The sequence below is a fragment of the Heloderma suspectum genome, chromosome 4, assembly GCF_057233095.1.
Source record: "Heloderma suspectum isolate Gila_16-S chromosome 4, 16-S_ref, whole genome shotgun sequence".
Classification (NCBI taxonomy): Eukaryota; Metazoa; Chordata; class Lepidosauria; order Squamata; family Helodermatidae; genus Heloderma; species Heloderma suspectum.
The window spans coordinates 196,921,867-197,066,045 of record NC_139461.1 but is presented as its reverse complement, the minus strand read 5'-3'; the positions used below and the strand labels follow the sequence as shown (position 1 = coordinate 197,066,045).

Sequence of the window (144,179 nt, the reverse complement as noted above, 5' to 3'; positions counted from 1 at the left end):
CAAACCTGCTTGCACTTTGAGACCATCCTTGGAGGCCCAGGTTGTGTGCCCTCCAGTGAGAGCTATTAGGCTCTCATGAGGGACAGGACCTTTTTGGCTGAGGCCCCACATTTGTGGAATTCTATCCTAACTGAAATACAGATGGCCTTATCAACTCAGGCCTTCAAATGAGCTCTAAAGACCATCGGTTTTGAGTCCCTTTCTCTTTGATAGAAGGTCCTTTTTAAAACTGGTTTTACATGGGTTAAAAATTGTTAAACTTTTTAAAAAGTTAAGTTATGGGAAAGGGCCGTAGCTCAGCGGTAGAGCACATGCTTTGCATGCAGAAGTTCCCAGGTTCGATCCCTGGCATCTCCAAGCAGGGCAGGAATAACTCCTGCCTGAAACCCCTGAGAGCGGCTGCCAGTCAGTGTCAGCAATACTGGGCAGCTTCCTAAGTTCGTATGATGAGTTGCTATTACTATTGATAATTTTATTGGCACTTCCACTATTTCTATGATGTTTTATCATGTTTTGATTTTTTTTTTTTTTACTTCGGTGGTGTATTTATATATCGGAAGCCACCGCATGAGTGCAAAGCCCTAAAAGGTAGCCTAGAAATCTCTTAATAAATAACTAAAAACGTGCAGTAGATTTGTTTACCCATATAATTTTTCCAATGAAAGCCTCGTGATATCTGGAATAGCCTCAGGAAATGTACACAGATAACAAATTCCAATGTATTTTCCCATATGCATCTACTGGTAAACCTCTAAAAGTCACCTTATGAACACCAGCCATTACATCAGAAGGGACCTTTACCTAATACAGGCATATTGCTTTGCAGATCTCAAATGCTAAATGCTAGAGGGGGGAAATAATGCAAATGTACTGTCATAAACGTCCATTCTAATGTAAATGAGCTTTTCAGCTCTCAGAGGTATAAAAATACAAAAAGCTGCCTTTTTGTTGTTAAATGGCATGTTTTAGCCTATCAAAAAACAACCGAGTGCTGCTGTTCTCCTGCAAAGCCCCCCCCCCCCCAACTGACAATGGAAGTGGGGAACTGCTTCCGGCAATACATGAGTTTTGGAACAGTTTGGTAATTGTCTAGCAAAAAGGGCTTGGTTAATTGCTAAGTCTGTGCAAAACCTGAAAGGTGTACAATTCCCTGTTTCCAGTGGGTTTCTACTTTCTGCCTGAAGGGAAAGTTGTCATCTTGCCTGCCAAAGAACTCATGAGGCATGGAGGATCCTTGGGGCATGTTCTCAGTCCATACATGGCACTAAAGTGGCCACTTACACATTGCCAAAAAAGAGAAAATACGTCACCCAAAAAGAGGATACCAATTTGCATAACTTTTGCATAGGCAAATTTATACTTATAGCTGGAAATTTAGATATAGTAATTACATTTTAAATAGAAATACAATACATCTCACCATAGCGGGAAAGACTTTGATCAGGTGACCTGTATACTTGCTCAGTCTGCTGTCCTGGACTGGTGCTTAACTGCTGATGGGAAACTTCAAGGCCCCAACGAGACTCCCTCCTTCTGGTTCTTTGACTTTAAATTGAATCTCTACCAGCATGAACCTACCCACACACTATGGTCATCATCTAAGGCCCTCCTGAAGGTGCATCCTCCAAGGGAGGTTCAGAAGGTGGCAACAACGGTGAGGGCCTTCTCAGTGGTGGCTCCTCAATTATGGAACAATCTCCCCAACAAGGCCTGCCTGGCACCAACATTGTTATCTTTTTGGCACCAGGTTAAGACCTTCCTCTATTCTCAGGCATTTGGCAGCATATGATAAGGTTTTAATCAGGTCCTGGATTGTTCTTATTCTTGATTGTTTAAAATTGCTTAGATATACAGAGTTGCCCAAAAGTAGGTATACAGTATAGTTTATTTGCATTTTATTACATGGTTTATCACATTTACATTTGTTTAACACTGTTTTATCTCGTAAGTACTCGAAATGTATTAATGTATTCCATCAACGCTGCAACATTCCTACATGTCCTACAACACCTTCGCTGAACAGTGCACCCCACACTGTGACGCCTGGCTGGTTCAGTTGAGATGTGTCAGTCAAATGAGGATTTTCATCTGCCCAATACACACAGTTATGCCTGTTCACGTGGCCTGACAACTTGAAAGAAGCCTCATCTGACCAGATGATCTTATCGAGAAGGTCTGGTTCGTTAGAGATTTGGTTACGCATCATCTCACAGAATTGCGACCGACAGTCTGGGTCGTCCTCCAGAAGACCACGTAACAGTCTTGGACGGTACAGCTTCAATTCCAATTTATGCATTAAGTGTAGCAAGGATGTTCTAGGTATGGATAGCTGCTTAGACACAGGTCATGTGGACTTTTTTGGACTGTTCACAAATGTCAGAGCGACTTTCATCTCATTTTCCTCTGTCATAGACGTCCTATGATGTCCAGATTTCAGTGCATTAGCCACTGCACCTGTTGCTTCAAATTTATCTCTAAGACAATAAATTGTCAGACGTGTTGGTGGAGGAGTGTCAGATGCTTCTTGCCATGCTGTGCGCACCCGCTTGGCATTTTCAGTCTTCCAGTACTGCTTTAGAATCCACTTTCCTTGTTCTTGACTCAAGTTCACTGCCATCATTCACAATATCAGTAAAAAAAATAACTAAAAAACTAAACAACTGTATACCTACTTCAGGGCCTCACTCCTCTCACTCTCTACACTTAACTGATTTAACTGTCACTCCCTGTCACTCACTCTTCCCAACTGTCATTCTGACTCCACCCACACATCTTCTACTCACACATTCTCTCCCCCTCCCATCAACATTCTAAACAACTGTATACCTACTTTGGGGCCACCTGGTATATGTGTGTGTGCGTGTGTGTTCTGTTTAAATATTTGTAGTAAATGGTTTTTATATTGTGTAAAATGTTGTATTTTTAAGGTTTGGAAGGTGCAATCTTATGGGGATAGTCAGCCGCCTCCAAACTTGGAGGTGACTGACTATCTAATGCAGGGCGGGTGAAATGTGGAGGGGATCTTCTCATCCGTGCTCCGGCTGCCCTGCATTTGTGGCTAGATGGCCAAATTCGGCTGTCTAGCCAGGATACCTTGGAGGCGGGGGGAGAGGGGCCAGATAGCGCACAGGAAGCATCATTATGGCGCTTCCACCGTCCCCTCCCCTCCCCAAGGAATGTCCTTTTCCCCCTACTCCACGCTGCTCTTAAGAGAACAGAGCCGGGAACGAACTGTACCGCCTACGAGGTGGCAGGGGAGGAGGCGGGGAGACGGTGTTCTGGGAACCGACCTCAGAGCACTGGCTCCGGGCTTGGTTCCTAGAAAATGAAAAATTCTATGGCTGTCTAGCTTCTGTCTAGCAGCCATAGGATTGCACCCTTAATTCTGTAAACTGCCCAGAGAGCTTCAGCTATTGTGACAGCTCTTCAAATAGAGGAGACCTTGAAATAGGGTACTGTTGTCTAACAGCTCTTCAAATAGAGGGCTGTCCTCTGCAAAGAAGGACACCCGGCCACCCTAGTGTCACTGAAAACACATGCATTTTTGCCTCATATACACAGTTTTTGCAAGCAGTCTTCCTAACGTAATGTATTTTTGAACATTAGTCTGTATGAATTTTTTGATTTGAGAACTCCACTGCAAAATTTGGAACAGTGAACATTTTGAAGGATAACTAAGTTTTGGTTTGTGTAGTGGTTTGAAAGTGCGAAATTAGGTAAGTTCGTATTAAAATGAACAAATTTCTTCCACATCCCTAAAGGCAACAAACCATGATTAGCACTAACCATGGTTAAGCATAGTGTCTGCACCATTTCAAGAAATGTAATATTCTGAACAAAATTGTTGCGCTGCTAGAGCTTGGAGTCAGAATATTGAAACCAAACCACGAGTCATCTGCCTTATAAATGTAAGTATTTTATTAACATCAACATATTGTCAGCTCAAGGCACTATGCTTTAAAAGCTTGTCTTCAGCTACTGAATCTCTCATCTCTCTCCAGTGACTTAAGGAACGTTAAATCACACTTTGAGTCATGGGGAAAAAGTGGCAAGTCAGAAGTTAGCGGAATTTGTAAAACGGGGAACTACATAGCTCTCTTTCTAGAAAATTACATGCTATTTGAGATTTCTTTATAAGTCTTTGGGGATTCTATTAGAATCTCACTTATAAAAGGGAAGATTTTTAGTATATTTGCACTGCTGAACTTGAGCTATCCACATTTCATCCTGACAAGAGGTACAGAAAAGATGTAGGTGGATGGTGGGGGAAAGAAGTCCAATCACCATCAAAAGCTTCCTTAAGCCAGCTTCTATGCAATAATGCCTCAGCCACTCTCCAGCCCCCACAGTTAATTAAAAAAAAACCCAAACAGACGTGTATTATGCAGCAAAATGGGGGAAGAAAAGGCGGTGGGGTGGGAAACACAGCAAGGTTTTAGCCTGGGAGATTAAGGAGAAGGCAGCCTGCAGGCTGGTATTTTCAATTAACACCCTATATGTTTTCACAACCCATAGCCTGTCTAAAATTAATGGATCTTTTTCCTCCACACTGCACCAATTTATACGAGTCAATCCTAAATTGGAGGAAAGGGAGAATGTACATTTTTCTAAGTGTGCAGCAGTAAACAGAAAATATTTCTTCCCTTTTAAAATCAAAACTCACAAGACATTAATGAGAATTAAACATTTCTGCTCCGCAGGCAACACCAGATTATCGAGCCTTTATGAACGTGTTGCTTATCTTTGCGTGTGCATGTGTGTAAAATACACACGCTGACGGATCATTTTGATAATTACCATCTCTACATCTGTGACTCCATAACCACTAAGGTTTATTATTCTCTCAGATAGTTTCCTTCCCTAAAGTCCTAAGACTTTCCCTACCCTAAGGAGCACAGCCTGAATTGACCAGAATTTCTGCTCGATTTCGATTATAATTGCAAAGAAACCTGCACTGAGATTAAACTCTCTTCTTCCGACATCTTGTTGTGCAGCAATCAGAGCAGGTTATTAAAATAAGCTCTAGTAATCTCTATAGGTGCTTTAATCTTACCTTCGGTGTTTTTATACCCCAAACCTGCCTCCTTGTAGTCTTCTCAGACAAAGGGGGTGGAGGAAAACAATAACTGAATAAAGCAGGAGGTTGAGATTTAGTGAACCCTGTTGGGCCTGAACTGCAGTATGCTTTCAGTACATAATGCCCTTGTTTAGAATTGTAACCAAGTAGCTATAGGTTTGGCTTTTCCCTTTCTCCAAAGGCTCGCCTGAAGCAGAAATTGCTCTCACTGCAAAAGTTTCTATTATCAACGGCCTGATAAAACAACTGGGAGAGGACAAGTCATTGAAAATCTTCAAGGCTAAGATAAGCAGCAGCAGTAGTCCAACACATCTGGAAGGCACCAGGTTGGGGATGACTGAACTAGATGCAGTCACTTTCTGGGGGAACACTGACTCTCCCCTCTCCTTCCCACTATGCAGTTTTTTTCCCATGCCTGCAACTCCACTGGAGAGAATCCAATGCCACCCATCCACTAGTGGAGCAAGCTGCCAATTCTAGTCCGCAAGCAGCCCCCACTGCTTTTAGGGCTAGATGCATTCCCTAAAGTAGCACATTGTTTTAAATGTTTTATTGTTTTAGATATATTATAATTAATATATAATTAATATATTATTAGATATATTATATAAAGGATCAGGTTCGTAGTTTGGGGGTGCTCTTGGATCCAGAACTGTCACTTGAGGCACAGGTGAACTCAGTGGCACGGAGCACTTTTTATCAGCTTAGGCTGGTATACCAACTACGCCCTTATCTGGACAGAGATAGCCTAGCTACAGTTATCCATGCTCTGATAACTTCCTGTCTGGATTACTGCAATGCGTTATACGTGGGGCTGCCTTTGAAAACGGTCCGGAAACTTCAGCTGGTCCAAAATAGGGCAGCAAGATTGTTAATAGGGACTGGCCTGCGAGCTCGTATTACGCCAGTACTCTTCCAGCTGCACTGGCTGCCAGTCCATTTCCAGGCCCGATTCAAAGTGCTGGTGTTAACATTCAAAGCCCTTAACGGCTTGGGGCCAGGTTACCTGAAGGATCGCCTCCTCCCATATGTGCCTGCCCGGACCTTAAGATCATCATCAGCGGCCCTTCTCCGTGAGCCCCTGCCAAAGAAAGTGAGGCGGGTGGCTACTAGGAGGAGGGCTTTTTCTGCTGTGGCACCCCGGCTCTGGAATGAGCTCCCTAGTGAGGTTCGCCTGGCATCTACATTGTATTCCTTTCGGCGCCAGGTGAAGACCTTTTTCTTTTCCCAGGCATTTTAGCATTTTAGATTTCTACATTTTTATCTTTGCTGTTTTAAATCTGTATTTTAAACTCCTGCACTGCTGCTAGGTTTTATTGTGGTTGTATTGTTATATTGTGGTTTTAATGTTCTATAGATTTTAAATTGTTTTATTGTGTGTTGTTTGGTTTTAATTTTTGTGAACTGCCCAGAGAGCTTCGGCTATTGGGCGGTATAGAAATGAAATAAATAAATAAATAAATATTATTATTATTATTTACATTTCTATACCGCCCAATCGCTGGAGCTCTCTCGGCAATTTACAAAGATTAAAAACATTAAAAATACAATATACAGAGATTAGAAACCATTTACATAAAAAACACATGAACAGACAATATACACAAAAGAAACGTATATCTACAACTTCAAACAAACAATCTCAAAAACACCAACACTAACCATAAGACATTCCAGGATTGATTAAACACTTATCATATACTGCTGAATGCCTGGGAGAAGAGAAATGTCTTAACTTGACGCCGAAAAGACAACAATGTTGGTGCCAGGCGGGCCTCGTTGGGGAGATCATTTCATAATTTGGGGGCCACCACCAAAAAGGCCCTCTCCCTTGTCACTGTCTTCCGAGCTTCCGTCGGTGTAGGCAGCCGGAGGAAGGCCATAGATGTTGAGCGTAGTATACAGGTAGGTTCATGTAGGGAGAGGTGCTCTGTCAGGTATTGTGGTCCCAAGCTGTATAAGGCTTTATAGGTTAAAACCAGCACCTTGAGTCGGGCTTGGAAACATACAGGCAGCCAGTGCAAATGGGCCAGAGTTGGTCTTATATGTTCAACCTTCTGGTTCCCATTATCAATCTGGCCGCCACACTTTGCATTAGCTGCAGTTTCTTAACTGTCCTCAAAGGCAGCCCCACATAGAATGCATTGCAGTAATCTAACTTGGAGATTGCCAGAACACAGACAACTGAAGCCAAGTTATCCCTGTCCAGATAGGGGCATAGCTGGGCCACCAACCGAAGTTGGTAGAAGGCACTCCGTGCCACTGAGGCCATCTGAGCCTCAAATGACAAAGATGGCTCAAGGAGAACACCCAAGCTACAAACCTGCTCTTTCAGGGGAGTGCAACCCCATCCAGAACAGGTTGAGCACCCTCCATCTGGTCAGAAGAACCACCCACAAACAGAATCTCAGTCTTGTCTGGATTGAGTCTCAGTTTATTAGCCCTCATCCAGTCCATTGTCGCAGCCAGGCACCGATTTAGCACATCCACAGCCTCACCTGAAGATGAAAAGGAGAAATAGAGCTGCGTGTCATCAGCATACAGATGACAACGCGCCCCAAAACACTCAAATGGTTTCATGTAGATGTTAAATAGCATGAGGGACAGAACGGACCCCTGTGGCACTCCATACTGGAGAATCCATGGGGCTGAGCAATGTTCCCCAAGCACCACCTTCTGAAGCTGACCATCCAAGTAGGAGTGAAGCCATTGCAATGCAGTGCCTCCCACTCCCAGCTCAGACAATCGTCCCAGGATACTATGGTCGATGGTATCGAAAGCTGCTGAGAGATTTTAATTGGTAGTAACTTTTTTAATGGTGGAGAGAGCAATCCTATGGCCGCTAGACAGCAGCTAGACAGCCATAGGATATCTTGTTTTCTGGGAACTGACCTCAGAGCCTGTGCTCCGAGCTTGGTTCCCAGAGAACTGACCTCCCCCCACTTCCCCATCCTCTGCGCTCACAAGAGGAGCGCAGAGTGGGGTGTGTCTGGGGGCGTTCTGGGGTGGAAATGCCTGCATGACACATCCAGTGTGTCGTACAGCAGCCTCCTTCCCCGCTCTGTGCTCCTGTGGCTAGACAGCCGCAGTCGCCTGTCTAGCCAAAAATGCAGGGCAGGAGAAGAGCGGAGGGGACGATCCCCTCTGTGCTGCTCCTGCCCTGCATTGGATAGGCAGTTGCCTCCGAGTTCAGAGGCAGCTGCCTATGTGGATAGGATTGCATCCTAAATATGGTTGTAGCTGTTTACATTATTTATTGTTTTATACTGTTTAAATTGATTTTGTCTGTATGCTGCCCTGAGATCTTAATGATATAGGGTGGGATTAGGGGTGTACGGATTCCCCACTGTCTGTTCCAGTGGGGAATCTGTGGGGCGGGGAGGTGATCTGTTCCTCCCCACTGGAATCCTCCGGAGCAGCTCCGCTCTGTGAGGATTCCAGGGGGAGGGAACCGGCTTCGGGGCCGCTTACCTTCCCTCCTGCCAGCCAGAGCCATTCGCCTCCTCCCTGTCCCTGCTGATTGCCATGTCTTTTCTCTTAAAAAAAAAAAAGGCGATTGGCAGGATGTGCCCATAGACGTAGATGCAAAATAGAGCTGTGAATCTTGCATATAAGCCTATGGACACATAGACTTATGATGCAAGATTCATGACTCTATTTGCATCTAAGTCTATGGGTGCATCCTGCCGATCGCCTTTTTCTTTTCTTTTTTTTAAAGGAAAGACATGGCAATCCGCAGGGACAGGGAGGAGGTGAATGGCTCTGGCTGGCAAGAAACAGCTGAGTGATGTTTCGCCTCTAGTCCTCCTGGAGCGGTGGTAAGTGGTCCCAATCCGCTGCGGATTCCTGAGAGGCCGGAATCCAGATTTTAACTTACAATACTTAAAAAAAGCTGTCAACAGTCTATAATCATATCCGCAGCAGATTTATCTGACAACCCTAGGTGGGATACAAATGTTTAAACAAACATACAAACAATACTGCTTGCAGAATGACAATTTCTTTTATGTGAGCTCCACTGACCTGCCCCCTTCTAGAAAGGAGTGTTTCCACTCATTTTGGCTTGCCTCTGGAAGCGCTAAATCACTGTTCTGCAAGTGGTAGGGGTCGCTTGTGGACTGGAATTGGCAGGGCTGGCCACGCGCACAAGGGCACTGTTGGATTCTGCCCACTGTAAAGCTTTCATTGAGTAGCATACCCTTTGATTTCAAAATGATACCTATCCCATTTCAATACCTATTCCATTCCCTTTCAAAGGGAATACATTTGAAAATCTCCTTTCAAATGGCATTCTATGAACTTCCTACATGGAAATCATTTCCATGCAAAAAGTTGTATGTACCCAATGTGCATTATTACGTGCGATGAATACACATGTATACATTTTGTAGCATGTGTCTACTTCTCCACTGCCAATCAGGGCTTGCCATGCTGTGTACAATCAGTGAAATAAGGACATGTATGCTCATCAGATGCAATGGCATCCACAGAGGTTATGTGCAGCTTCCCACATGGACATGACTGAAATGAACAAAGGGCTCACTCTGATTCATGTCCAACGAGGTGCTACATTCAATTTGGAGTTACCATACACAAATTTGTAGGTGGAAACACACCACATTTTAATGCTCCTTGATTAGCTGTCTTTCCCAACAGCTGCAGTGTGTAAATTCTGTGGCTGGGCCATTTGGCAACCATTTAAAATGATTATGAGGTTGCTGGCATCAAGCAAAGTGCGCATATTCTGATCTTGTCAGCTTTAGGAAATTACTTTGTTGCTGAAGGAACTACAGTAGTACAGCCACTGCTGCCAAGCACATTAAACAGTCTGGTTTTTTTTTTTCTTTGAGAAAGAATTATACACAAACATTTATATAACACATACACGAAGATAGTGAACTCATTCTCAAACTGCCTATCATTATGGAGCCAAAATGACATTATCCATGCACAAGATGGAGGTATCAGCAGGCTTTGAGAAACCTCAAGTATATTAAAAACAGCAACCAACACCTTTAGACTTTTTTTCTTTTCTTTTTTTTAACTACATGGGATGGGGAGAACCCAAGAACAACCCAATGGGGACTGAGCATGATCAATGAGGTGACAGCTGACTGGCTGTTAGAGGGTGAAAGACAGAAAACTGATAGGGGCAGAGAGAGGAAGGAATGGAATGGAGAGGCTTGAAACCTGAACAAGACCACCAACGACACTGCAACATTTTGCTGCAGGACCCATGTGTGTGTGTGTGTGTGTGTGTGTGTGTGTAATACATAAGCATTACTTACCTACCCCCACCCCCAACACACAATACCTACAGTCAGGGCCAGAAATATTGGAACAAGGATAACTGTTTTAGCAGTTGGCCTCTGTACGCCACCGCATTGAAGCTGAAAGGAAACACACCCAGATCAGGACTTTCACTTGTAATTCAAGGGGTTTGACAAAAGTGGGGCGCTAACCATTCAGGAAGGACAGCCAGTGGCATACACCCCCCCCATCATTGGTGGCCCATAAGTAATGGAAGGAATAGCTGAGAAGCAGCTGCATGGCCAGGTGTGGCCTGTTTCCTGGGGACCCCATGACCAATCAAGCAGATAAAAGGCCTGGAGGTGATTCTGAGTGTTATATTTGCATTTGGTTGCTGTTCACTGGAACTCCCAACATGAGGTCCAAAGAGGTGTCCATGCGAGTGAAGGAGGCCATCATTAGGCTGAGGAAACAAAATAAACCCATCAGAGAGATAGCAGAAACAGTGGGAGTGGCCAACATAACAGTTTGGAACATCCTGAAAAAGAAGGCATTAACTGGCAAGCTCAGCAACAGCAAAAGGCCTGGAAGACCACGGAAGACAACTAAAGTGGATGACTGCAGAATTCTGCTCATGGTGAAGAGGAACCCTTTCACAACATCTATCCAGTTCAAGAACACTCTTGAGGAGGTAGGCATGTCATCGCCAACATCTATGGTCAAGAGACAGCTTTATGAATGTAAATACAGAGGCTTCACAACAAGGTGCAAACCACTGGGAACGCTCAAGAACAGACAGGCCAGATTGCCAGCAAACACCTAAAAAAGCCTGCCCAGTGCTGGAATAAGATTCTTTGGACTGATGAAACCAAGATTAACTTGTACCAGAAGGATGGGGAAAGTATGGAGAAGGAAAGGAACATCTCATGATCCAAAGCATGCCACATCATCTGTCAAACATGGTGGAGGCAGTGTTATGGCATGGGCATGTATGGCTGCCAATGGAACTGGGTCACTGGTGTTTATTGATGACCTGACTGCTGATCAAAGCAGCAGGATGAATTCTGAAGTGTATAGGGTTATACTTTCTGCTCAAATTCAGCCGAATGCTGCCAAACTGATAGGATGCCACTTCATATTGCAGATGGATAATGACCCAAAACATACAGCAAAAGCTACCCAAGAGTTTCTGAAGGCAAAGAAGTGGGATGTTCTTCAATGGCCAAGTCAGTCACCTGATCTCCACCCAATAGAGCATGCTTTTCACTTACTGAAGACAAGACTGAAGGCAGAAAGACCCACAAACAAGCAGCAGCTGAAGGCAGCTGCAGTAAAGGCCTGGCAAAGCATCTTGAGGGAGGAAACCCAGCATTTGGTCTTGTCCATGGGTTCCAGACTTCAGGCAGTCATTGACTGCAAAGGATTTTCATCTAGATATTAAAGGCGATCCTTAAGTTTCAGATGATGTTGGTTTGTTCCATTACTTATGAGCCACCAACGATGGGGTGTGTGTGTATGCCACTGGCTGTCCTTCCTGAATGGTTAGTGCATCACTTTTGTCAAACCCCTTGAATTACAGCTGAAAGTCCTGACTTCGCTCCCATCTGGGTGTGTTTCTTTCAACTTCAATGTGGTGGCGTACAGAGGCCAACTACCAAAACAGTTATCCTTGTTCCAAAATTTCTGGACCTGACTGTATATACCTAGATACCTATACATGGAAGCCAGTGGAGGCTGGTGGCTCTGATGTCAGTGGGGTGGTGTATCCGTTCCGGGTTTCAATCAGAAACAGCCAGAACTCTAAAGGAGCACATTGGTGCTGATGGAAGCCCCATAGATTACATTTTAAGATTTCATATTTTAAAAATTGGGTTCCAACAAAAAGTTGGATGGAAAAGTGGCTACAGCCATCACTGTGCAAAAACTCTGGAAACTGCACACGAGCCTTGCTTCAGAACCCTGCCTATTGAACTCTGCTGCAGTTTAACGCAGATGCAGATTTTAACTTACAATACTTAAAAAAAGCTGTCAACAGTCTATAAACATATAATTGCATACACTGCGTAAAAGATAGATAGGATGTTAAAATACTATGTAAAAAATCTAGTAATCTTTTTTAGGCTGCCAACCAAAATCATCTTGAAATCGATAAACCGTTTATTGATTTAAAAGGCTTATAAACCACCTTTTAGGCTAAACCATCCCAAGGCAGCGTACAACAAAACTTTAAAAACACAAAACGTAATAAAAACAATGATAAAAACAGAAGACCAACAATTAACTATTAAAACCAAATAGCACCATTATGAAGGTTTGAGGCCTATGGAGGCAACGAAAAGAAAAAGGTCAGGCCTAGAGGTCTGGAGGGGTTTTTTTTGTTGGGAGGGGGAGTAGTTTCATTTCCCCAGTTAAGTTTCATTTCTTCAGATTTGAAACAGTACTTTCAGTTTTTAGGGAGGAGGGAATATAAAGAGTGCGAGAGGGCCATTAAGAGAAGATTTGGGGAGACCAGAGCCTGAAGAGGGAGCAGGAAGCAGCAGCCTGGAGAAGTCTAAATACAGCTGGGGTAAAGGAACTTGCATTTTTCAACTTTTGTCGTCTCCTAAGGCTTTTTGTATTGCTCAGCTCTATTGTGTAAATACCTTTGGTTGTGATTTGCTTGCTTTAATTTACCAATAAACAATTGTGGTTAAAACCCAAGTGTCTGAAGTGCTTATCACCCCATATCTACAGCCGAAACCATATGTTATTGGGAAGGGGAAGGTAAAAGAAGGAAGATGGGACTCTTAAGGAGACACGAGATCCTTAAGGCGTTGTTCAGGAGGTCCAGGTCATAAGAGGAACCCTGACAACTATATACACAACATCCCCTAGAGTCCTGACTCAATTGATAGGCCAAGATAAATTGGTGATTCTTTAGAGCCCACTTGAAGGCCTGCAATGATGGGGCCTGGTGGATATCAGTTGGATTGGAGTTTGACAAGTGGGGGCCACTACTGAGATGACAGTATCTCAGATGCCTGCCAGCCTAAATGCTCTTAAAGGTGGGCACACAAATTGAGCCTCTGATGCTGATCTCAGTGCAGGCAGGCTGATCCTTCAGGTAACCTGAATCCAAACAATTTAGGGCAGCCTTGGTGCACTCCAGATGATTTGGACTAGAACTCCAGTATTCCTGACCACTGGCCATGCCGGCTGGGGTTGATGGAAGCTGAAGTCCACAACATTGGAAGAGTGCCAGGTTGGGGAAGGATCCAGGGCGTTGAAACCACTTGCATTGAACAAATTCACACGTTACTGTCACTTTAACATCAGTACATTTGGGGTCTACTAAACATAAAGAATGTAAGAATTGTCTCATTGGATCAAGCCAGGTTTCATGAAGCATGTCCTTCTGTTTCATCACAAGTATGAAACCAATGCCATCCTCCCCCCACCCCCAACAATCATCTCCACATAAGACATGCTGGATCAGACCATGTTGGATCAGATCTAGCCCAGCATTCTATTTACACAGTGGCCAACCAGCTGCCTATGGGAAACCCATAAGCAGTATATGAATGCAACAGCACTCCCCCCCCCCCCGCCCACGTTCCTCAGCAACTTGTGTACATAAGCATTCACCCTCTAATACTGGAGGTAGCATACAGCCATCAGGGCTAGTAGCCATTGTTACATTATCCTCCATGAGTTTGTCCAACCCCCTTTTAAAGCCAGCCAGTTGGTGGTCATCACTACATCCTGTGGTAGCGAATTCCATAGTTTAACTATGTGTTGTGTGAGGAAGTCCTTCCTTTGATCTGTCCTGAATCTCCCACCAATCAGCTTCATGGGATGACCCTGGGTTATAGTATTACGAGAGAGGGAGAAAAATGTCTCCCTATCCACATTCTCCACACCATGCATAATTTTGTACACCTCTATCACGTCTCCCCTTACTTGCCTTTTTTCCAGGCTAAACAATCCCAGATGGCGTATGGAGAAGTTCTATTTAGCCACCAAGGCTTCCATTGATAGGTTAATGAAGTTTGCGGAGGAGTAACTCACCACATAGCAAACACATGTGACTCATTTCTATGAGAAGGAAATGCTGTATTTAATAGTCTCTTCTTCATTCCCAATTATGCCGCAGTTTAAAAGGATCAGGGAGCAGGTGATGGGGAGCAGGTGATGGGGAACACCCTCATCTGAGACCCTGGAAAGCTGCTGTCAGTCTGAGCAGTCAGACTAGATGGACAAAAAGTCTGACATGGTATAAGGTGGCTGCAGTATTTGGTTTACACACAGACGAACCAAATTGGTCTCAAAAACCAAGCAAGCACCTGACATATGGCCTCACCCACTCAAATTGGCTTCCTGCATATTAGACCAAACACTGTAAGGGCTGGCTTCCCCATCCAGGTGTGCCTAGCTACAGCAAGGGTGCAGAACCTCCAGCCTGGGGCCGAATCCAGCCATCAAGGGTTGCCCAGATGGTCCCACCTGCTTTCCACTGACCCCCAATTGTTTCTTCCCCATTCTGAAAGGTAGACATACCTCTCCTAAGGCTTAGTGACCAGCAGGAAGAGGCTTAAGCTAAAATAGGCTGGTGTTTTGGCCCCTTTGGCCTTCAGCCCTGTGCCCATCGGCAGAATCCAGCCCACAAGAGCTGCTCTGAAGTGGAATTTGTCCCTTGAGCTGAAAGAGGTTCAAGACCCCTGGGTTATAGCTCCCATCAACCCCAAACAGTACAACCAATGAGCAGGCTGCCTGGGATGAGCGGACCTGTAGTCCAACACATCTGGAAGGCTCTAGGTTGTGGAATGTTGCTTCTGAGATTAAAGCTTGTATCCCTAAGGGTGCAATCCTATGGATGTTTAGACAGGAAAAAGTCCTACAATTCCCAGCATGCCACAGCCAGCCATGCTGGGAGCTGTAGGACTTTTTTCTGTCTAAACATCCATAGGGCTGTGCCCTCAATCAGCAATGCGGCCATCCACATGCCTTCTCAATCCTTGCCCTTCATGGCTAATAAGACGTAGCCAGGGTGGGTGGGTATGACTTGGTGGGTCGAGGGAGTGGTAAATGTATCTCTATGCCAAGGGGTGGTTCCTGCTGCCCTTAAAGACACAGTAGTGCAGCCAATCCTGAAGAAACCTACTCTGGACCCAACGGTATTTGACAACTACTGCCCAGTTGCCAATACCCTTTCCTAGGGGAGGTACTCAAGGGGTTTATGCTGGGGAAAATACAGGCACTCTTGAAGGGTGCCAATTATCTAGACCCCCCTCGGTCCTGGGTTTCGGCCTGGGGACCAAATCAGGCTTGGTCGCCATGATGAAATTAACAGAGGAATTAACAGGGGAAGCATGACCCTGTTAGTTCTGCTTGCTCTCTCATCGGTTTTTGATACCATTGAACGTATCTTTCTGGACTGGCTCTGCGAGTTGGGATTTGCAAGCACTGTTTTACAATGGTTCCAGTCCTACCTGAGTCAATTTAGAGAGTAACATTGGCCAAGTACTCCTTGGCAATTAAGCTACAGGGCTTCACAGGACACTATCTTGCTCCCAATGAAGCCAGGGGACATGGTCATTAGGGGATTAGAGCAAAGTGCCATCAGTATGTTGGGTGACACATAGCTCTATCTCCCTTTGACTTGTGAATCAGGTGGGGCTGTGAAAGTTCTGGATCAGTGCCTAGACTCAGTAATGGGCTGGATGAGGGCCAATAAATTGAGGCTGAATCCTGGAAAGATGGAGGCCCTATGGGTGACTGGTTCCCAAGTCCAGGAGATAGGCTTTATTGTCTGTTCTTGATGGGGGTACTCTTGGATCCATCTCTGTCACTGGAGGCCCAAGTGGCCCTGACAGCTTGTAGTGTCTTCAGCCAGCTTCAACTGAAACAGCAGCTACAACCTGGACAGAGATAGCTTGGCCACAGTGGTACAGGCACTAGTAACTTCAAGACTGGATTACTGCAACATGCTCTATGTGGGGCTGTCCTTAAGGCTGGTCTGGAAGCTGCAGCTAGTGCAGAATGCAGCACCTCAGCTGTTGGGAGCTGCCCCTTTTCAGCATGTAGCTCCTTTGCTGAGGGAACTGCACTGGCTACCTGTCTGCTACCAGACCATGTTTAATGCCTTGTTACTGGTGTATAAAGACATAAACAACTTGGGGGCAGGATACTTGAGAGGGCACCTTCTCCCTTACCTGGTCACTGAGGTCATCAGATAAGGCACTCCTGGTGGTTCCACATGGACCTGCAGTCCAACTGCAGTCCACTCAGAGTAGAGCCTTCAGCATACTGGCTCCCTCTCTGTGGAACTCTCTTCCTGTTGATGTCAGGCAGGCACCGATGTCTTGCTTTCAGTGCCTGAAGAGATTTTATTTAAAACAAGCCTTCCCTGACTGACCAGCTGCAGTTTTAGTGACTTCATCAGGTGCTAAATGTTTTAATTCTGTATTCTGATTCTTTTTTCTTTTATTGTTCACCATTTTGGGAATCTTGTTAGATACAGAACAGTATATAAATCTTGTAAATCAATAAATAAGGGGTCCCCAACCTGTTTGGATCAGTGGGCACATTTGGAATTTCAAGCATGTCATGGGTGCTCTCACAAATTGGCTGCCGTGGTGGGCATGGCTGGTCACAAAACACTCATTTCCCAGAAAGCAAGTTGGCGAGACTAAAAGAAAAGCAACTTGCCCAAGTCCTTAAGTACAAGGCAGTTGTGGGATCTGAGTTCCAAAACACAAAGCCACTTTTAAAAATCAAAATGAAGATGGCGCTGAAAGGTAGTGCTTTGCAGCATGCCAGCCTCCCCATTTCAAAAATAGTTTTAAACATGTAAGACATAAAATAAAAATCAGGAGGGGAAGGGAACCCAATGGCTGCCAAGAGTTGTATCTGCAGACACATTGGTGCTTACAGGCACCATGTGGGAGACATCAATCCTAAATGCGTTGCATGTATGTTAAAGAACAAGTGTTAGAGATACAAAGAATGGAACATCAGTTTGCCAATTAACCAGGGCAAATACTCCCTAGCATGACAAGGCAAGGAAGAAAAAAACCTTACAATGGACCTAAGGCTCACATAAGCTGAGTCACACTACTTTTATTACTGTGGTGCAGTTGTTTGGAGAGAAGCACAGGCACTAATGTATCCACACACTATTCTTACGCATGTGTATACAGACACCTGACCCTAAGTAATCAATGGTCTATTAACTCTCTGGCAAAAGTAATCAGGAATCTGTAATTGATTAATTCTTAGATCCATTAATCAGGCACTTGAAATAAGAACTCATTTTCAAAGTAACCATTAACAGTATCCCTGACCAAATGAGACTTTCACACTGATTTGATTTTTATTTGCAGAGGTCATTGTTTTATTAATGAAAGGAAAATGAATTGCAGAAGATGGATTAAATAGCCTGGAATAGTGTATGGCCAAAACTGCATATGATGACAGCAGCGGTGGAAATGAACAGAAGGAGAAAAGAACACTGCACCAGAGCCAAAGGTAGAAATGCAGATATGCTAAGCATGATACTACTCATGAGGGAACAAGACTTGCTTTCTTTTAAATTCACAGATATTTTCTTATTGCACTGCTCGAACTAAATAGGAAAACAACTTTTTATTAGCAAAATGAAATGAGCTCATTTTTGCAGTGGGTTTGACGCTGCTCTTAGGGTTGTACTTATGTGGAATGGTTACCTAAGTAATGGGATACCATGGGTGTGTACATGTGAGAGACTCTACCTAGCTTTGAGTTTACTGCAGGAGACAGTCCCAATAGTTTCTTCCACATTTTCAAGCTAAAGTCTTAAATAGGTATGAAACAGAGTACTTCATATACTGGATGTTCTCCTACAACTATTATAATTTTTATATATCATTGTGTGCTAAATCAGATAAACCCAATTCTTTCAAGAAATACAGTTACAAGCCATCCCCTTCATGGATCACTGCCTTGTTGTGGCGAAGGGGCTTGCGTAACTCAGTGAAGCCATAAGCTATGCCGTGCAGGGCCACCCAAGACAGACATGGCGGAGAATTCTGACAAAATGTGGTCCAATGGAGAAGGAAATGGCAACCCACTCCAGTATTCTTGCCAAGAAAACCCCATGGAAAGTATCACAAGGCTAAAAGATATGACACCGGAAGATGAGCCCCTCAGGTCGGAAGGTGTCCAATATACTCCTGGGGAAGAGCAGAGGGAATTCCCAAGTAGTGCCAGAAAGAGTGAAGCGGCTGGGCCAAAGCTGAAAGGACACTCAGCTGTGGATGTGTCCGGTGGTGAAAAGAAAGTCCGATGCTGTAAAGAACAATATTGTTTAGGAACCTGGAATGTCAGATCAATGAATCAAGGCAAGCAGTGAACTAAATCAGTGTTCACTGGGAATCAGTGAACTAAAATGGACAAGCATGGGAGAATTTAACTCAGGTGACCGTTATATCTACTACTATGGGCAAGAATCCCTTAGAAGAAATGGAGTAGCACTCATAGTCAACAAAAGGGTGGGAAAAGCAGTACTGGGGTACAATCTCAAAAACGATAGAATGATCTCAGTACGAATCCAAGCCAAACCATCCCACACCACAGTAATTCAAGTCTATGCCACAACCACTGAGGCCGAAGAAACTGAGGTTAATCGGTTCTATGAAGACCTACAACACCTTCTAGAACTAACACCAAAAAAAGATGTCCTCTTCATCATAGAGGATTGGAATGCTAAAGTAGGAAGTCAAGAAATCACTGGGATAACAGGCAAGCATGGCCTTGGTGTACAAAATGAAGCAGGACAAAGGCTAACAGAGTTTTGCCAAGAGAACACGCTGATCATAGCAAACACTCTTTTCCAACAGCACAAGAGGCGACTCTACACATGGACATCACCAGATGGTCAATATCAAAATCAGATTGATTATGTCCTTTGCAGCCAAAGATGGAGAAGCTCTATACAGTCAGTCAAAACAAGACCTGGAGCTGACTGTGGCTCCGATCATGAGCTGCTTCTTGCAAAATTTCGGCTTAAATTGAAGAACATAGGGAAAACCACTAAACCATTCAGGTATGACCTAAATCATATCCCTTATGAATATACAGTGGAGGTGAGGAATAGATTTCAGGGATTAGACCTGATAGACAGAGTGCCTGAGGAACTATGGACGGAGGTCCATAACACTGTTCAGGAGGCAGCAACTCAATCCATCCCAAAGAAAAAGAAATGCAAGAAAGCAAAGTGGCTGTCTGATGGGGCTTTACCCATAGCTGACGAAAGAAGGGAAGCGAAAAGCAAGGGAGAAAGGGGACGATATATCCAACTAAATGCAGAGTTCCAGAGAATAGCAAGGAGAGACAAGAAGGCCTTCTTAAATGAACAATGCAAAGTAATCAAGGAAACCAATAGAATGGGAAAGACTAGAGATCTTTTCAAGAAAATCGGAGATCTCAAGGGAATGTTTTGTGCAAAGATGGGTATGATAAAGGACAAAGAAGGCAGGGAACTAATAGAAGCAGATGAGATTAAGAAGAGGTGGAAAGAATACACAGAAGAACTATACAGGAAAGATCTGAATGTCCCTTATAGCCATGATAGTGCGGTCACTGAACTTGAGCCGGACATCCTAGAGAGTCAAGTGGGGCTTAGGAAGCATTACTAACAACAAAGCTAGCAGAGATGACAGTATTCCAGCTGAGCTATTTAAAATCCTAAAAGATGATGCTGTTAAAGTGCTGCACTCAATATGCCAACAAATTTGGAACACTCAACAGTGGCCACAAGACTGGAAAAGGTCGGTTTACATTCCAATTCCAAAGAAGGGCAATGCCAAAGAGTGTTCAACCTACCGTACAATTGCGCTCATTTCACATGCCAGCAAGGTTATGTTCAAAATCCTACAAGCTAGGCTTCAGCAGTATGTGAACCGAGAACTACCGGAAGTACAAGCTGGGTTTCGAAGAGGCAGAGGAACTAGAGATCAAATTGCGAACATTCGCTGGATCATGGAGAAAGCAAGAGAATTCCAGAAAAACGTCTATTTCTGCTTCATTGACTACGCTAAAGCCTTTGATTGTGTGGATCACAACAAACTGTGGCAAATTCTTCAAGAGATGGGAGTACCAGACCACCCTACCTGTCTTCCTGAGAAACCTGTAAGAGGGTCAAGAAGCAACAGTAAGAACTGGACATGGAACAACCGATTGGTTCAAAATTGGGAAAGGAGTACGACAAGGCTGTATATTGTCGCCCTGCTTATTTAACTTCTATGCAGAGTACATCATGAGAAATGCCGGGTTGGATGAATCACAGGTCGGAATTAAGATTGCCGGGAGAATTATCAACAACCTCAGATATGCAGACGATACCACCCTAATGGCAGAAAACGAAGAGGATCTAAAGAGCCTCTTGTTGAGGGTGAAAGTGGAGAGTGCAAAAGCTGGTTTGAAACTCAACATTAAAAAAACTAAGATCATGGCATCTGGCCCATCACTTCCAGGCATATAGAAGGGGAAGAAATGGAAGCAGTGACAGATTTTATTTTCTTGGGCTCCAAGATCACTGCAGGTGACTGTAGCCATGAAATTAAAAGACACTTGCTCCTTGGGAGGAAAGCTATGGCAAACCTAGACAGCATAGTCAGAAGCAGAGACATCACCTTGCCGACAAAGGTCCGTCTAATCAAAGCTATGGTTTTCCCAGTAGCAATGTATGGCTGTGAGAGCTGGACTATAAGGAAGGCTGAGCGCCGAAGAATCGATGCTTTCGAATTGTGGTGCTGGAGAAGACTCTTACGGGTTCCCTGGACTGCAAGGTGGTCAAATCAGTCCATCCTAAAGGAAATCAACCCTGACTGCTCATTGGAAGGACAGATACTGAAGCTGAAGCTCAAATATTTTGGCCACCTAATGCAAAGAGAAAACTCCCTGATGCTGGGAAAGATTGAAGGCAAAATGAGAAGGGGACGGCAGAGGATGAGATGGCTAGACAGCATCACCGATACAATAAATATGAACTTGAGCACGCTCCGGGAGAGAGCGGAGGACAGGAAGGCCTGGCGTGCTATGGTCCATGGGGTCACGAAGAGTCGGACACGACTGAACGACTGAACAACAGCAGCATATTTATAGGCATATAACACAACCCCCCCACTTATCTGTCTGAAATTTGACAGATATAATCCTCTCAATAAGACACTACTATGCCTCTGCATTTCATCCACCACTGACAAAGAGAAAAAAGTTACACCCATTTGTTGCTTTCTAATGGTAGTCAATGAGAAGCATTGAGATTTGAATTTCAAAATCAAGGTTAGAGTCCAAACTTAAGCGGTTGGCCTCTGAATTGGTCCAAGCTGAATTGGGCTGTTTTTCAAAGCACCAAATCAGGATCTGAACTGAATGTTGCAGTCAGTGCAACACCCTTAGCTCCAATGCTTGTTGTTTTTATTTATTGTTCCTATTCTCCTAACCACTAACCACCACTGCAATCCACCGTCTGTGGAATAAATCCTACAAAGCAATAGTTATTATTTGCTAATTTATGGCAAATTAAAAACTATTAATCAATCTGTGTAATGCTGCTACCAAAGATGAGGGGTCTGATTTAACTTTTCTTTTATGCCTAATATAATCTTTTCTTTCTTCTCTTTCACATGACTGATGAACTTGACATTTTCTGATGGCCATGGCAAGTACCTTCTGCATCTTAAGTGCTATCACTTACTGTGTAAAGCAGGCTGGGGGAAGGAATGTATTCCTACAGTGAGTCCTCCAAATAGCAAAGGTCAGATAGGTTGATTTAGGCCTTCTCTCCATTAGGGCCCAGCTTTCCTCAACCTGGTGCCCTCCAGACACCGTGGACTTCAACTCCCATCAGCCCCAGCCAAAATGACCAATCATCAGGATTGCTGGGAGTTGTAGTTCAAAACATCTGGATGACACCAGGTTGGGTAAGGCTGCATTAGGCAGTACCATTTCAGATGGTAGGTTGAGGGGGAAGAGAAATCACATGATTGAAACAGATCTGGAAACAGAAAAGCAGTTGTCAGGAAAAAGACTAAGCAAGAACCCTTCTCCCTTACGTCTAGTGTTTTGGAATTATTTGGTATGAAGGACCATTCAGTCACGAGATAATTAGGATGAAAGGTTCAATGCAAATGCCTTTCTGTTCCTGTGCATCGTCATCACACCCGAAGTGGAATTTTCATGGATCCTCTTTCTTGGATGCTATAACTGTTGGGATAGTTTGACTCGGAGAAATGGGACAGTTCTATTTTACATGAAATAGACATAAAGAACTACAGAAAGCACGAGCTCAATTTCCTTCTTGCTCGTAGTATGGTGGAGTGGGGTGGAGGGAGAGAGGGAGTGGTTTCAGTTTAGTTGCTAGAAAAGGAATAAGTGACCTTAAAAAATGATGACCCTGTTGTGATCCGGTTCACCAGTTGGAACCTGTTACCTGCATCAGGATCCTGAAAGACCTAATACCACAGTAATCTCTCAGTGCCAGGGCATAGACTTTAAATACACAAACATTGAAGGAAGTGGATGTTCACAGCTCATTGATAAAGCATAGTCTTTGCATGTAGACGACCTCATATTCAAAACCTCGGCATCTCCAGTTCAAAAACAAAAAACCTGAGGTGGTGGAGAGCTGAAGCCAGTCAGAACCAACACTATTTGGATAGACTGATTTTTGGACTGATTAATTTATATGTATGGAGATAGATTTTGAAATAATGACTATGCTTTAAATACAAAACATTTCACCATAATGGGGAAAAGTGTGACCAGGTGACCTGACTGCCTGTTCAATCTGCTATTCAGATGCTAAGTGTTGATGGGCACCTTCAAGGCGCCTGATCTCTCTTCTTATAGTTCTTTATCTTGAAATCGAACTTGGCCTGGACAGCCCTTCAAATAAGGACACCACCAAATAGAGGGCAGTCCTCTGAAAGCTCTTCAAATAAAGAACTTTCTGCTGTATAGTAAGAAACATGGCCACCTTACTGATTCAGTAAGCTTTGTAGCCAACAAATCAGAAAGTGCACCTGGTATGGCTATCTTTGAGACTTTGCCACTTCAGAATGCATGTAGGAGAAAACATGTTTGAGTTCTTTCTCTGCATATAGAAAACTAGCATGTCAAGAGAGAAAACCAGGCTAGAACCTGTTTTGACATTACAACTTCCCATGGGAAGGGAGTTTGGGGAGGACATGCTTTTTCTAAAGATGGGAATCAGACCTTGAAACACTATTTTCTGGTTACAGGGTAGGATTTCCAGGCAGAACTGAGCCCCACCTCTCATACTGAAAAATAAAAGTCACCCACCCCAATCATGGCTAAAATGGATGTATGGCTGGCTGCTTACTTGCTTCTAGCTTACTCATTTCACGTCTTCTCTTGAAGAAATTGTAGCACTACGCCAGTCTCCATTCAAATCCAGTTTCCTTTCTATATTTATGCCGACAGTCACCCAGGTGCGATCTTTTTACACTGCTTGAATTGTGTTTATAGCAATAGGGACACTAATTGCATTCTGTTCTGGCCACCATGCTCTTTCCACAGGTTAATAAGTTCACTGTGCATCCTTGTTCATTGCTTTTAAAATCTATGAGCTGTGTGGTTTCCTCTAGGAGTGATAATTAGCCACCTTTGAAGGCGCATTATTTCCTCCTCTCCAGGCATGTTTAGGTGCAGTAGCAGTTCATAATGTGTTAAAAAAAGTGCTTGGGTTGCAATTTGGGTCACCAGGCCACAACAACCTGCTTAGCACGTATCACCCTCAATAGCAATGAAAGACAGTGTGGGTCAGGCCTTGGCCGACCCTGACCCTCTGCCTGAGTCCCACTTGTGTCTAATGGCAAAAAGGGCTGCTTGTTCTAGCAGGCAGTTTGAGTAAATAGAGCAAGGAAGTGGCAGTATTGTTTTACTGCTATGCAACTATTAGAAGAACTGTCACACCTTCTTCCTGGGTTGCAAATTGGCAACCACAGGCACGGGGTACTCCTTGAGAGAGCTTATTATTTCTCTTTCTAAACACACATTTTATCTGGCCCATGGTGAACCAAGTTTTACTGGAGGTCTGGCACCCCGAACTTTGACCTCCAGCTGTAGGGTGAGAACATCAACAAACTGTGGAATAAAACTGTAGAACAAGCTCTGAAACCAAAGAACATACAAAGCTTCTCGCATGAAGACAGCAAAAATGGAACTGAGTGGGTGAGAGGCACTCTCTCTGTTCTTCAGCTGAGGCAACTGGCACCACAAGCATTAGCCAAGGGGAATGGAGTAACAGTATTCATAGTCCAAAAGCTCTAGAACAGGGGTAGGCAACCTTTTGCTATTGAGGGCCATCTTTCCTCCAGGGTAATCTGGCAAAGACTCCGTGTCAGCAGTGAGCAGGGCTAGAGCCAAAAGTGGGCAGGACACCCCTTTTCTCTTTCTGCCACTCTCCTCGTTCTCCCACCCTTCTCCCTCTCCCTTCCCATGCAGTAGCCTGCCAGGGAAGGTACAGATCACTCTTGTGAAGTCACCTTTGCTTATGGAGTCCTGCTTGTTGGGCACATGGGAAAGGGCTTTCTCCTGTGCTGCTCTCAAACTTTGAAATGCACTCCCTTTGAAGTTGTGGCCGGTCCCCCACTCTATGCACTCAGGAAGGGGGTCATGATGCATCTTTTTAACACGGCTGTTAACATTGTTATGGTTTTCAAGGTTGTTTTTAATGTTTCACTGCTTTTGATTATTGTTTTTATTTTCAGTTTGCTTTTTTGTAAACTGCCTTAGTTGGCTTCAGAGAGGTGGTATAGAAATACAGTAAGTAAATAATACTAAATTAAGCTGAGGGCTTTTGAAGTTAGGCAGAGGGCTGCATGTGGTCCTAGGGCTACAGGTTGCCCACTACTCTACCAGAATCTATGTGGCATGTGCACATCCGGATATCATGTGTAGGACAGCCTAGAAGCCACAAAAGAGAGTATATTAATAAAACCAGGGATGTTTTAAACACACATATATATATAGGTGTGTGTGATGTTACGCCTGAGCACATGAACTCCACCACTGGAAAGCTGTTAATGCTAGACGGCACCAGCTTTCTTATGGGTAGTGGTAGCGTGGAATCCTAAAGTATTTCTGGCATTGGTCCTCAAATGTTCAGGTCCAATTCTCATTGGATCCATTCTGGAAGCCCCATGACAGGATTTAATACAAGCCCTCCCTGTCATTCCCTTTTCTCCAACGTACCAAAGCAGTGGTGGGGTCAACACCACCCAAGTATGTGCAACAGAATTAAGGGTTATGCTTCAATAATCTTGGCCTAGTTTTAGCAAACTGAACAGTAAACCTTATGCAGATTGTAGTGCTTCAAGTCAGCAGATGGGGTCTTGCAAGATGGAATACTTCACACAAGGAAATGTTTCTACACATAGAAAGCTAACATGTCCATAAGAAGGCTTGGTTAGACTCTCCCTGCCCCCCAATATATATTTTTTTTAACATGCAGGGATAAACAAATGACCACTAGTAGTGCATCCAGTTTATAAAGTTATAGTTTCTAAAATTAAAAATTTTAGAGATTAAAACTCTTCCAAATATATATAAACAGATTTTAAAATGTGAAATGTTTCGGCATAAAACACCTGCTTCACTCACAAATAAGAGTGAGCAGTGATTTTTAACTTTTTCTTTGTTTATTGGTATAGAGAACACAGACACAGGCTTACCACATCATCAACTGTTTGTGAAAACATAGCTATGGCTGGTTCCCAGCATACCTGGTGGCTGCTGTGAACACGCATGACTGGCCTTGGCTGTTCCTGCAAGCTGGATGCTAATGAGAGGCCTATTAAATCACCCAATATGTTAGGGGAAAGGAGGTAGCAGGCCAGCTTGCGCTGGATGCTGCAGGAAGGGAACCATTCACTCCAGACTCAGTTAGGAAGCTGGGTGATTTTGAAAGGGGTATGTGCTTGTCCACTCGTCACTAATTATGGACCCTGATCAGTCTTGAATAGTTAATACAGCAAAAGACACCTTTGGCCCACTGTATGAGAGTATATAACTCGGCCATCTCTATTTTGAAAGCAACCAACCAACACAGGTGCTCGGTGCTGTTCCTGTGTGTGGCTTATTTGAAATAAAAAATAAACATTATTTGATCATTTTTGTGGCATAAGGAGTTTGCTAGCATGAATATCAGCTGGTTCTTGAATAGGCAAATTACAGTAACTTTACTAGCTTTTTTGTATTTTTCCCAACTGATCTTTGCACCTTTAAGAGCTGTATAGCAGACAGATATCCGCTTTTCCCATCATTAAATCTTCATGCAAAGAAAGACAAAACCCAGTTGGTGACACCTTTTATAGCCTTTTTTGCTCAATGTGCCTTCTCTTCTCAACATGGCTATAATACACTGGTCTGCTTTAAAGTCAGCCAAATCTGTAGCCCAAACAGGAATTATCAAGAGAGAAAGTATACACCCTGAAAAAGTAAGTTTTTTGTATTCTCCAGCCACTAGGGCTGTAATCCTGCACATACTTGAGCTCAGTAGGAGTTGCTTCAGAGCAGACATGCATTGGATTGTGCTGTAGCTTAGTTCCTGGCACAACCTGATCCTCTGATGGTTGATCAAACTTTATAATGAAGTTGGTATTATACAAATGTAAGAGTGTCATGGATATGGAAATCTGCTTCTTAAAAATAACAGTTATAAAAAGGAAGTGGGGGGAACAAAGCCCAAATCTTCGGGACATTATTGGAAAGCTTCTGCAAAACTCAGAAATGTTTCCAGAGGCTACAGATCCTGGTCCCTGTACAACTATGGCCTAGTTCTTCCTCTAATGATCGATCTGTATCTAAGCTGTATCACATCAGAACACAAGTGGGGGCTCATATGACTTAATGCACCTACACACACACACACACACACACACACACACGATACAAAGCCCCCCTACATAGAAAACTAGGTGTTGGGATAGGAAGGTTCTGTCCGAGCCTTCTTCCTAATACGCTAAGTTTTTTGTGCAGGAATTCTTTTTTAAAGGGAGGAATATTTAAGTAGGTAGGCCACAGCCACCACAGTGAAAATTAGATCCCTCTTGTAATGCTTAGAACCCAGTGGGGTCAATCCCATGAAGCTGAATGGTGAGAAGTTCAGGAGAGGTAAAAGGAAGAACTTCTTCACACATGTAGTCAAATGATGGAATTTGCTGCTGCAAGATAGTGATGGCCACACATTTGGATAGCTTTAAAAGAGGATCAGACAAATCCCTGGAAGGCTATCAATGGCTACTAATCATGATGGCAATATATTACCTCCTGTCTCAGAGGCATTATTCCTCTGAATACCAGTTGCTGGAGAACATGAGAGGGTGAAACTGCACTCCTTTTCTCCTTGTGGGATCCTCACAAGCATGTGGTTAGCCACTGCAGGAACAGAATGCTGGATTAGACAGGCTTTTAGTCTGATCCAACAGAGCTCTTCTTATACTTAGACCTTAATCTGCCTTCCTCAAAATTTCAGTCACTTTCTCCTGATTATGCATACATTTACAAATCTCCTCCAGTACTCTGAGTACACAGTACACAGAAAAGGAAAGCAGGAAAAACAGAAAAAGCCACCATAGCAAAATAGACTACCCCACCTCCACTCTACAAAACATGAATACCTTCAAAAAGAAGCATTGGGAAATAGTCATACATAATTTTTCTGTAATTGTCTTCAGTTCTAAGTGCAACATTTTACTTTAACACTCCAAAGCATGTAATTTCAATATGTTCTCAACATTGTTTTTTAAAGAGTTAATCAACCAATGTGCAATATAATGCGTGTTTAGAAAAAAATGCCGCACAATTTGCATGGTGTAACTTAGCATAATTCCACAGGCAAAAACCTGGGTTTCTTGGTAAAGAATACTACCACAAACAGGTCCAAGTTATCCAGATCAAAAGCAGATAGCTGGTAAGTCTTGTTTGCTTACTATAGGAAGTACCCGGTGAATTCTTTGTTCCCCATTTTATGTTTTAATATATATACTTTTAAATGAGTCATTTCCCTGGGGCTGAATATGTGCTATAAAAACTGATACTTTAACATCTATGTAATTTCCAGTGGATGGCATAAAGTTGCTTACCTTATTTATTTGCTCAGTATATGAATTCTGCAAGATTCCATTGAAGTAACAAGGTGACACCAGAGTATTTCACCCAAGGCAGAAGGAATAAAGCGAATCTTGGCAATATACTAAAACACTGTGCTCAGGGTGATTACTCCCTTTTGCCTATTCCTTCCAATAATTGCAAAGCTTTCATCTGGTAGTAAAATTCTGGAAAATCTAGATGATGATCTGATACTTCATTGAAAAAGCTATATGCGGGAAGTAAACACACTTGCTTACCTTTAATAATTCCCTTTCCAGAGTGAGATTCTTCAATAATCTTCCTCAACATCAAACCTTAGGAAGTTTAGAATCATATCCATTTAGTGTTTCATCCTTACCCTTTAATCTTAGCTTAAATGTGTGCCAGAGGGCAGAATGCACCGTGAAGAATCAGGGATGCCTCCAAAAATGGCAGACCAGCTTTGAGTTTCCCCCTTCACCTACTTCCGTCTCCACATGACCTGGTGTTATAATATGCATTTCTACACATTCATAAGCCAATGCTGCAGAGGAATGATAGGGAAACACCCATTGTAACGTCATCAGGGCACTAAGAGGAACTAGATTTTACCCAGGGTCAGAAACTCAACAACGACACATTTTTAACAGCAGCCAGTATTCTTCGTAATGATCAGGAGGCAAAGGTATGTATGCAATATTACTTTTGACCACCTTTAACGCTAAGTTTAGGCTTTTGACTTCGAAGATAAGCTACTAATTTGCAAGACTGAAATCTCTCAAAGAATTGTGTGGGGAAGTGAAGGGAACATTAAAAGCTACAACTTTAAATCAGAATTGGTCAAACTGATCCAACAGCTTCAGTGTACATATGGGGAATCCAATGTGAGCAGAGCTGGGCTTACCCCACTGACTTCTAAGTCAGGGCAATGAACTAAACTGAGCATTGCCCACTGTTAAAGTCAATGTGGGATGGACTGGTTGTGTGGACTTCTGTGCACGATTCTGAATCTAGGCTTGCAGTTCTAAACAGAAAAAAAAAATCCAACAACTGGAATTCTAGCAGACGCCAGAGATATGACTAATAATGTTCAAGTGCTTATTAGAAATTTGATAGATGTTCAGAAATATGTTGCTGTTGCATGGAAAAACACCCTCCGAATAATGTGCAACTCAAAAATGAAAAATTTGATGCAATTACTAATCAGGAAAAATGATTCTAATAAATCATTCAACATTACATTTGCTCTTCATCAACTGAACCCAAGGTATCTAAAGTTATTTACATTTTTAAAAGGCTCACCTGGCTTTGCAAATGATATTCACATCATTTGCATGTCACCTGACAAAGACAACGTACCAATTGCTTATTAATTTTGTGAACTTTAGCAGACCCATAATGAACAAAATGAAGGGATGAATCACTCAGTGTCAACAACTAAAAGAACTAAGATGTTAAAGAGAACATATTACTAGCTTGTAACTCCTATTCTAAAGCAGGGATAAGTTATACCAATAACAGTTTTATATGGCTTGTTAAAATTCTGAAAATCCTAGCTTTCCTAAAAAGTAGATACTACACTAGCCAACCTCATTCTTAAATCTCAAAGAAGCTATAAATTAATTAAAAAAAGAAATGATTGTGGAAACCAGTCATAATATAGGACTGCAAAGGTGCTACAGGCAGTTTAGAAGCCAAATTCCTCTATGCTTTTCAACCCACATGTCCAATTCTCCAGATTTTGCACTCTGCCTCAGTTTTCACACTTTTGAGGGTGACTTGTGTGACAGGAATATTGCAGAATAAACTCCATCATTTCATTACCAATCTATACACTCATACTGCAAAGTATGACCCTTTAGTTATATGCAAAGGTTTACCAGTGTCTAGTGAAACTTTTATCTTTTTGCTTATCAGCAGACAAACCAATCTACAGCATAATATTTTCAAAAACACCTTATCTAGAAGTATGCGGGAGCTGGTGTTTGGGGAAACATTCTTTAATAGTGAACATCTTTTATACTCAGTTCACTGAACAACATGCATGTTTTGTTTCTTTTATTATAATGGACCAGTTTGGACGTAATGACAACTGCCTCCCAACTACTTGCTGCTTCCACTTTATTTGCAGATTACAAAACAACCCAGGAATGCCTCATTCCTGGTTTATGCTCGGTAATGTGCAAACCCATAACTCTGTTTTGTTGAGGGAGAAACAAAGCAGAAGCAGCAAACTCTTTGGGAGACAGTGCGCTCACTTGCTCCCAACTAACCATGGGTTAAACAATCCATGGTGGGTTGTTACTTGCAAACTGAGTCAATGTCTGCTTTTGTATTGCAAGTTGCCTAGAGATTTTTGAAAGATTAGAAGGGATAAACATGTTTACAAGTTGGGTGTGCTTTCGTTTAATCTATCTAAAATCATTTCTAGGCCTCCTTTAAAGATGGAACCCTACTACATGTGGGTATTTAGATATATTGGATCTCTCTCTCTCTCTCTCTCTCTCTCTCACACACACACACACACACAGTTACTTTAGATGTTGAAAGGCTAGGAGATCTTTTTACCATTGGTTGAAATCTTTTCTTGCCCTCTGCCCCAGTTTGTGTCTTCAGAGGCATACAAAGACAGACCAAGTTATTAAATAGACTCAGATCCTCCTACATAGGTAAATGAATTTTGGCACACAATTAAGGAACAATCATATTTGAGTCAGTGATGTTGTCTTAAAAAAAATCATATATATACGGAGTTATATTAACTGAGTATATGGATTAACTGAGTATCCATTAACTGAGTATATGGATTTAAGTTATGTGGAGACCTTTAAACAAATCATCAATATATTTTATCACTATATGGAAAGGCTGCAATTCAGCCTAGTATTGTAAGTTATACCCCACTGAAATCAATAAGCCTCAATCATATATAATTGTGTGTAAATACTGAAACCCAATGAGGTTAAGCCTAATGAAGAAATACCAAGCTTTAAAGTAATTTGGCATCACTATACTGTTCAGCTGAAATTACAAAAGAACTCAGGAAATGTGTAGTGACAATTGTAGTTTGAACCTATGGGAAATATTTAAAATTTAGAAAAAAGTGTAATAAAATAATGTTCAACGTATCCAGAAACTGTAAGACTAATGTTTTCAGCACCTTTTAGTTGACGAGTTGACAATATCTGCCCCCACCCTGTTTTTTCCCCTTTCCACCTCCCCCTCCTCCATTGGATCTAGAACACTGCCACTACTCAATTTCTATTTTATTTTTAACCCAGGAAGGTATCTTATAATTAGTGGAAACTTTTTTTTTTTTTTTTTAGCAGACACAGAAAATGGAAGATGAAACTGCAGCAAAAGCATGGCAAACCTGAAAGGTCAATTAGTGCATAAATCTATTTTAAAAACAGAAAAGATAGAACTTACAAGCTACAATAAAAGTTATGTCTTTAAAGCTGTAGGTTATATAACAGGGTGGGAAATGTTTAATATTGATTTCTATCTGTGCTTTAACGAAGCAGTTACAATCTTCTTAATGTACAAAGTATGTACACTTTAAGAATTGCTATATTTTCCATAGCATTTGATTTTCATATTGTATAAATCCAGGCAATTGTAAAATCAGATTATTATGCTTTTCCCACCCTGGCAGAGAATAAACATGAATTCAGAAGCACAGTGGAAGTGGAAAACAAAGAAGAAAAGAGAGAAAAGGCAGCAGAGAAAGACAGAAGAGGTGAGTACAGAGCTACAGAAGTGTTTATTGAGCATGCTACAGAGGCAAGCAGCGTACACATAAGAAGAAATTAAACAACCATCAAACCTCCCAACTTTGTTAGAAAATTAATTTTTAATTGTGCCGCTTTCAAACTATACTGAAATATTACATTTCTAAAGATGTAAAAACTCAACTAATAGAAAATATACATGACCTTTTTCTACATAGATAACATAATCTATGACTCTTGGAACTAAGTACATCAATTTCAAAAAGTATTGGTCATTTGAACAGAATCAAGACAACAGTCCAGACTGACACAGGAACTGTTTTCAAATGAATATTTTTCCTGTAGATTCTGAGCCATGTTTATAGTAAAGTCAGATCCATTTCTAGATACAAAATATTTTGAAGAGATTTATTAAAACTGAATATTACAATGCAAGGTAAATTAAGACTAAAGGCACATAAACTTTGGTCCCACCTGGTTGTCAGTTTTGTTTTTGTGTTTTTATAAAGAAAACTGCCACAAAATTAATCTTTCTGCAAAAGTTTGCAATACACTTTCTTCATCCTTGAAATACATGCACCAGCTCCTGAACTAGCTAGACCAGTCTGCACATGCTCAGAAATCCACAACCATATTTCAAATTGTAATTACTAACTAAAAATGGCAATATATATTTAAATGCACATAAGTCATGTCAACTTCAAAAAACATCTACAAAAAATATTCAGCCACAAACAAGACATTACTTAGTGCCAACATTTATATGATACGCCCCCAGAGTGTGTGTACAAAAAGGTTAAGACTTTACAATGCTTTTCCCACAGAGGCTTAAAGCCATAGGAACAAAAACAAACAGAACACAAAAGAATCATCTTTCTGTCTTGTAAAGAAATTAATTCTCTGCATCTTGTTAAATCTGACTAGTGCCTATTTTCTTAAGTGAACTAAACTTGGAATACACAAGGCCATTTTATTGAGAGAGAGAGAGAGAGAGAGAGAGAGAGAGAGAGAGAGAGAAAGAAAGAAAGAAGCAAGCACAGTTAAAGTGTGCTATATTTCTCTTACAGTAATGCAACTTTAAAAAAAAAAAATGATTCATGAAAAGCCAATAAATCCAAGCAGGAGAAACAAAGCTTAACCCTTTTTACACACTCCTGCCTAATACATATTTGGCATAATCCTGCAAATGTTAGTTGTGCCTAAGCCCCTCTGAAACCCTCAATTAATTCTATGGATTTCAATGGGATATAGGCAAAGCCGACATTCACTGGACTGCACCCATTAATTCCCATGTAACAATGTGCCCCAGACAACCAAATTTTTAAACTAGTAAATGCAACTCTAGCAACTCTAGGTTTTCCTTTTTTAAGGCACGTATGTTAACTAAGTTGAAAAACTATGGGATTTCCTCAGAATCCCTTTTAAACAAAATGGTTTCATAAACATATGCAAAACCAGCAGATAATATCACTGCTTCTTCCTTGTAAATCCTTTTTTTGTTTTCATTTATACATAAACAATCAAGGAATGGTAACAGCATGAAAAACAGATGTCCATCTCTGGTCCCCGCTTTCCCGAACAGTCATAGATGACAACACTAAACAATGTGATACAACCTTATTATTTTGATTTCTCACTTCAAATGGTTGATTTGGAAAAAGAAACTCTCAGATGATGATTTTCTCCAAGATTGTAATTATGCAGATCAATCAAAGCCTGGATAGCTTCTTCTACTGTTGACATCTGAAGAAGAGCCATCTTGTGATCTCTTCTGGAACAAAGCAATAAAATTAGATACGAAAACAGTACTAGAAAGTTGTAACGTCCCATTCTTACCAAAGATGGCTGATCTCTCATTTTAAATGAAGTTTCAAAGAAAACATGCTTACTGAAAAAATTTAAATGCTTTCACAGTGCCCCCAGTATTAGCAAACAGCATGCGCAGGTCATCTTCCGATACTGATGGTCTACACGAAGAAGGGGGTAAAAGGGAAGAGAGAGAGACAAAAGTATTAGAAACTAACATTTGGAGCTTATATGAATCTTTCAAGTAATCTGGTAGCCAACACTTACGGAATATTAGACAAATGAAGAGTTGCAGATGGAGGGAAAATATTCTGAAAGTTTTTTGAGCCAGGCTTCTTGAAGCGATGAAGAGGAGAATTGCCAAAGTCTTTAGTTAGTCCTTGGTCATCAAGTCCTTCTCGAGGTAGTTGAACTGTCTGGTGTTTGGAAAGTGTAACACGAATAATCTTTCCATACATTTTCTGCCCATTAAGATGGCTCATGGCTGGAAAAAATCCCCAAAGTAATCCTTTCAGTATTTCGTCTATTAAATTCAATGTTAAAATTTCTAATATTTTCAGTGTTAAAAAAACCCAGTGTCTGATGGTAATTCCTTTTGTTAAATTAGCAAAAACAGCTAACAGTGTTACAGGTTACCACCTGTAACTGTAGTTCTTCGAGTGGTCATCTGTGCATTCACACATATGGGCTCTGTGCCTGTGCGGAGCTTTGATTCAGGAAACTTCTGTAGTTTTGGTGGGAATCCTTCCCCCACTGTCCCAGTGAACATGTCCCTAGCAGGTTCCTCCTTATTTCCTCAGTATCTTAAGACTGATATTGTGGCCTTGAAACTGAGAAGAAATACCTTTGGTACCCAACATTGAACTTGAGTATGATACTAAAGAGGGGACAGCGAGTGGGCTGTGTGAATGCACAGATGACTACTCGAAGAACTACAGTTACACATAGCAACCTGTCTTTCTTTTTCGTGGTCTCTGTGCATCACACATATGGGCAAGTAGCAAGTTAACTTACAACATGGTGGGTCAGGTGTCCTATCACAAAACAGAGGCAAGGACATCATGACCAAAAGTAGTCAGCTTTAGCTTGAACATCCAGTCAGCAATGTCTAACAAAAGTAGACGGTGTGGACCTGGTTGCAGCGTGGCACAGTCCAGGGATGGTAACCCCTCTGTTGAATGTGTCCGATGTTGTACCACACACGAGTAGAGTGAGGTTAGACAGTTTGAGCCCAGCCAGCTCAATGGTCTCGACGACCCAGGAGGTGAAGTGCTGAGTTGAGAGAGGCTGTCACTTTGCGTTTGCTGCCATAGCAGTTAAAGAGATGAGGCGAAAGATTGAACTGCTCGTTCTCAACTTGCAGAAGACCAAAGCACATCGCACATCGAGCATATGAAATGTTGACTCCAGAGGTGTAGACGGGGAGGCAAAGAAAGCAGACAGAATAATGTCCTGGTTCAAATAAAGGTCCAACACAACTTTAGGCAAGAAAGGTCAGGTCTGAGGATCACCTTGTCTCAGTGAAAAGTAAGATAGGGCTGGTCTGCCCTGAGCATAGAGTTCACTAGCCCACTGTGCGGATGTGATGGCCACCAAGAACGCCACCTTCCACGAGACGAGGTGCAGGTTTATAGTTGCTAGTGGTTCAAAAGGTTTGGATGAAAGTGCCTTAAGAACAGCAGAAACACTCCAGCTCAGTACCATAAAGCAAACTGGTGGTGCCAGATTCCTGATCCCTTTCAGAAATCTTTTTGCTGTTGGATGCAGGAAGAAACCCCCAACTTGAGGGTGAAAAGCAGAGACAGCAGTTAAATAAACTCAGAGAGATGACAGTTTGGGTCCTTTCTCGAAGAGGGAGAGGAGGAATTGAATTATGTGGTGTAGGGAGCACCAGAACGGGTGGAAGCCTTGCACACAAGCAAAATCGGAAAAAGCAGTCAATTTTCTCACATGCAAACATTGTGTAGAGGGCTTAGAAGTAGCATCAAGGATTTTTGGTATTGATGTCGGAACCAGTTCAGTCTCTGTCACCCAATCTTCCGTGGCATCAGGCAGAGGATCCCTAAGTCTGGGTGTCAGATCCAGCCATTCTGCTTGATGACAAGGGACGGATGTGATGGAAGATAATGGTACCAACCTTCTACCATCATGAGCAGTGGAGCGAACCACAGTTGGTGAGGTCACCAATGAGTTATGAGGATGCATTTGGTACTGTCCTTCCCAATTTTTGCCAGAACACTAGTGATCAGATGAAATGGGGGGGGGGGGGGGAAGAAGTAGAATAGCACTCCTGTCCATTCAAGAATGAAAGCATCCCCTCATGAACCCACACTGCAGCCTGCTTGGCTGCAGAAATTCGTTCACACAGCATTGTCCTGAATGGCAAATAAGTCCACATGTGGTGTGCCCCAATTCTGAAAGAGAGTCCTCAGGACTGACCTGTCCAACTCCCACTCATCAGAGGTAAGCCTGGTCTGGCTGACGTGGTCCACCAGGGCATTGTCCATGCTGATGTGAGTTGCGACCAGTCCAGTCTGATGAAGTAAGCACCAGTGAACATTTTTAATGTTAGAGCAAGGAGCAGGAGTGACCTTGTACCCCTTTCTTTGTTCAGGTATGCAATGACCGTGGTATTGTCTGAGGTGACCCGGACCAATCTGCCCACTAGGTCCAGCTCAAACACTTGAAGGGCCTTTTTCACCACCCTAAGCTTTAGGAGGTTGATATGTCACCTTGCCTCCATGGCCGACCATTGTCCATGGACTGTAAGGCCCAGCAATGAGCTCCCCAACCTGAGAGCAACACGTCTGTAGTTACTGCTTGGGATAGAGAGGGTTGAAGGAAGGGCATGCCCTCTGACAGGTTGGCCAGTACCATCCACCACCATAAAGAGGCCCTGACGTCCTGCAGAAGCTGCAACTTGGTCCAGTGGACATCCATCCCACTCAGTATTGAAACTGCATATAAGCCAGTTCTGGAGAGGTCTCATATTCAAATGAGCGAAGTGGATTGTGGATGTCATTGCAGTCATCAGGTTTAACAGATGCTGGATCCTAAGTGCTGAAATGGCCCTGCAACAGTTTAGCCCCACTGTCAGTGAGATCAGCACCTCCATTCGGTCCCGTGGGAGGAATGCTCTGCCCAAGCGAGAATCCAGGAGAACTGCACTCTGAGTAGGTTGTAGATGAGATTTTTTGAGGTGCAGCAAAGCCCCAGGCCCTGAATGAGATTGCAGGTCTCCTCTATCAACCAAAAAAGATGGTGTCGTGTTGATGTATGGGTACACCTTGACATCTTGTATTTGGAGATGGGAGCAGACTACCACTATGCTCTTGGTAAATACTCTTGGTGCGATGCAGAGGTTGAAGGGTAGAACCCAGAACTGGTAGGCATCGGGACTGATGGCAAATCGGAGGTAACGGTGGTACAACTCCTCTATGGCGATATAAAAACACACGCCCCTGAGGTCGATAAAGGCAAACCAATTGCCTTGGGAGAGAAGAGGGAGGATGGACACGATAGAGACCATGCGGAACTTTCTGGATGAAATGTACAGATGGAGGTCTTGAATCAGTCAGAGTCCTCCATCCTTCTTCAGTACCATGAAGTACTTCAAGTAGAACCCATCACAGAGATGCGAACATGGAACAGGTATGATGGCTCTCTTCCCAAGGAGAGTATTGACCTCCTGGTGGAGAATGGGAGATGGAACCATGACCTTTACAGTATCAAGCAGAGGGAGGGTATTAAACTTGATCCTATAGCACCTCTGTATGATGGAAAGAACCCAGGAGTCTGATGTGATGATGTGCCAGGTCTGATAAGAAGCCAAAAGAGTTCCGAAGATGAGAAGACAAGCAGAGGGATGAAAAAGAAGGGGTTCTGAGTCAAAGGTGCCACTTGTTTCTACTGTCAGTCTTGTGGCGATAGTTATACAACTTCAAAGTTGAGACTTACCTGATGCCACTGGTTGAGAGCAGTGCTCTTGTGTTGGCCCCAGTTGGTGGGCTTGATATCTGGCAGTGGAACCTTGGAACCAATGTCGTTGCCTGGATGGCTGCTGGGGCATAAAACCCATATGAAGCACCATGGTATGGGCCTTCTGGATCAACTCTAATGTGTTGTCAGTTTTTGCATTGAACAACCCTTGACCATAGAAGGGCAGGTCTTCGATGTGGGCTCTAGTCTCCCGTGGAAGGCCAGCTCACCTCAACCAGGAGTGGCGATGCAGGTGATAGAACCAAGTACTTTTGAGTCGCGGTCGATTTGATCGCATGACATATTTACTTGCTGCCTCCACTTCAAAGCCTTCGATTGGAAGAGGCAACCTAATTTCTTCTTGTCATCCAGAAAATGCTCAAGGAGACAGCTAACTTTATCCCATAAAAGTAGCTCGCATCCAGACATAGCTGCCTGATAATTCAAGATCTTTAGACCCATTGCTGTGGACGAATATAATCTCCTCCCAAGTAGGTCAAGATGTCTGCCCTCTTTATCAGTTGGAGAAGAATGTGCCCTGTAAGACTTCTGCTGTGCCACCTCAACAACCATAGTTTGGGACTGGGTGTTGGAATACGTAATCAGCATTAGCGTCTTGTAAATGATACATCCTTTCCAAGCACTTGGATGTTGGTGGCACAGTGGAGGGGTCTTTCCGGAATGTTTAATGGTCTCCTCTAGTGCAGGGAGGAGGGATAGCCACTGGTCAGGATAGTTCTGCATTTACGGTGTCGAATATAGACACTGTTAATGGATCTTCGATCCTACACTGTGGAAGCAACCTGCTGGGTCTCTAGGCCTGTGTCATTTTCAGAACCTGACCAGAAAATTGTCCCAAATCCTCTGAGGGGGAGAGAGTATCATTTGACCTGATAACCACATCAGGCAAGGAGATGGAAAGAGGCCAGGAGGACAAAGACGTGGTGTGGGGTTGATAGCCTTCCATAGTGGAAAGTGGAGATTCCTCTGTTGGAACCTGACATGGACATCACCAATATTAATCTGTGGGAGTGACTGTAGCATGGCTGGTAGCTGGTTCATATGCAGGACTTCTGCAGCTGGTGCAATCAGAGTAGGTATGCATCTTCTCGATCTGGAGGACTTGACACTGTAGCCAATGGGTGTCGTTGGTAACGACTTTCTCCCCAGTAAGGAGACCAGGATGGCAAGGATGGTAGTAGGGACCATCACAGTCTTCAATGAAGTCCTAGGGTCTCCTGTATCACAAGTGCCAGGCTGAACATCTATCTCACTCACAGAATGGTAGTCTAGACCTGTCCTGATAATGACTTTTGCTTGTAAAAACTAGGGGGGTGACCTCTGTTAGAAGTGACCAAGTGGAGTAAATCTGGCAATCACGGACACCGATCACGGCTTGTGTCAAACCCTTCTGGTCAGGAACGATAAGGTAGCAGAATTGGTTGATCCACTGGGGACGGATCTCGGATCTCACCCTCCCATGCTGATGTGATTGGAATAGGCTCCCCTGCAGGGGTTGGATTCACCATACAAATTGGTGAAAATAACACTGGTGGACCATGTGGTGTGGTCACTGGTACAGGGGACCGGGTTTGACCCTGAGGCATTGAAGGACCAGTGGGAGACGGGAAGAATGGAGGAGCCCAAGGGGCATGTTCAATCCTAAGTAAGGTCATCCAACCTTTTAGAAGTCTTTTCTGGCCGAAGAAGACCGACTAGCCTGTTTTGAAACTTTAGCCTTTTTGATTAGCTTCTCAGCCAGTGAAAAACGTCAAAGATTGGCCCAGAGTGGGAGGATCTTGTGTACTTGGAGGAGTACGATGTACAGGATGATAACCCAAACACTGGAGCAGGCTCCTGTGTGGTAGGCAAATTGTTTGATGGCGAGGTTGGCTGCGAAAAACAAATAAAATAAGAATGTGAACAGCAGAGATAGAAAAAAAATTGAAAGGAAGAAGACAGAAAGAATAAAACCTCAGCTGAAAAAGTGCTTTCAGACTGAACAGCATGCAAGAGAAGTTCTCTCAGAAGGCTACCACAATAGCAGTACCACTTCAGAGAACTGAAGGAATAAGTGGAAACACGCTAGGGACGTGCACACTGGGATGGTAGGGGAAGGGTTCCCACCAAAACTCCTCAGCTAGAGGTTTCCCAAACTGAGGCTCCATGCAGGCGCAGAGCCCATATGTGTGATGCACAGAGCCCATGAAGAAGAATTTTCCATTCCAAATGTTAATAACAGCTAATTTAAAAGTTCTGCTCATATTGCAATGTATCCAGCAAAGCAAAAAATAATAAATAGCTTAGAGAGCAATCCTATGGCCTCTAGACAGGGTTTGGGGCTCCACAGGAAGCTATGGATCACCTCCTCCACACCTGTAGACAGAGCTATGCGCTTAGACAAACAGATCTGGTTGTGGATCTTACCTACCCCACCCCCTACCCCCTTCTAGCCACCACGGATAGCTTGCCTTACAAAGTTGCAAGTGCAACCTCACAAAACAAGTTGGAGGGGGAGTGCTGGTGGATAGGGAGGGGCCATGATACGCAATATCGTATGGGCTCTTCAGTCCTCCTCCTTACTCACTGAAAGGTAAGTCAGCTATATGGGCTCAGAGGCCCATCTAGCTGCTTTTTAAGATTTTAAATAGCAGAACGAATGCGAAATCACCTCTGTCCTCCTCTTGTCCTGCCTGGCTCATGCTAGCAGGTCACAGGATAGGTGGAGGGCTCCAAATTCAGAGCTCTCTGTCTACTGGGAGCGCATCCCATAGGATTGCACCATTATTTAATATATAAAACTGAGTACTCAACATACATTGACAGAACTAAATCTGTTCTTTAGCAAGTCATTATTAACCTCACTTTAACATGCTGATAAAAAGAAATATTTCAACAGGGCTTTATTTTATTCAGACAAATCTTAAGTTTAAAAGGATATGGACCAGGATCCAAAAGGCCACACATGGTGTTCCACACACAATGGGATGGTATTCATAAATGGAATTCTGTGCACACAGCAATCTTCCCCTTATAAGAAGCTCCCTGTTGCTGCTTGACAAGTCACTCAAAATCAACAAAAGTGCAAGAAGCTGCGATTTGTAAAAAAACAAAACTCAAGAAAAATTCCAGAGCACACAACAATATACTTGTACACACCTAAGTGACAGTTTGGATCCTAACCATATTCTCTAACAGAACTGTTCCTGTATTGGCAAGGCAGTATCCGCTCTTCCCCCCCATATATCAATGGAGTTCATGGAACAACTTAATCCCCCTCAAATATAGCATCTCAGCTTTTAGAAAGATTAGAAGCAAACACTGAAATGTGAACACGGCTTGCGCAAGCGAATTTAAAACACACTGAAAACCACGATTTAAGTGGCACATGGAGGAAGAAAACATTAATCTCACCGAGCTGTGATTGGTTTCCATCAGCCATCTGTATGAGAGCACTGTCTTTCTTATTGTATAAAATCTTCACACGTTGTACATCCCCATAAACACCTTTTTAGAATCAGAAAAGCAATCCAAAAGAAACAGTAATTTTAAGGATAGCTAAACAGCACATTTTGACATATCAATGAAACATTCAGACATGTCTCTCACTTCTCCCAACATTCACACAAATGAATAAAGAAGAACAAGATTTGAATAGGTGAATTTTGAAAAAAGGAAGACATTTTGATAAACCCTCAAAGCTATGTGAATGATATTAAATTAAAGATCATGCAAAATAAAAATGCATGCATTAAAAGAAAATCTTGCATCTATGGAGAGTTTTAAAAACAGCAAAAGAAAAATAGCAAAAGATTTACTATTCAACTTTAAGCCAAAGTGCTAGCTACAAATAAGAATTAAGGTGAAACAAATAATTAAATCAATAATAAAAGTATAGTGCTAACAATAACATACCGAAGAGGGTAAACAGACTTTGGGGCGTAACCATCTTTAGAAGGAGAGAAGAGCAAGCAGCATAAGACAAGAAGAGAGAAGAGTCGAGGAAGAGCGGAGATGAACAGATCATCCATAACGAAGGGTGGTTCCCGCAGAATGGTGAGGTGGTCATGGATCATGGTTCAAGGCGGTTAATTGGGGCAAGTTGGTCCGAGGAACATTTTGTTCAAGCACAGAAGCATGAACATAGGGAATGGAGACAGGGGATGTAGACAAGGAATGCAAAGGATAGGACAGGGAAGGGTGTGGGAATTTGGGAAGAGAGAGGGAAAGGGTGGGTGAGCACAAAGGGAGAAGGATGAAATGGGGAAGGGAAACAGCAATGCAGAAGAAAAATAAGGAAGTGGGGAACAAAAAAAAAATAAAATATAGGTCAGTACATAGGAAATGCAGGAATTTGGTCAGAAAATGGTTGGTTTATGTATTGTACAAGAAAAACTGAGTAAAATGTAGTCACCCAAGACAAAATACGGGTAAAGTACGTCCATATCAAACAGTAAGTTACATTTCATTTGAATGTGGAAAAAAAACATGCAATAGAAACTTAAAAAAACAAAGACATCTAAACTTTAACTGCATAAGCATGGCTGGTTATGAAATGCAGGCAAGTCTTCCAAAATGGCACTCTGATCCAAGCATTTTAACATGCAAGACTATGAATGAAAAAATAACAGAAATATAATGGTTCATATTAAAAACAGAGGCCTGTAAAAATGGAACACATATTCAAAGTTGACAAACTGATACAAACTACCCCACATTTCATACCAGCTTTCACAGCAAGTCAAAGTAAAGTTACAAGACAATAAAATGCAAAACGAAACAAAACCTCTCAGATTTCAGAGTTAAGGAAGTATTAAAAGTGAAGATTTTTAAGGAGACAAAATGAATAGCAACTGCAAAGGAAAAGTAAAATTACTAAGAGAGACTGAAGAGTGCCGCATCAAGATCTTTGGGAGAACCTTCAAAGAAAAACGTGTTAGAGTTTTCACATAAATACTACAAAAATGCAGTGACATATAAGCATGAAATGAACAAGCAAATAATTAGCAAAGACAAAAACAGAACAGCAGTTTTCTTAAAATCTAATTTACAAAATGGAGCACATCGATACTTGTAAAATTAAACTAAAAGACATTCAGAACATGCAATATTTACCATATTTTTCTTAGGAAAAATAGGTAGCCGAATAACAAAGGATATTTTAAAAGATGCTGGCTACCTAGGAAAACAAAAGTATTTAACTATAATAGAAAACATTGACCAGAATCTAGCTGTAAAACAATCTGGAGTAGCATGGATTTTTTCTAACAAACAGAGCTTAATAAAGATGTGGATGCAAGCTCAAAATAAAGAGGCATTTAAGAAGTTCACAAAATTAAGTCTGGTAAAGGAAAAACAAGGCTGAAAAAGTAAATCCACTGACCTCTTCATTTAAATTGCTAACCAGGAGGACTGTATTGCCACCAGCTGAAACTCCAGGCATGCCCACACGGCCAGCGGCAGCTGCAGCGGCAGCAGCAGCAGCATTTGGAATACCCAATGGACTCAGCGCTCCTGGAACAGCTGCAACAGGAAGCCCTAATTTTAAAATAAAGCATATTTTACGAAACACACACAAGTCGTTCCAATCTAATCTAATTTAGAAGTGCTATTCTGATTTTGGTCTTCTATTCATGGTATCCGTTTGTTCATTTTCCCTGTATGAAGGCCGTTAACCTTCCAAATGGACAATTTTGCAACAATGTACTAATCCTGTTTCACTGGGCTGGAGACGGAGTCTTCTCGATACAGAAGTCTGCATGAGGCTTTTGATCCAGCGGAAGAATCCCAGACCAAATAAAGGAGGCCAAATTCTTTGCCGATTCCTCCCTCTTTGCTGTCCTCTATGCTCCCCTATGAAACAGTGGGGGAGGTGGTGCTGGGGACTGCAGAAAGACGGAGGAATCAGCAAAGACCGCCTCCTCCTGCCCCTTTCTGTTGGTGGGCGCATTCTGCGTGGCACTTATTGAGGGAATGCTTCCACTGGCAGAGAAGAACCTGAACCCAAGTCATTTTGACAAACTAAATAATGTTTAAGAGAATCTATGAGAAAAGAAAGCTTTGCTTTATTACCTAGCTCACGTTGCATTATTTCTTCTATATTAGTCTTTGGCTGAATGTTTCAATCAACACAAATACTATTCTATTAGAAATCTCTCACTTTAGTTTGCTCACTTAACATAAACTAGATTTCTTTCTATTAAAGATAACTGACTGCTGATGATCATTCAATGATAAATGAAAAAACAACAAATCATTCTAACAAATGGGACAGCATTAGCTAGTTAAGCCAACTCTATATGGAAATGTCTCTGAAGCATGTTTATCCATGCATTCTATAGGAAAAATAACACAAGGGAAATGCCTCATCCTGAAAGAGGCATATGTTTTTGCATTTCATCATTCTTGGGATTTAATAAGACCAGCAAGTATCTACAAATAGTGAGGGAAGGCCTGTAGTCATCAAGTACCAAATCTCTAGTTCCTCTGAAGATAGTCACCCCTCCCAGCACTGGAGGCATCATCACTTCTTGAATTGAATGCCTTTTGAAACAGAATGCTGTAGATAAGAGGTGACAAGTTATTCCACATAGGGGTATACGGATTCCCCACCGTCTGTTCCAGTGGGGAATCTGTGTGGGGGGGGGAGGTGATCTGTTCCTCCCCCCTGGAATCCTCTGGATCGCCTCCGCTCCACGAGGATTGCGGGGGGGGGGGGGACAGCTTGAGGGCCGCTTACCTTTCCCCCTGCCAATCAGAGCCGTTCACCTCCTCCCTGTCCCTGCCGATTGCCATGTCTTTTCTTTAAAAAAAAAGAAAAAAAAAGGCGATTGGCAGGATGTGCCCATAGACTTATATGCAAAATAGAGCCGTGAATCTTGCGTATAAGCCTATGGACACATAAACGTAGATGCAAGATTCATTATTCTATTTGCGTCTAAGTCTATGGGCACATCCTGCCGATTGCCTTTTTTTCTTTTTTAAGAAAAGACATGGAGATTGGCAGGGACAGGGAGGAGGCAAATGGCTCTGGCTGGCAAGAAGCAGCCGAATGCTGTTCCACCTCCAGTCCTCCTGGAGTGAAGGTAAGTGGTCCCGATTCACTATGGATTCCTCATTTGAATCTGCAGCGGATTTCTCTGACATCCCTAATTCCACAGCACTCCTTTCTCAGAATCCTTTATCCACAAATTATCTGTGCTACGTGTGGAAGTCACCTATACTGAGGTCTTATAAGAGCTGACTGCCCAATGCAGAGATAAAATAAGTGGTGATTCAACATGGCAGAGATTAATTAAAAAATGTGCACATACTGTCTGCTGAACACTTTGGTAACTAATAGAACTGCTCAGCTTGTACCAGCACTGTAGCCAGAGTAGCGCCAGTAGTTCTATCCCACCTAGAACACTGGTTCACCCCAAGTATTTTTTAAAACAAGCTTTCACAAAAAATGTGACTTACAAGCTCCATATTAAGAATATGAGCTTGTTTTTAGAATAGAAAAAGTTTGGATGAAAAGAATAATCCATTGTAGCTGCTGCTGTCCCTCAACCTCCACCCCATACCCTAAGAGTGGTAGTGCAACACACTTCATCCAGATGATCCATTCAGCTCTGTTCCCACCACGACGTTCCTTGGCTCAGGTGAATTTTGGAATATCACCTTTAAGTAATCCTGAAAAACAACCTAGCCACTGTGCTTTGTGAGGGTGTTGAAAGGGGGTAATTTGAAGGGTGGCTTTTTTTGAAGACCACTTCACTTTAAATTTCTCTTAATCCTCCTTTAAACACTCTGTCAATCTCAGAGTGAGCAAATGACTACAAAGTGGATTTTTTTTCAAACTCACTCAAAGGTGATAATGATCTCAACCTTTATCACTATCACACTTACCATGCTTAAAAAAAAAAAACCCTTTTAGCCACTATGATTGTATGACAGGGTGCTAAAACTGGTTAATGTGATCTTGAAAAAAATATCTACCCTTTAAGTTACCCCTTTTCAAAACTCTGCCATACTCATAATCATACAGGTTAAGACGGGGATATTTTCATTTTTACTAAGGCTAATGAAAGATGAATGCAAGAATACTACACGACGATCCTAGTTCTGGGAGGTTCCTGTCTTGTGGTGCAAGCTTTCTGCACACTTTGCTATGGCACCACTTGTGAGTATGCACTGGGGCTATGTTGTCCCCTTTTCTTCTATTTCGTTTGCTTGCATATATTCTCTCCCCACCCCCTGCCTACTGGCTACCCTTTCAGGGGTTTGGGTGACAAAGAAGGGAAGTCCAAAAAGGAGCAGAGAAAGAAGAGAAGCCTAAAGGCTGCTGGCTCTGTAACAGAGCAAGGGAAAAATCCTGCTTTCCTGTTGAAGACAGGACAAGAACAGCATCTTTCTTCTTCGAGGGCACAGGACATTTGCTTGATAAGCCCCATCTCCAAAAGAGAGGAGTTACCCTAATCAGGATGTCCTCCTTTAAGATTACCTCAGGACAGATAAGGGTAGTGATTCAGAGCACAAAAGTCAAAGCTGAACATGGGAAAAAATGAAACACTTAACAGAAGTAATGGAGGACTATGAAATGCTTTGATAACAACCTGAGTCAGTGTGTGTTGAATGCAAAGTGACACAGAACATGATCAAAGTGTCCTGTGAAGTGGATAATCAAATTTCATTTTTGTCACTTTTTCAAAAGTTGTTTTTAGCCATCGGTTTTTGTCTCTAATGGACCCAGCTCCATACTCCCATGCAAATAAAGCAAGTGCCAATTACTAAATGACTTTTATTATCTTTCCTAGAATCACAGAAGTCCGATTACCGTAACCTCCCTTCTCTGTTTTCTGAATCATGAGGAAAACCTTGTAATTCCGTTCCCTTTTGCTCAGAAGCATCGCCATTCACCAGAAAAATGGAGTGATTTACTTTGTGAACTGTCCAGAGAGCTTTGGCTGATGGTCGGTATAGAAATGTAATAAATAAATAGATGATAGATAGATAGATAGATAGATAGATAGATAGATAGGCTATGCTTGATGGTGAAATGTTATTTATCCCATAATTCAATAAAGTCGATAGAGAAGTCATTCTTATTCTGCATGTGCATTTTCAATAAACTCACTAAGGCAAAGTCAACATAAGTACTTTCTTACAACTAGAAATTACCTGTAATATAAGGACTCGCACAGCAGTTTGACAAGGAACAGCTTACTCATGTAAATACAGAAGGGATCTGTAGTGATCGAAGTATCCAACTGCACATTGGAATGACTTAGATGTACTTGTAGTTCTGAATTTGCAAACTTTTCCCCCTCAGGGCTAAGTTATGTCACCCTCATAATGTTATTACTCTTAAGTTACAGGAATAAAATTTGTAAACTTTCACAGGAAGAAATTTTCCTCATGCAATTTTCTTCCATAAAGTACAAAATGTATGTCATTAAAAGGAATCAAGCACTACTCCTGACAATAGATCTGAAAGAAAGCTTTCCTCTTTGTTGATGAGTTTTTCTTCTACAAAAGATAAGTACTCATTAAAAAGGATGGCCAATTTACAAACTCAACAACTGACTGCTGCAAATGAATGAGAGAATAGAGCATATGAATACATATGAGCATAGATTATGTTAAAATTTAATGTTCTAATCTTGGACACCCAAAGAGACCCAGAAATAGTACCAGGGTGTATGTACCTTAGATTGCATTAAAGACCTGAAAGGATCTGTACGGGTAGTGTTCCACTTGTTCTAAATTTTACTTTATATTAAGAGATGACAGGCATAGGCAGCACAGGCCAAAACATTTTTTAACTCAGGAATTATGCATGTCTAAAATTAACATGGTCAGGAAGATCACTGCACCGGGCTCATTGACCCCTATATATTCCTCAAAAGAGCATTCTTGCTTCTTTATCTGATGGGATCCAACAAACAAATGAAAAAAATATAATTAAATTTTTTTTTTAGTAAATTAAATTTCATAATCGTTATTTCATTTCATTTGCCTATAGCCATACTCACAGTTCACTGTATTTTCCGTTGAAGCAATATTCATCAGCACAAAGCAAAAAGTATATTTGTCTTTTGAAAATACAATTTGTTGCCCCAATGAAGATAATGGCAAAAATTTGTACGATTTCAGGCAACAAGATTTACCACCACCACTATTGACAGGTATGCAAAAAGAAAAAAAAGAAATAATTCTGATCTCTGCAGGAACATATAGGCGGAAATGAATAAGGAAAAAGTTTTCAAGGATTACATTTTCAAAGTTATTGAAATGCCTTGACATTTTACACTGTGTTTTGTCAACCCTTTACAGTACACCAAACCTGCCAGTACATATAGATGACAGGAGAAGGGCCATAACTCAATAGCAGAGCAAACCCTTTATATAAAGAAGGTCCAAGTTTCAATCTGTGAGTGAAGTCATGGGGGTCTGGAGTGAGGTACCATCAGTTCTGTGATGACACCCAGCCCCACTTCTCCTTTTCAACAGTCATGTGAAGTGATGAATTAGTATTTGGGATCAGGAATCTATTGGCTGAGGACCAAAAAGACTGAAAGTACTGTTTGGTTCATCTGACCAAGGAGGTGATGCTCAACCTGTTTTAGACAGAGATGTACTCCCTGTGAAGGACCAGGTTCACAGTCTGCAAATACTAGCACTGTTGATAAAGATCCAAGTGGTATCTGTGGAACACAGTGTCTTCCATCAACTGAGGCTGGTGTTCTAGCTGTGACTCCCTCCTACAAAGATCCTGGGCAGTTATTCATACTTGGCGACCACTAGACTGGACTTTTACAATGTTTTGCATGTTGGGCTTTGAAATCTTTTTGGAAACTTCAGTTAGTGCAAAGTGCAGCTGTTAGGTTACTAACTGGGAGTGGCTATAGAGCACATCCCACCAGTTATTAAACTGCTGCTCTGGTTGCTAGTTCATTTCTACGCACAATTCAAAGTACTGCCTGTTACCCACAATGCCCTAAACTGATTGGGCCCTGGTTACTTAAAGGACCCTTTGTACCATAAGATTCTGCTCAAACCTTACGAACTTCACCAAACATCTTCCTCTAGGTCCCTCCGCCATCTAAGGTGGTTGGTTAGCAGCCTACCTTTGCTACAGTTTAAATTATATTAAGCTTATAATTAATTGTATTGATTAAAAAACAAATTATGAGTGGAAAGGGCAGCTGGGGCTAAACTAAAGTATTTGATTCTTACACCAAATATCTGAAGCTGAACCATGGACCAAATAACCAAGTAAGCAGCACAGTTTGAACTTCTTTAACCTAGTCAGTGTTTGATTTGTATGTACTGTTTGCATTCAAGCCATAGACTTAAGCTGGTTAAGAAGCACCTTCATTTTAATAGACTCTGGAGGGGTATTCAGTGAATAGAAAATATATCTACTAAAGAAATGACATAAAAGTACCCCAAATAATAGCAGACCTATTAGCTTAACTTCAATGGCGGGTACTTAAATGGAAAAAGACTGGTAATGACAGAAGTAAAATGAGTACAAAATTGGTTAATAGGGTCAAAATTGGTTAAAAAGGAAAAAAGAGAAAAAGGTATGCTGAAAACAGTAATAAATATAATTATTCTTTAGGTCTTATTTAGTATTCTCATTAATTATTTCTGGATTATTTTTTTAAAAAGTACATTAATACAATTTGCAGATGACAACACTTTAGGAGGCACTGTAAATAGCAAGAACAATTGAGGAGGGACAGAGGGAGGGGGAGAACAAAACCATACCTAGAAGTGAGGTCTCCTTTGCAAATGCAGCAGCTATAGCTGGGTCCAGAGCTGGTTGGCCATCACCAGAAGGAAGGTCAGGGCGAGTGTAATCCCTACTTTTATCATTATTGTATTTTACATTCAAATTGACCAATTTAGAAAAATCAATCCGTAAGGTACAGCAGGCATTGTAAATATTCTGACCATCTAACGCCTAGAAGAACAGGAAAATACTGATTGAGCATATATAACAGAATTTACAGTTGAAGATTAGAAAAGCTCATATCCATATAAATTAGTCTGAAATGTTTAAAATACTTCCATAAACCAGACCTTGAAACCTTTGCCCCAACTTGGCAAGTGACACCAGCTCCCATGAAATGAAACTAAAACTTCTATCTAAATTACTGCAACCTTCCTAGCACATTTTGAGCAGACCCTAATCCCAGCTGTGTTAAACTACATGGAGTTGTTACGAGTTTGGCCTCAAAGGACTCTCACTGTCATTATTACTCCCAAGCAACTTTTTTCAAATGTCTGGGGTGGGGAGAGAAATAATCTTTATCAGAAACACTACTGTCTAATATACACATTCTTAACAGGATTTCTGGAGATTTTTTAGTGACACATGTTTATGTTTTCTAAAGTTGGACACTAAATGAGAATCACAAAATCCAGCTGGACAATTCACCACTGTACCATGTATGGAATTAGATACTTCAAATATTACATTAAATAGTAGTTGGACCTTATTCCCTATACAGTGTTGATATTATATTCATTTAATTCTTGACCAGTATATTGTAATCTACTCAACATCATTAGACAATGCAACTTTGGTGTATTATACCAAAGCAACATCTATTTTACATAGATATGACCTTTTTCTCCTGCAAAATGTCACTTGCATTTATAAAACATTTCATCTGATATTGTGATCTCCCCCACGGCGCTGCACACACTTCTGAGCATCTTCCAGGTGAGTCTTTTGGGACTGAAAGCTAGCATCAGGTGAGTATTTGGGCACTTTTGACAGCAGGCAAGGTGACCAGGGTACTGAACTCCCTTTCTCACCCTCCCCACTACACTAAGCTTGAAAGCCACCATCACAACTCTTAAATAATACAAAATTTAAAATTAAAAGATGAGTAATTCTATAATCCTCAGGAGAGCATCCCAGGGACATAGGATTTTTCAGATTCCTCCACCAGAAGCTGTAGACACTACTACTACTTCCGGAGGGGGACTGAGATTTGGGCTCAGAGACCCATCCAGAGGGAAAAATAAAAATGAGGAGGAGGAAGAGGATAAAATCAGCTCCATTGCTCCTCCTGTCCTGCCAGGGGACATGATACTCGGAAGCCAGACACACAGAAAAGCAGGATAATAAAATATTTTACAGACTAGAAATGCAGGATGCTGGCAGAGGAGACAAGGACAGCTCCCTGTCCCTTCTGCTAACCCACTTGGTGCTTATGCTGAGCATGCATAAAAGGGCTTCACCTTCTGCACATCCAGCATAGAAGCACAGTGGGCTGTTGGTGAAGGCACAGATTGCTCCACCCCTTCACCACCAGCCCCCTGTGCTTCTATGCTAGATGCACAGGAGGCAAAGCCCCATCCTGTTCATTTAGCATAGAAACCAAACAGGCTGACAGTGGAGGCACAGGTCACTCCATCCCTCTCCTGCTATGCCACTGAATTTCTGAGGCATACATGCAAACACAAAGTTCCTTCCTGTGCATCCTGCACAGAAATGCAGTGGGCTGGCAGAAGAGGCACAGAACACTATGATCCTTTGCCACCAGCTCGCCATGTTTCTATGCTAGATGTTGTAGGAAAGGAATATGCCTTCCCTCCACTGCCGACCCTCTTGGTTTCTATGATGGATGCATAAGAATGTTCATGTTCTGTGCATCCCAGTATGGAAATGCAGTGGGTTCCTGGAGGATGGATGAAATGCTCCATGCTTGTAGGCTGCACACTCAGCCTAGAAACACAGCAGGAGCTATATGCTCCATCTTAAAAAATCTTTTAACTCTTTTAACCTGCTGTTTTAGTCTTTTACCATGTTGTTCACCGCTCTGAAATCTTCTGATGTGGAGCAGTATATAAATATTGTAAATAAAATAAATAAATATCCCTTCTGGCTCCCATCTCACTTGCCTGAGTGAAGTTCCTAGTTGCCTATGGTGACCAGTTGATGGCTAAAAACAAGGTTAAGGGTAGGTGAGCATACAGAAACATGTGACAGTTTAGGGACCCCAAAGAGATGCATGTAATATATAGATTTTTATAGACTAGTGCTAGAAATGTCCAAGGCAAGATGGAGGAGCTGAATGCTTGGTGCTATATCAGAAACCTGGTACAAAAGGAAACAATCAATTAAATATGTTTATCTTTGGCTACAGAATCCACAGAAATGCCAGACGAGGACATGCTGGGGGTAATATTGCTCTGTTTAAGGGGAAAGAGAATCCAGCGTACAAGAAAAATGTTAGAGAAATAAACTCCTCTATGGAATCACTATGGGTGGAAATCCAATGCTCAGAAAGTAATTTAGTGCTCAGCAAATACTATTGCTGCCCTAACTAAACTCTAACCGTTATTTTGAGATGAAAAAAGAAAATCAGGGAGAAAGACTAAAGGAAGGAACATTGTAATAATGAATGACTTCAGCAATCTTTCCACTAAATGAGTAAATGCATGTGCAAGTTGCCATAATATTTCTAGATACAAAAAATGAACGTACCTTGAAAAGGTAAGTCATGGAACTGGACTTCTGACATGTCTAGGAACTGGTACAACATGTAAGCTTTTGTTGAACCAATTGGGAACAGTTATTTCAGTGCTAACAAATTCAATGAATATGTATGTCAAAACTGTCTAGAAAGTCCAATACAGTCAACATCTAATTCTAGAAGCAGTAGCTTCTCAAAAGTGATGAGATTAGAGAAGAAGCTGAGAGGGAAATCTGTTTACGAGGCTTGGAGATAATTTAAAACTATGACAGAAGTTCAGACAGACTGCATACAAAACACTGGACAAGCATAAAAGTAGTCAAAGAAGGTGGTTTCCTTTAAAAATGTGAGTTTTACCCAAATGAAGAAAAACAAGCAAGAGCATGAATTCTGGCAAAACAAAGCAAGCAGACAATAAAAGAAGCACAAAAATAAAATGAGGAACATATTGTTAAAAAGATTACAGAAAAACAGTAACAATTTCTTTTAATATATCAGAAGCAAGAAACCAGTTGGTCTATTTCTTTTTTTAAGAAATAAAAGGCTGGGAGGAAGATTGCAGAGCAGCTGAATTCTGTGTGCATCAGTCGTCAATGAAGATGTGTAGCAGATACCCACTCCTCAATCATTCCACTCACACTCCCCTAGGGAAGGCATCTAAAGAACTACCAACAGAAGTGACACAGGATGAAATTCTAGGGCTATTGGACATATTAAAGAGTCACCGGCTCTAGGCAGCATACACCTGAGAGTTGTTAATTAACTCAAACATGAAAAATTTGCTCTTGTAACAAAAATATGCAATATGTCACTAAAGGTAGCCCTCTTAATAAAGGATTAGAAAGTAACCAATGTAACTCTGATTTTATTTATTGTTATAAAGCAGAAACAAACTAAAGAAATACATTCGTACAGCTGTAGTTTAGAAGAAATATGATCCAAAATATATTAGTGACATAAACATTCATGTAAACTCTTCTTTTTTTTTAAAGAGGGATGGGGGAGACGCCAAAAAATCACAGGAAAATTAGCCTAAATTCTGACACAGATGCGTGTAAATCATTATTGAAGCTATAATTAAGCACACAGAAGAACAACCTTGCTGAGCATTAATCTCTGAAGAAAAATCCTGCCTCATCAACATTTTGGACTTATGTAAGAGTGCGAACAAGCATAGAGATGGGGATGATTTGGAAGGTACTGTATATTTGGACTTCTATTTAAGCTCTTGACAACGACCCTCATGAAAGGCTCCTTTTCGTGAGGGAAGGATTTTCCTGAGCAAAAATCCAGTAAGGAGAATGTTCCAGAAGTTGCTATTGCTGCAGTGGATCAAAAGGAACTGAGCAGGAAGGTAGAAGCTATGCCTAGGAGTGTGCACAGAAGGGAGTGGGGACAGGCTCCTGTCAAAACTCTGCTCAGCTCTAGAATGTTCTGGTCATTGCTCTGCACAGGTGCAGAACGCGTATGTGTGAGTCACAGAGACCATGAAGAAGACCTTTGGTTTCAATTTTTTTAAAACTTAGCAGTTATGGGATAAGAGACTGTGCTATCTTATGGACTGGTAACTAATAAAAGAACAGGAAAAGTAGCAATTCTAGTGGGCAGTTTTCACCATGGAGAGAAGCAAGCTCAAATATCTATACCGTGACTAGTATTATTTGATTTTTTCATCAATGACCTGGAGGCAGGGGTGAGCAGTGAAAGAGTTAAGTTTGTGGATGACACCAAATTCTTCAGGATAGTTAAAGGTTAAGTGGTCTGCAAACCATTCAAAATAATCTGTCAAACAAGAGGTTCAGTGCAAGTAAGTGTAAAGTGATGCACCCTGAGGCAAAAAATAAAATAAAATAAATCCTAACCACATACACGCTGACAGGGTCTGAACTGATGGTAACTAACAGGAATAGAGATGTTGGGGTTACGGAGGAAAGCTCAATGAAAATGTCAGTGTGTGGCAGGTTTGAAAAAAGTGAGTCAAAGCTAGGAATTGTTGGGAAAAAGACTAATAATAAAAAACCCACCAGGATCACAATGCCTTTATAGAAATCTATCAATTGGTTACATTTGGAAATTGTAGAGTTCCGGTCACCCCAGCTCAAAAATGGTATGGTTATGACAGAAAAGGTACAGAACGGGGCAACCAAAATGATCAAGGGGTTAGAGCCAATTCCATAGAAGAAGAGGTTAAAGTGTCTGGAGCTTTTTTTTAGAGAATTGTTGCTTGATTCCACCCTAACAGACAGCACTCATTATTTCTGTTTATTTGGAAGATGCCTCTAGTCAGAGATCTACTAGCAAAACTGTTATTTTCAAGTACATCAAGTGTGATGATACACTGATAATCATCCTATCAACAGCAGTTCCAATCTTGCTGTTGGTGAGATGATAATCTGGGAACGTTATATGTATGAACTTATGTCAAATTTATGAAGTTCAAAATATGAATTCCACCCTCAGATCTAAACTTTAGCAATAGCGGTTTCCACTTCGACAGAGATGAACATGGCTAACTACAAACAAACCTATTCCCTCCTCAAATGAAATGGAACGGGATATAAATGCAAGCATTCCAGGTCAGTGCACCAGCAAATATCACAGGTGGCACTGCTGGCTGATTGAAGTATCTTTTTTCCCCCGCCTCCTGAAGGGCTTCAATGGTAAAATGTATAAGTATAAAAAAGCAAACGCTGCGGAAATAAGCTCAAACAGATTGCATACAGGCAGGAAATCATATATACAGGTAATATGGTCAAATTGTCATTTGACCAATTAAATGTAGGAAATAAACATGGAAGTTACTTTCCAAGTATAAAAAGCGGGGGGGGGGGAGGAGAGAGAGAGAGAAAAAAGAAAAACTTGAGCTCATGAGTGCCTCTAAATGGACATTCACAAAAACATCTCACAGCATGCATGTACATAATTAGCATCTCTAAGATGATGTAAACATTTGCCATCTGTTTTGATACCACAAGGAAACCAATCCAACCAATTCAATGGAACACAGCCTCTGATGACACTATGAATAGATATGGTGATAATGCTTCTCCCCGTCACACACCCCTTCTCAAATTTCTCTCTCATCTCTCCCCCAACTTCAACATTATATTACTACCATAGTCAAGGAACACCAAATGACATCAGAGTATATAGACAGCAGGTGTATTAGAGAAGAATCCAGAGGCCCCAGGGCTATCTTAAAAGGGGCATTCTACCTTCTCACTTTTATACAGGAAGGGAAACTTTTCTAGGACAGTATAGTCTACAGCTTCAGCATAATGTTGCAGTGCCAGGTGATAGTGTTTTCCTTGTTTTGTTGTCATCATTGCAAAGACCAACTCCGGGGTTTTTCAGGGAGAGATCTGAGATACCACAATCCCAATTCAACTTTCCTTCCCAGCTGAAGTTTCCACCACTCCCTCTCAACAGCAGGTAGCTGTACCTTCTAAAGAAAGCATCTCAGGATCTTAGCTTCATGGGTGCGTTCCTTCCATTTTTTTTTTAGTAATAATGCTCACGTTCTAAAACAGAAGTTCCAAACCAACAAGGGATAGATACACATAGAGAAATAGTATTTCACATACATAGGTGACGCAGATATTCAACCCGATCAGCATCTCTATGCTCATCTAGATCCAATGTAGTAACTAGATATTTTGATGCTTCTGGTGATACCCACTGCCATCCTTGGCCAAGGCAAGAAATCTGGCAAAGCAAATTAACTTGCAATATCATATCAAATATCCTGCCACATTTCGCATTTTGTTGAAGGCCAGATGGAGACGTTTTTAAGTTCTGATGCTGCAGAATCATTTCTCACTGGCATTAAAATCAAAACAAGGGATTCGACTTCTTCAGTTTCTTGAGTTGGAATCCAGCCATCTATCTTTTTTTTTTTACTGCTCCTCTGAAGAGTCATTTGGGTTATAGTCGATAAGACGTCTGGGCAGCATGCCAGATCAAATGCACTGTATATTACTGCTTCCCCTCCCCTCTCTTTTTTTTTTTCTTTTCTTCTTTTCCTCTTGTATACATATAACATATACATCAGCGGTCCCCAACCTTTTTGGGACCAGGGACCGGTCTCGTGGAAAACAATTTTTCCACGGAGCAGGGGGGGATGGGACCGGGCCACAGTACAGGTGTGGGAACCTTGGGTCCTTACCTTGGGTCTGAAGGGGGGGAGGCAATCCGTCTCTCCCCACCCCCCGGAATCCTCGCTGGCCCTGGCTGGGTCCGCTCTGAGTCCGCGGAGCTGCCGGCCGCCTCCGGCCGCTGGTGGACTTCCGGCCTCTGGGACGCAAATGGCGTCTGCGTGGACACCATTTGCGTCCCTGTTCTTCAAGTAATCGGCTACGTATGCTTGTGCATGTATATGTATACGCATAAGTGTTTGTATGTGTGTATGCGTATGTATAAGTATGTACACATATGAATACATCTCCAGATATAATATTAGTTAAAATATCCAATTGGCTTTTTAATTCTTTTTTTAAATTATTATTATTTCTTGTTGGTTAAACTTGTAATGTTTGTAACTTTTTTCTGTGTATGTATTTAATATGCAGGAGGGGCTAAGCTGAGTGTTGCGGTTACACATCAGTCCAAACGGAACACAAAAGTTTTGTTTTTGTTAAGGTGGGGGGTTTTTTGGTTTGTTGGGGTGGTTTTTTGGGCACTTTTTTATGGTAGGTGGACACAAATGGTATTATTTGAGTTTTATTTTTATTTTGGTTTTTTTGTTCTCATTTTTTGTTAATATTTTGGAATAATTTTACAATTTTTCTCCATTTCTACAGAACAAGAATTATTTTGATGAAGTCTGAAATGGTTAGTCCTAAATGTAAATTAAGGATGTATTTGTGATACCAATTATGGTATATAAATTTTGTCATTGTTTCTAAATCTAGAAAGATGTGTTTGGGTGGAAGGGCAAACAATTTGCTTTTGTTTTTTCAATGTTTAATGTGACTTCATGGAATGTCAAGGGGCTGCAATATGTAAACAAACAGAAAAGAGTTCTTGCCAAGTTAAAAGAGCTTAATGTTGACATGGCCTTCTTACAAGAAACTCATTTGATGGCTGCAGATTGGCAGATGTTGCAAAAGGATTGGGTTGGGGAGGCCTATGTCACAGACACTTCAACATGGTGTAGAGGGGTTGCGATTTTAATCCATAAGTGACTTTCCATCTCAGTTCAACAGGTGATTTTTGATACTGAGGGGCGATTTTTGATCTTGGTAGGATGGTATATGGGCAAATTAATTGTTATGATCAATGTGCATATATGGGCCAATTATTGATTCTCCGGCTATGTTTCATGATTGTTTTGCTAAACTGGTTGATATTACCTATGATTATTTGATTGTGGGTGGGGACTTTAACGAGGTCTTAGATCTTTTGTTAGATAGCACACCTTCTCCCAAGACTCAGTCTGCGGTGAGACTGGCACTTCAGGCTTATATGATATAATATGGTTTAATTGATGCTTGGAGAATTTTACATCCTGTTGACAGAGAGTATACTTTTATTTCACCAGTTCACCATAATTGCTTTAGATTAGACTATTTTTTGATTTCTGCAACCTTAGTATGTCAAATTAAAGACTGCAAGACTGATACATTGGTAGTGTCAGATCAAACCCCAGTATGCTTGGAACTGCAATTTTCTGATACTCCTAGGGCCCCCGGTCTTTGGCTTTTTAATGTTTCACTTCTTAATGATGACAAGTTTAAAACCCCGGTATTAGCTGAACTAACAGAGTATTTCACTACTAATGAGGGTACAGCAGGTCTATGCACCATTGAATGGGAGGCTAGTAAAGCTTTTATAAGGGGCTGAATTATCTCTTATGCTTCCTATACAAAAAACCTTTAAAAAAACCTCAACAGACGCATTTAAATAAGCTGAAATCTCTTATAATTCAGTTTGCCACTTCCCCTACAGCACAACTTTATCAAGAGCTACATAATATTAAGTATGAGTTGAATAATATCCTTTCACAACAGGCGGAATTTGCTCTGACATGTCTACGACAGAAATATTGGGAAAATGGTGAACGTCCTAGTAAGATCCTTGCACATCATCTTAAACAGCACCAACATCAAAATGTTATTTCAGCTATTAAAGATGAGAGTGGTAAAGTATATATTTCTCCTACAGACATAAATTCACAATTTGCAAAGTTTTATGCTGATCTGTATAGTACTGGTAATTAGGAATGTCAGAGAATTCCGCCACGGATCTCGGGGAGGCCGAATGCCAGCGCATTCGGCCCCCCAAAATCAGTGGCAGAACGGTCTGCCCCCCCCGCCCACCCCTGGGACGAGACTTACCTGGGGCGGATCTTCCTGGCGGCGGCGGCTCCGGCTGCCGGTCTTCTGACCGGCTGCCGCCGCCACCATTTCCAGGTTTTTTTTAAAAAAAGATAGGTTACGTAAAGATTTACGTAGCCTATCACGGCTAAGTTTAAAAAACAAACAAACCGTGATAGGCTACGTAAATGTTTACGTAGCCTATCACGGCCGACTTAAAAAAAAACCAAAACAACGCACGTATGCAAATGTCTGCTACGCTATTTGCGTTCCCCTTATTTTCACCATCTTAGTCTACGTAAATCTTGTCGTAGACTAAGACGTGCCAAAATAAGGAAACGTGACAAAATAAGGAACGCAAATCCTTATAACTTTGTTATTTCTAACAAAATAAGGAAACGTGACAAATTAAGGAACACAAATGGCGGCGGCCGTGGCCACCGCCATTTGCATACGTGCACTGTTGTTTTTTTTAAAGTCAGCCGTGATAGGCTAGGTAAACATTTACGTTACGTAGGCTATCACGGCTGACTGCAGGGATGCAAACGGCGGTGGCTACGGCCATTTGCGTCTCTGCTAGCCAGCGGCCGGATGTCCCGCCGCTGGCGGAGCCGGCTGGTGGCACCGCAGAATCCCTGCGGAGCACAGCCGGCCGGCCAGGATTCCGGGGGGGGGGCGGACGAATGGAGCGCCTACCCCCCATCCAGGATTCCAGGGGGAAGGATGGAGCGCCTCCCCCCCCCATCAACATAATCCGCGAAAGGTAAGTGCCTTTCGTACATCCCTACTGGTAATAAGATATCAGTGCAAGATATGGACGCTTTTTTTCTCAGATTCATCTTCCATGTTTAGATTCTTCACAACAACAGTTCCTTTTAGCTCCTCTGCATTTAGAGGAAATCATGAATGCAATAATGAAAATGAATACTGGGAAATCACCTGGACCGGATGGATTCCCAGTTGAATGGTATAAAACATTTTCTAGCTTTTAGCCCCAAAGTTGTATCGCCTCTACAACCATATTTTCAAGTGGGCTCCCTTTCTTCATTGTTAAATGATGCTTACATTACCGTGATTCCTAAGCCAGGCAAAGACCATATCTATTGCACAAACTATCAACCTATATCATTAATTACTGTGGATATCAAAATCTACCACAATCTTGGCCAATAGATTACAACATGTCATGGCTATATTGGTTAGACCAGACCAGGTGGGATTTATTAAAAATAGACAGGGGGCTGATAATCTCAGATTAGTTGTTGATCTGGTTGCTTTAAATTCTGAAAGGACTGATCAGTTGGCCATCATTTCCTTGGATGCAGAAAAGGCCTTCAACAACATTCATTGGAAATTTATTTTTACTACATTGATTAATTTTCGTTTTCCTACAGAATTTCCAAAATGGGTTAAAATTTTATACTCAGCTCCAAGAGTGAGAGTATTGACTAACGGTTTATTTTCAGCTTTTTTTTTTTTTTTACTACGGCAGGGCACCAGACAAGGTTGCCCACTTTTCCCATTGATATTCAATTTATGTTTGGAGCCCCTGGCGTGTGCCATTAGACAAAATAATAGTGTTCATGGATTTGTCCATTTTGGATTATAATTTAAAATTAGTCTTTATGCTGATGATCTTTTGTTGTTTTTCTCGAGACTCTAGTTGTGGGTTCCAGCTTTGATGAAATTGATTAATACCTTTGGTGAATTGTCCAGCTATTCAATTAATTGGTCAAAGTCGGAAATAATGCCGATTGGACAAAGGATACACTAATACACTAGAGTATTGGACATACTCTAGTGTATTAGCCAATTGGCAATTTCGACGGTGCCCAGAGTTTATTACTTATTTGGGTATAGTTATTCCTAGAGATATATCTCAAATGGTTAGTTTAAATTTAAACAAGTTGATTAATGATATTTCACGAGATATAGATAGATGGGCATCTTTAAAGCTGAGTTTATGGGGTAAGGCGAATACACTTAAGATGAATACCATACCCTGAATTATTTATGTTATACGAAGGATCCCTGTACTTAGACCTGGCAAATATTTCCAAAAACTCAATGCTTTGTTTCGTAAATTCTTCTGGGGTTCCTCTCCACCAAGAATATCTTTAAAAAGGATGCAAATTCCAATTAATGAAGGCGGGTTTGGTTTTCCGGATCTAGCTATGTACCATCGGGCCTATTTGCTGACCTCTACTAAATTTTGGTCTTTTCCACTCAAATTAGATTTTCCTCCGTGGTCAGTATTGGAATCTTTTTGTCTGAAGCCTCTCTTTAAATGGATGGCATTAAGCTCTTGGCATATTAAGGTAGACAGAGCTCCTCTCACAATTTTTGCAGTTAGGGAAATCTGGCGTATGATATTACGTCAATTACAGTTTGATCCATTTTCCCATGCTAAATTGACTTTATGGGGAAATCGATTTAAGAACTGGCAAGAAAATATTTTTATGGTGGACCTGGACAGATAAGACTATCTTTACTTTAGATCAATTAGTGGGGGCTGATGATGAGTTTTTGGTATTTTCAATTTTACGAGATCAATTTGATCTGCTGGCTTCAGCAGAATGGCAATATTTGCAATTGAAACATTTGTTGGTATCTAGACTTGGTCCTGTTGCTTTTACTGCTTCTGAGTCTCCTTTGCTATTGGAAATACTTATTGAAGCTGATCAGATGTATCGACCTACAATTCATGTTATAAGCATTTATTATCAATGAATAAATATGACACAAGTGGTTTACAGCAGGCATGGAACAGGGAATTGGAACGTCCTATTTTGCTTAATCAATGGACTGCCGTTTTGGCATCTGTATCGGACATTTCGGTGGATGTTCGGTTACGCTTTATTCAGCAAAAGCTCTTGTTTCAGGTCTACTGGATGCCACAATGTCTTTTTAGTAAAGGCTTGTCAAATTTGGCTAATTGTTGGAGGTGTAATGCAGTCAATGCTTCTTTTATTCATATGTTTTGGAAATGCCCAATGGCTGCCTCCTTTGGGGGGGAAGTTATTGTATGGATAAATTTTGTATTGGAAAGCTCTTTAATATTTACTGAGGTAAAAGTTCTCTTAAATTACTTACCTTCTTCTTGGAACGTAACACATGGTCAGTGTAAATGGATTTTTTGCGCCCTTTTGGTTGCTAAAAGACTGATACTACGATACTGGAAAGATAAAAACTCACTGCCTATAATGTAATGGACTGAAGATTTAACAACACTAGCAACATTTAAAAGAGTGATATATAGATGTAACTTGCAAATGGACTTATAAGTGAATATTTGGTCTGCTTTTACTGAAGTTTATGTCTAAACTTTTTTTCTTCTTCTTCCCTTTTTTCTTCTTCTCTCGAATATTGTAGTTAGAAACTGAGGATTTTGAATATGTTGCTGTATTTTTATTTCATTCCTTTCTTAAGGTTTTGTAATGTTTTCAATTTGTTTTGTAAAAATTCACAATAAAAGATTAATTAAAAACAACAACACTGGATTCACTCCCAGCTTCCTGTGACTAGAGTTGGATCAGGACCTATGGAAGTATGCTCATTTGCCAGAACTATTGTTTTTATTCATACGGAAGCATATATAAGTTAAATAGAATTAACTTTCTAATACTGCAATCCTATTCATGTCTACTTAGAACAACCATTGAGTTCAATAAGGCTTACTCCCAGGAAAGTAAGTACTGGAATGCAACCTAATGTTTAATTGTGTGCCAGTTCTAGCAATAAGGCTTTGACCAGAAAAATAAAGAAAGGAAATGCTCTATGCTGAATATAACATTAAAGGATGACTAAACAAATACAATCCACATCTAAATGCTGATACTGGCATTCAAATTTTCAGTAGTGCATGATTACCCTGCATTTCACCAGGGCTCTCCTCCAGGAAATACGAGATCATCAATACACTTTCTAAAATAGTTAAGAAGTCTTACAGTGTAAGACTAACAGGAATTCCTATAAAGTATAAAACGTTAATGTTTTATAGTTAATGCCTTATATTTGTAATTCACCACACTGCTTCTTCAATAGTTAATACTCAAACAGTTGATTCTGCTCATGCACAATAGTGTTTGTGACACCTAGGTTTATTAAATGACGTGATGATTTGTGTGGTGACTAGTGGTTTACACACTTACTAATGATGATAAACGCTGAATCTTTTTTCTTTTTTTAGCTTGGTAAAGGACACTTCCAAAGTCTCAAGAAAACACAGGTATACGTTCCTGTGGTATATAGTCATGATCTCCAGGATCACACATTATATTTGTTCATGGCTAGGTCAATTCTTCTGGGTAAAAGAGAAAAGTGAAGTCTGAACTAGTCCTTTTCATTTCACCTACTTTATCCAAGCACCGGAGCTGCCATATTCTTCTTAAGATAAAAAGGCAACTGTTCCACTGAAAGCCACATCAACATTCTCTGGACTTAGGTCAAACCTGGTATGCAGGGTGGGTTGACTTTAGTTCAGTTTTGCAGGTCATATATTTCCTGAACACATGTGCATACATATGTGCATGCTAATTGGTTGCTATAACAATTAAAGACTGTTAGAACAACCAATTATTGTCTCCTACTGCAAAATCTTAGGAGAGAAGGCTGCTGACAACAGAAAATTAGCTATTTACGTGAAGATCTGCAGCAGAGATCTTCAATGGCCACATTCACATGTTATTGTGAGCCATCAATTCTGGCTTAATAAACCATGATTTGCATGAGCACCATCCTGGTGCACATAGCCCGATCACCCCACTTTGCTCCTCTTTTTGTGCAAATGAGAAAACAAACCAGAATGCTAGAATTAACCATTGCTTCCCTTTATGTCAAAACCAGGGACAATGGGTTTATTACTCCCAAACAAGCCAGGATTGGAAGCCAGTTTTAAATCATACGCCACTGAATGGAAGGCCAGTAAAGCTTTCATAAAGCTTTTCTTATAGGAAGCTTAGAATTATGGCCTATGCTTCCTATAAGAATTTTTTAAAGCAAAACATTTCTCTAAATAAGAAGCTGAAATCTCTTATAACCCAGCTTTCCATTTGCCCAACTGCACAACTTTAGGAGCTGCAGAATGTTAAATATGGAATAATATCCTTTCACAGCAGGCAGAATTCGTCTTAACCTATTTACGACAGGGATACTGGGAAAATGATGAGCATCCCAGTAAAATCCTGGCACATTGTATTAAACGCCAGAAACATTGAAACGTTATTTCAGCTATTAAAGATGAGAGTGATATGATATACACCTCTCCCACGGATATAAACTCAGAGTTTTTAAGGTTTTATTCTGATTTGTATAGAACGGGTAGTGAAACATCAGAGCAGGATAGGGATGCTTTTTCCCCTCAGGTTAAGCTTCCATGTTTAGATCCCTCACAACAACAGTTACTCCTGTCTCCTTTGCATATGGAAGAAATTATGAAAGCAATTACAACTAAGAATACTGGGAAATCACCTGGTCCAGGTAGGTTTCGAATTGAGTGGTATAATTTTTTTCCCAGCCTCTCAGTGCCAAAGTTTTATCATCTTTATAATCATATTTTTGAATTGGGCTTCCTTTCCTCATCATTAAATGATGCTTGCATTAGAGTGATTCCTAAGCCTGGCAACTACTGATTGGGCTAACTAGTGACCTATTTTGTTAAGTAACGTAGATATTAAAATATTAACTGCAATTCCGGCCAATAGATTGCAACAAATTATTACAACACAGGTTCGACCATAGACAGGGAGCTAATAATCTTAGATTAGTTGTTCATTTGATAGCTTTCAATACTGATAGAACTGACCAGGATGCTATTGTTTCTTTAGATGCTAAAAAGGCCATTGACAAAATTCATTTGAAATTTATTTTTGCTACATAGAATAACTTTGACTTTCCAGTAGAATTTTTGAGTCAAAATTTTATATTCTTTTTTCGGATTTCTTTTTCTTGGGAGAGGTACCACACAGGGATGTCCACTTTCTCCATTAATATTTTATTTCTGTTTCAAACTCCTGGCAGATGATATTAGATAGAACAGTAGTATTCATGGCTTTGTGCATGATTGTTTGGAATTTAAAATTATTCTTTATCCTGATGACCTTTTATCATTTATTTCGAAAGTCCAGTCTTCTGTTCCAGCTTTGATGCAGCTGATCAACACTTTTGGTGATTTGTCTAGCTATTCAGTTAACTGGTCGAAGTCTGAATTGATGCTGATTGGAGATACTTTATCTCAAACTGTACTAGCCAATTGGCAATTTTGATGGTGCCCAGATTTTATTACTTATTTGGGAATACTTATTCCCAGAGACATATCGCAAATGATCAAGCTAAATTTGAATACGTTGATTAATGAGATCTCACGGGATATAGATAGATGGGTGTTTTTAAGGCTGAGTTTTTGGGGTAAGGTAAATACACTTAAGACGAATATTATACTTCTGATTGTTTATGTTATACATGGGGTCCCTTTATTTATACCTGGCAAATATTTTCAAAAATCCAATGCTCTGTTTTGTAAATTTTCGGGAGAGTTCCTCCCCACCACGAATATCCTTCAAAAGGATGCAACTTCCAATTAAAGAAAGTGGGTTTGGCTTTCCGGATGTTGCTTTACATTATCTGGCCTGTTTGTTGCAAAATTTCGGCTTAAATTGAAGAACTTAGGGAAAACCACTAAACCATTCAGATATGACCTAAATCATATCCCTTATGAATATATGGTGGAGGTGAGGAATAGATTTAAGGGATTAGACCTGATAGACAGAGTGCCTCAGGAACTATGGACAGAGGTCCGTAACATTGTTCAGGAGGCAGCAACTCAATCCATCCCAAAGAAAAAGAAATGCAAGAAAGCAAACTGGCTGTCTGATGAGGCTTTCCAAGATCACTGCCTTGTTGTGGCGAAGGGGCTTGCGTAACTCAGTGAAGCCATAAGCTATGCCGTGCAGGGCCACCCAAGACGGACAGGTCATGGCAGAGAGTTCTGACAAAATGTGGTCCACTGGAGAAGGAAATGGCAACCCACTCCAGTATTCTTCCCAAGAAAACCCCATGGAACGTATCACAAGGCTAAAAGAGATGACGCCGGAAGATGAGACCCTCAGGTCGGAAGGTGTCCAATATACTACTGGGGAAGAGCAGAGGGTATTTCCAAGTAGCGCCAGAAAGAGTGAAGCGGCTGGGCCAAAGCCGAAAGGACACTCAGCTGTGGATGTGTCTGGTGGTGAAAAGAAAATCCGATGCTGTAAAGAGCACGCTCCGGGAGAGAGCGCAGGACAGGAAGGCCTGGCATACTATGGTCCATGGGGTCACGAAGAGTCGGACATGACTGAACGACTGAACAACAACAACGAGAAAAGAAAGGAAGTGAAAAGCAAGGGAGAAAGGGGAAGATATATCCAACTGAATGTAGAGTTCCAGAGAATAGCAAGGAGAGACAAGAAGGCCTGCTTAAATGAACAATGCAAAGAAATCGAAGAAAACAATAGAATGGGAAAGACTAGAGATCTCTTCAAGAAAATTGGAGATCTCAAGGGAACGTTTTGTGCAAAGACGGGCATGATAAAGGACAAAGAAGGCAGGGACCTAACAGAGGCAGATGAGATTAAGAAGAGGTGGAAAGAATACACAGAAGAACTATACAGGAAAGATCTGAATGTCCCTGATAGCCATGATAGCGCAGTCATTGAACTTGAGCCGGACATCCTAGAGAGTGAAGTCAAGTGGGCTTTAGGAAGCATTACTAACAACAAAGCTAGCGGAGATGACAGTATTCCAGCTGAGCTATTTAAGATCCTGAAAGATGATGCTGTTAAAGTGCTGCACTCAATATGCCAACAAATTTGGAACACTCAACAATGGCCACAAGACTGGAAAAGGTCAGTTTACATTCCAATTCCAAAGAAGGGCAATGCCAAAGAGTGTTCAAACTACCGTACAACTGCGCTCACTTCACATGCCAGCAAGGTGATGCTCAAAATCCTACAAGCTAGGCTTCAGCAGTATGTCAACCGAGAACTACTGGAAGTACAAGCTGGGTTTCGAAGAGGTAGAGGAACTAGAGATCAAATCGCCAACATTCACTGGATCATGGAGAAAGCAAGAGAATTTCAGAAAAACATCTATTTCTGCTTCATTGACTACACTAAGGCCTTTGATTGTGTGGATCACAACAAACTCTGGCAAATACTGAAAGAGATGGGGTACCAGACCACCTTACCTGTCTCCTGAGAAACCTGTATGAGGGTCAAGAAGCAACAGTAAGAACCGGAATGGAACAACCGATTGGTTCAAAATTGGGAAAGGAGTACGACAATGCTGTATATTGTCGCCCTGCTTATTTAACTGATATGCAGAGTACATCATGAGAAACGCTGGGTTGGATGAATCACAGGTAGGAATTCAGATCCGGGAGAATTATCAACAACCTCAGATATGCAGACGATACCACCCTAACGGCAGAAAGCGAAGAGGATCTAAAGAGCCTCTTGTTGAGGGTGAAAGTGGAGAGTGCAAAAACTGGCTTGAAACTCAACATTTAAAAAAACGCAGATCATGGCATCTGGCCCCATCACTTCCTGGCATGTACAGAAGGGGAAGAAATGGAAGCAGTGACAGATTTTATTTTTTTGGGCTCCAAGATCACTGTAGACGGTGACTGTAGCCATGAAATTAAAAGATGCTTGCTCCTTGGGAGGAAAGCTATGGCAAACCTAGACAGCATAGTAAAAAGCAGAGACATCAACTTGCCGACAAAGGTCCGTATAATCAAAGCTATGGTTTTCCCAGTAGCAACGTATGGCTGTCAGAACTGGACTATAAGGAAGGCTGAACGCCGAAGAATCGACGCTTTCGAACTGTGGTGCTGGAGAAGACTCTTACGAGTCCTCTGGACTCCAAGGAGGTCAAATCAGTCAATCCTAAAGGAAATCAACCCTGCCTACTCATTGGAAGGACAGATCCTGAAGCTGAAGCTCAAATATTTTGGCCACCTAATGCGAAGAGAAAACTCCCTGGAAAAGACCCTGATGCTGGGAATGATTGAAGGCAAAAGGAGAAGGGGACGGCAGAGGATGAGATAGCTAGATAGCATCACCGATGCAATGAATATGGACTTGAGCACACTCCGGGAGAGAGCACAGGACAGGAAGGCCTGGCATGCTATGGTCTATGGGGTCACGAAGAGTCGGACATGACTGAATGACTGAACAACAACAACAACAACAACAACAAAAACAACTATATTTTGGTCTTTTCCACTTAGATTTTTCACCTTGGTCAGTTTTGGAATTTTCCTGTCTGGATCCCCTCTCCAAATGGAGGGCATTAGTTTCTCTGCACATTAAAATGGATAGGGTTCCTCCCATAGTTACAGCTGTTAGAGACATGTGGCGTATAATGTCACGTCAATTCCATTTTCTCATGCTAAACTGACTTTATGAGAAATCCAGATTTAGAAATTGGCAAGAAAATGTTTTTGTGGCGGACCTGGATGGATATGTTGATTTTTACCTTGAATCAACTAGTGAGTGCTGATGATGACTTTTTGTCAACCTTGGCTTTGCGTGCCAAATACGATTTGCCTGCTATAGCTGAATGGCAATATTTGCAATTGCCACATTTGTTACAATCTAGGTTTGGCCTTGCCACTATTATAGCTACAGAGTCTCCTATGCTATTGGAAGCACTTGAGGCTGATCAGTTATATCAACCCATGATCCATGTTTATAAATACTGATTATTGGTAAATAAATACGATACACAGGGTCTTAAGCAGGAATGCAATAGGGAACTCGACTGTCCCATTTTGCCTAATCAATGGATTGCTGCCTTAACGCCTGCATCTGAAGCTTCTGTAGATCTCAGGTTACATCTTATTGAGCAAAAAATCTTGTTCTGTGTCTACTGGATACCTCAATGTGTCTCCCTTAAGGGTTTGTCCAAGTGGACTAATTGCTGCAGGTGTAATATAGCTAACCGTTCTTTGAATCATATGTTTTGGCAACGCCCAAAAGTTGCCTCTTTTTGGGAGAAGGTTATTATTGGATAAACTTTGTATTAGGACTGATGTATATGACCTTTTAAATCATCTATCTGCTTCCTGGAAGTTAATGCATGGTCAGTGCAAATGGATTCTCTGTGCTCTTTTGACAGCTAAAAGACTGATACTACAATACTGGAAGGACAACGCTCACTTCCTATAATGCAAGGGACTGAGGACTGAACAATGCTTTCAACATTTGAATAGGTGTTATACAGGCGGATGGATATATATGTGGATATGTGGTCTGCCTTTGTTGAACTTTATGTATAATTTTTTTAAGCTGTATTTTCGTGTGTGTGTGTGTGTGTGTGTATATATATATATATATATACACACACACACACTTCATCAGCATTGAGATTGATATATTCAACTTATGTAGCTATATTTTCCCCTCTTTTCTTTTCATTGTTTTGTTGAAATTTATAATTAAAAAAATAATTAAAAAAAGATTTCAGTTCGTGACTAAATGGAGCATTTTTACTATTGAAGAAAATAATCTAAAAAATCTAGTCATGAAACTCACATGGCCTTTGAACTATGTAGCTTAAAATCTGTTTAGACGAAGAGAAGCCACTGTGAAAGGAAGGATTTCTGGTTCTCTGCACACATGCAGGTATATTATTCAAGTGATCTTGGACAAAGTGTCCAGAAAGGGCAGGTAGAAGAATGTTTCTCCATGAGATGCAATGAAAATTGTACAATCTATTTTCTCATTAGCCTAAATCAGCCTTCCCCAAGCGTATGCTCTCCAGATGTTGGGAGTTCAACTCCCATCAGCCCAGCAAGCACGTCCAATGGTCATGAATAGTCTAAACATTCATAATTTTCACAAATACAATACTTGTCACAGGCCTGTGAGCTCCTTCCTCTTGCATCCTTGCTACATTTCCAGATGTCTTCTAACAATAGTTTACCATGAATAGGGAAAACTATGATTAGCAGACCTCTAAATTAGGTGTAGGCAACATTTTTCAGCCTGAAGACCGCATTAACTCATGGTAACCTTCTGGGGACCACATGCCAGTGGGAAGTGAGCCAAAGTCTAAAATGGGCAGGGCCAACCCCCCCCCCCCGGCTTTTTTTAACCCTAACTGCTATGTGGGGTGGTGGCAGTCAGGGATTCAAACATTGCGGAAAACTATGGCTAGAGCATAATCCTGACCTTCCAACCTATGCTTTGGAAGATCATCTGAACTTAGCCAATGAGCTAAGCCAATGAATCATGGATTCAGTTAATGTATGATGAATAGACTAACATGCATGTTTGTATCCATGCAATCCAGATTATGTCTGAAGAGACACAATCATACTGATATATGTATACATAAAAATGCTGAAACCAGATTTCACAAAATATATTTTTTTAAACTATCAATATTTATCCACCCTGATGGTATGCATAGAAGAGTTTTCTAATTAATTAGGAGTGCTACCTTGTTTTTCAAAGGCAGATAAAGATACATATTCAGTCAGTTACAATAGTTAGATGGGGATGTAACCAACATGAGCCAAAAACAGAATAAAAGGAATCATTTGATGCCAGAATCCACTTTTGAAACCTGAATAGCAAGTCTGAAAATCATAGCCACTTCATAACAGATAGCGATGCTGACGGCAAGGCTATTTTCATCAGTTTCTTTAGGAAATGCTCTCTTTTCTAAGTGCTTAGTTTTCTTAAATTGCTCTTTAAACTTCCTTATTGAGCCTTCAATTTCTCTGAAGGCCACATTCTGATTCTCTATAAAGAGTACTATCTGAAAAGTAATTTTACCATTAACCTTTACAGTAAAAAGCAGTGACAAAATTAATTTAACTTCTCTACTGGTATTATTAGGTTTTTAAACTGACCCTACAGATTGTCAGATATTTTGTACTCTAGAGGTATATCATGAGCTACCATATTTTTACATTTTCTTACAGTGTATTTAAATATGTAAGTTATTTCTTCCTACGTCCCTTCTGTAATGTTTCTTCATTAATTCAGGTAACAAGTTATACTGTTAAAGTAAACAAATTGTTACAGTAAAAGCAGTTTCAAACAATAGACTTTTATCTAGAATTTTGTAGATATAGATGGTCTTCAATATTTTTCGAGTTTAGTTGAAATACAATTTCCACTTTTTGTACCATTTTAATTTTACTTTAAACATCAAACAATGCTACATCTTGGTTTAAAAATCTGTCTTTACAACATTTATTTGCACACTGCTGCATGCCTAGAAAGGAAATGTTCAACTGCACTGTCAAAGTAAATCCAGAAGGTACTGTTACCTAAGAAAATCATTTTATTTGACTCCCATATTAAATGTAACATCCTACTGATAAATAATAATCGCCTTGCTACCCTGATGTATCTTATTTAGAAATTATCATATCGTGATCTTGTCAGGACCAATGTTGTTAAAAGATCAGCCACCATAAGTACTCCTCCAATCCTTTTAACCCTTGGCAATACAGTATGTACAATATCCCAGATATGTAAGTAGATTCTACACAGCAACCACTGCCACCTTCAGACCATTATTCAGCAGTATATTCAGGATCTATATAATCTGGAGCCAGACAACCCTCTCTTGAAATCTGTATTAAATAAAAAATCTTACTATTCAATATTTAGATTATTTTCTAAATATTGCATAGAAACAACACTCACTCATATGAACAACCTAAATCAATGTAACTCCTCCAGTCCGTTTAAAAGCTAGTTGGATATGAGATAATGGCCCAGTTTGCGTGTCAAAGCAACCCATCATTTTTTTAAACCCTGGATTACGATGAATGAGTCAGCATGCTACTTCACATGGCTCAATTGATCCTGCTTGGCACCTTCTGCCAAAGGAAGCAACTAAACAACCCAGGGATACTTAATCCCTGGGATGTTTAGTGTGACATACAAACTGGAACTCTGGCTTGTCTCTCCCCCAACAAGGCAGAGTTGGAACCCAGGGTTAAGTTAGGGTTGTTTGGCTGCTCCTGCTGGCAGGAGCAGCCAAGCAGAAGTGATCAAGCCACATGAATTAGCACACTGGCTCATTCATGGTAACTCAGGGTTTTAAAAAAATAACAAACCTGGTTTGCTTTGATGTGAGAACTGGGCCATTAAGTTATTTCTAACATAATTTGCTTAAAAATAACCTATTTCAATAATTTCCATTAGTCTCTTATTCTCAAAACCTTAGAAGAGAATATTGTTGACAACAGAAAATTAGTTATTTACATTAAGATCTGAAGCAGAGATCTTCAATGGCCACATTCACATTATTGTCATTGTGAGTCATCAGTTCTGGCTTAATAAACCATGATTTGCATGAGCACCATGTTGGTGCACACATCCCGATCACTCCCACTTTGCTCCAAACCAGAAAGCTAGAATTAAGCATAGCTTCCCTTTATGTCCAAATCAGAGACTGTGGGTTTATTGCTTCCAAAAAAGCCAAGATTAGAAGCCACCTTTAAATCATGGTTTATCCAGCCAGAATCAATGGCTTACCATGACTTATGAATGCAGTTCATTGAAGTGATTAGAAAATATACATTGTGATCCCAGGTTATTGTTGAATGGGACATTTGTGACCAAATTCTTCATTTAGGAAATTCTTTACTTGCAAGCAGTACCTCTGAAGTTGCTTATTTTGCCCAACAAATCAAGATTTGGCAAAACAAGTACTGTCAACTACTGGCTAAACAGAATTAATCAGAATTGTACTTACAAGTTTTGCTTGTTGGGCATTTACTGGATCACCATACTGTAACAGTGCTTGAAACTGGTTATTCTTTGTGAATGTGATGATTTTCAAAACTGCACCAAATTTGGAGAATATCTGTTGAAAAAACCCAAATGTATATGGGTACTCAATTCGACAAGTCACAAAATAAAAAGACACCACACACAAACCATGCTAAAGTAACAGCTCCATTTCAACTAGTCTGGTAGAGTTTCAGAGGGGTAGCTGTGTTGCAGCAAATACAAAGAGTCTTCAGGCACATTGGAGACTAACAAATGTATTATGACATAAGCTTCCATGGACAATTCCACTTCATCAGATATGTGAAATGTTATCTTCAGTTGACAGGCACACTGTTTATATACAGAATAATAATATTCACCTGATTTACAGGGTAGTTGTAGTGAACACTCTAAAGCTCTCCATAGATGCTAAATACAATGACTATTACATGCCAATTGTTAATTACGGCTTTTATAGTCTTATCCTATGCATTACATGTGGTTATACCTGTTTAGTTCATTGTATATGTGCACATAAGGTCTCATCCTTAGGGTGGTTTGAATTAGCATATTTTGGTTTAATGTTACCCACTTGTGGGATTTTCTGCCTCAGGTGCCAAAATAACTTGACCAACCATGGGTATTATCCACCATGACTGGCAGGTGGGAGACGAGCAAGGGTACTAACTGCTGCTCTGTCTCGCGCAGCAAAATGTCATAATAAATTTGTTCATCTCAAAGATGCTGATTCTGTTGGATTTTAATCTGGAAGAGACACAATATAAAAATTCCTGGGGGGGTTATATTATAGCCTAGAGCAGCATTCCCAAATCTAGTGATCTCCAGATGTTTTGAACTACAACTCCCAGCATTCCTGACTACTGGCCATGATTGCTGGGGCTAATGAGAGTTCAAGTCCAACTGAAGGATACCAGGTTGAGGAAGACTGCCCCAGACAAACTGTATTCAGTGAGAATGATTATTTATAATAAAAGCTACAAATGTAAAATCCCACCACAGAATTTAGCAACATAAATACTGTCAAACAAGTTTTACATGTCATGTCAGAGCTCTGCAATGGGCAGCCAGCCAGCCAGTTCTAAAAACCAAATTCTTTCTAGCTTGCTCATTATAGCAAACAGGTGAATGCCAGGAACAACAGGTATAGCCAGACTAAAAAAGCCATGCATTTGTTTTTACCGTTTTAAAAAGTTTAAGAAGTTTAGCAGGGCTTCTCTTTACTTTATTACATGTTACCAAGCAATCAGTGATCATATCAGGACACTGATTATATCTGTACTCTACTCCTATATGAGGCTCTCAGTTGTCTCCCATCTAATAGACTGAACAGGTCCACGTCTGCCTAGGTGCAGCAATGCTGTCGGATCAGATGCTCACAGACCATAATGTCAGAGCCATATAATTGGTTTTGCACGTCAGCAAGTTCATCCTGCAAACCCAGTTCAGCTCTTACTTGTACCAGAATGCACATTCAATACACATTTTACCAAAAGCAACATAGTGTGAATAGACAACATGTCACTTAGAGGTGCATCCAAACCAACGCTTCCTTTTTTGCTATGCTGTACAGCTGCAGTTTCATTGCCAAAGAATGGCAAAACAGGACATTGCAGGAATACAAAATGGATGAAAATAAAAGGCAGGGGTTTTTTTGAAAGCTGCAAAAATGTTCATGAAACTTAAACCATCTAATTTTGTTCAACTCTAACTAGAAGTATCCAAACCCTTCCACATCCAGGTGATAAAACAAGCATTTAACATTCTGAAAATGTAATGGTGAGACACTGTACCTGATGAAAATGGATGACTCCAGACTTGATCCTTCTTAGAATAAACCCACTGAAATCAGTGGGACTGACGCTATTCTTAACTTACTCACATTAATTTCAATGGATCAGCTTTAAGTATGACTAACTCTGGATCCAACTGAATGGTTCCAAATATGGAACTGTCCAATTTTAACAGTTCATGAGCACCCTGTATCCATAATATAAATTAGTTCCTTTATCAATTGCTTTTAGACCCATCAAGATCCATTCTTGCAATGCTCATTTTCATTTTCCCCACTGGGGATACAGGGAGGAGTCTTACATCAAATTGATCACCCTTTCGTCTTGCCATTTTGGAAATTGCTTTTCTTAACCTTCTCCCCTCTAATAACTATTCTATAGTGACACCACTCTTCTACAGTGTCACTGTAAAATCAAAGACATCAGCCTCGGATTACTATATGTTAGCTGGCAAGACTATATCAAGTTAAATATTGAGATTTTTATCATATTCTAGGGCTCCCCACTCTGCAATTGCATTTCAATTCTGGACCAAAGTAGAGAGACTGTTAAGTGTTAAGTCCATGATGAAAACAGTAACCACATATCTAATACTACACACACACACACACCCTGCCCCCATAAAAACTACTAGAACTTATGTGGCATTGTGTTATCAAAATGTTTCACATTCCCCCTGCAGGTACAAGGGAAAAACGAAAACATGAGGACATCACAACATGAGGCATATTCTACTAGAAGTTGGGAGAAGGGGACCTATGCAGCCTTTCCATTTTTGGTGGTGCCTCCACGTTTATCATCATATATGCTTGACTCTTATTCAAAAAGCAGAAGGAAAAATCCCCACAAAACAAAAGACTTACTTGGTGGAGAACATCAAGGGTTACAGGGTAGTACATGTTGTCAATAATTATTCTAAGGACAGGGCTCTGAGCTGGAGTTACTGCACTTTCACTAACTGTGGTTCCACTTATGGGAGTATTTGTTGTCTGTACTGCAGTCACTGCCTGTAGAACAGCTTGAGCTCGCTATATAAAAAGACAGAAAAAAGCAATGAAAAACTAATGTGTGTCAATTAGGTTTGGAGATTAGCATATTCAGTTGTTGTCTCAAGCCACCTTTATATTTTTTTTAAAAGTCAGTGACAATGGAATTCCTAAACATATTTCATTTTTTCCATTCTCCATATGACAGCATGAACACTTTTATGGTCCAGAACTTCGCACTCCTCCTTATCAACATTTAATTGGATCGAGATACTGCATTAGAGTGTAATGCATATTTTTGAGGAATAAAATCAAGATGGAAGAGGAGAAATCTGTGCTTCTACAGGCCTTATCTGTTCCCTTCTAAGCAGCAGAAATAACAGCAATAACAGCACATCAGCTGAAGAGAAGCTGGAGACAGAATAAGCACTAGATGGGCTTCTTAGCAGGAAGATGCTAAGAATTGCCCTACCTTTGCATGTTGCTGTAGGAATGAACACCAGTTGGCCACTGGCAAGGTACAGAAATCTGGAAATATTCCAGATCTATAAGAAAATAAGCTTAGCTTGGGGGAGTGGGGGAGATGTTGTTGGGCATGAAATCCACTGCTCCCCACACTTCCTCTTCAGTCTAACCAGTGCTAAAGATAAGAAGGAAATCTTGAGCAGGAATACTCTGCTGTTTGCTGCTGAAGTGGAAAACGTAAAGAAAAGGACTGCTTGAGAACATGCTACTGAATGGAAATTAAGCATTTATATTTTTAGTAATCTATTTTCTTACATGAAAACACTCAGGGTCAATGCATCTTTAATATAAACTCAGTTCTAACCAAAAATCCTTTCCCCCTCCTTTACCATCAGAATTTTAGATAATTTTACAGTTATCATACCAACATATTTGTTTCATACTATAACATCTTCTATGATATAGTCAGAAATAAAGATCAACTTAATCAACCTTGTTAAAAGAATCCAAACAAAACTAAACGCATATCTCAAAGCAACACTTTTTTTTGTAAAAATCCTATGTTCCAACAACATTTTCGTATTAATAGCATAGAACCACACAAGTCTACATAATTATAACTGTGGTTGAACTGGTTTAGGGGATTTTGTCAAATGTATGCACACATTTGACAAAATGTAAATTTTTACATAATGCAGCTTTAAGAAAGGAAATCAGTACATGCAAAATGTGAAAGCAGCATTCCAGATAAAATTGTAACTGCATATCACTACTATACATTCTAAAATGTCTTTCATTAACTACTTATACTGATCTTGACTGATTGGAGCCCTTAATGTATTATTAAGGGGTTGCAGCTATATTGAAGCTAGAATGAGTTTGTGGGGGCAGAATGAATTTGGAAGGGAGGGAGAAGAGGCCATCATGAAGGTTATTAGCAGTGGGGGCATTATGGCAGTAGAGTTTTCAACCAAGAGGAACACAAGTTAGACATCTTTGGGCCATCTTCCCTTCTGGTCCAACTTCCAGCCTTGGTGACACTGGTGGCTTAGTTGCAGTCTGCTCTTGCCTGAAGGTAGTCTTGGTAAATGCCAGATTGGTTAATGAAAAGGGATTAACCATCTCTGACCTGATCTAGGAAGACCATGCCAACCTGGTCTGTATAATGGGGACTTAGTTGGATGAAGGAGGTGCAAATCTTTCAGATATGTCCACCAGGATACCACAAATAGCACCAAGCACACCTCAATGGACAGGTTGCTAGGAGTGGCCATGATCGAGAAGGATAACATCTTCCTGGCCAGGTACCCTAGCCAGCAGTTGACTGTTTTTGAGCATCTGTACTGACAGGATAGGGATTTTGTTAGTGTACATCCATGTCATTGCCTAACAATCTCCCTGCCCAAGCAAACTTAGGGAGTCTCAGAACTGCTGGTGGATGACTTCAAAGCTTTTTTTCTTGGGTAACTTTAATACCCACACCGAGGTTATGTCATGTCTTGAGTGGCCTGGGTTTCATGAGACAGCCATGGACACGTCAAATTATATCGGGCCTGACACATGTAGCAGGACATATTCTGGACCATGTTTTCTGTACTGGTTTAGGGGGAAATGATATGTAGCTAGGGGCACTAGCGATGACTCCTTTCTCATGAACAGAACATTACCAGATTCAGATTGATCTTGTGGCTCAGTAGGGATTGAGGAACAATTGTAATGTTACACCCTTGGCAACTGATAGCTCCAGAAGGTTTCCTGAGATCTCTGGAGGAATTTCCTTCAGTTTTAGCCAGCAGTCCTGCCAAAGCCCTAGTCTCTTGCTGGCATAGGGAGATACCTCAGGCTCTTGATAAGACTGATCCCAAACACCTTTGACACAATCGTAGAGCTATGCCAGCTGCCTGGGACTCTGGAGAGGTCTAGGCAATTAAATGACTGGGTTGACAGCTAGCGCAGAGGTGGCAGAAGAGTCATGATGAGCATGACCAAATACAGGTAAGCAACCTTTAGAAGGCTTACTCTGTGGCAAAAAGGACAGGAAATAAATCTTACTTTGCCACCGCATTTGTAGAATGCTAGCTGGCAAAGATTTCCCAAGTGGTGAAGAGCCTTTTGCATGTAGACCCTGGTAGTCAGCTGGTAGAATACTTGAAAGACTGCTCTGACCTGTTTGCGTTGCATTTTGAAGATAAAATTGTTCACATTTATACTGATTTGGATGCCAGTTTTCACAGTCAGATGGATGCAACCAGGACATATTTGCAATATGAAACTGGTCATATAGTTTTGAACACTTTTCAGCTTGAATGACCTGAGGATGTGGAAAAATGGTCAGAAGGATTGAGGCCTACAATTTGTTCTCTGGATCCTTCCCAAATTTTGAAATCTGCCAGGACTGAGCTTACTGTGTGGTCCTCAGAAGAGGTGAGTGCTTCCTTGAGGGAAGGTGTGGTCCTACTGCCCTAAAAAAGGGTGGTAGTGAGGCGCTTGTTGAAAAAAATAAATTCTGGACCCCTACAAATCTAAATAAATACCGCCAAGTATCAAAACATTCAATTTTTGAGCAAGATTCTGGACAGGGCTTTCGATGAAACTGTTTTCTTAAGATCCATTCCAAACTGGCCTCTGGTCTGGTTATAGGAAAGAAATACCCTTAGTGTCACACTGGTGGGTTATTTACACCCTGATTACTGATGCCCTGGCTACATCCAGACTAGATTGTTCTACTACGCTTTACAGAGGGCTGCCTTTAAAGACACCAGATGCTGGTGGGGGCTAAGCATACAGACCACATTACACCAATTCTACATCAGCTACAATGACTGCCTATTTGCTTCAAAGCCCATTTCAAAGTGCTTATATTGACATTTAAATCCCTAAATCAGGGGTGCAGAATATACAGACCTCCTGCTGTTGGATAGCAATTCCCATTATCCCTCACTATTGGCTATGCTGGCTAGGGCTGATTGGAACTACAGTCTGACAACATCTGGAGGGACATACATTTACCACCCCTGCCCTAAATGGTTTGGGATCATATTACCTAAAGGACCTCCCTACACACATATTTATTTTATGAAGCTGCCCAAGCATTATCATATTAATTTGCCCAAGCATTAAGATCAGCTACAGAGGCCCTACTTGTAGCTTATTATTTAATTTAGTTAGTTAGGCTGGCAGGCACAAGTCAGGGTGTTTTTGCTACTGGCCCAAATTCTCACCCTATTTACTTTTAGAAAGGCCCTAAAATGTTTTTATTCCAATCTGTGGTTAATAGTTCTTAATGGCTGTCTGTAATGGGTTTTTAGATCTTATGATGGGATGGCTAGCTTGAAACTGAATGGTTTATATTGTTTTTTGTTTTGTTATTTAAAAAATATGTTGATGTTAGCTTTAATCTGCTTTTATACTTCGTATATCACTTTAGGAAAATATTTATTTTTTGAAAGGTGGCTTAGAAGTCTTTTAAATAAAATAAAATAAAATGCAATTATTACCTAAGTTACTGTACAAATTGGAGGAATTGTAGCTGTATGTTTTGCATACAGAATGTTCCAAGTTCATTCCCCAGCACCTCTAGGTAGAACTAAGAAAGAATCCTGCCAAAAACCCTGGAGAGCTGCTGACAGTTAGTGTCGATCAAGGGTAGGCAACATGGTGCCCACAGGCACCAGTGTGCCCTGAACACCTTACATGGCACCCACTGAGGTGCCCTACCCCTCCCATATTTTTTAATTAACAAATTTCCTTACCAGCAGCAAAGCCTGCAGATGATTCTTCATTTCCCATGAATGCCTCTTGGTCACACAGGCTCACAATGAAATGAAGATGGCAGGTGGCTACAGCCTGATATTCTCCTGGGCAGCATACCCAGCCCAATATTTGTATCTATTTTTTAAGTTTTAAAAAAGTTCAATTTTTTATTGGACAGGAACTCTACTCTTAATTCCTCTATCTGGACATGCTTACTGCAATATTTCTAGTTGTTATAAATCAATGTTTGGTGAGACCTGTGGAATGTTCATGTTTAAGATCTAGTGGTCACAATCTAAAGTATGTTTTGTCACCTTCCACTGAAATAAATGGAACATAAACAAACTTGTATCCAATGTCTTAAAAAAAACCTATGCCATGAATATCTTACTAATACTTACAAAAATAATTCTTTGAGGTATCAAAATGGATTCATATGTTTAAGTATTTTCAATGTTCTATATTATAAAATGCTTATTGAAAAAACTGTGTTTATAGCATTATCCCACATTTAATTGAAAGCAAGCTGCATGATATGAATAAAACCTAACTTCCCAAGTAAATGTGGTTCTGATTAAGAGGCATCTCCCATTTCTCTCCCTTATATTTATGTATAAGTATAGCCATTGGACCTTGATTTTTAAAATGTTTACATCCCAAGTGCTTACCTCTTTAAACCTTACATGGCTGAAAGTCAAGTTTAATATGGAAGAATAGGAATTCTCTTGTCATCCATTAATATGAAAACATTCCATTCGCTCAAGACTGTTGGGTTGGCTCTATCAGATATTACAACAGCCACAGCTATATTATTAATGGATTTCTCAGTGGGGAAGACACAAAATATATACTAAATAGGGCAGATTCTTAAACTTCAAATATCTTTAAAATATCTAAAGGGGAGCAAAGGAAAGTTGACAACACTATAAGGCTTTAGGAAGATCCATGGCATCTATACTGGTCCACAGTGCTAACCCCATAAAGGCAGTGCCCAACAAGTGTAGGGCAGAATGCACTGCTTCTATATATCACTTTGGCCCTATATCATGGGATAATTAAGCTCTTCAGACTGCAGCTACTTTTTCGTGAACTTTATGCTCTATTTAAAAAGTTTCAAACTCCCAGAATTAGAGAAAAATCATCCAACCAGGTGTTAAAAGAACAGAATGTAACAACCACTGATAAACCAGCTTTTTTCCTTAAGTAAAAATATTTTTTAACTCCACAACAGCTTGGGAATGCTTTTTCCTGAAAGATCTTACCATGAAACATACACTTCCCAAATATCACCATCACATGTAATTGGTACAGCTTCTAGGCAAAAAAAAATAAATACCAAGGAAGTATTCTAACACTTGTAAATAAGCTAGCCTTAAAAAGGTGACAATTAAATTTCAAATGGGAAACTAGCCTCTAGACTAGGCTTAACAAGGAGAAGACTAGAACAGAAAGAGTCCTAAATAACGTTGGTTGTTATAGCAGTGTTAGTATGATCAAGTAAAGAACACAAGAAACGAACATGAAAATATTACCATTTGACATAGCATAGGTCAGTGCTGTTTTAAAATTCTTCACAGGAAATGGGAACATCAAATGCTTAAAAAGATCTTTAAAGTTAGCACCTGCAGGAGCAGTAGCTTCCTTGTTCGAGTAGGAATACTGTCTTGATCAGAAAGAACAGGTTCTATACATCTTCAAGATCAAGTAACTATATTCTCAGTTATTTCCCAGAGTGAATATTAATATATTTTTTCAGTGACTGCATTATGGGAAGAGTAGGTGAAATAAGGTGAGGTTATCAATGCTATGAAATTTAAAAGGGTTATTAAAACACACTGGAAACAAGACTGCATTACACACATACGTAAGTAACAAGTTCCTTTTATAGGTGGACTTGAGCTCTTAAGCCTTTATTTTTTCAAACCAAATAAATGTTAAACACTATTAGATATTTGCAATAAAAATGGTCTTTACTATGCAAAATTTAAATAGTCTAAAAAATGCTAAACAACAAGTCAGCTGCATTGGTGCTTATATACAAGGAATCAATGCATCATTAACAACTATAATCTTGGGAAAGTATATGTTACCTGATTCAGTGTATTATCAGTCTTTAATTCTTTATGGTTTGAGTACTGGATATAAATGGGTTGGTTACGAAGGTGAGGTGTCACAGCAGAATAATAATTGACCATAGTGATAGCAGCTTCTTCTGTTGCCAATTCCAAAAATGCCTATAAAGATATTTAAAAGAGTTTTGAGTAATTCCAGTGTACATATCTATGTTCTGTTTCTGAGCCTGCCAGGCTGGGTTGTGGTGATAAAAACACAATGTTCCTCAGAATTTAGAGCTTAAACAACAACAAAAAGCTGTACACACTATAGATTTGGATAAGCAAGCACTAAATCAAAATGTGCCCCAATCCCAACAGTCCACAAAATGCTAAAAAGTTCTGTCTTGAGGGCAATTACAGCCACAACTCTGCTTTCAATTTACTGAAATGAGCATGTGCTTTTTTCAAGCATGTCTACTTGAAGCAAATTTAGGGTGCAAACCTATGCATGTTTAGACAGAAAAAAGTCCTACAAATCCCAGAATTCCCCAGCCAGCCAATGAGACTTTTTTTCTGTCCAAATATGCATTGGATTGAACCCTTAGAGAGTCTGCAAGGGAATGAATTAACTGTTTGGTGACAGTTAAGCTTGTCAGCTTGCTCCTATTTATGGACCGGTGACAACAAAATTCTAAGGAACGAAAGCCTAAGGAAAAGGGTTGGAGGAGAATCCCAAGAGCAATATCTGGGGAGCTGGGGGTGGAGCACTCTTATGCAGGCTCTCCTTCCCAGAATACAGATGACTAGAAGAATAGGAAGAAGAGGTATTAGTATGGCACAAGCCTTTCCAGGTAGCAGAAGCCAAGACTGATAGGAGCCAGTACCAGCCTAGCTAGAGGAAAGAGCACAAAGACCTGAACAGGCAGCAGCACTCCAGGTTCCATCACCTTAAAAAGCAAACGACACATGCCTGTCAGATTATTGTGACTATCTAAAGTTTGCCAGACCTGAATCAAAACATATGGGAACTCTACTCCGCTACCCCAGTTTCTGAAGAGAGATCTGGAAGCTCCAGCAACATGACAGAAGACATGGCAGCCCAATTAATATAAGTGAGTTTTCATACCTTGTCCCCTGCCCCCAAGAAGCCTACATTTACCACAGGTTTCAACATGGACAACCATTAAAAACCCTTTATATAAAAACTACCTCCTAATTTTTATGTTGACAGCCACAAAAATAACTAAATGCCCCAAAAGAACTGGGCAAGGTGGCACGCAAGTATTATTTTTTAAAACATTGCATGAAGTAGTGTAGGAGAATGGATCTGGATTTATATCCCCTTGCAACAGAATATTAAAGGCCTGTGATTTCCTGACTTGGTTGAACTGAATCTGATCTAAAAGCCAGAAGTTTCTCATTTCTGTTAGAAAAGGCTTACAGGATGCTGGAGCTGGAATTTATGGCAGCACACAAGATCCTATTGTCTACGTAATCAAAGTTTACTTTAGCTGAGAATACTGTTTGCTCAAGAGAGATTTTAGCTGTTTTTGTAGAAGCTGTTATGATAAATGAATCAAAAGCTTTCCTTGGGTCATATAATCATATTGGGTATATTTGCAGAAACAATATGAAAAAGGACTATTCTTCTAAAGCTAGTATTTCAGCAAGATAAAGAGCTGAGGGCTCTAACTGCATCCTCCAGTAATATGTAGAAACACAGGGCAGTAGAAAGCCTTCCTCAGGCTTCTGGCTCAAGAACATCCTCAAGAATTTTGTTCAACAAGACCCATCACATTTCCTAGTGCTCAAAGCTGATTGTTTCCTACAAACACACAAGTGCAATTTTATATTAAATAACCGAAAAGCTGACATGCAGTTTTGTGATATTGTGGAACATACAAATCTGTATGAAAAGACTAATATTTGCCTCATCTCCAAAATAAGTCCTTTGAATACATTAATCAAGTTTATCAGTACCATCTAAATTCTTTGCATGTCTGTCTGTGTGTGCCACTCATAAGAGGTGAACCCTCTGGTTTTAAGTCAGCAGTCTGTGATAACCCATATCCTTTTCATGTCCGGCCCATACTATAAAGTTTGACAAATACACTTTCGAAGCTTAAAAATGTGTATATTCAGCACTGAATTATTTTAGTTGAATTTTATGTAGATTAAAATAAAATTAAGGCTACAAATCTATGCACTTATACTTGGGACATGGACCTAAGTGGGACTTATGTCAAAGTAAACATGCGTAGCTGCATGATTTCATGTTAAGGGGTAGGAGGAACTCCTCAAATGTTTTCATCTTAAGTCTTTACCAATATAGCAAAACCAACTTTGCTTTGTCATACTAGATTTAGTGAGGTATTACTGGATTCTACAGGTTGAAAAAATAAAGGAAATATTTTGAAATACAAAACATATTTTTCAGATAGCACAATATAACAAAATGCCATACTTTTCAGGGGAAAAAAACCTTGAAAGACAATAAAAAAGAACTGAAGTATCAGCTGATAACTGCATTGACTGGCATTAGAAAAACAAGCAACCATCAAACTAAATCTAAGAACCTAATTTTATTGAGAGCTGCCCTACACATAAGAACACCCCAGCTCTGACTGTTAAGAATTCTAAATGTTTCCCCTCCTACTATACAGACCCAGAAATCTGGAAAATTACAAACGAAGGCAGAATGAGGAGGAGCCACTCTCTGCTTATCTTTCTCCTTAATGATTAATTTTCCTTAAGAGTTGGGAGGAGCAGGAGATAATATGCAGAGTTTAAAACGATAGGAAAACCATTTATTGGCTTCTACTTTCCAGAGTATTTATTTATGACCCTCCACCAGAATTGTGAGTCTTAAGAATTCTTAGCAAGCACAGCCAAGCTGCTCTCTCATGAGAAGTGTAACTTTAGCTAGGCTGTTCATGATGGGTTCAGTTTAGACTGGGTTCAGTCACATAAGTTAATTTAAGCTTTATTCTACTTGGGCCACAGTCCACCCCGCTGCTGCTGCCTCCCTGTAAACCTATGCTCACAAGGGGATGATGGTGATGGAGGATATGGCCTGGACACTATTGGGAGCATATGCAAGAACATCGGTTAATGCCATAAAATAGTGGTTTTGGTAGTTCCCAGTGTTAATGAATACTCTCCATTGTTGGCAGGACATACTGGGGACTACATTATTTCCCATGCTTCCTCGCATCAGTGGAGAATCAGGCATTAAGTCTCAGACCTCTGTTGGCAGAAAGCCACTGTGCTTGTAATAGTCCCTAAACTTGGCAAGTTTGGAAAAGGTGAGACTACTAGTGGGGCTTGACCGTACAGAATCAAGCTCCTTTCTGATCAGGCCTGAACTCTGAAAGAGAGGGTGGGGGAGACTTATGAGTCCACCATTCTGAGATTTAGCACCATCACTAATTATAATGGGAGAATTAGAATATACTCAACTTCCTTCCATCTAAATCAACGTGAACTAAAGGCGGTTAACATTTGCTGGATTATACCCACACTTTAAACCCTAAATCTACATTCTGCTACACAGTAGCAGAAGACAGGGTGAAGTGAGTGCTGGAAAAATAGAAGAACAGATGCTAAACCATTCTATGCAAATGCTTAAGATTTTATTATTTTTCTCAACCTTGCAGAATGCTGGTACATAAAAATCCCATCAATATTTGATTCTGTCAACTAACAATTTGAAATACTTTTCCAGGCCTGGCTGGGGCACAAGGATCTGAAAGGCAGTATAGACATCTCTTCTCCTGGCTCCACTGCTAGGATATGGCCCCACCCACGGCAGGCAGAATATTCAGGCTCTTGGGTGGGAGGATGTTTTCTATACTAAAAGAATAAGACAAAATTAGAAAGTACCTGGTTCTTTCCTTTCAGCATGAGAATGTTGGTTACCTTACCAAAAGGTAAGCCTAAAGCAATAACTTCTGTTTCTGTCACTTCCCCTGGTAATTTCCTGATATGAAGAACACGAGAAGGAGCCCCATCCATTTTATCTTCACCTTTGAATTTCTTGTTGTCGTTACCATTGGCTGAAAGACATTTTTATAATTTATTTCATATCTGAAAGCTACCCTATTTATTATAAACTGGAAGAAAAATACATTTTGTGCATGCATACAGTTTCCAAATCAGTATGTTAAATGAGTAATTTATCTTTCAACCAATTTTTTTAGAAGGACATAACTGAAGAAAAACTGCAGCTGCCACATGCTTCCCCACAGAGCACGGAAATATTTGATGAGTCAACTTACCATGGATTTTTTTTTCTGCATCCATTATATAATTAATTATCTGAGGCACTGAGAAGCAATGATCACCATATAATAAGTGATAATCATTTTATATATATAGGTTATCAAGTAATTTCCAAAGTATGTGCTGTGGAACACACTAATGTGCCTTGAGAAAACTGGTAGTACAACCACTAAAAATAAAGGTGCCTGTGAGCCCCAAAGTACCTACCCACAAAGGACACTCCCTTCTGCATCTTGGCAAGATTTACTGCCACAGATTTGCTTTCTTCGGATCAGCCTTCACTGCTCCACAGAATAAGTAGTTCTGCTCCATCTCTGCTTAGGGTGTGATTTAGGTCATCCCACTGCAAACAACACAGCCCCATGCCTTTGGAAGAAGCTTCCCACTGCGACTTTGCATGCAACACTACCGTGAGCTGGCCTTCTTCCAGTCAGGAAATATGCCCAGATCAGCGACAGAGAAGAGGGATTCCTCTGATGCCAGGTAATTCTTATTGAGTAAAAGAAACCTTTTTGGCTGTAAATATGACATCTATGTGCAATTTTAATTCACAAGGGAAAAATGAAGTGCTTCAGCTATCAGAAGTTTACAAAACAGAGAATTCACCTTAAGTAGCCAGAAAATATGGCCAACATGGGCGACTGTGAGGACCTTATTTTTGTCCTAGACATAATGTATTGCCTTCAACTTTTGTTTTAGCCAGGTTGCATATTGTGCCAGAAGAATTCCTGAATAATATTAAAATACTTGTTCATAATTCAGACAGGTATTTTAATGTGCTTTTCAGCACAAAATATAGAATCATAGATATAGTTGATTTATGTACTGTGAGAAAGGGACATGATCATAATTAGCACACAGAAAAAGCAGATATTAATAGCTGCCAGAAACTGAAATCAATTACTATGAGGGGGTGAAATTGGTGTTCAGATTTGAAACAAAGAACACACCAGTGAAATAGAGAATGGTTAAAAGAGAGTTATTAATATAAATATACTACATCCTAAAATTGAAGAAAATGATTAAAATCTATTAAAAATCATTAAAAACTAAAATTGAAAAATGAAATACTATTGTCCTAAAACACAAACCTAGAAGCTTGGCTATTACCAGAATTTAAAACTTGAACATTCATTACAATTAAGTTGCCTGAAGCACTTAAAATGGGATTTGACAAATTTCTGGAAGATAAAGCTATCAATAGCTACTAGTCACAACGGCAGTAAGCTACCTCCAGAATTAATGGCAGAATACATCTGAATAGAGCCACCATAGAATGGCAAGAAAGGGCTACTGAAGTCATGTCCTGCTTCTGTGCCTCCCAGAGCATCTAGTTAGCCATTTGGGCCGGGGGGGGGGGGAGGGGGCAGGATATAGGACTAGATAGGCCTATGTTCTTTTCCAGCAGGTGTCTATGTTCTCATCCTTACCGCACACCTAGGAAGGAACAACTATATTACAAAATATTTTTCCTTTGAAGGAATCTATGGAAGGCTTAGTATAATCCTGCACACATTTTCCCAAACATAAGGCCCACTGTATTCAGTGGTGCTTACTCGGGGTGGATAAAAATGAATGATTTTTAAAAAATTAAACATTTTTTAATTTAAATTGATGTTTGATTTTTTTTCAAATACTAAATTTATCTATAAATTAAAAAACAACATAGTTACAATCAAATCTCATCATAATCATACTAAACCTACATTTACAGTCTCACAAAAATGACATCACCTACCAATCAAACAGGGCATTACTTTCAGTTTTTCATTTCATGAAAATGGCTCTGTCCAGCCTAACAGCAGTTGCTTCTTGAAAGTTCTGGACTTTCAGTTTCTCTGACTAAAGTCATATGTGTAAAGAAACAAGATACTTCTGCACATATGTGGCGGTGTTGGGTCAAGCAAGTCAGAGTTAGTTAGTTAAGACAGAAAGAAAATATAGCAGATAAAAACTAATGCTTACACAAAATCCAAAACACTGGACTAACAAATTATTCTTTTCAGCCCAGTAACTAGTGAACTTTGCTTTCACCTATCTGTCACAGGCATTTTGTTTTTGTTTGCTACTTTGTTTTTTCTGAGGACAAGGCTGATCCAAGACAGAGTGAAGCAGAAAGGAGCAACACTGGGGAAAAACAAGAATACAAAATTGTCCATGTGCATCTTTCTGTATTCCCACACTAAGGCTGCAATCCTATACCCACTTATCTGGGAGTAACTCCCACTGAACTCAATGGCACTTATTTCTGAGTAGACTTGTCTAAGATTGTGCTGTGAACTTCAAACTGTCATGGGTGCTGGTCATGACAAAGACCCTGAGAATATTTTAAAGACATTCCCTCACTCTATAGTTAAAAAGCATATAAAATGTAAGGAGCAAGTCAAAGAGATGCAATGCCTGCTTATAAGAATGAATAATAATAACAAAGTTCGCCTGACACTAGAAACCATATGAAATGAAACAAGCAAGCTAACCTCAAATTGTTATTCCCAAAGGGCAATAACGACTGAAAGCGAAGTTAGGAGGACAGAACAGTCATCCCTGGGTTCTAATTATTCTAACTATGGGGACGCTATAATTTTCTTTAGTGGAACAGCATCTGCTCAAACCTGAGCAGGCCAGGATGCTCTCCACCTCTGAAGAGAAAGAACCTTCACAGGGAGTCCAATGTTCCTTTCTCTCTCAGAAGGCAGCTTCCATTCTGAGATGGGGATGTTAAAGAGCCTGACCGGTCCCATTATCAAAACCTGCTGTGGAACTTTCACCCAAACGATGCTTCCCCCAAAGAAAAGGAGCCGATTATATGGCAATAGAAGAATATAGGGGTGAAGTCAGATGGTGGCTGACTGAAAGTATCTGTTAGGCTTAGGCTCTCACTGTTAGGCTTTAGATATTTTTTTTACTATGTTTTCATTACACATTTAGGGTTTTCTACATGAATGTATTAGTTTCTGTATTGTATCTGCTTTGCCACACACCATTCTGTTGGGTCTATAGAAGTTGTATGTATGTATGCATGCATGCCTATGTGTGCATGCGTATGTGTACTTTGTTTTAGATATATTAAGCCTTTCATTCTTTTGTATAAATTCTGTTTCAAATTGCTGGAATTTTAAATTGTATGAGAAAGAGACACCTGTCAAAGGAAAAGAAGCAATGTAATGTTTGTTCCAGCAGACAGTTTGCATATCTGAGGCAGGAACATTTGCTGCAAACATTTGCAAAACAAGCTAAGAACGACTGATTAAGGCTTTTGCTTCTAGGTTGGCAGAAAACAACGTGTGATAAGGAATTGGCTAAAGAACACTTGCACATTTCCAAGAATAAGATGCCTAATCTTCCTCAGAGCAAGAACAGCATCGAGCCAGATGATACAAGCCTGTGCAACCTCCGGTATAATACCCCCAAGACCATAATGTACAGAGCTGACATTGCCCTGATCATGTGCTGACTGCCTGTAGTCAAGTCAACAAAGGCTATGAAAGGAGCAACCCAATAGCTGGGAAAAACTGTAAGAACCAAAGGCTGGAGCCAGCATTTGTGAACAACTTTGGGGAAAGATGCAGTGCATAGGTGCAGTGAGATGTCACCACAGAGATGTCCTGCTCATTCTTCTGGGTTCCCAAAGCTGGCTGCCTGGCAGAGCCAGAGCAATGATCTTGGTAAGTTATCACCTGTCCTTGCAGACTGTTTGCACTCTTTAGTTTTTATCTTTGTATTCAATATATGTGGCATTTCTTGCCTTATCCCTGATGTAAGTGCCTTGCTCATTTTTTTTAAGTTGGCCTTTATGCACAACACTTGTAGCGGGAGATCCACAGCACTTTATAGGCCAAAAACAATGCAATCCAGTGAAGTTGAGAACCTTCTTTTCTAGTTCAAGATTTGCATTGTTCAAGACAGATGCAAACACTGGATCTGTGCGATGGGTCTCCTCTATCCTATCCAGATACATCTTGAAGACCCTAATATCCAAAGTATGCAACATCTTTTACTTGGAGAAAATTGAGTTGGAAGAACAAGAAAGGGAAGATCTGCTCCTGACTGCTAAAATTCCTGTAAGAAAAAAGAGAAGAATAGAGCTCTGTAAAGAGCGCTACTCAGAACTGATTTAAAATGCACAAATCCTTATGGACTGAAGTGCTCCTAGCTGGGAATCCATTCTTGCTAAAGTGACTGCCATCAAGAAGTGTAAATAGCATCAATATGGGTAAGGAACCCAAGAACTAGACATAGGTTCTAGGAGGGGAACCTGTGAACCACAAGAAGTATACATAAAGCTACACCCGAAGAAGGTATTTAACATGAGGGTATCAAGAAACATCTGATGATCATGGGCAACCCAATATAAATTATGAAGAAACAGCAGATACCACTTGATGTTTGTGGGAATGCTGTTGTACTTACAATATTGCAAATGCTTGCCATGATATTTCATATACTCCCTTGGCTGAGCTTTGCTGCACAGCTAATGCGGTATTAACCCCTTTTCCAGGGTCCTTAAGTTGTGCTTTTCAACCCCTTAGGTGCAAAGGCAGACCCAGGCTGGATTTGGATCAAAGAGACCATAGAACCTCTAGTGTCATTTCTGTCAGGTCCCAAAAGTGCAGTTTTCTGAGCCAATGGGGATGATTAATATTGTTTAGTTTCTTTCCTGACACTTCCTCTAAACATTGGCGATGAGATTAGGTGATGGGAAGGTATACAGAAGTCCTAGTGGTCACAGTCTTATGAGGGCATCATTGTTCTCTCTCTCCCTGCATCACAGTCTGGCAAAACAAACACATCATTTTGTAGTTTACTGGGGAAGCAAAGAGATATGCTCTGAGGTGCCTCATCTGCTTGCAGTCTCCAAGGTGGCCATGGGGTTGAACTAGAGATGTAAAATTTTGAAGCTATGGAAAATTGTGGAGAGGGAGGTTACACCCACAAGTGTTGAGCAAAATGCAACTATATGTAATAACTTATTATCAAAAATAAATGTAGTTTACGACTTTTAAGAACATGAAATATATTACACAAATTAAAGAAAAACAAAAATTGAACTGCTTCATATACTTATGAAACTCTCAAAATATATATGCCTTTGTTTTATTAAAATGTTCAGTAGTTTCCACCCCAACACTTGTTATTCTTTTAGGGCGCAATCCTAACCCGATAGGTGGCCACCGCCAAGTTCGGAGGTGGAGGCACCTTCTGCTCCTCTCAACAGATGGTATATGCACAACATCACCGTATATCGCTAAAATGTCCATACGTGCACGTGCACAAAATCATTATAACAATATAGTGATTTGGGGCACACGCGCATATCCGCAACAATATGGCAATGTTGGCACGAGTTCCAACATTTTTATTTATTTTCTGCTCATTTCTGTAACAGAATTGGAAAGGAAGAAGAAAATCGCCACCAACAGCCATCAGCAGATTCTTACAATTGATTCCTTTAGAATCTGTTTCAGTAACTTCGCTGGTATTGAAGTCAGGCCGGTCGGTAGTTTGCCAGCCCCTGCTTTTTCTCCTTTTACCTGGGATACTATTTGTCTATCTCCAGTGCTGTGGCATCTCACCCATTCACCAGAATTTCTTAAAGGTGATAGACAGAAGTCCTGAGAATACATCAGTAGGTTCCTTTATTTATTTGTTTATTTATTTACAAGATATATTTTGCTCTACATCTAACAAGATTCCTGAGCAATAGAAAAGAACCTTTAGAGAGCAATCCCATGGCCCCTAGACCGAGTCTGGGGTGCCATAGGATTTTTCGGATTGCTGGATCTGAGGCCAGAGACAGTGCTCCAAATTTGAACCCAGGAGTCTGAGCTCCCTGCCTCCTCCAAGCCTGCACAGACAGAACCACACCAGCTGACTCTGAGGTCACAAAGGTGACCTCGGAGGGAAGGGAAAGGGGGCATGCTGGTGGTGGGGGGGCATGCTGGTGGGGGGGGCATGCTGGTGGGTGGGGGGAGCATGCTGGTGGGTGGGGGGAGCATGCTGGTGGGTGGGGAGGGCATACACCATATCCCCAGGCCTTTTCAGCCTCCTTCCCTCCCCGTCACCTCAGCTGGATGGATGAAATCGCCCATCTAGCTAAACTGCACACCAGGAGGCACAGTGTGCCTCCTGCTCTGCTTTGGATACTCGTAAGCCTCTGAGTTCAGAGGCTTACAAGTACCAAAGGTGAATCTAAGAGGATTATGTCGTTAGTATCCTAGGATGCAATTCATCTGGCCCTGAAAGCTTGTAGTCATTTAAGGTATTACCTGACTAACTCCTTATCAATCTCGAACTGCAACTTTGATCCCTTACCAGTCATGCTAGTTATGGAAGATTGCACACAGTTCCCCTTTTGGAAGAAGATACAGGCAAACAGGAGTTGGGCGTTCTGCCTTGCCATCTGCTAATAATACACCATCTTTACTGAGCAGTGCTCCCACCATATTGTTCATCTTCGTCCATACATACCCGAAACAGCTCTTTTTGTTGCCCATAGCATTCCCTGTGAGCGTCAGTTTGTTCTGAGCTTTAGCTTTTCTGAAACTGTCCCTACAAGTCTGGGCTACTCGTCCGTATTCATCCTTGCTTACCTGTGCCTCAAGTATCCATTTATACTTGACCAGTGGGCAAGGTGCTTGAGCGGGTGGTTGTAGGACAGCTCCAGGCACTCTTGAATGAAACGGATTATCTAGATCCATTTCAATCGGGCTTCAGGCCTGGTTTTGGAACGGAAACTGCCTTGGTCGCCCTGTGGGATGACCTCTGCCGGGAGAGGGACAGGGGGAGTGCGACCCCGTTGATTCTCCTGGACCTCTCAGCGGCTTTCGATACCATCGACCATGGTATCCTTCTGGATAGGTTGTCTGGGTTGGGAGTTGGAGGCACTGCACTACAGTGGTTCCGCTCCTACTTGGATGGCCGATTCCAGAAGGTGGTGCTGGGGGATTATTGCTCTGTGCCATGGCAATTGTGCCATGGGGTTCCACAGGGCTCTATTCTATCCCCCATGCTGTTTAACATCTACATGAAACCGCTGGGGGAGGTTATCCGGAGGTGTGGGCTGAGGTGCCATCAATATGCGGATGACACCCAGCTCTACCTCTCTTTCTCATCAAAACCAGGTGAGGCAGTGGCTGTTCTGAACCAGTGCCTCGGCACGGTAATGGACTGGATGAGGGCTAATAAACTGAAACTCAATCCAGACAAGACAGAGGTACTGTTAGTGGGTGGTTCGTCTGCCCGGCTAGGTGATAATTAACCTGTTCTGGAGGGGGTTGCACTCCCCCTAAAGGATCAGGTTCGTAGTTTGGGGGTGCTCTTGGATCCAGAACTGTCACTTGAGGCACAGGTGAACTCAGTGGCACGGAGCACTTTTTATCAGCTTAGGCTGGTATACCAACTACGCCCTTATCTGGACAGAGATAGCCTAGCTACAGTTATCCATGCTCTGATAACTTCTCGTCTGGATTACTGCAATGCGTTATACGTGGGGCTGCCTTTGAAAACGGTCTGGAAACTTCAGCTGGTCCAAAATAGGGCAGCAAGATTGTTAACAGGGACTGGCCTGCGAGCTCATATTACACCAGTACTTTTCCAGCTGCACTGGCTGCCGGTCCATTTCCGGGCCCGATTCAAAGTGCTGGTGTTAACATTCAAAGCCCTTAACGGCTTGGGGCCAGGTTACCTGAAGGATCGCCTCCTCCCATATGTGCCTGCCCGGACCTTAAGATCATCAGCAGCAGCCCTTCTCCGTGAGCCCCTGCCAAAGGAAGTGAGGCAGGTGGCTACTAGGAGGAGGGCTTTTTCTGTTGTGGCACCCCGGCTCTGGAATGAGCTCCCTAGTGAGGTTCGCCTGGCACCTACATTGTACTCCTTTCGGCGCCAGGTGAAGACCTTTTTCTTTTCCCAGGCATTTTAGCTTTCTAAATTTTTATCTTTGCTGTTTTAAATCTGTATTTTAAACTCCTGTACTGCTGCTAGGTTTTATTGTGGTTGTATTGTTATATTGTGGTTTTAATGTTCTATATATTTTAAATTGTTTTATTGTGTGTTGTTTGGTTTTAGTTTTTGTGAACCGCCCAGAGAGCTTCAGCTATTGGGCGGTATAGAAATAAATAAATAAATAAATAAATAAATAAATCCATTTGTATTTGCAGCACATCACTAAGCTTTGCATGTAGCCACATTAACTTTTTTACAGCTTTCATTCTTCTCTCTCACTGGAACTGTTTGTGATTGCGCCTTTAGTAACCACTTCTGCAGAAATCCCCATCTATTTGGGAGTTTTCTTTTTTAGTATATCTTGCCAAGGAATCCTACCTAGCATTTCTCTAAGGATATTAACATCTGCTTTCCCATAATCCAAGGTACATGTTTGACTATACTCACCTTTAGCTTCCTTTTAGATGATACATTCCAACACCACACTGTCACTTCCCCACAAAGTTCTTGGTACTTTAATCAAATTGACCAAATCTTCCCTATTGGTTAAGATTCAATCAAGGATAGCCAGATTCCACAGTCCCTTCCTCCACATTCTGAAAGAGGAAGTTATCAGCAAAGCATGTCTAAAAGTTTTCTGGAGATTCTATGTTTAGCAGAGTTTGTCTTCCAACAGATATCAGGATAGTTGAAATTCCCCAGTACATTCTTGCTTCCTTTAAACATTTGTAATTTGTAATTATCCACATGCTCACCTTGGTTTGGCAGTCTATAGTAGATTCCAACCATACTATTAATTTTATTTTTATCACAATGGTAAGGTGTACATCCCCCTTCATGGATCACTGCCTTGTTGTGGCGAAGGGGCTTGTGTAACTCAGTGAAGCCATAAGCTATGCCGTGCAGGGCCACCCAAGACGGACAGGTCATGGCGGAGAGTTCTGACAAAATGTGGTCCACTGGAGAAGGAAATAGCAACCCACTCCAGTATTCTTGCCAAGAAAACCCCATGGAACGTATCACAAGGCTAAAAGATATGACGCCGGAAGATGAGACCCTCAGGTCGGAAGGTGTCCAATATACTACTGGAGAAGAGCAGAGGGAATTTCCAAGTAGAGCCAGAAAGAGTGAAGCGGCTGGGTCAAAGCCGAAAGGACACTCAGCTGTGGATGTGTCTGGTGGTGAAAAGCAAGTGCAATGCTGTAAAGAACAATATTGTTTAGGAACCTGGAATGTCAGATCAATGAATCAAGGTAAGCTGGAGGTGGTCAATCATGAGATGGCAAGATTGAACATCGACATCTGGGGAATCAGCAAACTAAAATGGACAAGCATGGGCGAATTTAATTCAGGTGACTATCATATCTACTACTGTGGGCAAGAATCCCTTAGAAGAAATGGAGTAGCACTCACAGTCAACAAAAGGGTGGGAAAAGCAGTACTGGGGTACAATCTCAAAAACGATAGAATGATCTCAGTACGAATCCAAGGCAAACCATTCAACATCACAGTAATTCAAGTCTTGTGCCCCAACCACTGAGGCCGAAGAAGCTGAGGTTGATCGGTTCTATGAAGACCTACCACACCTTCTAGAACTAACACCAAAAAAAGATGTCCTCTTCATCATAGGGGATTGGAATGCTAAAGTAGGAAGTCAAGAAACCACCGGGATAACAGGCAAGCATGGCCTTGGTGTACAAAACGAAGCAGGACAAAGATAGCTAATAGAGTTTTGCCAAGAGAACACGCTGATCATAGCAAACACTCTTTTCCAACAGTACAAGAGGCGACTCTACACATGGACATCACCAGATGGTCAATATTGAAATCAGATTGATTATGTCCTTTGCAGCCAAAGATGGAGAAGCTCTATACAGTCAGTCAAAACAAGACCTGGAGCTGACTGTGGCTCAGGTCATGAGCTGCTTCTTGCAAAATTTCAGCTTAAATTGAAGAATGTAGGGAAAACCACTAAACCATTCAGGTATGACCTAAATCATATCCCTTATGAATATACAGTGGAGGTGAGGAATAGATTTCAGGGATTAGACCTGATAGACAGAGTGCCTGAGGAACTATGGATAGAGGTCCGTAACATTGTTCAGGAGGCAGCAATTCAATCCATACCAAAGAAAAAGAAATGCAAGAAAGCAAAGTGGCTGTCTGATGAGGCTTTTCAAGTAGCTGAGGAAAGAAGGGAAGCGAAAAGCAAGGGAGAAAGGGGAAGATATACCTAACTGAATGCAGAGTTCCAGAGAATAGCAAGGAGAGACAAGAAGGCCTGCTTAAATGAACAATGCAAAGTAATCGAGGAAAACAATAGAATGGGAAAGACTAGAGACCTCTTCAAGAAAATTGGAGATCTCAAGGGAACGTTTTGTGCAAAGACGGGCATGATAAAGGACAACGAAGGCAGGGACCTAACAGAAGCAGATGAGATTAAGAAGAGATGGAAAGAATACACAGAAGAACTATACAGGAAAGATCTTAATGTCTCTGATAGCCATGATGGTGCGGTCACTGAACTAGAGCCGGACATCCTCAAGAGTGAAGTCAAGTGGGCTTTAGAAAGCATTACTAACAACAAAGCTAGCGGAGATGACAGTATTCCAGCTGAGCTTTTTAAAATCCTAAAAGATGATGCTGTTAAAGTGCTGCACTCAATATGCCAACAAATTTGGAACACTCAACAGGGGCCACAAGACTGGAAAAGGTCAGTTTACATTCCAATTCCAAAGAAGGGCAATGCCAAAGAGTGTTCAACCTACCGTACAATTGCGCTCATTTCACATGCCAGCAAGGTTATGTTCAAAATCCTACAAGCTAGGCTTCAGCAGTATGTGAACCGAGAACTACTGGAAGTACAAGCTGGGTTTCGAAGAGGCAGAGGAACTAGAGATCAAATCGCCAACATTCGCTGGATCATGGAGAAAGCAAGAGAATTCCAGAAAAACGTCTATTTCTGCTTCATTGACTACGCTAAAGCCTTTGATTGTTATTATTATTATTTATTACATTTATATCCCGCCTTTTTTCCACCTTAAGGAACCCAAGGCGGCGTACATAGTCCTCCTCCTCCTCCTCCAGTTTATCCTTTTCCTTTTACAGAAAGAATTGACAAGGTCCTGAGCCCCAGTGTCCTTCCCATTTCTCCCTAAAACATTGTAGTCAAATACGATACCTTCATAGATGCACCTGGCTGAGTCATTCATTCCCACCTGGTTGAGAAGAGAGGAATAATGACCAATGGATTTGGTAAATCTTGACAACTTGTCTATCACATCCTGGATCCATGCACCAGGGATACCACACACTTCACAGATTAACAGGTAGGGCCTCTGTACCTCTCACTAAGGAGCACCAAAGGAGCATCACCTTTGTCCTCTTCCTGCAGGGGGTGACTGAAACAACTCTATCCTTGAATGGCTGAGAATCTTCTTCCTACCTAGCATAGCCTGCTATGTCTAGCCCCCAAAAGGATCCTCAGAGCCACTCTCATGTGATAAGATACTGAAAGCATTTTCTTAGTTCCAGTGGTCCAGAATGCTTTCAGATTCTTCTGTTCCTGACAATCTTGCCCTGCTTTTGTCTTTGCTGCAGTGTCCATGTTCTAAGAAAACCTCATCTTCTCTAATGAGGCAAAGTGTGGAAACTTGCTCCTGCAGTCTTTTTATCTTCTCTTCTAATACAGAGCCTTCTTACACTTGTTCTGATGTTCTTGGACCAAAAACTAAACAGCACACACAATGCAGGTCACCACCACAGATCCCTTGCTGTTCCTCTTTTTTACATTCTAAAATCTGTTTCAACTGATGAAGTGGCCTTTGCTTCTTTGTCTTCACTTATTGCTTGAAGATTGCCTGCATTTCTGTGATATGTTGCTGTTTAGCAGAGGATTTCGGCCTGGTGATAGGGAGAGCATGGGATGGCAAGAAGCCCAAGCCCCAATTGGGTCATGGTGACATCTGGTGTATTCAGCAGAGCCTGCTGGGTGAGTATGCATATGGACCATTATCTCACCAGACGTCAAAGGTCCTATGTCAGAGGGTGAATCCAATGCTTTCCAGAGGCTTCCCAGCTGCAGTATCAGCAGGAAGGCCTCTGCACCAATGCTGCATATCTACTCAATTTTACTACTATTTTCCCTTCTCGCTTTTATAGAAGGTTAACAAACCCATGCTTTAATGATAAAACTGAAGTAAATAACATAAAATACAAAATATAAAAAACAAGTTTGTCTAAGATCTTTACTTATGGATGTGCTATACAAAACTATGATGTTCAGAAAGTTTATCAAGACGGCAGGTAATAGTTCCCTCATTTTAATAATTTAGCATGGTAAGATCTCAGGCTTAAATTCGTATTTTCAGAAGTAGCATAATGCTCAAGTTGGAAGTGTGAATATCCTTTCATCATCCAAACAGCAACACAAGCACTTCAAGATTACAAATATGTAAGAGGCAAGTTGATCATCACACACTGTGATTTAGTGTATTTCAAGACAAAAATGACAAAACCCATATTCTCCCTGTGCTTCATATGTAGCCATTTAAGCTGTAATGCAAGAGCACTTTTACCATATTTCCCAGAGCAGAACTAGCATTAGCTCCTTCACACAAAATTCTTTATAAAATGTTTAATGCTTATAGCCATAGGCCATTCCAAACAATACAAAAGTAAAAATGTCTAAAAGAGAGACATAAAACATGAGCAATTCAGCTTCCCAGGCTCATTTAACATAAAAACCAAATCTAAAATATGTCCTCCATAAAAACATAAAGTAATTACTTTAACTTAACTTCCACAGATTAGATAATCACCTTCATCTAAGAAAGAAAAAATCTTTCAGAAGAAATCTACTGACACTTTCTTCATAATACTTGCTCAAATTTTCTTAGCTGCTGTTGTAAATAATGTAACATGATATGATATACATTTGTACACATCTAAAAGTAAGTGGAGCCAGTGCAGTGTAGTGGCTAGAGTGTTGGACTGGAAGTTGGGAGATCCGGGTTCTGTCCCCACTCGGCCATGGAAGCTCACTGGGTGACTTTGGACCAGTCACAGACTCCCAGCCTAACCCTCAGACTCACAGGGTTGTTGCTGTAAGGATAAAATGGAGAGGGGGATGTACACCACCTCAGGTTTCTTAAAGAGGAAAAAAGGCAGGATATGAATGTAATGAATGAATCATTTGTTGACCATTTGTTGACCAAGTACTTTGAGACATGTAATATGATAGAAACTTTGTTCTGGGAGAACCATATAATGAACAGAATAATAAATAATGGGCTATGTACGCTGTGCAACCATCTCCACAGGTAGATAATCTGTCCCTTAAAGGAATATGATGGTACATGCCTTCCAAATAAGCATTTGGCATCTGCTGGAAGCCAAGTTTTCTGAAGACTTTTCTTAGCTTTGGAAAAGTAATGTTCTGTAGATACTTTGCAATTTGATTATCTTTATTTTTATAGTGGAAACCCATGGAGAAGAATGATTATTAATCCTTTCCCTATCCGTGTGTCAAAATATGCAATCTGTTCACCAATTTCAGGTTGGAGGGCATGTAAGGCTACATACTCTACAGGCATCAAATAATGCTGCATTCTGTCTTGATAAATCTGTGCTCAAACCCTTATCTCATTTGCTCATACCAACATTTCTTTGGAAGTCTTGTTGTGGACAAGATATTTGCAACCATGTGGCTGACCATGTGCCCCCTTGACCCTTACCCATTGTGGCTTATTAGGTCTAGCTAGGAAGGTCTGACCAGAAGGGGCCAGGGAGAACTGAATATATGTTTATGTGAGGGAGTGGTACCAGCCGCCTTTAAAGAGGCAATTGTGAGACCACTCCTCAAAAAGCCATCCCTTGACCCAGGGGTCTATGATAACTACCACCCCATTACAAATACCCCACTATGGGGCAAAGTGCTCAACAACACTACAAGTGAGAAGGATCTTGGAATTGTTGTAGATCACAAGCTGAATATGAGCCAACAATGTGATGTGGCTGCAAAAAAGGCAAATGCCATTTTGGGCTGCATTAATAGAAGTACAGCTTCCAAATTACATGAAGGACTACTTCCCCTCTACTCAGCACCGGTTAGGCCTCATCTTGAGTACTGTGTCCAGTTCTGGGCACCACACTTTAAGAAAGATGCAGACAAACTGGAGAGGGTCCAGAGGAGGGCAACGAAGATGATCGGGGACTGGAAACAAAACCCTTTGAGGAGAGACTGAAAGACATGGGCCTTGAATGTTTAGCCTTGAGAAGAGAAGACTGAGGGGAAATAGGATAGCGCTCTTCAAATACTGGAAAGGTTGTTACAGAGAGGAAGGCCAGGATCTCTTCTCAATCATCCCAGAATGCAGGACACGATCATGGGCTCAAGTTACAGGAAGCCAGATTCTGGCTGAACATCAGGAAAAACTTCTTGTTAGAGCAATATGACAATGGAAATAACTATCTAGGGAGATAGTGGGATCTCCCATGCTGGAGGCATTCAAGATGAAGCTGGACAGCCATCTGTCAGGGATGCTTTGACTTATTCCTGCATTGAGCAGGGGGTTGGACTTGATGGTCTTATAGGCCCCTTCCATCCCTACTATTCTATGATTCTATGTACGATTCCCAGCACAGTTCTTTCATTCCTTATTAAAATTATTGATCTAAAGCATATATTACTGATGGACATTTATGCTCAGTTTCCCAACATGTGAGTGCCACCGCTGTGCATTCTTGACAGTTTGGGCTTCATTCTACAGAGTCCTGTGTTTCTAATTCTGTAGCACTCATTTAATATAGTTCTAACCTATTCAGACAAGAGTTACAAATTTACTTCTAAAAGTTTTAAAATATAATAATTTTATGAGCAAACTAAGTTATACATAAAATACCTTTAGGAACAGAAAGTCTGCTTTATGTTCCTACAGCAGCCCTCTCCAACCTGGTGCTCTCTGGATGTTTGGGACTACAGTGCCCAGCATTCTTGACCATTGGCCATGATGCCTGAGGCTGATGAGAGCTGAAGTCCAAAACAGAAGGAGGGCACCAGGTTGGGGAAGGCTATCTTAAAGCAACAAAGTTATTTTAGATCTTGTAAAGCGTGCTAAACATTAAGTATTATTTATTTTTCCATTTTTCCCAAAATTTCTGGGGGGTTTCAGGAAAAAATGTTTTTTTCCCATTGCCTCAAAATTTCTGGAAATGTTATGTCTCTAGGGATGGTCTTGCCATTGAGACCAGGTGAGCTCTTAGTGTGGAATGTTTCTGAACAACTAAAGTCACACTTCTTTGCCCAGGCACTTCTTTGCTGGTATTGTCAGCTGTCCCTAGTTATTTTAATTGAGATTTGTTTTTATCATTATTTTATGAATTAATTGTATTTTGTCATGACTTTATATTGTAAACCACTTTGGATTTTTGATTTTTTAAAATTAAAAGGGGTATAGCAAATACAAATATTTTTAGGCCAGGTTCCACTAATTGCCCCTCTTTAAAAAAAATTCAAAATATGCTGAATATTTCTTGATACTCGGAGGGAGTAATCCTATGGTCGCTAGACAGCAGAAGATGGCCATAGGATATGCTGTTTTCTGGGGACCGACCTCTGAGCCTGCGCTCCGAGGTCAGTTCCCAGAGAACCGACCTCCCCCGACTTCCACACTGCCTCTGAGGCAATGCAGAGCGGCTGGAAAGGGGCGTGGCTGGGGGCATTCCAGGGTGGGGGGAGTGTAACTGCCTGTACGACACATCCTATGTCGTACAGGCAGTTATGCTCTGTACACATCCTGTGTGTCGCATAGCAGCCTCCTTCCCCACCCCAGCAATTGACTGTCTAGATGAAAAAGCAGGGCAGGAGAAGTGTGGAGGGAATAATCCCCTCCGTGCTTCTCCTGCCCTGTTTCGGATAGGTGGTTGCCTCCGACTTCAGAGGCGGCTGCCTATCTAGATAGGATTGCTCCCTTAGTTTTACAGCTTCAAAATGGGTTTTCCAACCGAGTGTTTCATTAAAATGTATTCCAAGATACTTGAAAGAGCTAACTGCTCAATGCAATAGGCATGCATTGTCAATTTATGTTTCATAGTTCCCCCCCCCAAAGACCACAATCTTAGTTTTTGAGTTATTACAATAAGTATTATCTTTATTGTGAAAGAAACTAGATTTAGCTAACATTTTTGAAACCTATTGGATTAATAGACAGCAGAACTAAATCAGCAGCCAAATTCGGGGGCGGGGAGGGACAAACCCATCTCTTTTACTACATTATTGGTTTTTTAAAAGGTTAAACATAAAACCCCTGTTTGACCGCACAGAAAATATTAATGCCCTCTGTCAGACAGCCAACCCTTACCTGCATAGCATCACTTCGGTGGAGCTTTGAACCAACCACAGTAACCTTTTTTCAATATTTGTACCAGAAAGCTTTTCCCATAGAGGCCTATTTACGGAGTCAAAAGCTGGGGTCAGATATATTAATGCTATGAATGTTGCCACAAGTCTCCAAAATTTGGCTTCATCTATGTTCATTAATGCCTGCCCCAGGTCTTTCCAGCCATTCAGAGAAAAAGCTTTTTTCTTCTTTGAGTAGATTTCTTAGGTCCATCACTGAGCCAATAAGGTTGCATTAGTTTCCTCTGATTTATCTTTTAATCTGTTTTGGTAAGATCTTTTCCCCAGCCTTACATTCTTTTTTTTTGTACCATGTAATTGATAATATATTATCCCTGTTTGTGGTACAGACAATGACTACATATGGTCTCGAGATGGAAACTATTTCTTTACTATATTTCTTTCACCTTACACAATTTGCTACTGTTTAAGGTTTAACAGATTTTCATCTGATAGTAGAGACCCAATTTCCTGGTTCATCTTAATGGACCATTTCAGTCATTTTTCACCCACCATTGTACCTTCCATAGTACTTTGAAACTTTATTTGAAATTGACAGCTAGGTAAGGACACTGTCAACTTAAGAAGTAGGTGATCATTTTCAGATCTGTTTTCTACTGTTAGTTGTATCATATTTGCCTATAAAGAGGAAAGTAATATCTAGTCCACAAAAATGGCTCCCTTATCTGAGAAATATGTAAAATACTATTCTGAGTTATCCTTATGGCTTCCATTTAGATAAAATGGCGGATACTTAAAAAATAATTTAAACAATGCTTGGCCAGCCTTACTAACCTTTTTATCCTGGGAGAACCATTCCTGCATTGGAGTCTCCTCTAAGTCTGAACCCACCATTCTGCTGAATGCTAGACAGTCAGTACCCATACATCCATTAAAGTTCCCACAGAGAATAAGGGAGCAATCCTACGGCCAATATTCAGTGGCTAGAAGGCCATAGGGTATCTGGTTTTCCAGGAACTGACCTCGGAGCCTGCACTACGAGGTCGGTTTCCAGAGAACCATCCTTTCCCCCCTTCCACTCTGCCTCGCAGGCAGTGCAGAGAAGCCCCATGCTCCGCACTCACAAGAAGAGCACAGACCGGCTGAAACGGGGTGTACTGGGTGGCGTTCCAGGGCAGAAATGCCTGTAAGCAGCTGTCTAGCCGAAAATGCAGGGCAGGAGGAGAGCAGAGGGAACTATTCCCTCCATGCTTCTCCTGCCCTCCACTGCATAGGTGGTCACCTCCAAGTTCAGAGGCGGCCGCCTATCTGCATGGAATTGCGCCCTTAGATCCTCTTCTGGAGAGCCTACTGAAATATTATATTATGTATCATCTAATTTAGTCTAAACCTCATCATGTAAAGAGATATTAGGCAGAATATAAATATTTAAACAAATGAGTTTGCCAAAACGAGAGCCAGAGAACAGGACTACCTGTATAGAATTACATGTGAGGCCGTCAAACACAATTTCAATATCTAGCTCAATTGAGACTAACAATATAAGGCCCCTACTACATCATCTAAATGTCTTATTTTTAGATGCCAATACTTACTTTGACTTTTAATACTGAACCAAAATTGAGCTAGCTTCTAGTAACCCATCTCCTGAAGAGCAATGTTATCAAAAGACTGAAAGTACTACAAAAATTCATTGTCTACCAAATTGCATCTCAAATCAGCAACCTTCCAGGAGATTATCTGAAGGCTGACATGTGGGTGGGCAACATCCAAAGAATGAAGTCAATTGTTTATTGAACTAAGAGGGTGAAAGCATTAAATAGCTGGACATCTTCATGAATTTCATCTCTTTGCATCCAAATGTTGGATATCATTCCTATTTTTCTTCATGGAAGGAGTCTACACAAACAATTCAATTACACTAATGAAACAGTTCTGGACAGTGTTTGAATAAATAAGACTCTGGAAAAACACATAATAATGTTGACTACAGAAATGATTTCTATGTAGGGGGTGGCACCATGTATAAAGTAGCACTTTAGTTTACCTGAGCAAAACATGTTTAACAAAAAGGCAAGAATTATTAACATATATTAGCAAAGCCTGTGCCTTCCACCCTTGTTAGTAGGTACAAGTACTTTAGACTGCCACTTATGCAAGAAGAGAGATCCACCTATTGATCAAACATGTCTAGAAAGCTTAGATGAGGTTTGTGACAGCAAACCTCCAGAGCCCCTATGCAGCAACCCCTCCCCCTTTCACAGCCCAGATACAAAGGTAATGCTGGTAATGCAGCAACGACCCCTTCCACAGCCCAGATGCAAAGGTAACATTTGGTAATGTTACTGAGTGGTTAGGCCACATAAGGAGAGAAAACACCTCTTGGATCTTGGTCAGAAATCCTCAATCCACACTTCCCATTCAGACGGGGGGGGGGGGGGGAGAAAAGTATGTATTGTCGAAGAAATACTTAGAGACAGAAGGAAAATAGAGGATACATAAAACAGCAAAATAGAACCATACCTTGTCTATCTAGCCTACACAGACTCAAAGGTATTCTCCCGTTATAGTTACTGGAGAAGGCTTCACACCCCCCCACCCCCTTGCTGGGAGCGGAAGTGCCAATGTCCTGAACAATAATGCCTCCAGCTATCAAAGGAGTCCCCAGTGTACAAGAAACAGGAACTCCACCTCCTTTTATCAGGGACAGCCAAATGAAGACTCACCATGTAACTTGCCAATCGAGTGTAATTATTTAATGCAGCAAGCACACACCTGCTTCTTGTTAGGCTAGAAACAGATAGGGGCCAGCTGTTAATTAAAGGAAAGATACTTGGCCCAGTTCCAGCAAAATGGCTATCTCAAAAGGATACTTAATAGAAGAAACTAGGCATGGAAAGCCAGCCCCACACCACAAGGTGCTTCTGGTTTTTTTGAGGTTGTACAAGTAAAGATTTCTTGAAATTGTTATTAAATGTTCATCATTATTTTGGATGCATTAAGCTGAAAGAGTTAATTCTATAGAAGCCTAGAATTGTATAATGGGTGACTATCCATTGAGGAGGTCAATATAAAGGCTCTAACACAGGGGTGGGGAACCTCTTTTAGCCCAAGAGCCAATTCAGTTTCGGAGAAGCTCTTGGGGACCACGTTCCAGTGGAGGGTAGAGCCAAGGCAAAAGGAGAGGGCTTTTTCAACTGTTTAGAATGCAGAAAACACTGTACAAAAGCCAGGAAACTACCAAATGATTGGTGGTTGGGGGAACAGGGGTGGGTCCAGGGCATGGGGGCAAGGCCGTTTGGAGAACCTTGGATCCCAGATTGGGACCACAGGCCTGAGGTTTCCCACTCCAGTGCTAAGGTGACCTCAGCCTCTGAATTCTGTAAATCCAAGATTTCAGTTCAGTTAATAAAGTGGATTTCTTGCTCACAGTGTTGCCCTGACAAGTTTGATGGGAAAACAGACTCAGATATGGAAACCAGAGACATTACTCAACTAATTCCTTCTAGTGACCCAAATCAAGGTAGTGCTGTGCAGAAAAGCACAGAATGCAACGTAAGAGTCCCAAAACTTCTACAACCCTATTCATTTGGCACACAGCACTGGAATGCAATCACAGCCCCAGTGCGGCTGTATCATGTACTGCTGTATGAACCTAGAGAATGCCTGAATTGACTATTTGGGAAACCCAAACAGGACTATCTCTTATCTCTCTGGAATTAGGGAGCGATCGGAATGCAAGAACCATATCTTAAAAAAAAACACACCACATGGAGATATTTACTGCTTCTTAAATATGACAAACTCAAACAGACTTGTATATTTCTAAAATATCGAGCATATGCCTTTGAATATATTTGGAGACCACCCATTATCACTTAAGCAGCTGTAGAAAATTATTTCCTGTAGTTTAAATCCAATAATGTGGTAAAATGAGTATTACTAATCACCAGAAAGAAAGGAGCAGCTATCATATGACAGCACTATTTAAAGGATAAATACCCCACACTCAAACAGGTCCCCAGGGTGGCTCACAAGTAGTTAAATAAAATAAATGTGCAAAAGTTTATGTATTTAAGATCACCTGTGATTTTTCTTTGGAACTGCAGGTGAAATTGCTAAGAGCATTCCTGCTTCTCATTCAAATGTACGTGTCCCAGTGCTAGCTAGAAAATTTGCTTGGTATTTGTTCATTTGGAAAATGAAAGCATAGAATGCAATTGTAGATTGAACAAAAATAGTTCTCATGTGAGGACTTAACCAATTTGGTTCTCAACATATTACCTAATAAGAATGCTCCAATTTCATAATTCTTACTGAGGAAGAAGAAATTAATAAAGGTTTTTGAAAAACAATGGCTGTTAATGTGTTACCTTCCTACATCTCATCTATTTAGATGGTTCCCTTCCCACTAGTACATAGAGTACATTTCTGCTGAAGTAACCATTAAATACTTTTATGATCAGTACAGTAAGAATACAGATTTAAAAAGCCAAGATGCTACTGAAAATGAAAGGTTAACCCAATGCTTACTCTCTTAGACACTGGAATCATGAACAATCTGAGTTGGGTATACAATGTTCTAAGCAGATATATGACATCAGTGTGCATGAAATTAAACCAATGTTAATTAGTGTTGAAGCTCTAAAACTACTATGAACCAAATTTGAAATAATATTTCTCTTGCCTGGCTGACAGGAAGAGGTTTAGGCATTACAATTTAATAAGGTCTCTTACAGGATACTATGAAGTAAGCTAGAGGCCTCCATTGACTCACTTGCAAGAAAAATTAAGGACTCTCCTACTCAAACGTTTGGTGCTTGCCTACAGGACTTTGTGGTTCTTCCTCGCCTCCCCTCTGCATAAAATGTTTTTTTTCTCCCTCCACACATAATGCAAGGAAACAAACCTTAATTCATAAGTATAGCTTATTTTTTATTATTAAGAAAACAAACTAATGAGACTGCCTTACAAGTTCCCAAGGGATGAAGAGACAAAGTCTCAGGATGTTGAAAAAAATCTATGCAGTTTTATTCTTTGAAGTAGCCTAATGTGTTTAGGCTCAGTATCTTGTAACTGGGGCTTCTTTGGGGGCTAAAGGAAAAGTAGAAATGGATAATAAAACAACAAATATACATATTGAAATAAAACATACAAGTTAAAAAATCATTACATTAGTTACACTGTAATAATGCCTCTGCATACTTACTCAATATTTCTAAAAATGCCTGCAGAGATCTCTGAAAAGTTTGTCTCCAAGATGAATCCTGCGACTGGTGACATGTTTACTATGCAGTAGTTTATATACATATATACTGAAACATTTCAGCCTTATCCATGTTGTTCCTGATTAGGCTCAAGGTCTTCTGGACATCTACCATATTCTGAGGTAGTGTCTCAAAAACTCTGTACTTTACAAAAGAGGCAGAAACTCTTGTTCTTCATTAAGACCCCCGGAAGTCAGAGTTTTTAACCTTAAAATCCATTCAAGTTCTTTTTTCTGTTGGATTTCATCATCATTTGTAGAGAGATTTTGCAATCCCCCAAATCTAGTATCTTTTGCAAAGTGATTTTGTTCTAAAAATGTCCTATCAAAGGGGTGCCCTGCTTCTTATGTCTAATGTTGCACAAATGCTCTCCTGTCCAGTTGAAGAGCCCTGGACGTTTGACCCACATAGAGTTTATTCCAGGGGCACTGGATGGCATAAATGACACAGCTTGTAGTACAAGTAGTGAATTGTCTCAAGTTATATTGCCTGAATGATGGTACTGGGCCAAAACGTGTTGGGCTGCTTCAAAGAATATAACTAAATATATTTTTTCAACATCATGAGACTTTGTCTTTTCATTCCCTTGGGTTATTTGGAATGTCTTCTGGTTTTGTTTGACCCTAGATCCAAGTTCTGCCATTTATGGCTTTTAATTTATCTTAATTTCAAGACATTATGGACCTTCAATTCAAAAAGGTCCATTCTACATAACAGGAATAATCCCATATACCAAGATGTTTGTCACTGTAAATACGAATGCTACAGCTTTTCAAATCCTGCTGAGCAAAGCTGATGACTTCCAAAATGGTTCATGAACAATATCCATTTCCCTTTCCAATAAGAATTTTTTCAACTCAATCAGCTGGACTCAATCATCTATACTGTATGTTTCAATTGCTGTTCCAAGTGTCTTTACAACCACAAAAAATAAGGGGTGGGGTGAGGTAAGAAATATTCCCAATTTTATGTTACAAGAAACTTGCTAGGATCATGTTACAAATCCAAGGAAGTAACAACCTGGCATATATACCAAAAGGTCAGTGCTCTCAGATAGAGTGTGCACTGATCTTGGAGTTGAAGATTTTGATCAAGATATGTATGTATGTATGTAACAAATAAATCATAAAGATACTTAAAAGGTAGTTTTAAATATGTTGCTGCATCATTCATTTTTATCCCTGTTTAAAATCCTGTAAACATGAAATGTGTTTACAGTGCTCCATCATTAACAATTACATAACTCAGGTTTATAATTAGCAACTTACCTGGCAATTAAAAATTGTCTCCAGGCTACTTGCATGAGTCTCCACTGCTACAGGGATACAGCTATATGACTGTCTCACTTTCCTTATTTTATTTTAGTGTATTTTTATGCTTTAAGAAAATTATCAGCTTTTCAGCCACAGCTCTCACAGTGGCTTACAAAATAAAAACATAACACTACAATGAAATTAACAAAGACAAATTTAGGAGGCAGTTAGAAGTCCAGTATAAAATGAACACATACCTTAACTAGCCAGCAGCTCATTAAAGTTAACAGAAGACAAAGATTTCTGCATCCACAGTAGTACTGCGACATTGTAGATCTGTACCATGGTCATGGGGGATAAGCAAAGCTCAAGCAAATGTAGGAGGTGGACCATTACCTCATTAGGAATTATTTGCAAAGAGGACACAACTAATCAAGGGTTCGTAGTTTCAGATTAAGTACTTTTAATATACGCTCAATATATTCTTAAGTGCAGTACAAAGATTAGAACAGAAGGTCTAGCAGTCTAAGAGACATGACAAGAAACATCATGTAATTAATTACATGATTGCATGCAATCATGATTACATTTCATTATCTGAAATGGTATTTCACTTAGGGGAGAGACTGGTAAGTTCCAAAGAGAATGAGAAACCTGGTGGAACGGACATGAAAGGTAGAGATGTGTTTTCAGCCCTTCCTACAGCAATACAAACCTGGCTGAAAAAAATATGGATGCGAGAAGGGCTTTGCAAATAAATGGGACAGAGGGTATGAGAGCAAATCCTGACTGGCTGGATGACTGTACTGGAGAGAGGCCAACACAGTAATGTCTGTATGTATGTTTTCCTCTCTGGTAGAAAGGACAACTCAAGAGATGCCTTTAAAAAAAAAAGGGGGGGGGAGAATAAAGTGTGAGAAGCCCAAATTTAGAGTTAAACATATTTCTTCCCATTTTAAAATTCTGTACTACATAAGTCTACTTTACTAAGGCAATTGGTATTTAAGAACTCCAGAACTTCAATATACAGATACCAAGAAGGCATAACAGACATCGTTTATGCCAAGTGTCTAATACTGTTCTGCAAGATAGATATATTTTGCTATTAAATAATGAATGGCTCCTTTAAAAAGGCATCACTTACCAGTAACTACTATACTGCTCATGTTAGAGTTCGGGCTACTGAGTACACTGCCTGAAAGAAGCTCGTCAGATCCTCTCTAAAAGAAAGAAACAGTAAGCAATTTGTCATTTAAAAATACAAACATTGATATTAAAAATACCAGTTTGACAGAACATTTAAAAAATGAAAATCTAGAGCGAGAAAACTATTAAAAGATTAGCAGATTTCTTCCAGTGCTCTTTTTAATAGAAATTAAGTTTATTTATATGCAGTTTTTATCTAATCAAGACAATCTCTTCATGGGAAACTGTAATGCACAACTTATAAAGATAGCAAGAATTATTCAACAGCCTATAGAAAGATTAAGATCTTGTAACCAATTAAGATGACATCACCTGCAGATAACATCCCTAGCTTCGCAATAGTCATGGATGAAACAAACTTAAGTCTATGTGAAGTCAAGACAATAGTTAGAACATAAGAGCTATGCTGCATCAGACCAAGGGTCCATCTAATCTAGTATTCTGCTCACACAGTGGTCAACCAGCTGTCAACTAGAAACCCACATGCAGGATATGAGTGCAACAGCACACTCCTGCCCATGTTTTGCAGCAACTGGTGTACATAGGCATACTGCCTCTGATACTGGAGGTAGCACATAATCATCAGGACTAGTAGCCATTAGAACATAAGAGCCATGTTGGAAATGGCTATTTTTTCTTACTAGGAATCTAAGTATTTCCTTTTCTCCCATTTTTTGGTCATCTGCTAGTAGGGGGTTTTTTCCCCAAGAGCTGGGGGTGGCCTGATGGAGGAAAGGAGAAAACAGGGAGACTAGGGCTGGGGAAGGGAGGAGAGAGGGGGAGGACAGGGAAGGAGCAAAAGAGAGAATATGCACACATGCATTTTGGGAGAGAATTTTGTGGGCTGGGAGTGTAGGGGGTGAGACAGAATTTGAGAGGGGGGTGATCCTGAAAGACAGAACTGCAAGTTTAAAGGGCTTGTTTTGCGTCTTGGGGATCAGCCCCCTCTCTGCTTTGTATTCAGGATGTTGAGCAAATTACTTGTCTTTTAGCCTCATCAGTTTGCCTTTCTGTGAATGGCTGTGCACACACAACAGCTATTTGTGAGTGTCCATTTCCCACCTATGTTGCAGTCATTTTATGATGGGGCCCTTGTCACTTTCTCAAAATTCCAAATTTATCCTCAGGCCCAAAACGGTCAGTAACTCCTGTCTTACAATTTCAAACTACACTTTCCAGGCATACTTGAAAGACCAGAGGTATCTTTCACATGGGATCCAGTTATCTTAAGATAATTCAGATTTTTGGCTAGTAAATAAAACTAGAAAATAAGATCTATTTCTTGTAATTATTTATTGAGAAACATATTTATGTAACACCTTTTAGCTTTCAAAAGGGCTCCCACAGCAGCTTACAATTCTGAACATGCATTTTAATACAATAAAATTTGAGAGAAATAAAAGCGGAAACTATCATTTGAACAGCATCAAAAGAGGATTAACAACCATTGAAAAACTATCAAAAGCTTGACAGAAAAAAAATCTTGGCTGCTATCCTAAAAACCTTCAAAGACCACGGGCGGGGCCAGTTGTACCTCCCTCAAGAACAGAGCGTTCCCACTGAAAAAGTCCTGTCTCAGGTCACTACCAAGCACACCTCCTCTGGTCGCAGAATACGAGACAGGGCTTCTGATGATGACCACAACTGAAGGGCAGGTTCATATAGAAGGAGGTGGTCCTTCAGTTTAGGGCTTTATAGATAATAGCCTACACACTAAATTGGGCCCAGGAAACAAACAAGAAGCCCATTCAGATAGAACAAGATTGGTGCATTCCTTTTCTTCATTTTTAAATATTTTATTTGAAGACTACAACCAGACAATAAGTGCAATAAAACATGATTCAAATGATTACTAGAAATATGTTATCATCTTATAACAATCTTATATGCCCACGAAATGCATTCCAATATTCAATAAAATTAGACCATGCTTCTTTTACAATACTAGATATTTGTAAGCCTTCTTTCCTATGGACTTCTTCAGCTAGCTTATCCATTTGGCAAGATCTTTTTTTTTTTTAATGTTTAAATTGTGTAGGAGGATGAGATTCCCCCCATGTCTTGCCCATACAATTTTTGCTGCAACTAATTAGTTCATAACTAATGCTTTCACATTTGAAAGATTTGCTTCTATAACACAAAACAATCAATAAAGGATCTAACACAATATTATGATATATTTATCTGTCTTACATTATATAATACTGACATTCCCACATGTGCAAAATATCTGCTCTTGCATCCTTACATTTCCAACAAGGAAAACAAGCCAGCAAAGACACCCTTTTTCAATCTTGCTGATATTAAGTAGTATCTGAACATAATTCTGTATTTTATTTCACATACTGATAGACTTAAAAAAGATTGCTAAATAGCATAGCATATACTATGCCATGTTTGCTGTTGTAGTTCTCTACAGATCCCATTCAATACCCTTTAAAATGCAGGTCTAGTGTTATTCAGACTGCAAGGTATCTGTAAATTTCTATGAGTGACCCTTCAGTCCTGACTTCCTATTATCCCCACCCCACCCTCCTTTAGCTTCCTAAGATAATAATTATGCACTAATTCATTCATTAAAAAACTTCTTACTTATAGGTAATGGAGGGGACTGGGGCTCTTTGCATGCAGAAGGTCCCAGGTTCAATCCCCAGCATCTCCAAGTAGGGCTACGAAAGAATCCTGCCTGAAATCCTGGGGAGCCACTGCTAGTTAATGTCGACAGTACTTAGCTAGATGGACCACTGCTCTGAATTCCTATACTGAAACCCAGAAGTGACGAGTTTGCACGGCACTTTGAGGATAAAGTCGCTCAGATTCGTCATGAATTGAACACCACCATTAATGCAGTTCCATTGGTAGAGGCGTTCAGAGCACCGTCTGGTCCAGTTTTATTGGATGAGTTTCAGTTACTGAGGCCTGAGGATGCGGACAAGGTGCTTGGCCAAGTCCGATCGACCACTTGTGTGCTTGACCCTTGCCCTTCATGGCTTATTAAATCAAACAAGGAGGGGTTGTCTGGCTGGGTCCAGGAGGTTGTAAATTCCTCCTTGAGAGAGGGAGTGGTGCCTGCCGCTTTAAAAGAGGCAGTAATTAGACCACTCCTGAAAAAGCCTAACCTGGACCCAGAGGATGTTAACAATTATAGGCCAGTGGCCAACATCCCCTTCCTGGGCAAGGTGCTTGAGCGGGCGGTTGTAGGACAGCTCCAGGCACTCTTGAATGAAATGGATTATTTAGATCCATTTCAATCGGGCTTCAGGCCTGGTTTTGGAACGGAAACTGCCTTGGTCGCCCTGTGGGATGACCTCTGCCGGGAGAGGGACAGGGGGAGTGCGACCCTGTTGATTCTCCTGGACCTCTCAGCGGCTTTCAATACCATCGACCATGGTATCCTTCTGGATAGGTTGCCTGGGTTGGGAGTAGGAGGCACTGCACTACAGTGGTTCTGCTCCTACTTGGATGGCCGATTCCAGAAGGTGGTGCTGAGGGATTACTGCTCTGTGCCATGGCAATTGTGCCATGGGGTTCCACAGGGCTCTATTTTATCCCCCATGCTGTTTAACATCTACATGAAACCGCTGGGGGAGGTTATCCAGAGGTATGGGCTGAGGTGCCATCAATATGCAGATGACACCCAGCTCTACCTCTCTTTTACATCAAAACCAGGTGAGGCAGTGACTGTTCTGAATCAGTGCCTGGGCACGGTAATGGACTGGATGAGGGCTAATAAACTGAAACTCAATCCAGACAAGACGGAGGTACTGTTAGTGGGTGGTTCGTCTGCCCGGCTAGGTGATATTCAACCTGTTCTGGAGGGGGTTGCATTCCCCCTAAAGGATCACATTCATAGATTGGGGGTGCTCTTGGATCCAGAACTGTCACTTGAGGCACAGGTGAACTCAGTGGCACGGAGCACTTTTTATCAGCTTAGGCTGGTATACCAACTACGCCCTTATCTGGACAGAGATAGCCTAGCTACAGTTATCCATGCTCTGATAACTTCTCGTCTGGATTACTGCAATGCGTTATACGTGGGGCTGCCTTTGAAAATGGCCCGGAAACTTCAGCTGGTCCAAAATAGGGCAGCAAGATTGTTAACAGGGACTGGCCTACGAGCTCATATTACACCAGTACTTTTCCAGCTGCAGTGGCTGCCAGTCCATTTCCGGGCCCGATTCAAAGTGCTGGTGTTAACATTCGAAGCCCTTAACGGCTTGGGGCCAGGTTACCTGAAGGATCGCCTCCTCCCATATGTGCCTGCCCAGACCTTAAGATCATCATCAGCGGCCCTTCTCCGTGAGCCCCTGCCAAAGGAAGTGAGGCGGGTGGCTACTAGGAGGAGGGCTTTTTCTGTTGTGGCACCCCGGCTCTGGAATGAGCTCCCTAGTGAGGTTCGCCTGGCGCCTACATTGTATTCCTTTCGGCGCCAGGTGAAGACCTTTTTATTTTCCCAGGCATTTTAGCTTTCTAAATTTTTATCTTTGCTGTTTTAAATCGGTATTTTAAATTCCTGCACTGCTGCTAGGTTTTATTGTGGTTGTATTGTTATATTGTGGTTTTAATGTTCTGTATATTTTAAATTGTTTTATTGTGTGTTGTTTGGATTTAATTTTTGTGAACCGCCCAGAGAGCTTCGGCTATTGGGCGGTACAGAAATGAAATAAATAAATAAATAAATAAGTGTGCCATCCTCCTGGATTTTGACTAATGACATATCTAGACAACTGCCCATTTATAGTAAATTATCCGAATTTACCAAGTTTAATTCCTACTCTTGAAATTGCTGAGCTCTTGCACTGCCATACCTTATTACGGAAGCCAATGGTGATATTACAAGGCTTAATTCTCCAACATATACAGCATGTTGCAGTAATCTAATCTGTATGTAACTAAGGCACTTCTAACTGTAGCCAGGCCCACCTTCTCCAGGATGCAAACTGGTGCACCATCTAAAGCTTGGCAAAGACAATCCTAGCCAGAGCAAGCACCTACATATCCAGGCACAATACCAAGTCCAGGAGTACCTCCAAGATGCCAACCTGATCCTGCAGAGGAAGTACAACCCCATCCAGGAAAGGCTGTATTTTCATTCCTAAATCAGCTTGTCTATTGACGATCAGTACTTCTGTCCTGTCTGAATTAAGTCTCAGCTTGTTAGACCACATCTAATCAATCATTGTACCAAGACTCCAATTCAGGACGTTTACAGCCTCCTTCATATTAGTTGAAAAAGAAGAGTTGGCTGTTATAAGCATATTGCTGACACTCAGCTCCCAAATTCTGGATGACATCTCCCAGTGATTTCATGTAGATGTTGAATAGCATGGGGAAAAGAACATAAATCTAAAGAATAAATCAATGGCTAAAGGACCACGCTATAATCTCCAAGTACCACATTCTGGGAACTCTCAACCATGCAGGACTTGGCTGGATAAAATAAATTTTAAAAATTAAATCAGATATTTTAAAATTTAAAACTTTTTTTTCAAAACATCATAAATAGAATACCAAATTTCTCTGACTTAAAAAATGACATAGTTACAATTAAATGTCATCATGAACATGCTAACCCTGCACTTACTGTCTCATATAAATGAAGTTACCTACCAAACAAACATGGGCAGTAATTTCAATGTTTCATCTCATGAACATGGCTCCGTCCAGCTAACTAATAGCCCTTCCTTCTTGAAAGTTCTGGGCTTTCAGTTTCTCCGACTAAAGTTATATGTGCAAAGAAGACACAGGCTAGTTCTGTGCTTACGTGGTTGTGGAATTGGGCCAGGCAAATCAGAGAAGTTAATTATGACAGAAAGACAGTATAACAGGGTGAATAAAAATTGATGCTTGACCAAAGGTAAAATATTGGTTTAAAAATATGTAAATTGGATTTTTTTTCAGCCCAGTAACTATCAAAACTTGCTTTGACCTTTCAGTCATGGACATTTCATTTGTTTGCAACTTTGTTTTTTGTGCGGGCAAGTCTGGGCCAAGATAGAGTGAAGCAAAATGTAGAAACACTAGGAAGAAAAAAATGACAAAATTGTCCACTGCGCATCTTCCTTTTCATACAAAGGCTGAAATCCTATACCTACTTATCTGGGAGTATGTCCCATTGAACTCTATTTATTTATTTAAAATATTTATATACCGCTCCTCATCAGAAGATTTCGGAGCGGTGAACAACATGATAAAAGAATAAAACAATGGTTAAAAGAGTTAAAACATTTTTTTAAAAAAAGACAAATCCCAACGAAGTGGGTTTTCAATGAAACTTATATTTCAGGAAACATGTACAGAATTGCACTGTTAACCTCCAACTGTCATGGGTGATTGTCATAAGAAAGGCCCTATTTGGAATTACTTTAAAAACATTCCCTTTATAGGTAAAAAGGAAAGCATGCAAAATATATACAGTAAGTCAAAGAGATGTGAAGCCTGCCTGTAAGGATGAAAGAGTGTAAAGAATATTCTTATTTAGTTTTAAATTAACATAACTTAGTGGTCAGATCTGTATCACTGTTCAGGAAATATATGAAATAAGGCCATTTCACTTTCAAAACAAGGCCTAAAATTAGATTGGAAAGAATCTAAATAATCAGTTTCCTCCAAGAAAGACAAGGGCTGTATAGCCTGGAGTTGGATAGCTACCACATGCGCCAATGTCTTACTCAAAAAAAAAACCTGATAATTATCCAAGTTAGTAGAAAACTGATTTTTTTTTCTTAATAGAAGTTTCACCACTGCCTCCTTCAATACAATAGGAACACAGCCCCCCTTTAAGGAGCTCTTTCCCATCTCCATCACCCATATGGACAATACCTTTTTTATCAGTCAGGATGGGCGTGGGTCTAATGACCAAGGGATTCACCTCAGATTTCCAAACAACTTGTTCACATCTTCAGACTAAACAAGCTTACATTTATCCAACAAAATAGGATAACCAGAAACCTCAGTCATCACCACAGATCCTGTTCTTAATGTGGAGTCCAAGTGGGGGATTGGTTCACTCAAGAACTAGAAATTCTAGGAACTTTAGTTGGTAGATCCCCCACCCCCAATCATTAGAAATCAATTACCTCCTCCACTTCTATCTACAATGATGTAAATGGAGAAATGAGAAGTAGAGTTGAGTGTCACTAGTGACAAGTCACCCTAAATCTTCAAATGTCGTTTCCCATGGCTTCCAAAGTTAGGGCACCTGTTTTACCTTCTCAGCTTCCACCTGCTTTACCTCCAATGGCAGGTGCACCTAGAGAAGGCCTTCACGGATTATCTTAATGGACCGGCAGTCCTTTATATACGCAGGTCACAAGCTGTATAAGGACTTTAAGAGGTTAAAACCAGTACTCTGAGTTGTGCTTGGAAACAGAGAGGAAGAAAAGCTGTTTGCAGACTGACAAGATATATTCCAGTAAATAAACTCCCATATTCTGAATTAACTGTAGTTTCCAAGAAATCATCTGAAGCCCCATTGCAGTAGTCTAACTTGGATGTTACAAGGAATAGATTAGGGGGAGGCTTTCTCTCCATCCAGGAGGGAAGCAGCTGGCAATAGGCACTTTGGGCTCTATAGCTGCTATTTCAGCATCAAGTTGCTATTTCAGCATCAAAAGCAAGAGACAGCTCTAACAGCACTCCCGAACTATGAACTAGATCCTTTAGGGAAGTGCAACCTCATCCAGTAAAGGCGAAACACTGCATGACTAGTCAGATGACCCATCTACTAACAGATGCTGCTTTTAAAACACCACATTTTAATGTGTTTTATTATTGGTTTTATCATCGGTTTAGGGCACAATCTTATCAGGATAGGTGGTCGCCTCGGAGTTCGGCGGATCTTCCCCTCCGCGCTTCAGCCGCCCCGCATTCGCAGCTAGACAATCGATTTCGGCTGTCTAGCCACAGCAAGTCGGAGCAGGTGGGTGGACACCGGATGATGCATAGGAAGCATCGGAAAGGCACTTCCGCCCTTTCCTACCCCACGCCCATGAACACCTCATTTTTGCTGCTCTGCGCTGCTCTTACGAGTGCGGTGCTGATCCGTGCTGCCTACAAGGCAGCACGGGAGGGGGTGCAGGTCGGTTCTCAGGGAACTGACCTCGGAACACAGACTCCAAGGTCGGTTCCCAGGAACTGACCTGTCCTGTGGCCATCTAGCTGCTGACTAGCAGCCATAGGATTGCGCCCTTAATTGTTTTTGCTTTTATTATGTACTGCTCTGAGAGCTTTAGCTATAAGTTAACTCATAACTGGAATTATTAACAACATATTATAACTACTATAATTATTAACAGCACCTCCATCTTGTCTGGACTGAGTGTTGGTTTATAACTATCATCCACTCCATTATTGGCTTTAGTCACCAGTTCAGTATGCCTGTCACCTGAACTGAAAGTGATGAAAAGAAATAGAGCAGAGTGTTATCAGCATGTTGATGACCCTTAATCCCAAATTCCCAGATGACCTCACCAACTGGATTCATATTGGTGTTAAACAGCATGAGGCACAAAATGCAGCACTGTACCACTTAATAGCTCAAGTACCACAGATCAGAGCAACAACCCCCCAGCACCATCTTCTAGAACAATTTCTCCGGGTAGGAGCACAACAACCAGAGCATGCACTTCCCAATTCTCATCCCAGGAAGCCATTCCAAAATGGTACTATGCTTGATGGTAACAAGAGGTGCTGAGAGATTCGGAAGTATAAGCAGGGTCACACTCCTCCTGTCCTTCTCCTAGTGAAGGTCATAATAGGATAATAAAGGCAGTTTCAGTGCTGAAACCAAGTCAGAAAACACACCAAAGTTGATCTAGACAATTGGTACCATTCAAATGTGACTCGAGTTGCACAGCCACCACCTTGCCCACGAGAGAGAAGATTTGTAATCAATTGTTAGAACTGGCATTGGGCTCTGGTAAGGCTTCCTTTAGGAATTGTCTCACAGCCACCTCCTTCAAGTGGCCAGAACCATTCCCTCTCATAAAGAAGCACTAAACACCTACTGAATCCAGCTGATCAACCCTCTCCTATTTAACGTTATGAGCCAAGGGAAAGGGATTGAGCAGACAGACTGTAGGCTGTATTCCTTCAACTACCTCTCCCACATCTTCAGGTTGTAATAACTGAAACCCATCCAAAAATATGACAATACCCTGGACACATTCTGTAAGTGATCTGCCATATTTAACATATAAAAAGGCACAGGGCATAAGACTTCATCACTTAGTCACCACACCTAAACAACCATGAGCACATGTAAGAAAGAAATAAAAGTGATGGGGAAAGGGGGCACTCTGCACAGAATGGACAGACTGAAATCAAGCCGATTTAAATCAATCATTTATATCAGCAACCCCCCACACCTTTTTTGTGTATTTCCTAAACAATGGTGCAAATCTGACCATTAAGCCATGCTAATTTACAACTAAATTGTGTATTATTTACACTTCCATTCTTACAAGCAGGCTTTGTATCTCTTTGTCTTACTGTATATATTTTTCACGCTTTCCTTTTTACCTTGAGAGAGATTGCTTTTAAAATATTCCCATATAGGGCGTTTCTTATGAACAGCACCCATTACAGTTTGGGTTTAACAGCACAATCCTATACATGTCTTCTCAGAAATAAGTTCTATTGAGTTCAATGGGGCTTACTCCCAGGTAAGTAGGTATAGCATTGCAGCCTTAGCATAAATACAAAACACACAGTAGACAATTTTGTCTTCTCTTTTTCTTTCCAGTGTTGCCCCATTCTGCTTCACTCTTGTCTTGGCTCAGCTTTGCCCTTACAAAAAACAAAGTAACAAACAAAAACAAAATGCCCATGACTGATAGGTCAAAGCAAGGTTTAATAGTCACTGACCTGAAAAAAATACAATTTTAATTTCTTAAAATACAACTTTTAAGCACAACTTTTACAATGTATTTTAAGCACTAATTTTTATCTAACCTTTTTATACTGTCTTCCTGTCTTAACTCCTCTGCCTTGCTTGGCACAACTTCACCACCACATAAGCACAGAATAATAACCCTATTTAGCCTGTGTCTTTGCACATGTGACTTCAGTCAGAGAAATTGAAAGCCCAGAACTTTCAAGAAGCAAGAGCTGGTAGTTATGCTGGACAGAGCAAAGATGAAAACTGAAATTAATGCCTATGTTTGATTGATAGGTGACTTCATTTTTATGAGACTGTAAGTTTAGGGTCAGCATGTTTATGATGAGATTTGATTGTAACTATGTTATTTTTTAAAATTAGAGAACTTTAGTACTTTATGATTTTTTAAATAAAAAATCAGTATACATTTTTTAAAATCTTTTATTTTTTAAAAAAACACCATCTATTTTTATCCACTCTGGTTCTTAGTAGCACGGTTAGCAGATGATTACCACATACCCTTCCCCCTCAGATATCTTCATAACTGGAGACAGATCCAACCCCACAATAACTGAGAGTCTGCACCTTGTTCATAGCCTTGTCAATCAACAACCAGCAAAGCCAATGGGACAAAATCCAATGGCTTAAAGTCCCCTGACTCCCCTCTCCCCAGTTACTGCTGTCATAAGCCAAGCTTATTATGGAGGTAGGAATTGCAACAGGGTTAATAATCTATGCTGCTATTATGGAGGTGGGAACTGCAACAGGGTTAATAATCAACACATCCTAGCAAACAGCTGAATTAATGTAAGAGTTGGTGTTGGTGGTTCACATAAAGAGGGGGTTGAGTGAAATGAAGGGAAGCTTGGGGTATGAAAAAGGCAGTTACTCAAGTGAGGCTATTGGTCCAAGTGCCAGCCACTTTAATTCGCTACAGTATGGCAAAGTCCCAGAGACGGCAATGCATGCCCAAAGCCAAGAGTTGAGTTAGAAATCCGTAAACTGTCTCAAGTAAACTAAGGCTAAAGAGCCTGGGTTCTATACACAGAGTTGGGTTCAAGGGGGAGAAACGAGTGCATCTTACAACCTATCCCCCAGGAAAACAACCAAGGTTTCATCATGAGTCCCTCTTCTGAATATTTCTGTAGTTGTGAGGTTATGGTGCTATTCTGTAGAATAGGCAATTTTCAGTCAAGTTCCCCTACCTCCCCTTCTCTCATCAAAAGTTACTGCAAGCAGGACATCCAAAATGTAGGCTTTGTTTTGTAGAAGTCACATTAACATCTCCTTGGTATGGGAACTTATTCTTTCTGGTCCATTAGGCCCTCACTCCTTTCTCTTGCAAATCTTTGTTCCCACCTTACAAACCTGTTGTGTACAGTTTTACGAACTTTGGCTGGGAACCGTATTAGTACTACAATGGGACTCAAACCCTTCTCTTGAGATGATACCACCAGCTCAGACCTTCAAGATCAATATCTATTCACTTCCCCTTGGGATGAGGGCTGGGGATGGTTTCATGTCACTATGCTCTTGTGGAGCCTGTGACTTCTTCCATGTTATGCTCCTGAACATTTTCACTGTAGAACAGTGGTTTCCATAATGTTGTTTCTACAATTAGTTATAGAATATTCCAGTTTGTATTGGGACACTGGAGCTGGCAAAAAAATTAAACCCATCTCCAAGTAAATACACTGTAACATATAGGTTCAGTGTGCAGTCCTCTCAACCACTGGGCTACAGAAGCTTGTAATGGAGGGAAGGGGCTGTCAGGTATTCATGGCAGCCCCTGTGTGCATTATGTGACAGAGACAATATGGAATAAGTGATATCAACTCAGGGCTACTGCCATTGTGGTGTGTTGATTGGCATCTGCCATGCATTGCTGAGGGGTGGCTGGGAAGCAGTGAGTGACACTGATTACTGGCATGCAACACTGTTGCCAGAAAGTGATACAGAGACTCTCCAGATGTGCTGGCTCTAACATGTGTGTTGTACACTATGGATATTATTGACATTACTCTGACACCTTGGCTCCGGAATCCATTTTATTCTGGAAGACATAGTCTGAAAGCTGCCAGGAATGTTGTTAAGGCTCTGGAACTACCACAGAAGCACAAGAGCCACAGAATATACTTGATTAAATTAAAGAAGGTTGTTCCCTGCAACCAGGGAAAACATACAAATGCTTGCCTGACTGTGATGCTGCCACTAAGCTGACTAACCCACAGTGCACCTTTGCACCGGCCAATCAAAAGCCCTGGTGGCAAAACTGGTCCAATTCTGAAGCACCCCTACCTTCCAGAAATGTCTGATAAGACAAGCACCATCTGACTTTCTTTAATGACACCTTTTGTTTGAATATTGTGCTATGCCACTCTGTACAGCCAGCTAGATGAACATTTAATGAAAAGGCAAGGAACCTCCCTGAGCCTTTTATTCAGTTACCAGAACAAAAGCATTGAGTTTGGCCAGTCAATGTTCATTCTTTCTGCTTGGGCATCCCTTGCACTGGTGTGTCTCAGCTCTGAAAACAACCTGGAGTCCAACTGCCTTGTCATATTATTCCTCATTATGCTTTCCTAGCATGATTCTGTTCTACTCTGAAACCTACACAATGTTTCCAGGGCCAGAGCTGACCACTTTCCTGCATTGTTTTCCCCAGACAGAGCCATTTGCTTGTCTACCAAGAAAGGGAAAGTTTTAAACCCTGGAAAGCACACCAAAGGCAGCACAACCTGCCAGCTCTATACAACCATTCCTGCTAGGAGGCTGCGACTTGTGAGTTGTCGGTTCCAAGTCCAAAAGTGGAATTCATCCTGCAGGGAGCATAGAGCACTGAGAAGAGAGTACCAAAAACTCTCAAGCTGAATACAGTTTCCAATTTTAATTGGAACTCTAAGGAGAAGCCCCATTGGAAAGGCTCTCCTTCTAATGCTGTTTTTAACCAAAATTGTGGTAGCGTGATGTCCCTAATAATGCAGCTCAGCTTCCGTACTGTCTTCCCATTGTCACCTATCAAAGAGGCTTTTTTCTGGATATCTGTGGACAATGTAGTGCAGCCTGTTGTCAAAAAGGCCAGGGCAGCAAAAGGGTACTTCCCCATTTATGTATTTTGAACTAAAGCTAAGAAAACAAAGTATGGTCTGCGCCCACAGTATTTTTCAAAATTTTGACAATGTGTAGAGAATAAGAACATAAGAAGAGCCACGCTGGATCAGACCAAGGGTCCATCTAGTCCAGTGTTCTGTTCACACAGTGGCCAACCAGCTGCTGACCAGGAACCCACAAGCAGGACACAAATGTAACAGCATGCTCCCACCCATGTTCCCAGCAATTGGTGTACATAGGCATACAGTCTCTGATACTGGAGGTAGCACATAGCTATCAGAACTAGTAGCCATTGATAGGCTTCTCCTCCAGGAATTTGTCTAACTCTCTTTTAAAGTCATCCATATTGGTAGCCATCACTACATTTTCTGGTAGTGATTTCCATAGTTTAACTGTGCACAGTAAGAAGAAGTACTCCTTTTATCTGTCCTGAATCTCCCACTAATCAGCTTCATGGGAAGACTCTGGGTTCTAGTATTATGAGAGAAGATAATCCCAGCTGTTGTAACCTTCCCTCATAGGCAAGTTGCTCCAGCCCCTTGACCATTTTAGTTGCCCTTTTCTGCACTTTCCCCACCTTTACAATATCTTTTTTGAGGTGTGGTGACCAGAACTATACACAGTATTTCAAGGGTGGTCGCACCACAGATATAGGCAGTTTTATTCTCAATTCCCTTCCTTATTATGCCTAACACGGAGTTTGCCTTTTTTGCAGCAACAGCAGCAGCTGCACACTGGCTTGACATTTTCATTGAGCTGTCCACCACAACCTCAAGATCTCTTTCTTGGTTGGTCACTGCTAGCTCAGATCCCATCAGGTTATACTTGAAGTTAGGCTTTTTGCCCCAACTTGCATTACTTTACACTTGTCTAAACTGAACTGCATTTGCCATTTGGATGCCCATTCTCCCACTTTGGAGAGATCCTTTTGGATCTTCTTGCAATCCCTTTTTGTTTTAACCACCCTCAATAAGTTGGTGTCATCAGAGAACTGCTCATTCCTAATTCCAGATCATTTATGAATGAGTTGAAAAGCATTGCTACTAATACAGACCCCACTATTTACATTCCTCCATTGGGAGCATTTACCATTTATTCCTACTCTCTGCTTTCTGTTTTTTAACCAGTTACTGATCCATAAGACCTCTCCTCTTATTTCTTGACTGCTAAATTTGCTCAGGAGTCTTTGGGTAGGGACTTTGTCAAAAGCCTTTTGGAAGTCCAAGTAAACAATGTCTACTGGATTACCCATGTTTACAAGTTTATTGATACTCTCAAAGAACTCCAAAAGGTTAGTGAGACAAGACTTACCTTTACAGAAGCCATGTTGATTCTTTTTAGCAGATCTTGTCTTTCTCTATGCTTACTAATTTTATCTTTAATAAAGCTTTCAACCAATTTACCTGGAACAGACTTTAAGCTAACTGGCCTATAATTTCCCAGATCCTCTCTGGATCCCTTTTTAAAAATCGGTGTTACATTGGCCATCTTCCAGTCTTCTGGTACAAAGGCTGAATTAGGGACATATTGCATATTTTGGTTAGAAGATCAGCAGTTTCAAATTTGAGTTCTTTAAGAACCCTAGGATGGATACCATCTGGGCCCAGTGATATATTTACTTTCAATTTGTCAAAGGTTGAGAACTTCATCTTTTGTCGCCACTATTTGCCTCAGTTCCTCAGACTCCCTTCCTGAAAATATCAGTTCAGGCACAGGCATGTGTCCTCTATCTTGTATAGTGAAAACAGATGAGAAGAATTCATTCAGCTTCTCCGCAATCTCCTTATCCTCCTTTAGTACTCCTTTAACTCTGTCTTCATCCAATGGTCCAACTACCTCCATAGCTGGTTTCCCGCTTATTTAAATAATTCTTTATTGTTGGCCTTGATATGCTCTTCAAAATACTTTTTTGTATCTCTTATTGTCTGCTTGCATCGCCTTTGTGCAAGCTTGTGCTCCCTTTTGTTTTCCTCATTTGGGCAACACTTCCATTTTCTAAAGGAAGCTCTCCTTTCTCTAATCATGACCTTGACACTCCTCATTAACCATGCCCATGACCTCTTGGACTTGGTGCTAACTTTCCTAACCTGTGGTATACACTTTAGCCGAGCTTCTATTATTGTGGTTTTGAGTAACTTCTAAGTATTTTGAAGGGATTTAACCCACTTGACTCCTTTCAACTTCCTTTTCACCAGTTCCCTCATTTTAGAGAAGTTTCCTCTTTGCAGTCAAATGTGACTGTGTTGGACATCCTGGGCAATTTTCCATTTAAATATATATTAAATCTGATAGCACTGTGGTCAGAATGAAGTCCTTTGGGTTCCCTTTGGGTCAGGTTATTATAAACACTCCTGCCCTGTTTTTTTTTTTTTCCTTTTTTTCCTAAATCTATTCACATCTGCATCTGCAGCCCACCATTTTTGGCAGCATCTGAGCTTCCTTGGTCATAAAGTTTTCCAATCCTCTGCTTTTCCCATTTCCATAGCACCGACTTCCCCTTCTTAGTTGGTAAACACCAATTTCCCCAATTTTTGTCTTTTCGTAAAATTAGGCCTTTTTATACTTCAGTGCCTGGCCCATTGGCAAGGCACTTCCCAGACAAAATTGATCAGATTAGGAGTGTTATTCCGTGCGCTGTGGATACAGTTAGTGAGCAGGAGGCGGCCTGTGGCAAACCGGTTTTGTGGGATCGGTTCCAGCGTCTTCCTTCTGATGAAGTGGACAAGGTGCTTTCATCTGTAAGGCCGGCCACCTGCTTACTTGATCCTTGCCCATCTTGGCTCATTATGGGCTGCAGAGAGAGACTGGGTGAGGGGATCAGGGCGGTGGTGAACGCCTCCCTTGAGGAGGGAGTGATGCCACCAGCCCTCAAGGAGGCAGTGATAAGACCGCTCTTAAAGAAGCCCTCCTTGGATCCTCAAGTTCTGAACAACTTTCGCCCAGTCTCAAATCTGCCATTTTGGGGCAAGGTGATTGAGCGGGTGGTGGTGATGCAGTTGAAGGCACACTTGGAAGAAACCAATTATCTAGACCCATTTCAGTCGAGCTTCAGGCTTGGGCATGGGACAGAAACAGCCTTGGTGGCCTTGGTGGATGATACGAGGAGGGCTCTGGATAGGAGTGAATGCTCCTTCCTTTTTTCTCCTCAACCTCTCAGCGGCTTTTGATACCGTTGACCACGGTATCCTCCCGGACCGCCTGGAGGGGTTGGGCATTGGAGACACTGTATTGCGGTGGTTCCGGTCCTTCCTCTCCGGCAGGTACCAGAGGATAGCACTGGGAAAGGAGGTTTTGGACCCGTGGCCACTCACTTGTGGGGTGCCACAGGGTTCCATCTTCTCCCCGATGCTATTTAACATCTATGTGAAGCCACTGGGAGCTATCATCAGGAGGTTTGGGGTGCGGTGTCATCAATATGTGGATGACACGCAGCTCTACCTCTCAGTCAAATCTTCACCAAGGTTGGCCGTAGAATCCCTGTCCAAATGTCTGGAGATGGTGAGTGGCTGGATGGGGAGGAATAAGCTGAAGCTCAACCCTGACAAGACTGAGGTACTTTTGGTGGGAGACAAGAGGAGCCTGGGAGATGTTGACCTGGTGTTAAATGGGGTACGGCTACCCTTGAAAGACCAGGTCCGCAGCCTGGGGGTCATTTTGGACTCCCAGCTGTCCACGGAGGCTCAGGTGTCAGCTGTGAGCCGGACAGCGCCGTATCAACTCCATCTGATACGGCGGCTGCGCTCCGTCCTTCCCGACCATCTGCTCCCATCGGTAGTATATGCCCTGGTCTCCTCTCGTTTAGACTACTGTAATGCGCTCTACGTGGAGTTACCCTTGAAGACAGTTCAGAAGCTGCAGCTGGTACAGAATGCAGCGGCTTGCCTGATTAAAGGCAGCCGCCAGCGAGATCACATCACTCCAGTGCTGAAGGAGTTGCACAGGTTACCAGTTGTTTTCCGGGCCAAATTCAAGGTGTTGGTTTTGACCTTTAAAACCCTATATGGTTCCAGCCCAGCCTATCTTAAGGAGCGCCTCCAGCAACACCAGACAGGCCGCTTAACAAGATCAGCCTCGGATGGCCTTCCCTCTGTCCCATCAGCCAGGACAGCTAGACTGGTGGGGATGAGGGAGAGGGCCTTCTGTGGTGGACCCCACTCTGTGGAACTCCCTCCCTAGGGAACTCCGCTATGCCCCCTCTTTAATGAGCTTCCGCCATGCATTAAAAACGTGGTTTTCAGGCAGGCATTTGGGGTGGGTTACGGTATTTTAGAAAACGTTTTTATTGTAGAATTTTATTGTTTTAAACTGTTTTATTGTATGCTCTACATCACCCAGAGCGGCTGGGTGACCAGCCAGGTGGGCGATTAATAAATTTAATAAATAAATAAAATAATCAAGGTAAATAAACTAATAAAGCCAATTTTCTTCTCTGTAACAAATGTGCATGCATGTGTTTCTGTGAACAAAATTCTATAAAAATACATTTGAATTTGAGTGTTTGAGGTAATTTCCCCATTTTAGAAGTAGCTATTCCCCATTTTAGCAAGAATATGGCATATAAATTCACTGTGTGCATACCACTTCGCTGCTTAAAGTCTCCCTTAGACCTGCTCCGGTCATTACATGTTTATATTGGAAGTTGCACATCCATGTGAATGAGGATACATGGAGACAATACTGTGTGGGAATGGCTGTTCTTATTATGTTAGCTATTCTTTTAACATTAGAAATACTTTAAAACTTTGCTGCTGGAGGCTAGAATGGCAGGAAGTGAGGGGAGGAAAAGAGAACATGGAATCCCAATTAAGCAGCCAGCTTAGGTGAACAATAGAATTGAGCTGTCTAACCCTTGTCTTACAATTACTCATTAGAACATTAATTGTGATTTATAAAAGCAACTGTGCTTTGTAAGACTGCATTTAAAATATTGGCGGAGGGAGGGGGGGATGCACCTTTATAGGTATGTTCCTCCAGTCCACACGCTTGTCCATGTTTGCAAATCAGCTTCTATTGCAAGACAAGCAAATACAAACGAGTTGCTTATTTAAGCTTTCTCTCCAGTATGTTTGAAGGCAAAACCAGTTTTGGGGTTTTTTCTAGTTTGTTTTAAAAGAAATTCAACTATCTGGAATTTCCATGGTTTAAATTTTATTCCCCTCTTAAAACACCGTATCATAATCTTATTAAAAAGACTGTTAAGACACTTATTAGTGCCAAAAGTATGTCAGCCACAGAGAGTCAAACCTCTGATTCTGTGAATGTTACTTTAATCACTGCATCCACAGAAATGTAGTACCCTGGCATTCTCTTCATTCTGCTCTCAGCTTGTAGAAAAGACCTTTTCTAGTTCTGCCACAGCACAGTGAAAAGTGTAATGCCATCTCTCCGGATAGCTGAAATAGGGCCATAAAATCTCTCCCATTCTTTTTACCTATTATAGAAGGTCAACTGATGACTCATCTAACGTTTAATCTCTTTAATTACTAGGAAGGCACAACACAGGCTTCTAGATGTTTAAGCAAGGTAAAACAAAGTTTTGAATTCCCAAGTATTCAAAGTCATACTGCATCATTTGAAATAAGAATAGTAACGTATTCATCAGGGCACTTCTCCATAAAACTGGAGAAATTTAGAAGTAGTAACATAACAGTAATCACAATGGCCACTTTCACACAAAATGCTTTAGAGTCCTAGCATACAGTTCACAGGCAGGTGTACTAGTGCACACTGCCTGAATGCTCCCATTTGGCTTCTCTTCCAAGTGAGAGGAGCTAAACTAACCAGGAACTTACCAGGGCAAAAAGCTTAGTATTATGTCAGAACCATGGCTTTCCACTCCTCTAACAGGCCAGGATCCCTAAGACAACTACAAACCTTTGCTTATTGAAAGAGAGACAAGAGTTTGGGTTCAGACATAACACTAAGCATTTCTGCCCTGGCAAGTTCCTAGTTAGTTAAGCTGCTCCTACTTATAGGAGGAACCAAGCAGAAGTGGTCAAGCAGCAGACGCTGGCTCATAACCCATAAACTAGAGTTTTGAAGAATTCTGGCACAGCATTTTGTGCTAACGCAGCCATTACTTTGAAGGGTAAAGAATTTTTTTTAATCATGAAAGTTTAATAAAGAATATGTACCCACGATTTTAAGACAGCTGTATTTTGTATCCATGATCCTTAAAATAGTAAGGATTTCTTATAGGAAAATGACATTTTCCTTTATGAGGGATTTCACTACACATAAGCAGTGATCCATTAGATATAAGAAAAATTAGTTATAAAATATTTTACACCCAATTACAGACCTGTATGTAAATGTATTCTTATGCATTACAATGCTTTCTGTAGACTATACATATTTCATTTTCCTAACATAAAAGCTACTATGATTACAGCTTTCCAGGAATTCTGGAAATTATTTAAGTAGTATATTTTAAGTTGATTGAAAACTTATGTCTAAAGCACTTAACATTCTTTTAGCATACACTTCTACAGTACAGGTTTTGCTCATCTCTGGAATAAAGCTCTTGCCATTATCCCTATTGCCTCAAAAAAAATTAAAAAATGAAGTGGGTTGTATGTTTTTCACTTTTTCAACAAATTTGTGTAGGTAGCTTTAAACAAAATTTGAATCAATCTGCAAGTCAAATACAGACTGAAAAGGCTAACTGTCTGGCTTCACCAATGGAAATGTTTGGAACTGAAGTATATGATGAAGCATTGCATGTTTGTACTACTACTCCTGTCTGTCCCTTTCTACCAAGAGCCACACAACTCTTTAAGACATATGAGCAGCTACATTTCACACAACAGTTCCTATGCTGATAACCAGCAACGGTAATATACATTTTGTAAAGCAAACTTGTAAATCAGATTCCTTGCACTGGTACTTTTTGCTGACAAAAAAGAAATAATCACCATATACAGGAAGCTAGCAACTACAACCCCAGACCAAATCCAGTCTAACAACGGCCAGCTGACTACCTGTTCTCTCTTTCTCCCAACCCAAGAATCCCTTCCTCCCTGACTTTGTAGCCACAAACCCATAGTCAGCTCCAGGAGTCTGGACCTGTTCCAAGGAGAAAAAGCAAAAGGTATTAGGAGATCATATGGATAGTTGTTAGATGTGCAATGGGTACATCGCACAATCCTCTGAAACATCACAGGAGATTCTGGGATATGTTCTAGAGATACACAAAGCCCATTCCAATCTGAGTTTTGTCCAGGTTACGGGACTGAATCAGACTTGGGCCAGATCTTCACCTTGTGTCATATCATTACAGTCCCATCACGGTAACGCTATATCCCTCTTGCGCACTTATACCTCATAGGACACACAATGACATTTGTTGCAGTATATTGGATAATGTGGAATAAAAAGCAGGAACTAACACTACAAAAGCATTATGTCGAATGTGTAATGTGCCCCAACAGTTATCAGTGCACTTCAATACTGCTATAAAGCAGTAGTGTAGATCTAGCCTTGGTCACCCTGATGGATGACCTTTATCGAGAGAGGGACAGGGGGAGTGCAACCCTGTTAAATCTGCTCTATCTCTCATTGCCTTTTGATACCATTGACCATGGTATCGTCCTGGATCGACTCTGTGGAATGGGTATTGGAGGCACTGTGTTACATTGGTTTCGGTGCTACCTGCGGGGTCGATTTCAGAAAGTGACATAGGGTGACCATTCCTCGGCCCCTTGGAAATTGAGCTATGGGGTTCAATAGGGTACCATCTTATCCCCAATGTTATTTAACATCTATTTGAAGCCACTTGGAGCAATCATTAGGAGTTTGGAGCCAAGTGCCATCAGTATGCTGATGCCACACGGCTCTATCGCCCTGTGACATCTGAATCAGGAAAGGCTGTGCAAGTCCTGGACCAGTGCCTGAACTCAGTAACGGGTTGAATGAGGGCCAATAAACTGAAACTGAATCCTGGCAAAACGGAAGCCCTGTGGGCGAGTGGTTCCTGAGACCAGGAGATAGGCTCACTGACTGTTCTGGATGGGGTTGCACTCCCTCTGAAAGATCAGGTCTGTAGTTTGGGGGTACTCCTAGATCCGTCACTGTCACTGGAGGCCCAAGTGCCCATGGCAACTCAGAGTGCCTTTTACCAGCTTTGGCTGGGTCGCCAACTACGGCTTCTCCTGGACAGGGATAGCTTGGTGGTACGGGTGTTAGTAACCTCAAGACTGGATTACTGCAATGCACTCTATGTGGGGCTGGCCTTAAGGCTGCTCCAGAAGCTGGAGCTAGTGCAGAATGCAGCAGCTTGGCTGTTGTCAGGAGCTTCCCCTTTTCAGCATATAACTCCTTTGCTGAGGGAACGCCACTGGCTGCCTATTCGCTACTGGGCCAGGTTTAAGATTTTAGTACTAGTGTACAAAGCCCTAAACAACTTGGAACCAGGATACCTGAGAGAATGCTTTCTCCCTTACCAACCTGCCTGGTCACTGAGGGCATGCTCCTGGTGGTTCCACATGGACCTATGGCCTGATTGGAGTCCACCAGAAGAAGAGCCTTCAGTGTGGTGGCCCCCTTTCTTTGGAAGTCCCTGCCCCTGGAAGTCAGGAGGCACCAACACTGTGTTGTTTCTGGCACCTCCTGGAAACTACACTGTTCTAGGAGGCATTCCTTAACTGACCAGCCATGGTTTCTATCAGCATTCTGTTTTTTAAAAAACTTAATTTTAATATGGTGTTAAACTTTTTATTCTTTTACCTCTTATGTTCACCCCCCAAAATCTGTTTTAGATATGGAGCGGTATACAAATATTGTATATAAATAAATACATAAATTTAGGGCCTAGAAAATCATGTCTATGGCTCTAGTTAGAAGAGTTCATACAGATTAGATTAAACCTGATGTCTTGCCTTGACATCAGCACTGAACACCATAGCAATCCCAGACAGATGCAAGTGCACAAAGAATCTATACGGATTCTTAACCTTCAGTGCCCAGTTTTCATTTTATGTTGATTTATTTAACACAATGTAGCTAAATTAATTAAGTTGCTTCTTGTGTCAATTTACTTGATGGCTACAAGGAGTGTCAGAAAATGTTTTGCTTCCCATTACTACTGTATTATTATGCATTACTAGTTAATAAATTACTGTATTTAAGTCAATTCCAGTTAAGAGTTACAGATAATGATAACATGCTTATTCTGCTGCTTAAGGAGAAAGGCAGCCAGTCCTTTGACCATTACTGCACTGATATCACCAATGATGCTTTTGACAAATTAAACTATCTCCTCACAACTGTCAGTTCAGTTCAGTTCAATTCTGTAGGAGGCAAAATGCCAGCTGAAAGAATGAGATTGTTTGTATGCTTCATAGAGGCATATAAACGTAGTTGTGTTGAAGAATGTAAGAAAGGTCCTACAGAATTCTACTCCATTCTTAAAGAATACATGCTTTGCGATGAGAAATTCCATTTCCATTACTGGTTTCCTGAATATGTTGGCATGCTTGCAAGAGAAAGGGATCTTTATTTTATGAACACAGTGCCATACCATAGTTCACCTAACTCAGGGATGGGCAGTACATGGATCTAGGGATGTACGAAACTCACTTACCTTTTCACGGAATCTTTCACGGTGGGGGGGAGGCGCTCCATCCCTCCCCCCAGAATCCTCGACGGGGGGGGGGGAGGCGATCCGGTCCTCTCCCCCAGAATCCTTGACGGCCAGCTCCGCTCTGCGGCCAGGCCGTGGATCAGCCAGACAGGGCTGTCCGCAGCCGGATTTCCAGCCGTGGACGGACTGCTGCAGATGCAAATGGCAGCTGCCATAGCGGCTGCCATTTGCATCCAGCCAGGCAGCCGTGATAGGCTATATAAGAATTTACGTAGCCTATCACGGCTAACCCCTCCACCAAAAAAACACAGCATACGCAAATGGCGGTGGCTACGGTGGCCGCCATTTGCGTTTCCTATTTTTCGCCGTTTTAGCCTACCTAAATATTTACGTAGGCAATTACAGCGAAAAAAAGGGAACCGCAAATAGCATAGTGGGCGCTATTTGCGTTCCTTTTTTTTTCACCGTTCTAACCTACGTAAATATTTACATAGGCTAGAACGGCAGGAAAAAAAAGGAAAGCAAATAGCGCCCACTACACTTTTTGTGTTCCCCTTTTTTCGCCTTAATTGCCTACGTGAATATTTACGTAGGCTAGAATGGCAAAAAATAGGGAACGCAAATGGCGGCCTCTGTAGCCGCCGCCATTTGCATACACTGGTTTTTTTTTTGGGGGGGGGGGGGGTTAGCCATGATAGGCTACGTAAATTCTTATGTAGCCTATCACGGCTGCAAGGACAGCAATAGCGGCCGCAGCAGCCTGGCCAGGAGACCAGCCGCCGGAGCCGCCGCCGCCAAATCCGCTGCATCTGCCCCAGGTAAGTGCCATCCCGGGGGGATTCTGCAGGGGGGCGGGGGGGGGCAGGAGACCGTTCCACCACGGATTCCGTGGCGGAATTCTCTGCCATCCGTACATGGATCAGGATCAACAGGTAGATCTCCAAGTAATTTACAGTAGATCTGCAAAGGTGCCTAGCTCCCAGTTTAAAAACAACAACAACAAGGCTTTTATCTTTCTGCTGAAGCAAAGGAAGCACGGGGGAAAGTGGATTTGTATGTGAAAGGACTGTGAATTCAGTTCTGATACTGAAAACAAAATACTGGCCTAATTTTATTTATTATTTATTAAATTTATTGGTCACTCAGCCACTCTGGGCGATGTACAGAGTGTATAACAGTTTAAAACAATAAAAATCTACAGTAAAAACATCATATTTCTAAATGCCTGCCTGAACAACCACGTTTTTAATGCGTGGCGGAAGCTCATTAAAGAGGGGGCATCGCGGAATTCCCTAGGGCGGGAGTTCCACAGAGTGAAACTTTGAAGAACCCCCCACAGAGTGGGGGCCACCAGAGAAAGCCCTCCCCCTCATCCCCACCAGTCTAGCTGTCCTGGCTGATGGGACAGAGAGAAGGCCATCCAAAGATGATCTTATTAAGCGGCCTGTCTGGAGTTGCTGGAGGCGCTCCTTAAAATAGGCTGGGCCGGAACCATAGAGGTTCTAACCATATGCTCAGAGGCCAATTTCTTAGTTCTAAGTGTATGTCTCCCACACCCAAGCCTCTCTTTTTACTACCATTGATGTAGAGAGATACAAACATTCTTACTGATAAGCACCCTGAACTATATCTCACATTAACCTAATCTCACATTGTTATAGCTTCAAGCATTCGAGGGAAGTACTGTTTTTCATCAAAGTTACCAAAAATAAAGCTAAGATTTCAAAGCTTAAACCCAGGGATTTAAATACCTGTTCTCCAAGCATAATCTGTTCTCCTTCTGATTAGAGAACTCTGAAGATCCTAACTGCAGGTCCAGCACAAGCATTATACTCTCAATCTCTGGAAGAGTGCTGTGAGGTCACACATTCCTCATGGCCACAAATTCTCCTCCATGGTTTGCTTTTACCATGATGTGATATTACACTGGGGCTAAAACAAGATTAACACTAAACAGAACAATTAATAAACAGGGTTAGCAGACCACTTCAAACCCTGGTTATAAGAGCCATCCTGCTTAATACCAACGTAGACATAAGTGTTGTTCAGACATCACGCCAAACCATGGTATAGCGTTTTATCATGAGCTGGCACACACCACAGCTTGAGCCAAGTTTGCTTAAACCATAGGTTTGGATGAAGTGGTGAACTAGTTCGTGAAGAATCCAAAACCCAGAATTAAGTTAAACATAACACACAAAGAGAAGATGGAAGGCAAGCTCATGAACTTTATCTAAACCACACCATAAATGTTACACTATTGTTAAAGCAAAGCAGAGGACAGATAAAGGGAAGGTGTGCAGATGAAGGAAGCACAGATATTATATATATCTATATGTATATGTATATCTATATATACACACACACACCATGTTTCCAGCCTCTTGAGTTCCAGAGACTGAAAATGTTATGTCTACACTGGGCCTCTAAGAATAATGAGAACACTAGGCTTTTGGGATGTTTACAATATAGCTAGAAATTCGTTTCTGTCACTGCCTTTTTGGGAAGCCTTCTTTAGAAAAGTAAAAAAAATATGCAGTCATTCTCCCGATTCCTAGCAAGCTCTTCAATAACTGTTACACAATAAACATAAAACAACAGGTTAACTTACATTATTCAAATAGTGTGTGTGTGTGTGTGTGTGTGGTGGGGGGGGGGGGATAAGATTTCTCTCACAGGTTTTGTAAAGTGTCATCTATCTTCTACTTCCACTTCAGATACATAGCCTCTAAGGTAAGAACTTTAGCAAAACAAATATGAGATTTCAATTAATCATGTGGTAAGAACAGTTACATTTTTCGTCTGAAAGCACAAAGTTGGTTGGATACAGAAACTATAATTTCTAAAAAGACTATTTATTGCTAACCATTATAAGGATGTGTGTGTGTGTCAGGTTAACATCCACTTCCCACTTAATGAAACTTTTTGACAAAAGTACAAGTCACTAGAGAAAATATTGAACAAGTTTAGAACTCAAGATTTCATATTAATATTTTTTTATTTAGCATTATCCATTAGATTTATAGCCTACCTTCACACCAACTGCAACATCAGTGACAATGCTGAAAAAGAAAAATAAGTTTTTAGATGAGGAAATTCACTTTTATTTCTTTCCCAATAAATAGAACATTCTCCCTGAATGCAAACATACAATATATTTTAAGTATTTCAGGGACCAATCCTGTCTGGATAGTTGCTGACCTCTGAAATCAAAGACTGCCGACTATCCTATGCAGGGCAGCTGGAGCATACAGGGGATCCTCTGTTCTGTGCTCCAGCCGCCCTGCGTTTTTGCTTAGACTGGCAATTTCATCCATCTAGGCATGGCTTTGGGGAGGGGGGGGAGGGAGGGGGCTGGAGACCATGCATAAAGCAGATTCCATGGTCTCCTCCCCTCTCCCGGGATCGCTCCCTTTCCCCCATCACCGGGCTCTGTTTCCGAGCACAGAGACGTAGCCAGAGCGGAGAGAAATGCCCTAGCTATGAGGGGGAGGGGAGTGCAGTTTCTGGGAACCAACCTTGGATCAGGCTCTGACCTCAGTTCCCAAAATCCAAACAATCCTATGGCCCACTAGACAGTGTCTAGTGGCCATAGGATTGCTCCCTCTGGCTGCAATCCTATACATCTTCAGACAGAAAAAAGTCCTACAACTCCCAGTATGGCCCAGCCAGTCAGGACTTTTTTCTGTCTAAACATACACAGGATTGCACCCTTAGGAAATTAAGATTTGCCAGCAGGAATATACTTATTTTAAATGTGTTAAGTACAAATGGTGCAGGGCTAAGTTGGCACAAGAACTTAAATGACCAGCCATGGTTTTTACTGGCACTTTGTTTCTAATAATTTTAATACGGCGTTTCAATCTTTTATCTTTTGACTGTTGTTGTACTTCTTGTATCCACTGCTCCAGAATCTGTTTGGATGGGGAACGGCATACAAATGTTGTAAATAAAATCAAATAAATAAATATAGGCCCTCTATCCTCTTGTTCTTGTAGTACTACTTCTGATGAAAAATTCTGAAGATATCGCAAGGTATTTTTTTATTCCCATAGCATTAAAATACAGACTTGAAAGAGTTTAGACTTACTCATGGCATTCTGAAGTAGCATGAGGACAAATCACTCCCTAGTTGTCATATATACAACCAAAATAGTACTGGTGATATTGGTAGGCAAAGAAGATGAAGGGATGTAGGAAAAGTTTGTTTTTTAACAATATAATTGTAAACACACACATACAAAAGAGCCAATAGGCATATCTAAAATTCAGACTTGCTTTTAAGTTCTTTTTATGTCAAACAAAACAGACCAGTTCTAAAAAAAGAATGCCAACTAACAACTGCAGTCTATTCCTACTAAAATATTATGGCTAGATTCAGCAAATGGCATAGATTCATATGACCCTAGAGTAGGAGTAGGCAACCTGGTGTTTTCCAAATGTTTTTGACTCCCATAATTCATTATCATTGACTATGCTGCCTGGGGCTTATGGGAGTTGTAGTCCCAAACATGTGGAGGGCACCTGGTTGCCTACCTGTGCCCTACAGCATGTTTTTTGAAAATCAGCTAATAGCATGGCTCCCATGGAACCAGTATGTGTAGAAGCCAAGACTATGAAAGTAACTACAATCATCATGCTTGGATTGAACTGCACAACCCCCCCCCCCACTCCCTGTAGTTTCTGTAAGCACAGTGGTTATAAAATCCATTTCATGTTGAATTCTCAGAAAAACCATTCCAAAAAGGAAGCAGTTGTCATAAACTAAACTGTTGTCATCACCATGATATCAAGTTGTTGTATTCTAATAAAGGACTATCCAAATTTACTCACCATCACATCCAATTGGCTTAACGTAATCAAGGCCATGATAAATGGAGCACATGTTGAATTTTGGCAAGGCAGGGCAGTACACTTCAAGGTTTATAACAAGAGAATGACACTCTAGTACCTCTGTGCATATTGGGAATAGCTACCCATGTTGATTATCAGTGAATTATACAACTTGTGTGCATGTGTGGTAATCATTTCTTTCCCCTCGACCAGCTTGGTTTCAAGTTACTCATGACTCTCTGCCATGAAGTTGACTAACTTTGTCAAGCTTTTTAGCAGGACTCGTCACACTACTATTATGATCACTAACCATCACGCAATAGCTTATAGGTCAACCCAACTGCTTTACAACGTACACAAGAGCTGAGCGGCTTCATTTCAGAGGCAAATTCAAGTCTGATGAAGGAGGGGGAAGGCAGTAAAATCAGCACTCTTTATGCTGTCACTCTACGGCCAAGAGCGGGACTTCCCAGCTTCCAATAAAAAGAGGGCCTTGTCTGTGATACATTGCAGACTACCCACCCAAGCTCCATACCACCAATGAAGGCCGCTGTGTTGTTTCCATATGGCTGACGCCTGCAATCCCTTCCTTCCTTCGGCTTTGACCGCCTGCCTCGAGCACATACAAAGGCATCTTTCTACCTTGGAGGGGAGAAGGCCATTAAGCAGCTAATGGAAACAAAAGACCAAGACATCTGCTTCCAGCTGCTTTCTTGTCCCTTGTCTGGGTAGCTCCAAATGGGGATAAGGGGCTTGTTCAACCTCTTCCTCTGACCCTAAAAGAAGGGGGAGGAGGGGGAAGAGGCCAGGAATAAAGGCGTTTCACCTGAAGGAAGAGGCGGAAAATGTATAAATAAACTTATCAAGGGATGCCCTAGATGCTCAGGTCTCCTGGGAATTTCGGGAAAGGGCCTTTCCCTATTCCCCACCACCACCCCTTGCATAATCCAGTCCCTCAGCCCACCACAGCAGGATGCCACGCTCCAGCTCCTCGAAGCTCATTTGGGGCCCAGTCCCTGACAGACCCCTTATCCCGGGGGAGGGGAGCCAGACGCCTCCCAACTCGCCTTCCCCACAAAGGCACACGCCCCTCTTCCTCTCCTCCTCCCGGGCCCCCCCGCTATTCTCACACCTAGAACCAGCAGGCGAGAAGGAGGGACGAAGGAACAGCCCCAGCAGGCAAGGGATGCGCTGCCTGGCCCCGTCAGAGACCAAACAGAGGGAAGGAAGGAAGGAAAGCAGGCGGGTGCGGCGGCGGCGGCGACAACTCCCTCCTCCCTCTCTTCCTCCCGGCGGCGCGGCGGCGGCCGTCCCTCATTCAGTCCCTCACTCACCCGTCCATCGCCGAACAGGACAAAGCGCTGGCGACCAGGGCAGGGAGCCGCGCAGGTAGCGACTAGAGAGAGCGGGCGAGAAAATGGCGGCCGGGCCCCAACGGAAACCGCCGAAGGTTGCCGAGCCCTAGTAGACTCTACTCCCCATCAGACCGGCGAGCTCCTTTGTTCTCAGTGAGCATGCGCGAGGCATCGTGGGCATGCTCAGTCCACAGGGCTGAAGGGGGTTTTTTTGCCCTCAGAAGGCTAGTAGGCAGAAAGTAAGGGCAGGAAAAATGGGACACGCACAGAAAGGAAGAAGGGGGGAAAAGAGCGGGATGGTCTTTTTCGTGTATTGCGCCTTCAAACAGGGGCAATAGAGGAGGATTGCTTTTTAAAATGTTCTCTTGAGACGCACTTTGCGAAGGAAGTCATTTAAGATTACCTCCCCCTGGAGTTTCATTTATTTCATAGGGAGACTAGAGCTCCTCAGACTAGCTGACTTTGATCTCAAGAAGAAGCCTTATTCTGTGGGCCTTTTTTCTTTTACCTTCTATGGCAATTCCTTGTTTTTTGGCAGTTGAATGTGACAGTTATATATACACAGACATACACACTTCCTTTGTTGGAAGTAAGACCTATCCACATCAGTGGGTGGATTTGTTGTTGTTCTTCAGTCGTGTCCGACTCTTCGTGACCCCATGGACCATAGCACGCCAGGCCTTCCTGTCCTGCGCTCTCTCCCAGAGTGTGCTCAAGTCCATTTTCATTGCATTGGTGATGCTATCTAGCCATCTCATCCTCTGCCGTCCCCTTCTCCTTTTGCCTTCAGTCTTTCCCAGCATCAGGGTCTTTTCCAGGGAGTTTTCACTTCGCATTTGGTGGCCAAAATATTTGAGCTTCAGCTTCAGTATCTGTCCTTCCAATGAGCAGTCAGGGTTGATTTCCTTTAGGATGGACTGATTTGACCTCCTTGCAGTCCAGGGGACTCGTAAGAGTCTTCTCCAGCACCACAGTTCGAAAGCATCAATTCTTCGGCGCTCAGCCTTCCTTAAGTCCCACTGAACTTAGCAACACGATCCTACTCATATCTCCTCAGAAGTAAGTCCCACTGGACTCAGTGGGACTTACTTCTGAGTAGACATGCATAGGATTGTGTTGTTAAAATACAACAAATAGACAAAAATTATTAGGGAGAAGCAAAGATGTATTAAGTCAAACTCCCTCCCAAATTGAGATCTTCCAAGTGCTACTCTGCCATTGAAACTCTGGACCACAGGCAGGTCTCATAGGAAATAGCCCAGAAATGACTACCAAAGCAGCCAGATGTTAGTTCCACACAGGCTGGGGCTTCTACTGGCTGTGGCTGATATTTCTGGCAGATTCTAGGTCCCAATTGCAGAAGTAAGAGGCACTGGGGAGAGAAAGGTGATAGACCATCTTTCCCCAACCTGGTATCCTCCAGCTGTGTTGGACTGCAATTCCCATGATTCTCGTTGGCACCAGGTTGGGGAAGGCTGTGTTAGGCTGCATAAGGGAGAGGGAGTGAGGGGAGTTAGAACCATGAAAGTGAAGGTTATTCAGAATATGAAAGAATTCATGATGAGATGTCTGTTACTGATGTTGCTTCAATAATAATTCAGATATTCTTTGATAACTACAGTCTCTTCCTCTCCTCTAAGTATGAAGTGAATTTCTACCAGTTCCTGCGCCAGAGCAAGAAACATTCACACTGCATGTACCCCTGCCTTGGTGAGGATCATCGGTCAGAGACTACTGAATGAAACTAGACTCCAGGGACATGTTGCTAGCCTTGACCCCAAATATATTTCCTAGGGCCCAAGTGTCCATTGGTACTAATGGAAGTTTTTTTCATAGCTCGATTGCCATACAGGGGGTGATTTTTCAAGGAGAATTGCAGCTAGGGAAGGAAGGGTTAACTCTCCCTTCCCCACATGTTACAATACCACCACCACCAAAATCTCCCCCTGCATGGTAATTAAGCTGGGGGGGGGGGACCTTTTACCATTAGTTTGGAATGACCTTGGTGGTAGGATAAAAATTAATTGAAGAATTTGTTTTATTTGAGATTATTTGGCTGAGAAATTAATTGTCTGACTTTGTCTCCTATGAAATTTAAATACATCCAAGTAATAATTCCTGTATTTGCATATATAGATTTAAGTCTTTAATGAGTTTCCACCACACATTGAAAACTTGGTTGTTCAGGCAGGCGTTTGGGGTGGGTTAGGGTATTTTTAGAATACAATGTTTTAGTGTGTAATTGTACTGTTTTAAACTGTTTGTACTGTTGTACATCGCCCAGAGTGGCCAACTGACCAGCCAGATGGGCGATTTAAGACATTTAATACATAAATAAATAAATAAATAAATAAATGTCAACACGTGCAATTTTAATGCAGATTTGTGTCCTATGGGCCTGGGCCTCATATCTTTTAAGAGCCTAGCAACACCCCTGCTCAACCCCTTGAAAAGTACCACCTGACCTCTCAGTTGCCAATCTAGAGGGAAAAGATGTCTGGAGAAAGTAGTTCCTATGGTAACAAAGCATACAGCCCATGTTAAGGGGTGGAGGTTGATATGTTGGCCTTGCTTCTCAAAGTGGGCCCCCAGGAAAACTATCTGCTAATGACAGGATGTTCTCTGTTACACCTGATCCTATGCAGTTTCCGTCCAGCTGATTTCAATGGGTGGTTTTCCCAAGTAAGTGCAAAGGAATGTGGCAGTAAAGCATGGTCTCTAAGAATGTTTACTCACAAGTAAGAGCCACAGAGTTCAGTTGGATTTAGGACCGATGTAGATGTTATGCAAAATGCATGGTTGGCCCCCGAAACCATTAACTGTTGGTAGCGGGGAGTAGGGAAAGAAGAAATATCATGAAATCGACGTTAAGACACAGGTAAGCTTTTATATAAGTTACACAGGAGGAGTGGGAGCTACACCACAGCTGGCATTTTCAATGACAGCCCCCATATTGCATGTATCACTTACTGTGGTCTTTACTCCCAAATTAAGTTTGCTTAGGATTGCAGCTTTAATTCATATAATGTGAAGCTGTTCCTGAGATTATGCTTTGCCCACACCTGTCATGTAAAATCATATAATGGCCCCCTTGGGGGTGAATGGGTTCCAGTAGTTTGAATGAAGGAAAGTTAACAGAAGAAACATGCAAAGTTACCAGAAGGAAAAGGCTGAAGAACTAGAAAAAACAGGTGTATGTCCAAAGCTGAGTGTGGAATTACAAAGCTGACTATGGAACATGAACTAGATGTGGGTACATAACTGAGTTTGGTGGAAAACACTGGGCAGAACAGAAGATATCAGATAAGACAAGCCCCAAACTAAAAATTCAGGCATGTTGCTAACAGGTGGAATGAAGGTTGTACAAATTTCTAAGGGAAAGACGGTGTGCTTCAACATCAGAAAGAAGTGTTTCCAAAAGAAACAAGATAAATCAAATAATGTACAAGCAAAACACATGGTCAAAGAACATGTCTTTTTCCACATTGTGCAAATGCTTGGGGAAAAGAGTATATAAGATATACCAAAATCAGCAGAACTCTGAGGAAGACACACTAGCACACCTCCTGCTTCTGAGTATATGACCTGGTTGGCCACCAGGCTCCATTGCTCCAACATGGGTAACTATTTAAGGGTGCAATCCTATAGGGATAGTTGTCTGCCTCTGAACTCAGAGGTGACTGATTATCCAATGCAGGGTAGGCAGAGTGTGGACGACATCTTCTCCTGTACACACCAGCCCCACTGCATTTGCGGCTAGACAGCCAAAATCAGCTGTCTAGCCAAGGCACCGTTGTGGGATGGGAGGCCAGACAGGGCATAGGAAGTGTCATAATGGCACTTGGCCATCCCCTCCCCACCCCCAGGAATGCCCCCTTTTTCTTCGCTCTGCACTGCTCTTCCAAGCCCGGAGCCAGGGACAAACCAAGCTGCCTATGAGGCAGAGGGGAGAGGAGGGGGCGGGGAAGCGGTTTTCTGGGAACTGACCCCAGAGTGCTGGCTCCAAGCTTGGTTCCCAGAAAACAAAAAATCCTATGGCTGTCTAGCCACTATCTAGCAGCCGTAGGATTGTGCTCTAAGTGAATGAGACGAGTGTGAATGGATTGAAAGTAACTGCATTTTATAATAGTGTTGCAAACATTGCATTCAGGTTTTTGAGTCTCAGTCTATATCTCACCCTGTGATCCCAGTTCTTTTAACAGAGAGAAAGGAATGAAGCCTTACACTAGAATGCAAAGGCCACCTGTATTTTGCATGAAAGTTCTGCTAGTAGTAGGAGTGGACAGGATTTCTCCATCTTGCTCAGAGATCTTTCCTGCAAAATGAATATTCATTTGACTCAAGTATCTTCACCCAATTCTGCATTCTATTTAGGAAACCATTACATTCGATTGTTTGCTTTACCTTATTTCAAGAGCATGCCCTTTATTACGAAACATCACGTTTTCATAGAATATAATGATTTGTTTTTATTTCAGTGATTAGGCACCACAGCTCCCGAAGGTCTTGATTGTTTTAATGTGACACTGTTATCCTAAAATCTGGCACATTATTCTATAACCTTGCATCTCAGGGTGGCTTGTAACTTAACATTATTCAGCTCAGCTACAGGTACTTGAATACAAAATGCAGGTAATTTGTGTTAGTGGAAAATAATACATGTTCATTTAAATAATTGCTTTGCTCAGCAAAATAAAAATAAAGTTCCAGTAATTACTCAGTCACTGCTTCTATGTATATTGCTGGTTCTATGGGTGTTTACTCAGATGTAATTCCTATTGAATTCAATAGCATTTACTCCCAAATTGTAGATAGGATCGCTTCCTAAAGCTGTGATTTAAATGCATGTGTGCCATTCTCAAGTGACACAAGGTGCATTTATTTTTAAATTTGATATCCAGACAATCACTAAGTACAAAATGGCCATATTCTCAGGTCATGTTAAACCATGGTTTAGTGTGTCACAGCAGGCTCACACGCTTACCCTCAACCCTTGCCTCCTCCCACACTGTCGAGACGAGTTCAGAAGCTTTCACATCCAATTTTAGTTTTTGTTATAAGTTAGTTTAAAACAAATGAACTCAAACCATAGGTTATGAAGCTGGCTTGTTTCTTGTCCAAACCAGAACTGTTCCTGGTTTGGACAAGATAGGAAGCAGTGGTTAACTAAACTCCTCATTGTGGACTCACAGGAGGAGAAGAGGGGCATACACCAGCCTGAGGCTCACTGTGGTTCATTCCCATCACAGTAAGGCATGACTAGGGATGTCAGAGAATTCCGCCATGGATCTTGGTGAGGCCGAATGCCAGTGCATTCGGGCCCCCAAAATCCATGGTGGAATGGCCTGCCACCCCCCCCCCCCATGGATCCCCCCTGGGTCGAGACTTACCTGGGGCGGATGTTCCAGTCTGCGGTGGCTTCGGTGGTGGCTTCGGTGGCAGCAGCGGCTGGTCTTTCAACCGGCTGCCGCAGCCGCCATTTGCATTCTGGCCTTTGCCGTGATAGGCTACGTAAGTCT

The 144,179-nt window shown here is 41.3% G+C and overlaps 1 protein-coding gene across 11 annotated transcripts; it reads right to left on the bottom strand.

Annotated features, from left to right (window-relative positions):
• Positions 1 to 31,731: 31,731 nt before the first annotated feature.
• PTBP2 (polypyrimidine tract binding protein 2) lies at positions 31,732 to 138,812 on the bottom strand. 11 transcript variants are annotated; one of them, XM_084851868.1, is made up of 14 exons: positions 138,640 to 138,812; positions 118,043 to 135,534; positions 86,083 to 118,002; positions 85,477 to 85,649; positions 81,631 to 81,774; positions 75,200 to 75,364; positions 72,509 to 72,619; positions 49,714 to 49,909; positions 43,340 to 43,494; positions 41,872 to 41,905; positions 41,371 to 41,463; positions 34,246 to 34,462; positions 34,062 to 34,139; positions 31,732 to 33,943 (listed from the first exon to the last, which is right to left on the bottom strand). In XM_084851868.1, the coding sequence occupies exons 3-14, from the start codon at positions 86,105 to 86,107 to the stop codon at positions 33,811 to 33,813; spliced, it is 1,524 nt and encodes a 507-aa protein (XP_084707994.1). In that variant the 5' UTR covers positions 86,108 to 118,002; positions 118,043 to 135,534; positions 138,640 to 138,812; the 3' UTR covers positions 31,732 to 33,810. The 11 variants fall into 11 exon arrangements, with proteins under 11 accessions (XP_084707994.1, XP_084707989.1, XP_084707990.1 ...); XM_084851863.1 differs by having other exon boundaries at positions 109,840 to 109,915; positions 135,504 to 135,534; XM_084851864.1 differs by having other exon boundaries at positions 31,732 to 33,940; positions 109,840 to 109,915; positions 135,504 to 135,534.
• Between the last annotated feature and the right edge of the window lie 5,367 nt (positions 138,813 to 144,179).

Excerpts from the sequence above, each read along its gene's own strand:
- PTBP2 (XM_084851863.1), bottom strand. Across the intron at positions 34,140-34,245 it reads CTTCATTTGTCTAATATTCC|ACCATCAGTATCGGAAGATG; the intron begins GTAAGTGTTGGC and ends TTCTTCGTGTAG. Across the intron at positions 33,944-34,061 it reads AAAGCATTTAAATTTTTTCA|AAGAGATCACAAGATGGCTC; the intron begins GTAAGCATGTTT and ends GCTTTGTTCCAG.